The sequence below is a fragment of the Dermacentor variabilis genome, chromosome 11, assembly GCF_050947875.1.
Source record: "Dermacentor variabilis isolate Ectoservices chromosome 11, ASM5094787v1, whole genome shotgun sequence".
NCBI lineage: Eukaryota > Metazoa > Arthropoda > Arachnida > Ixodida > Ixodidae > Dermacentor > Dermacentor variabilis.
Window position 1 is genome coordinate 102,999,659 of NC_134578.1, and position 137,893 is coordinate 103,137,551.

General features: G+C 44.2%; 2 protein-coding genes and 2 long non-coding RNA genes across 8 annotated transcripts; 1 reads left to right on the top strand and 3 right to left on the bottom strand.

The window, feature by feature from the left end:
* The first annotated feature begins 41,389 nt into the window (after positions 1 to 41,389).
* On the top strand, positions 41,390 to 46,628 carry LOC142563970 (uncharacterized). Of its 3 annotated transcripts, none has more exons than XR_012824454.1 (4): positions 41,390 to 41,632; positions 41,724 to 41,845; positions 41,915 to 42,083; positions 46,485 to 46,628. It is a non-coding gene; the product is annotated as an uncharacterized LOC142563970 (long non-coding RNA). The 3 variants fall into 3 exon arrangements; XR_012824456.1 differs by lacking the exon at positions 46,485 to 46,628 and adding an exon at positions 44,903 to 44,932; XR_012824455.1 differs by lacking the exon at positions 46,485 to 46,628 and adding an exon at positions 43,995 to 44,378.
* A 370-nt stretch (positions 46,629 to 46,998) lies between these two features.
* Positions 46,999 to 51,468, bottom strand: LOC142563971 (uncharacterized). The gene is made up of 2 exons (XR_012824457.1): positions 50,900 to 51,468; positions 46,999 to 47,568 (listed from the first exon to the last, which is right to left on the bottom strand). It is a non-coding gene; the product is annotated as an uncharacterized LOC142563971 (long non-coding RNA).
* A 1,467-nt stretch (positions 51,469 to 52,935) lies between these two features.
* Positions 52,936 to 57,810, bottom strand: LOC142563402 (uncharacterized). The gene is made up of 3 exons (XM_075673955.1): positions 57,385 to 57,810; positions 54,732 to 55,801; positions 52,936 to 53,001 (listed from the first exon to the last, which is right to left on the bottom strand). The coding sequence occupies exons 1-3, from the start codon at positions 57,686 to 57,688 to the stop codon at positions 52,936 to 52,938; spliced, it is 1,440 nt and encodes a 479-aa protein (XP_075530070.1). The 5' UTR covers positions 57,689 to 57,810.
* Positions 57,811 to 65,089: 7,279 nt separating this feature from the next.
* LOC142563968 (uncharacterized) lies at positions 65,090 to 116,537 on the bottom strand. Of its 3 annotated transcripts, none has more exons than XM_075674724.1 (11): positions 116,109 to 116,537; positions 112,559 to 112,645; positions 112,334 to 112,482; positions 108,729 to 108,915; positions 105,287 to 105,358; positions 98,981 to 99,071; positions 95,445 to 95,866; positions 87,604 to 87,797; positions 81,265 to 81,424; positions 71,343 to 71,451; positions 65,090 to 65,366 (listed from the first exon to the last, which is right to left on the bottom strand). In XM_075674724.1, exons 1-11 carry the CDS (start codon positions 116,284 to 116,286, stop codon positions 65,324 to 65,326), a joined length of 1,692 nt encoding a protein of 563 aa, XP_075530839.1. In that variant the 5' UTR covers positions 116,287 to 116,537; the 3' UTR covers positions 65,090 to 65,323. The 3 variants fall into 3 exon arrangements, with proteins under 3 accessions (XP_075530839.1, XP_075530837.1, XP_075530840.1); XM_075674722.1 differs by having other exon boundaries at positions 105,281 to 105,358; XM_075674725.1 differs by lacking the exon at positions 71,343 to 71,451 and having other exon boundaries at positions 105,281 to 105,358.
* Positions 116,538 to 137,893: the final 21,356 nt, after the last annotated feature.

Consider the following 137,893-nt stretch of genomic DNA (forward strand, 5'->3'; position numbering starts at 1 on the left):
ACTGTGGTTGTCGTCTGCTCGAGTTTTAGTGGTAGCGGCAGCGCAGGGGCCGGTGTGTCGCAAGCATCCACCGTAAGGGGCGCTAGTGGCCCTACCAAGTGGAAAGGCGGAAAGGGAAAGGAAAGAGCGGGCGGTTTGTGGCTGACATTGCAGTCATCTAATTATAGGTGCAGCTGCAAAAACAAGTTTTGACTTCGTTTAATGTGTCTATGGATTAGATCTCGACGTAAATGTGCGGGATTGCCAACATTATGCTAAAAACCGTGGAATTTAGGATATTTGTTCTAATATTGCAAATTTTGCCGTTATTCGTGTGTAACAGTAGGATCGAGTTCAAGCAGTGAAAATCATGAAAAGAAAACTCGCATTACAATAAACTAAATACGGCATTGTACACCCGGTATCAGCCAGCTGCAGTGTGCTCATATGCCAGCCTGCATCTGCTTAGGGCTTTTCTTTTTTCTTCTCAGGCAGTTGTACGAGGCGGGGTTCGCATAAGATTGCGTATTATAATCGAAGCTTTTAGTACATCATTTCTATAAGGGCTTTGCCAAGACCAAACCACTTGTTCCACTTATTGAGTCAAGCGGAGGCGGACGTCTGTTAAAAGGTGGAGATATCGATGGCACATAAGCATGATGGCTCGCAACATTGTTTTTTCTGTTACCAACGAAGTGGCGGCTGCAGATTCTTGAGTTTTCGCTTATTTACCGCGGTCCTCCGTCAGGGCTACGCAACACAATTACAGAAGAACAAAATTGTCGCACTTTCTCATGCGAGCCGCTGTGTTGTGGGGAATGCAATCCGATTACCCAACAGGTTAAACGGCCCGTATCTAGCGCTCTCACCTTTCCCCTTCATACGATCGCGATGGAAATCGGTAAAACTGAACATTGTTATTCCGTCCTTCACGTTCATGGCAATTTGCAACACAACAGTAACGTCGATTGCGGCGTTTCTTCGTGGCGCGCGGAGCTATCGCGGTTGCGGTCGTCTCCGCCATCAGTCTGAAGAGTGAGCCAGCAAGCGCTTTATGGCAGTTCGGCGGCGCGTCTGACTAGCGTAGAAATTCATAGCTCTATGTCTGGGTGTTAAATGCGCAAAACACTCGCAATATGGACCAAAATCTAGTTACATCGTTGTTTCGCAGTCGCTAGCTGCATAAGCAACTTAGCAAGGGAGTCGGGCTTCGCACTACTCAATTACTGCCTCTTCGCACCGGCAGGTGGCGCTACGCGTCTTGCAAAACTCCAGAGTCTGACGTTCATAACAAACGAACTTCCAAGTGCCATCGCCCAACTTCTCTTGGAGCAGCCAATGGGATAAATGGCTAAACATGCAATAAGCGCAAGCATGGAAATACAGTAAGCCCTCATTAACTTGAACTTTGATATCTCAAAATATTGGGTAAGTTGAAATTTTCCCTTCCTTGGTGTCAACGCCACATATTTTGTATGTCATCTCATGAAATGCTATTGTGGTATACTCAAGTGAGGTATGTCAAAGTCTAAGTTAACAGGCCTTACTGTATCAACAAGAATAAACAATGCACATTCACCAAACATGAGCATTTATTTCACGCACTAAAATGATTTGGCTAATTGGATTTTTATTCCAGGATATGAACAATTACCATCAAGAAATGCTATGTATGAAAATATAATGAAATGGCTGAAACAGATTAATACTGAAAGAAGGTTATAAAATACACCCAAGCCAGGAACTAGAAGCAATGAGAACGTGAGCCTGATACAAAAAGATCAGATCTTACTGTGTGCAAAACAACACTACCACAGGTAGCAATCGCACAAATGATTATGATGATGATGATGATGTCTGGCGTTTGATGGCATAAGGGCCATCAACACTTCAACATATGGAAAAGAGCACCATGATAAATGGTAACGTTAGATGGAGTGTTGATGCCGTGGTCAATGCATTTTTCATGGCAAATGTGGCATGGCTGTAAAGGGGCATAAAAGAAAGCTGTGAAATGGCGTAAAAAATATAGCTACTAAAATAATGACACCGACTAGTTAGTGATGTGGGCTATTGCAACTGCATTTCATGAAAACAATATAATGAAACAAATTTTGCTTTCTTTCTTTTTGCAACATTGTTATATTATTTTTACTCCCCTTTTCCCAGCACAGGGTAGCCAGCCGGTCTGAGAACTGGCTAACCCCACCTGCTGCAACACCATCACCACCACTGAATGGCTAACCTCCCTGTCTTTCCGTCTATTCCTGCTTCCTTCCTTCCTAATGGGACAAAATGTAAGAGTGATGTCAGAGCTTCAAAAGAGCTCCTGCATACAAGGGCTCTTAATGACATGCTAAAATTACCTGGCCAAATTATTTTCAGAGTTTGTTTCAATTAAAAACTCTTAAGACAATTTGCATATTAAAAGACGGTTCATTGGTAAGAAAAAAGGAAGGAGGTAGGGCTATGTTTCTGCAGTATGCACAAGGGAAATACTTTTTGCTTCCTGCTTCTACTGCAGGGCATCGAATAAGAACATGGAGGACTGGGAGATTATTGTCACACTTACTACAAGTTGAAGGATCCCTCCAAGTCAAGAGGTGTGAGTGAGTACCGTAAGTGCGTCCTATTCTGGATTGGCAAACAAGTACTTACTTTTACCAAGCTGTGTTCTCAGTTATCCATCCAGCTCTTCATAGGGGTCAATTGTGTGCTTGTGGACTTGTCAAGTTCGAATTATCTAGCGAAAGCTAACTTTAGGGCTGAAATAACTGAAATTAGAGGGCATAAATGCCTGACCACTGGTCTGGACTCTCGGCAGGGATCGAATAACAAAAAAATTGGATTAACCGGAGTTGAATTAACGCAAGTCTATTGTTTTTGTGAGAAAAGTTCTCCAGAACTCGAACCTAATATTTTATTTCTGTATAGAATTACATGTAGCTTGCCTGGAGTCGGCCTCCTAGAAGAAAGGCTTATGGACTGTATTTACACGGCTTAATTACAGACATATCTAAATGCATGCAACATCGTTTGCCAACTGTCATACACTCCACTGCAGAGCTTGTAAGTGAAAACAAACTGCCTTAAGCTACTTCGTACACTGTGACAATGTCACCAATGAATTAGGAACAGCATGTCACCAGATGCACGTAAATTGTTGAGTTTGTTCAAGGAGAGAAGAGCAGTGCCATAGCACTGCATATTGTTTTAAAGGGGCAACACGATGGTGCAATTGGCCAAATAATAAATTGTTTTACATATGTTGAGACCACAAATTTGCATTCATTCTGCTAAAAGTGAGGCATGCATTATGAACCAGTGGGAACCGCTTGGCCAAATTTATATCTGCAACGTGTATTCACTTAGGAACTGGTGCCGCAACTGCAGCTGCCCTGCAGAAGTGTCATTCGGAACGGTACTCATTTTTCATTGTTCTTTCTCAATTACGAATCCTATAAGTAAAGTTGTCTACGTATTCAAGAGATGTGAATATTATAAGCTTTCATATAGTGACTTCTCAAATAGAATACGAAGGGAGAAGCAACGACTATTTGATTTCCATTCGAAATTTTAAATATTTTCACGGCACTAATAAATATCCGATATATTGTCGCATTTTCCAGGCCATACTGCTGCCCAGTGTCAGGCATGCACAGCATAATGGAATGTGCTGATTAATTGATTACACTGCCACGGTCAAGTGTAGAAAGGGTGACTGAATGAAACATCTATTTCATGCACATTCAGCCAGAGCGCAAGCGTTTGTTGGATAGGACCTAATTATGTAATTACTTTTGGTGATTGCAGCCATTGAGAACAAATTGATATTTCACAAATGCATCCGAAAAAAGGTTGCCTGGGTAAATCATAGGCAAGTTTGGGAATATAAGATCACTTGACAGATCAAGTTTGCAGCACACTACTACGTGCTATAATGGTCCACTCACAAAAGACGACGACAACATGCCCAGCACGCTGACAGTGCGAGAGTGGTGGAATCGGTGAAATTAGAGTTCTGCCTGATCGGACTGGCTCGACTAAAATATGATTTGTGGACACCACGGGCAAGCGTCTGTCAGGTTTTTCTTCACCCACAAATTGGTGACTCCGGACTTCGTGTCATCGCTCTCAGCTCTGGGTGCATCAGCCGCTTCGCTGGAATTACCACCGCAAGAAGCTTGAGCCCCGTTGTCTTTGCAATCTGCCTTCTCTTCAGTCAGCCATGGCCTCGGATTCTCCCGATCAAGTACTACTGCCAGCGCCACTAGCCTGCGGTGCCGAGGTCTCCACTCTTAAGCTCCCAGAATTCTGGTCCTCGGACTCGGAACTTTGGTTTGTTACAACCAAATCCCTGTTTCGTAGCCACCGCCTCATTTCGCAGTTGACCACGTTTGACCATGTCTTTGGAGCACTTCCACCTACTGCTGCCGTGATTGTTCGCGATGGTCTAAACTTCCTGCTTGTCCACCGCCCCTAGGACCACCTTAAAGCGACGATCATCCAGCACACCGTTGAAGCAGAGCAGCATCGATTATAGCAACTTCTTACACTGGAGGTGCTCGGTGACCGCAAACCTACCGACTTATTGCGTTGCATGCAAGCCTTGGCTGGAGACCTTGCTCCTTCAACTGACAGTGCACTTCTCCGGGAACTTTTCCTGCTGCACCTGCAACTGTAGGTGCACATGACCCTGACTGCGTCTTCATTCTCAACGTTAGAGTCTCCGACTGAATTTGCCGGCAAGATTATGTATGTATGTTTTCGCTCCGTAGCCACACTTCATCGTCCTCCTGACCCTCCAACCCATGGTGCAGCCGCTGGCGACCGCTATGCACGTGTCTTCGAAGTTAACAAGGAGCTCACACAGCAGGCAGCCCAACTGACAGATGAGGTCGTTGCCATCCGAACATGCTGGCCACAGTCTTCGTCATGACCTCGCTGCCCCAGCCCCGGTCACTCTGATTGCCATTCTCCTCCTCCCGTTACGCTTTGCTGGTCCCACAGTCGCTATGGCTCTTGCCAAGCCAGTACCGCCAGCCCTGCTCCTACATGATTAATAGTTAGGCCGAACCCTGAAAGTGACCATTGTTCCCGGCCCCAGACCAAGCCGCCTTTTCCACGACACCGACCACGTCACCAAAGTCCGCTATTTCGTCGACACTGGCGCCGAGATTTGCATCCTTCCTCTTACGTTGGCTGTGCGCCGCCATCTTCATAACTCCCCTCTTCTAACCGCAGTCAACGGATCAATCCTCCTCACCTACAGACAAATGTCTGGGACTCTTGATATATACCTTTTGCTGGATCTTTGTCATCGCAGCCGTGCGCCAGCCCATCATTGGAGCCGACTTTCTTTGGCACTACAATCTCGTCGTCGACTTGTGGCATAGGCGCATCTTGTACTCCGAGATGAGCTTAACCGTCCAAGGAGTTTCCTGTTGCGCTCCGCCGTTTTGGCTTCTCCAGGCGCACATGGCCAATTCCAACCCTTGGTTAGCCGTCCTTGCTGAGTGTCCAGACATCTTCGGACCCCCCACCTTTCAGTCTTCGGTCGCTCAAAGTATGACACATCATATCATCACGACTGGCCCACCCATGTCTCCTCGGGCTCGTCGCCTCGTGCCAGAACATGTAACTGTTGCCAAAGTTTGAATACATGCTTGACCTTAGCTTCATTCGTTCCTGCTCCAGTCTTTGGCTCTCGCCACTCCATATGGTGTCCAAGGAGACCTGTGACTGGCGTCCCTATGGCAATTGCCATGCTCTGAACAAGGCCACTGTCCCGTACAAGCGCCTTATCCCTCGCATTCTGGACTTAGGTCTGCACTGCACGGCTGCAACATGTTTAGCAAGGCCAACCTGGTGAAAGCCTACCACCAGATTTCTGTGGAACCCTCAGATGTACCCATGACCACAATTAGAACACCCTTCGGCCTGTTCGAATAGCTGTGCACGCCTTTCGGTTTTCGTGATAGGCCCAGAACTTTAATCATTTCGTTGATCAAGTATCATATGGCTTGACGTGCTGCTTTGCCTTCATGAAATGTTGCAAACATAAAGCTTTTTCCGACAAGAAAAATATCATACCTTACTGACAAGGTTATCTCGAACATAGCTAAATGCACCAAGATCTGTCATATTTTGCCATCTTCATGCATGCTTTACACTTATTTCTTGCAAATAAATCGCATTTCCACTTTCTAACACAAAAATTTTGTTTGTTATGGTTAGCATAACAGTGTTTTTGTTCAACACACTTTCAGAATACCAGCAACGACTCCGAAAGCATCACTTTATCAGTATTATAAAGATATGTTACAACGAGAAAGAATAGAATGCTGGAAAGCCTGTCAACATTTTATTGTGCCATTGTGTGTGTGTTTAGGGTGTCCTAATGTGGCATGTGTTTAGCACTCCGGCTACTTGTTCGGTCAAGTACCAGCAAACCTATATATAAGCTTCTCAATTTTCCTGTTCTAGTTCTAATATGTATGACGCGCTTACAGAACAAAATATTTTTAGTTATTTATTTAGGAATACTGTAGCCCTCACTTGAGGGCATTACAGGAGAGTAAAAAAATAAAAAAGATATATTTCAACACCGACAATACAACGTTATACATCATTGTCAAACACAAATTACAGGGAGTATGAACAAATATACAGTGTACACAGTATACACAGAATAACAGTAAGCATGATCAATTCTTAATAATCCCGTTGCCTGTAATACAATCCTAGTAGAGTATAAAATTCGTTAACATATTGTGCTGTTACAGTGCAGTCCGGAAGGCCATTCCATATATTAATACACGAAGGAAAGAACAAGTATTTAAAACCATCAAGGCGTGTTTTCTAAGGCTGTACACTAGCACTGTTTAAACGCGCACTGTGCATTAAAGGGCGGCGAATGTATGTTTCTTTGTTTATTTTTATTTGATTTCTGGTTATTTGGAAAAAGAATTTCATTTGTTGTTTTTCTTGTCGTGTTTCAGCAATTCCAAGTCACAACATTTCAACATGTGTGTTACAGAATCGGCTCTCCGATAACGCGAACAAACAAAACGCACGGCGGTTCTCTGAATTTTTTCGAGTTTATCTCGGAAGTACAGTTGGTGAGGGCTCCAAACTGGGGGTGGCGTACTCCAAAACCGGTCGAACAAATGTTTTGTACACAATGAGCTTCGAATGTGTTGGTGCATGCTGCAACTTTTTTCTCAGAAAGAACAGTTTCCTGTAAGCCCTAGAGCAGACATCCTCCACATGGAGGCGTCAGCACATATTTAGAAAGCAGTGATCTAAGCAAAGGTTGCCGCTTGTTTTTATTACGCAAAAGCACTAATTCTAATCAATGAAGGAGTATCACCCGTGCAATTCCAAACAACCACGGATACCCCTCGAACATCCTGTGGATATCTATTTCCGATATGACGAACATATCTGATAAATGTCCGCAAAGCTCCCGCAGATGTCCATCGGACGTCCATTCGACATCTAGAAATACAAATATGTACAACCATCAGACATCCAAAATGGGATCTTGTGGCTGACCTAGCTATATTGTACAGCGTGTGTGTTGTGAATGTGTGTGTGTGGGTGAGTGTTTCTACACACACCTTGAAGCAGCGACTGTGGAATGCATTCAAGCACCCAACCAATGTTATATAACAACTGGCTGGGTGCTTCAATGAATTACACTGTTGCCGCTGTGCTAAAAAAAACAAAAAATCGGCTCCGACCAGCTTTAAAGTACAATAAATCTGTGACTGCCACCTTATGTTATAAAGTCCACAAGGTACACATGAGTACTGTTTACAGCAACAAATATAGGTACATGCTGACAAAAATAAAATTTGCAGGTCAAGATATCCAGACTGAAGTAAGAACAGCACAAAGACATAAAAAAACAAGACTGAAACTCCATTCAGAATGTTAAACAGAGTCTAATAAATGTGGGAAAGACAATACAATTAAATCAGGTCTCATGTGATTATCATGGTTATTTTGCTTTTTCATACTGTCAAACCTTACGAGGATTCATTAAAGGCACATGCTATACAATAAAGAAATGAACTGACAAGCAAGAATAAACATGTGGTGGAAACCACGAAAACACAGTACAATGCGTGGAAGAAGTGCAAGCATCAAGGCTTACCTAACACAGTAATGTATGTCAGTGGGCTAGACAAGACAACAAAAAGGTGAAACAAAGAAAAACGCTGTCTTCATCCCTACTTCTTTGCAGTCCTTTGTCTCGTTTTGCAATGATTAAACAAGATGACTTAACACAGACCTAAACAACAGTGTACGCAGGATAATGCAAGATAGCATTCAAACACAATTATGTAAATGTCAGAAATAGAATGCACCTTAAAACATGTCAAAAACATTATATGTGATGTACCTGCAAACTTGTGGTGGGAAGATTGAACATAAAAAGCACTGCCATTTTACCAGTTTGAGGAATTTATGTATTGTTGGACAATTAAAATTTACTATTATGCACACAAGGAGCATTACTTTTTTCACTCAGAAGCTTAGTAAGAAAAAATAAAATGCATGACACTTGAACTTGTGAACCTTCAGAGCTTTGACTACTTGAATGATGTATCGAGACAGCCATTCATTACACATATTCATAATTAGATTCAGATATTTCCACCAGGAATGTATTCTAATAACAGAACGGCAAGTACTTACACTTGGCGACCACAGAATGGTGAATTATCTTCATCTCTTTAACGACAGATGCATTCAATTTAATGCTATAAGGATCTTCAATACGTGCTGCGCTAGCGAGTGGCTACATCATTTAGCCGCCGATCTCGAGGTCGGAGATCACGTCATGTTCTGGCTAATAAAAAATAGGAGAAAGCACTTTCTGATTCGCCCTCGTAATTACTAACATGGATGATTGTACTATTTTTCGGGATGACATTTTTTCATAAAGGCTTTACAAGAAAGAAAAGGGGCTGATGACTTTGATTAGTGATTAACGAGTTCAAATACCTTGACATCTTTATGTCACCAGTATTCCCCTGGCATCGACATATCGATCACATCAGGCGAAATGTAATACTTTTATAAGATTCAGGTGTTGGAAATACTTGAGCATGTGTGGATGGTATGAGATCAGTGGACTAAGCTGGACATAGAAAATACAGAAAAAAATTTGGCAATCCAGTTTGCTATCCACAACTACACTCCTGAATGCAGCTTATCAATGAGCAAAAGAAACTTTGAAAATGGGAAACCTTACAACACATAAAAATATAGCCTAAACTATTTTCATAATATACTTACAAATCATGAACAAAAAGAAGTTATATGTAAAACACAGCTGTTTTTGAATGTATTTCTCCCCATGAACAATGTCGGAGGAGAACAAGCTGCCCGGTGATATTGCAACTACCATGTCAAACTATGTTTTTATAACACCCTTGCAGGTAGCATTTTCTGCGTACAAGTTCCTTCAATTTTGATTTGTGAAATTTTGTTTACATCGGGCTAAGTTGTGTCTTCGATGTTTACATTGTATAATATTATGGGAAGTTTTCTGCTACACCCATTGTGTTGCTAGATTTGTACAGTTATTGTATTCCGAAAGTTATGCTCGTATGTGTGTGGATGTGTGTTTGTACATAGCCGTTTTCCACCTACCTGGATCATCGGGATGTAAGTGGTCTAATCTTCAGTGCATCGCTCTGCTGCACTGAGGTAACGGTTTGAAACTAACACTTGTGCCAACTTGGGTCACTGAGTATATGGCAAGTGTACAATCCTGCAGCTCTGCAATGAATCTCTTTCACACCGACATGGGTCACTGTAGATGTGCGACAAGCTAGATACTGCTGTTTGAAGAAACTATGTGCCAGTTGGTGTGTCCCGCCATACAGTGACGAATTGAACCGACGTCACGTAACTTGGTAGCTCGTAACTGAGCTGTGAATAACTTCGTTTGGCTTGGATCAGTGTTTGCAGGCGGAAACCTATAGGTTTGGCAACTGGGGCAACGCGACGGGAAAGACCGCTCCTATACAATGTAGAGATGCGCCACACTCGAAGCACAGCGACTTGGCTCCATCAAAATGTGTGAGCATTCTGGCATGATGGAACACTTCCTCAGATTGTTCAAAGGACTGTTGCTGCTCCGATGACCATGTCCAATAGCAATCCTTCTTCAGAAAGTCGCACAACGAAACAAGCATCATTGCCATGCTCGGAAGGAAACTACTGTGACAACTGAGCACACCAATGTAAGAACGCAGCTCGCTCATTCTTCTGACTTCATGCTTTCATCACAGCTTCCAGGCTCTTCAGTGAATGAAGTACGTCGCTGGTGATCTTGTGTCCCAGCTACGATACTTGCGACTTCATGAAGGAACACTTATCCTCCTGTATTTAGATGGCACATTCATGAAAATTCTGGAGGTGTACCTTGAAGTTCATACACCGTTGCATTTCCCTTCTGCCACCAGAAATTCATCCATATACGCTTATATACTTGTTAGACAGCCAAGCACATTTTCTCTGGTGCGCTGAAAGATAGCTGGTGCATAGAACACTCCAAAAGATAGGCGGTTGTAGCAAAACATTTTGTGGGTACCGATGGTCAATTTCTTTGACTCATCTAATGGAATCTGGTCATAGGTGGCGGGTACATCTAAGGTGCTGTAGTTGTCTCCCTTGTGCAGTACTGCAAAATATCGATGACTGGAAGTGGATACTGTTCAATGACACATGCTGCATACACCGTTAGCTTGTACTGACCACAAATCCTGACAGATCTGTCTTTCTTTAGCACTGGCACAATTGGCATAGCCAATTCCCAATTACCGATTGGAGAAAGCATGCCCGACTTTACTAGCGTTTACAGCTTTTCAGTTACCTTATCTGCCTTTGTGTACGACAGTGGTCTCGGCCTGACAAACTTCGGAACAGCTCCTCATTTGACGTACAGGTGAACGGGCGGAACCTGGAATTGGCCTAGTTCTAGCTTGAAGACATCTTTACACTCCGACAAAATTCTTTGAGTTTCTTGTCATCTTGTCTGCTCGTACTGCCCAGGATCAGGACTGCAGCACCTGGGTTGTTCAGGGCTCGAATGAGGTGACTTCGTAAACAAGGCCCTGAATGATGAATTATGGTCAAGAGGCAGTCAGTGTCTTGCACTTGCAGGAAACCGTAAACACTGGCTACCAACAATACGCAGTGGTCCCAGGTAGTGGGACAACTTCAGGTCTGTCTCTTCAGTTTGATGCCACGTTGTGTGTGGCACACATCGCAAGGAATGACTCGTAATGGCACCCCAGTGTCTATTTCTATGACTAGATCAACGCTTCCATAGACGAACTTTCGCCACACTGGATGGATGATTTTGTTAACTCAGCTGCGACGCTTGGCTTTCGGCGATTGTGAACAGTTGAGCAGAACATGAATTATTTTCGTCGGGGTTTCCAATTGAAGTGAAGGTCTTCTGTTTTTACAGCTTACCCTACGCTCTACGGATATGTGCCCCTTTTTCCCACACTCGAAGCACTTCGCATTCTTGCACTTGTTCTCAGTGGGTTTTGCTTCAGTGGCAGCGGTTGTCGCAGCGGTTGCGAGCGAGGGAGCCTTTGGCATTCCTGCTAATAAGCATCTGCTATTTCCTACAGAGATATAAGAAGGAGCGCGGATCCGGTGATACTGCGTCCTGATGTTTGCTTCTGCGCATGGCCCAGTGGACTAAGGCCTCATCGCCAACCTCTGCGCAGTGATCGAGGCACCGTCACTTCCGTCAGCGGCAGCACCGTTTACTTCTGAGCCTATATATACCCAACACGCCCAGATCATCGGCGCTAGTGGCAGCGGTTGTGAGCGTGCACGACGGAGCCTCTGGCATTCCTGCTAATAAGCATCTGCTATTTCCTGCACAGATATCACAAGGAGCGCGGGTCCGGTGACACTGCGTCCTGAAGTTTACTTCTGCGCATAGTCCAGAGGACTTTCTGCACATGGCCCAGTGGACTCAGGCCTGATCGCCAACCTCTGTGCAGTGAGTGAGACACCATCAACTTCTGAGCCTATATATACCCAACACGCCCAGATCATCAGTACTAGTGGCAGCGGTTGCGAGCCTGCACGAGGGAGCCTCTGGCAGTCTTGCTAATAAGCATTTGCTATTTCCTACACAGATATCACAAGGAGCGCGGATTCAGTGACACTGCATCCTTAAGTTTGCTTCTGCGCATGGTCCAGAGGACTTGGGCCTGATAATCGACCTGAAATTTGCTTCTGCGCATGGCCCAGTGGACTCAGGCCTGATCGCCAACCTCAGTGCAGTGAGGCACCGTCACTTCATTCACCGGCAGCACCGTCTACTTCTGAGCCTATATATACCCAACACGCCCAGATCACCGGCACTAGTGGCAGCGGTTGCGAGCGTGCACGAGGGAGCCTCTGGCATTCCTGCTAATAAGCATCTGCTATTTCCTGCACAGATATCACAAGGAGCGCGGGTCCGGTGACACTGCGTCCTGAAGTTTGCTTCTGCGCATGGTCCAGAGGACTTTCTGCACATGGCCCAGTGGACTCAGGCCTGACCGCCAACCTCTGTGCAGTGAGTGAGACACCGTCACTTCCGTCAGCTGCAGCAACGTCAACTTCTGAGCCTATATATACCCAACACGCCCAGATCATCAGTACTAGTGGCAGCGGTTGCGAGCCTGCACGAGGGAGCCTCTGGCATTCTTGCTAATAAGCATTTGCTATTTCCTACACAGATATCACAAGGAGCGCGGATTCAGTGACACTGCGTCCTTAAGTTTGCTTCTGCGCATGGTCCAGAGGACTTGGGCCTGATAATCGACCTGAAATTTGCTTCTGCGCATGGCCCAGTGGACTCGGGCCTGATCGCCAACCTCAGTGCAGTGAGGCACCGTCACTTCATTCACCGGCAGCACCGTCTACTTCTGAGCCTATATATACCCAACACGCCCAGATCACCGGCACTAGTGGCAGCGGTTGCGAGCGTGCACGAGGGAGCCTCTGGCATTCCAGCTAATAAGCATCTGCTATTTCCTACACAGGTGGGCTTTGCTTTTCATTTTTTCCTAACTCTTGCATATCGCAACCGCTGCCATTATTACAGTTTTTGTCTCGGTGCTTTGCATCTACCATGCCCTCAAACGCTGGACTCACGAAGCGTGTTGATGCGCTAGAACGTGTTCTGCAGGCTGGCTACGGGAGCCCACTGGCTACGGTGGCTCAACAAGTTCTGGCGAACGTTAAATCGAAGCTAGCCACTGAAGCAGAAACAATGGTTGGTAACTTCCAGAAAGATTTTGAGGAATTGCAGGGGAGCCTTTACTTAAATGAAACTGTTGAGGAACTGAAATCTGAGAACGAGAAACTGAAGATTACGAACTTGGCACTTACAACTAGAAATGCAGTCTTGGAACAGGAAGTAAGTAAGCTAGAGCAATACTCACGCAAAAATAATGTTGTACTAAAGGGTGTACCCTGCACTCAAGGCGAGGACTGTGTGGCGATTTGGCGATTCTTCAGGCTGTTGGAAGTAAAATTGACTGCCCGGTATCAAGGGACGACATCGAAATTGCCCATCGAGTGCCATCTGTCTCAAGCACGAAAAAGTTAATCGCAAGGTTCACCTCGAGGGCAAAGAAAGCAGAATTCATAAGCAAGGCGCGTAAGGCGCGTCTACAGACTCGTGACATAGGCTTTCATGGAACTGAGTCTAAGCCGATTTACGTAAACGACCACCTGACACAGGAAAACAAAAAATATATTTTCGAAAGCTCTGTCTCTGAAAACACAAAATCACTGGCAGTTCCTATGGACTGACGACTGCCTAATCAAGGCGAGGAAAAACACTGACAGCAGGGTTTTTCGAAACGAGGCAGATCTGACGATTTTCACTAGCCATGTGTAATAGCACTTCGCTTCTTCCAACATGGCTTACGTTCAGTCAAACGAACTGGCATTGTTGTTGTCAAATCCCAGCTGCTCAGCTATCCATTTCAATGCAAGAAGTCTGAAAAAACACTATGACGAATTTCATCTGCTGTTATCATCGATCAATATTTCCTTATCACTGGTTTGTGTAGCAGAGACACGGTTAAGCGATAGCGATAAGAATTTGTTTTCATTTCCATCATACACTCCGGAATATCGTCATCGCGTGTCATCCAGCCACGGCAGTTCCGCAGTCTTTATTTCACAATATATATAGTATAAACGCAGGCTACATTTAAATTTTAGTATGCCTAATTGCGAAGCAGTCTGGATTGAAATCAATAATTCATGTTTCAATACCGGTGAAACAAGCACTGTATTTGGCTGCATCTACCGATCACCGAGCTCTAGTATACACACGTTTTGCTGCGCTCTAGATAAAATTTTTCACACTGTTTCGAATGAAAACAAGAACATGGTTATCATGGGAGACGTAAATATTAATCTTCTGGGTGAGGACTGCGCTTACAGCAGAGAATACATTAGTCTCTGTCATGGATACGGTATCGAGTCTTTGTTACAACTACATACTACGTGCGTCTCTAACTCGAGTACTCTCATCGATCATGCACTAACAAACCTGCTTTATGCCCCAAAGGCTTTCATCGTACGAAGCAACATAACCGACCACTTTCCAATTGTGCTGTTTTCCACGTCTTAATCACGCCTTGAAAACTCTGTACACAAAACCCAGGTTTGACAAAGAACATTTCATATAGCTAGTTAACAGTATAGATTGGGCGCGCGTAACATTGTTAAATGACGCTGAAGCCTCTTATGACATATCTGATATTAATAAAGCTTGTATATCCTCAGCAACAACAATAGGTAAGTGCCGTAAACATTTTGCCTCCCCTTCAAACCCTTGGCTTACACCAGGATTGTTGAAGAGCATGCGCAAGAAAGAAAATCTGTATCGTAAATGCAAAAATAGACCATTTAACCAATCTCTTAAGCTTCGGTACAAAAAGTTTTGCACCTTACTGACATATCTACTTAAATAAGCAAAGAAAACTTACTATGAAAATGTCATAAATAAAACTGGGAACGATTCCCGGAAACAATGGCAGATACTTAATGCATTTCTGAATAAGAATCCTAAGAATAGAATAACCAAAATTCTAGAAAAAGACTGCATACTAACAAACCCTGAAGATATTGCATGCGCATTCGTATTTTTTGCTACTGTACCTGATATCTCTGGCGGTAATGACACTCGCATGTCGCGCTTGTCACAACAATCATTTTATCTCTTCCCAACTACACCCAGTGAAGTTCGCGCAGCAATTATGAATCTTAAAAATTGCAGTCCTTGTTTAGATTCCATATGCTCGTATCATATCAAAGAAATTGTTGACAGCATATGTGAAGCTTCCAGTACAGGCCCGACAGTACGTGTACTACTTTCAAAAGCACACTCTCCTGACATTGTATTATGCCTTCATCTATAGCCATATATATTACTCTATTCCATTCAATTCTCTATTCAATTAAATTCATCAATTCTATTCATCTATAGCCATTTATATTACTCTATTCCATTCAATTCACTGGTTTCCCGCTCACGTAGGATCGGTCGAGGGTGCTCCCCCGAACCTCAGTGAGTCTGCCCACGAGGCTGCGCGAGACCTCGCCGACCGCGCTTCCTATATAAGGAGCACTGACTCCCCTCCTCCCTACGGTCACAGGGACGCTCCCGCTATTCACAACGAGATTATTAAATATTTGTACATGTCCAGAAGGGTCTTTCCACCCCCTCACCCCAAGTTGAATAGGGTGCAAGCCGTTTCGCTTAGGCTTCTACAGACCAGCACATATCCGTGTCTGTCCGCTCTCCACGAGACTTACCCCGACGTGTATCGCGATGACGCCTGCCCGTCCTGCGGCCAGACCTCCACTCTACCTCACATGCTCTGGGAGTGCGGGTCGACATACCCCAAGTTCATCAAGGAGGAGTGGGACTCGCTTCTGCGTAGCTCCGCTCTAGAAAAGCAAATCCTGGCCGTCCGGCGTGCCCGCGACCGGGCCGGTGGGCTAGACCTGCCGGTCCCGACGTGGGACTAGCCGGGTGCGCGACGAGTTCGCGTCCTCGCCGGACCTACAATAAAGTTTATTCACTCACTCACTCACTCACTCACTCACTCACTCACTCACTCACTCACTCACTCACTCACTCACTCACTCACTCACTCACTCACTCACTCACTCCAGTCACGTTGTCAATTTAATCTTTAAAACTGCCGTTTTTCCGAGTGACTTGAAAAGATCAAAAATAATTCCTGTGCAAAAAATGGAGACGTCACCTTACTAGCAAACTACAGGCCCATATCCATCTTGCCATGTTTCAGTAAAGCAATAGAAAAACTAATAGCACAGCGCCTATCTAACTACTTGGACAAATTCCAACTATTAACACCAAGACAGTTTAGTTTTCGTGCTGGATATTCTACTGACCTAGCTTTAATCACCCTTACTGACAAAATCAAAGCAGAAATTGATGTGGGCGGATTCGTAGGCTCTGTATTTATCGATTGCTCGAAAGCATTCGATTCACTTAATCACAACATTCTCTTTACTAAACTCAGCGCATATGGCATAACAGGTCCATTTTTGGAGCTACTGCGAAGCTATTTACACGACAGGCAGCAACAGGTTTGCATTTCAGGAGTGCTGTCTGACACAAAAATAATTAACAGTGGCGTTCCACAGGGGTCCATACTCGGTCCCCTCTAATTTCTAATCTTCATTAATGATTTCCCAAAGTGCCTAATTTCTACAGAATGTCTTTTGTACGCGGAAGACACCACTATTTACGCCTCCCACAACGACATCTTTACGCTAACTTAGCGTTTAAATGATGAACTAAATAATGTCAGTAGTTGGCGCAAAAAAATTCAATTGTTAATTAACCCTCAGAAAACAAAGTTTATGATTTTTAGTTGACACAGTAAACCTCGACCTAACGTTCCACCACTGTACATAGCATCTCACCCAATATTACCATCTAATGAGTTCTCATATTTAGGTGTTCGATTGGATTCCTTTCTAAAGTTTAATTTGCATGTCAGCTTCATAAAAAAGAAAGCTGCCTATGGTATCGGGGTGCTTTTAAAGGCCCGACAGTACATGTACTTTCAAAAGCACACTCTCCTGACATTGTATTATGCCTTCATCTATAGCCATTTATATTACTCTATCAGTTCTTGGGGTCTTACATATCACCGTCATATAGCTCCCTTGCAGCACATCCAAAATAACGCTGTCCGTATCATCGCCTCAGCTCCTTATAACGTTCATGTTACCCCCCTCTTCACTGAGTTAAGTATTCTCACAATAAATAAAATGATCTGGTACAACCACAGCATCGTTATTTACCGCCTTCTTAAGAACCAACAATTACATTATATCATTGGCAGGAATAATCTTAATAATCCTAACACTATCAGGTTCCCTTTACAAAATAACCTTTTACTTCCAAAATCACGCAGCAACTATGGCAAACTAACAGTTGGTTTTGCTAGAGTGAAAATGTGGAATAATTTACCTGCTCACGTGAAATCCTCACCTACATTAACGTCATACGAACGTTCGCTGAGAGCTTATATTAATACCTTGTAAACTGGATCTATTCTTTGAAGTATTTTTTATGTTGCTTATTATGTATATTTTTAATGTTGTGATGTGTTGCCCTAGGTTTTATTACTTTAACACTCTAGAAATTGTGTAATCCGTTCTTTGTTTACAACCGAAACTGACGCCTTTTTATTTATATATTATTATGTAACTAAGAACAAGAGGTCCCGCTGCAGTTTCTAACTGTGGGAACTTTTTCTGTATAACTTCTACTGCATATATGTACCACTAATGAATGAGACAATAAACTTGAACTAAAAAAAAGTACCTTCTCCACTCTTTACTTTCTTGCCTATCTGTGCTTCGTGCTGGTTGCCTGTCTATCAGCTTATGCAGTTTGGTTCAGTCTTCACGTCAACAGTCTTCACGAGCATGATGGCTTTACCCACAGCTACTGCTGCCAGCACCATTCTCTCAGCTTCGTTCAACATGAAACTCCCATGAGAAACCATTGCTGTCTGCAACATATCGTTCCGGATTCCACACACAATATTGTCCCGTAGCATTAAGTCAAACATGTCCCCAAAGTTGGATTTGTCAGCTTGTTGTCGGAGCTCGACAGTAGATTGCTGGGCTTTGTCTTCATTTTGGACACGAGTAAAAAATCTGAAGCTTTCTGCAATATCACTGGGCTTGGGGTCCTAGAAGACCTCCAGAATTTCAACCGCCTCTTTGCAGGTGAACTGGTTCACTTTACAAGAACAGCATCACCCACTGAGGACTTCAGTTCACTGTGATTTGAGAGCCGAGACAAGAAGCATTCTCTTCTGTGCATTCTTGGCAATACCGTTACCTTTCAAGTAGAACTCCACGCGAATGACCTATTAAATCCACTTGTCCTTGCCGTCGTCAAATGGTGGTACCTGTTACGACTCTGCTCAAGCAGCAAAGCCCTTGCTTTTCAAAATATGGGTACATTTCTCATTGCCATTGCTACACCATGCCCGAGGGCTGGTGTAGACACAGCAAACGCAGGCTGCCAGAACAAGGACCATTTATTTTTTGACAGTTGCCTCTTAATAGCAACCCATAAATCAGACAAACAAATACAATGAAGTAAAACTCAGTGCAAGCATAAACAGGCACTATCACAGAATAGCACGAAGCTTTGCATGCGCACTGACAGCACAGTCTACATTGCACAAGTTTACTACATGCATAAGAATACACTAGTAGTAATGATGAAGGCATATCTTTGATACTAGACCCACAGCTTGTTACTTGCCTTATACAACTTCTTCAGTAGTTGCAAAGTGTTCTTGAATTACAAGTAAAATGTGCCATTTCCAAAAAGGACCTAAAAGCAGAACAAGCATTGAAAGGGTCACTTGCCCTTGTGATGGCTCAGGTGCTCAGTTAGGTTTCGTCTAAATGCAAAGGTCTTAATATATAAGTGGCACTGAAATGGCCTATCGCTTGTATGAGTGCGAAGTGATAAATAAGAGTGGGTTTATATGAGAAGCTTCGAGGGCATGAAGGGCACTGAAATGGCCTCTCGCCTGTATGAGTGCGCATATGTACTTTGAGAGTAATCTTTTGTGTAAAGCACAGAGGGCACGAAGGGCACTAAAATGGCCTCTTGCCTGTGTGAGTACGCAGGTGTGCCTTGAGAGTATTCTTTTGATAGAAGCTCTGAAGGCATGAAGGGCACTGAAATGGCCTCCCCCCACTGTGAGTGCGCAGGTGTACCTTGAGATTGGACTTTTGTGTGAAGCTCCGAAGGCACAAATGGCACTCAAACGGCCGCTCGCCTGTATGGACCATGGTGTGTGCTTTCAGTTGAGACACACTATCAGTCTTATAATCACAGAAGTTACGGTGGTGGTGGCCTCCCTGATGTGACTTGTCATTTTAATAGTTGCAGCTTGACAACTGGAAGGCCTCCATGCTGCATAAACAAATTAGAACAGGTTACCACAGTAATGCTTTTCATTTGAAAACAAAATTGTAGTTACGAAACGTCCATGAAATAACACAACATAGAGACTAATACTAACCCGCCGTGGTTGCTCAGTGGCTATGGTGTTGGGCTGCCGAGCACGCAGTCGCGGGATCGAATCCCGGCCACGGCGGCCGCATTTCGATGGGGGCGAAATGCGAAAACACCCGTGTGCTTAGACTTAGGTGCACGTTAAAGAACCCCAGGTGGTCGAAATTTCCGGAGTCCTCCACTACGGCGTGCCTCATAATCAGAAAGTGGTTTTGGCACGTTAAACCCCAAATATTATATTAAGATGATAATGTTAATGAAATCGATCTGTAATTTTTGATGTGAGATTTATTCCCCGATTTATGTAAAGGTTTTACTCTAGCAATTTTCCAGTCTTCCGGTAATGATCCTTCGTTGATTGACCTCACAAATAGAATGTACAGGTATTTTGCACACCATTCAGCATAACGCTTTAGAAAACAGTTCGGAATATCATCTGGCCCTGGAGATTCTTTAATGTCAAGCTTTAATAATAAACTTAGAATACCCTGTTCCGAAATAACAATGTCGGGAAGGGAAGGCAGTTCAGCAGAAAAGCATGGTAAACAGCCATCATCACTTGTGAATGCACTCTTAAAATGGTTATTAAAAGCAGAACACAAAGTTTTGTCATCCCGCACACTTTCACCGTTTATAAATAAGGTGTCGGAAGACGAAGAGGCCGGAGTCACAACCCTCCAGAATTTCTCGGGAGATGATCTGATAAAGTCTGGTAGTAATGTGCTGTGATAATACTCTTTATCTTTGGCAATCTTCTTGTGAAGTTTTTCGGACAAGTTATCAATATCGGCTTTCAGTTCTTCGCCGTCCTTTATTGGTGCGTTTCTTTTTTTAATCGCTTAAGTTTCCGCCTCATCTGCAACGTCTCCCGCGTAATCCATGGATTGCAGTGCTCGGACTTGTTCACTTTTTAGGAACAAAACGTTCCACACTATCAAAAATGGGGCTTCTGAAAAAAAGCCAGAGGTCGTTTACACTACAATCAAGGCCTTGAAAGTGATCATAGTTAAAAACTAGCACATCTATTATATAGTCCTGTGCTCTTGAAAAATTTGGAAAATATTTAACCGTATTGGTTCGATTGATTAAAGCACTTTTCAACGTCAGGACAACTGCTTTGTGATTAGAAATACCGGATGTTGCTGTATACGAGATGCAGTCTTTTATGGCGCCACTTACAAAAAACAAATCAAGACTGGACCTTGAATCATTTTGGATTCTTATGAAATCCTTCACAATTTGTAGCAGATCAAAGGTAAAAGCTATATCAGTCATAACACTTTCCGAACTCTGAATGAATACGAAGAAAAAGCTTTCCAACTGATATTTGGCAGGTTGAAATCTCCGGTTAGTATTAATTTATCTTCTCGCGTTACATATGAATGCATATAAGTTGACAAGCGCTCCAAGTTACCAACAGTGGAGTTAGGAGGTTTGTACAAAGCTGCAAGGATATATATAAAATGATTCACGTATAATTTACAAAATATGCTTTCTACATCCAGAACATCAGGCATTGTCTGCAGCATAATGGAAGATTTATACAGTACAGCAATACCTCCCCCTCTACTATCCCGGTCACTACGTAACCTTATAGTTCTTTGGTATGAATTCCTTGTCAAATATATAGTCGTTTAACCAAGTTTCGGTTAGTACGGCCACGTCAGGGTCTAATGAAAAAAGCATTTTCCCAAGCTGGACAGTCTTATTCACGACACTGCGGCAATTCATGTTAAGAATTGTGAAGGGCCTACTACTGATCTTGTGAATTCATTCCTTTTTAGTAAGTTTAAAGCACTTATCTTTAGCTTCGTCCCAGCCAAACATTACGCCGTCCACGCTTAACTTATCAAGCAACTTCACCTTAGCATTATTTTCTTTTTCCTGTTTCGCACTAAGCCATAATTTTTTTCTTATTTGACGCACTCTGAATGAAAAGTCTTCTGTTACGGAAAGGCTTGTTCCTTTTAACTTTGAAAAAGATCTGAGAATGGTTAGTTTCTCACAATAATCCAAGAATTTAATTATCACTGGGCGGCCTTTTCCGCTCGTTTTGCCTAGTCTGCGACACCTCTCCATGCCACTGAGTCCCAGCTTATCCTTGAAAAGATTGTTTCGCAGTATTTTTGTTAGGCTATCCGTTGTTTCATTGTCATGTTCCTGTATCCCGTAAACGATCAGGTTGTTCCGTCTACCTTTTCTAGATCACCTAACTTATTCTGTAAATATATGACACCTGTGTTTGCAAAGTAGCGACAGATGATTTTTTTAATAATTTTAATATTTGGGGTTTTACGTGCCAAAACCACTTTCTGATTATGAGGCACGCCGTAGTGGAGGACTCTGGAAATTTTGACCACCTAGGGTTCTTTAACGTGCACCTAAATATAAGCACACGGGTGTTTTCGCGTTTCGCCCCCATCGAAATGCGGCCGCCGTGGCCGGGATTCGATCCCGCGACCTCGTGCTCAGCAGCCCAACACCATAGCCACTGAGCAACCACGGCGGGTTGGCGACACATGACTTCACATTTTTAAGTTCTTGTTCTAAAGATTGCAGAACAGACAAGTCAGCCTCTAACCGCTTAGTCTTTCCTTCATATCTGTTAAATCCAATTCCATTCCATTTTGATTCGATAAAAGGCTATTCATAGAGGTTATCATGTTATTCTGCCCATCAAGTAGCTTCATCAAGAGTTCCTTCAGTCGGACCTGGGTTTTCCTCAATATTGCCACATAAGATTCAACACAAACGGAAGCATATCAGACAACAGCAGTGGGCATGGCAGCAGCATCAGGAAATGGTTGTCACTGCGATAGCACTTGGTAGGTAAGAACTAACCTGCACCGAGAAGCAGAACGAATTTTGAAGTATCGTTCCCGAAGTGCTGCTGCCAAGCCCACAGGAGGCAACTTGCAGTGCGACCAAATTAAAGGCGCTGGAAGTCCCACGTGATGAGATGTCACAGAAGAAGGCGCAAGCGCAGATGTCGGGACTAAAGGCGTGATGTTCTCGCTGATCTCGCATGAGTCACCATCCAATGATACCCCTATGACGCTGTCACGAAGATTGTGACAATGAAGTTCGTCAGTTGCGGGCACAGCACGCATGCAAGCATGATTTCCAACGTGCTGGTATTGGCTTGTCTGCAGGTGAGACACGACACTTCCTCACTTAGAAGTAATCATTTGTCAATGATTGTCGTGCTGTGCCCCCGCACTTTAGCGCTGCTTGTATGTGATTATTGGGCTGAATGTCTCAAGCTTGTCACAAGTGTCAGTGATGTCGAGTTTAATCCGGGCCCTGGTGTGACTACAGATGAAAAACTTGAACAGATTATGCAAACGTTGAAAGACCAGAGCAAGACATTAAGTGACATTAAAGGTGATCAGAGAGCAGTTCAAAAAGAAGTGAAAGGAAATGGTGCCGCCATGAAACTTATTGAAGACCGCTTAACTAAACTTGAATCTTCTTTTTCTAAACTTGATGACACAGCGGACGATATCTCGTCTGAATGAAACAGTCACAGCGCTATCTAGAAAAGTTGACGATATGGAAAATCGCCAGCGCCGCAATAACCTTATCATCTTTGGTTTGCCTGAACAAGACAATGAAACAGGCAGATTTATCGAAATTGATGCAGGACAAAATATTTTCTGTGTTTGGTACTTTTCCCCGGAGCATTGAGTGCATGCACCGTCTTGGAAAAAAGCAGTCAAAAGCACGACCAGTTATTTTCCGGCTGTATGACTTCAAGGAAAAACGAAATTATGCGCAACTGTCCCAAGTTGAAAGACATGAACGTTTCGATAAGCGATGACTTCTCAAAGAGCGTGGTGCACAGGAGAAAGTGTCTATGGGAAAGCGCTAAAAATGAGAAATCAAGTAGGAAGCGAGTGCGCCTAGTTTGTGACATGCTTTGTGTGGACGGCAAGGCGTATTACTGGGATGATGATACTTCTACACTTAGGCCCTGACGGGAGCCGCGTAATGACAAAAGTAGCAACACAGGCGGCAGAGAAAAGCCCTACGAGAGGGGAAGCAGCTCTGACAGCAGTCACGAGTGTCCCTGACAGACTAGTAGTTTTAAACGTCAATGCTCGGATGGATGGATGAAAAACTTTATTAGGGCGCGCACTAGCGCGCAGCGGGCCGCTCCTACGTCGGGACAGAGAGGCCGAGCTTCTCCGCCGCGTCGCGGGCCCGTTGGACAGCCCATAACTGTTCTTCGAGGTTGGGACTGTGTAGGACCGCATCCCAGCATGAGGAAGTATTGCTTTCATCGCCGCGTAATGCGGGACATCGCCAGAGCATGCGAGGTAAATTCGCTAAGTCATTGCATAGTGCACGTGCATTTGTTGTCTGAATTTCGGGATACATCTTGTGAAGAATTAGGGGGTTTGGGTACGCCCCCGTCTGTAGAAGCCTTAGTGTCAAAGCCTGAGGTCTATTGAGTTTGCGATGCGGTAGGGGGTAGATCCTCCGAGCCAAGTAAAAGTGCTTAGTAATTTCGGTGTACAAAGCATATGCAACAAATCTTCACTTTTGGAAGCTGTCCTCTTGGAACATGAGCTGGATATCGTAATTGTAACTGAGACCTGGTTAAATAAATTAATCGAAAGTGCTGATTTCCTTCCTCTGAACTATACGGCATGTCGCAAAGACAGAGGATCCAGAGGAGGCGGTGTTGCTATTGTTTATGGAACTTCAATGGTCTTCGTTGAAATTTCATCCCCTCCGGAACTGGAGTGCATTGTGGGTACCACAGAGATCGGTGGTCTGTATTTTGCAATTGTTGCAGTATATCGCCCCCCTGGTACCTCCGAAGAATACATGCTATTGCTGAATGATGTCTTACTTGAAAAGTTTGGCAACAGCACCTGTAAGATTATAATGGCCGGTGATTTTAATTTAACAAACATTGACTGGGTATATTATCAGGAAGGTCAAAATGATCAGGCCGTGTCTCGTGTTCTTCTGAATCTGACTTTTTCCCTTGACTTAACACAAATAGTAACTATGCCGAAACGAACCCACGAATCCGGAGAATCACTACTTGATTTGGTGTTTCTAAGCAGATCTGTCACACAATCCAAGTACTGGCGTGAAGTCTTGGAAGGGACTTATGACCACAAAATGGTGATCATGTATGTCTCTACCACATATACCCGAGCAGAAAATAATAAAACTTTGCTAGTCTCCGATTTCTCTAAAGCAGATGATGTTGCAGTATTGGACCATTTAGAGGAAGGTTATGATGATTTCAGCCATTTTATTTTGCTAAATACTACGTCAGTAAATGATGCTTGGGAGAAGTTTAAAAGTGTGGTATTGAAATCGATAGCACCATTTGTTCCCAAGCGCCCCAAGAAAGTTAACAGAAAAAAACCATGGATTACATGGAGAATACTTCATAAAAAGCGTTCCCTGAAACGAATGAGGTCTAGAAAATTCTCTACAAGAACACGTCATTGTATTCATTCCATTTCACAGGCACTTAAAATGGAAATTATTAAAGGAAAACATTGTTACATGAATAAAACACCAATTTTATTAAATCCTCTCCGGGAAAATTTTGAAGGTGCATCTGAGTGCCATAAATCAACCTCGTATAGCTCTGTCAAGTGAATTTTTCCTTGGTGTCACCGCTGGTCTGTCCGAAGCAACGTATTGTGAACGTCAAGAAGCGATTCGTCATAGTAGGGCAGCAGAGGCTGGAAGGTCACTTCCCACACTGGCAGATCGTAACAGTACGTACATGCAGCTCTTGAATGAACCTCTTTCATGACGTCCTGGGTCACTGCAGGTACACGAATGGGTAGGTACTGCTGTTTGAAGAAACACCTTGATCCCAACTTGGAGCCCTGGGTATGTACTACTAGCTCGGTACTAGTCTTGAATGAGTCTCTTTGATGCCAACTTGGTTCACTCTGTATGTGCCAGTAGGTGTGTGCCACTATACAATGATGAAACAAACCTACGGCACATAACTTGGCTTCGTATAACTTGGTTATGCCAAAACAAAATGCAAAGTCCTTCTGCTACATGTGTGAACTACGTTCGGCTTGGATCAGTGTTTGGAGACGTAACCCTATAGGTTTGTCAACGCCGGCAACACGATGGCAAAGCCCCTAAATGAAATAAAGGTAGTGCCACCTCTTCCTCCTGCACTGGCCTTCGCTCTCTCTTCTGTCGACCGTGGCTCCCCCTACACATTGCTGACCTAACAGACGCTCTCCATGCATCTCTGTCCAACGCTACGCAGCGAGACCACAAAGCACAAAGCTATATCACCATTGGGCACTCTTTGTCGGCATTGCAGATTGTTTTCAAGGTAGGGTACGCATAGTGCTGCCATCGCTGGAGTACCTTTGGTCATACTTCCTAACCGTTCCACGTAGATGAATAAGGTGCTCAAGAAAAATAACAGCTGATAATGATTAGAACGTAATAACCACACCTGTGTGCCTACTTACCGTTACCGCTTCTCAAGAAATGGCGATACACTCAAAAGGTGCCGTTAGCATACATTCAGGCCAAGCAATGACAGCGCATGAAATGTACGAATGAGTCGACAAAAAGCATATGCGTTTTAAGACTACTTGATTGAAGTCTGGCAAGAAAGTTGCATATGCAGCGGAAACATGCGGCACTTAGGAGAAGGAAAAGCTAATGTAGCCGTATACAACAAATGGCAGCATACGAGATTAGTGATGAGTGAAGAATTGCTCGCTTACCTCACAGAGCCAGGACCATTGCATTGAGTTGAAATCAAACCGCCTGATTCATTGAAGTCAGACCTTCCTCCGTGCCGTGTCTTGCTTGACAGATGGAATACAGAATAGTTGCATGCCATCCCTTTCACTTGTGCTGCACCCGAAAGCACAGCAACACGGCATTGCAAACATACAACTACGTCACAAAAGCACAATGGAGGTGCGAAATGTGGTGCCTGCATACGCCACTCGCAATGTTTGGCACCGTGAAGGATGGTGGTAATCTTCAAAGGAAGGAGCTGCTTTTGATTTCACTAGGCGCTGTACATGATGGGGTACCGCTCCCACTAGTGCATAGATGTGCTGCACTTGAGGCGCAACAACTTCGTTGCATCAAAATCGGTGGGCATTCTGACATACTGGAGGGCTTTCATATTGTTCTAAGGACTGTTGCTGCTTCGATGAGAATTGCCAACGACAATCCTTCAACAGGTCGCACAACAAAGCAAGCATCACTGCCATGCTCGGCAGGTAAACTGCTCTAATAAGACCTATGTAAGGATACAGCTTGCTCACATTCATGAACACTTATCCTCCCACATTTTGATACCACATTCATGAAAATGCTGGAGGACTCCCTTGAGATTGATCCACTGTTGAATTTTCCCTCTGAAAACCAGCAACTTATCCATACATGCCTGTGTGCCTGTTAGACCGCCAAGCATATTTTTCATGATCCGTTGAAAGATAGCTGGCGCTTACGACACTCCAAAATGTAGGCGGTTGAAGAAAAGCAACCCTTTGTGGGTACTGATGGTCTTCAACTTCTTTCACGTTTCATACAGTGGAATATGGTTATAGGTATCCTACAAATTGAAGGTGCTGTAGATGTCTCCATTGTGCACTGCTGAAAAATTATCATCTATGACTGGAAGCAGATTATGTTGTGACGCATGCTCCAGATCATCTCCAGAACAGATCCATCTTTCTACAGCGCCAGCACAATTGGCGTAACCTATCCTCAGTGAGTCACAGGAGAAAGCGCGCCCGATTTTACTAGCCTTTCAAGCTTTTCAGTCACCTTGTCTCGCATTGCACACAACAGTGGCCTCGCTTTAAAAAGCTACAGAACGGCTCCCCCTTTGATGTACAGGTGAATGGGCAGAGCCTTGAACAGGCCTAGTTCTGGCGTGATGTTGATACTGCAACATTTCTTCAAGGTCCTTGTCATATCATCTGCTGGTACTACCGAGGCTTGGGACTGTAGCACCTGGGATTGTTCAGGGCTCGAATAAGGTTGCGACCACATAAACATGGCCCTGAATGATGAATTATGGTCATGGAAGCAGTCAGTGACTTGCACTCGTAGCAAACTGTCAATGTAACCTTGCCAGCTATAGCCAGAGCTCCCAGGTAGCAGGACAACCTCAAGTCTGTCTTCTTGGTTTTAAGCCACTTTGTGCAGTATATGTTGTAGACGCTGCAGGGAATGATGCATTACAGGGTGCCAATGTCCATTACTATTAACGCCTTCACAGGACAGTCAGTGAACAGTCACCAAAGTTGCATTTGTCAGCTTGTTGTCTGAGCTCAACAATCAACTGCTGCACTGATTTGTCTTCATTTTGGACAAGAGTAAAAATCTGAAGCTTTCTCCAACCTTGCAGGGCTTGGGTTTCGAGAAACCATCCAGAATTTCAACCGTCTCGTTGATGGTGAACCGGTTCATCTTACAAGAAAAACATCACCTACTCAAGATTTCAATTCACTTTGATCCGAGGGCCAAGACAAGAAGCATTGTCTTCTGTGCATCCTTTACAATGCTGTTACCTCATCAAACAGTGGTACTTGTCATTACGATGCACAAGCAGCAAAGCCTTTGCTTTCCAATATGTGAATACATTTCTTGTTGCCATTGCTAAACCGTGCTGGCAGGCTGAGAACGAAGTATTCAAGACACAGCAGAAGTACGCTGCCAAAACAAGAATTATTTATTTTGTCGCAGGTGTCTTAATAGCCACCCATCAAGATCAGACAAACAAATACAATCAGGTAAAACTCAGTGCAAGCATAAACAAGCACTATCACTGGATAGCAGGAAGCTATGCACGCGCACTGATAGCAGTCTACTTTAGAGCAGTTTCCTATATGCATACGAATACACAAGTAGTAATGATGAAGGCATATCTTTGATACTAGACCCAAAGCTTTATATGTCTTATAGAGCTTCATTAACACTTGCACAGTTCTGACAAGTAAATATGGAGTTTACAAAAAGCTCTTAAAGCGGAATAGCATTGAAAGGGTCACTTGCAATTGCGATGGCGCAGGTGCTTATTAAGGCTGCATCTCACTGTAAACGTCTTAAGGCATAAGTGGCACTGAAATGGCCTCTCACCTGTGTGAGTGCGCAGGTGATCAGTTAAAGTGTCCTTTTGTGAGAAGCTCCGAAGGCATGAAGGGCACTGAAATGGCCTCTCGCCTGTGTGAGAGCGGAGGTGTTTAGTCAGAGTGTACTTAAGTGAGAAGCTCTGAGGGCACAAATGGCATTTAAACGGCCGCTCGCCCGTGTGAACCCTGTTGTGCACTTTCAGATTACACACTCTATCAGTCTTATAGTCACAGAAGTTACAGTGGTGGTGGCGTCCCTGATGCGACTTCTCACTTTTCATAGTTGAAGCTTGACAACTGGAAGGCCTGGATGCTGCATAAACAAATTAGAACATGTTACCATAATAATGCTTTTGATTTGATAACAAAATTCTAATTATGAAATGCAAATGAAAAAACAACATAGATACTAATACTGACAATTGCTTTTTTTCTTCATTGAAGAAATATTGATTGTAATTTCAGATTAGACCAAACAAAGCACAGCTGGTCCATTATTTTTCATTTGCTGAATATGAATTTTCCAGTGTATAAGTCACTTTTCTATAAATCGCACTCCCCCTCAAAACGGCAGTTCTCCCGAACAAAATAGTATGTAAGTCTTACCGGTGTATGAGACGCACCTGTTCAGTCAGTAAGTTACTTAAAAAGAAAAACAATACGATGACATTTCCCTTCCTGAATGCAGGTCACGCGCACACAATGATATTTTTACGTGTAGCTGGAGCCCAACACTATATACAATTTATTTACAGGGAAGGGAAGCTAACGGAAGGCCAAAATGGCGACGCTATACCAAGCGGGCCCACGTCGTCGTCTTCCTTCTCAGTGCAGCCTCACTGTGGCGGCTGTTCCGTAGCATCACCCCCGGCGGTAGAAGCACCATCCCGGTGCTTAATCTTCACATCCGCAGTGAATGGTGTCTGGTATCGCTTTAGTCTCGCCACGTGAACGATGTCACTTGCAGCCGACGATGAAGCTGACAGGTCGGCGGGGATGACTCGATATGTGAGATCGATCACTTGTCTCACCGCACGGTATGGGCCAGTGTAGCGTGACAGCAGCTTCTCTGAAAGGCCCACACGTTGAATGGGTGACCAGAGAAGCACCAGAGAACCCGGAGTAAAGTGCACGTCGCAATGGTGGCAATCATAGAGGCGTCTCTGATGCTCCTGTGAGGCCTCGAGACGGGTGCGGGCGAGCTGGTGCGCGTGGTCGGCATGTGCGATCGCGTCGCAGGCGTATTCAGTGGTTGAACGTGTGGCTGAGGGCAACAATGTGTCCAAGGGCAAGGCGGGTTCTCGGCCATATAGGAGATAGAATGGTGAATAGCCGGCGGTGTCGTGACACGATTAATTATACGCGAACGTCACACATGGTAAGTGAAGATCCCAGTCGTTGTGGTCGGTCGCAACATACTTTGAAAGCATGTCGGTGACGGTCCGGTTGAGGCACTCCGTGAGGCCGTTGGTCTGTGGGTGGTAGGACATGCTGAACTTGTTCTTCGTCGAGCAGGAGCGGAGGACGTCCTAGACGACTGCCGACAGAAAGCTGCGGCCACGGTCAGTGAGTAAATGGCGCGGAGCACGATGCACTAAAATGATGTCATAGAGCAGAAAGTCAGCAACGTCAGTAGCACAACTTGTCGGAAGGGCTCTGGTGATGGCGTACCGCGTCGCATAATCAGTAGCGGTGGCGACCCATTTATTTCCGGAGCCCGAGAGAGGAAATGGTCGAAGAAGGTCTAGACCAACACGGAAAAAGGGTTCCGGTGGGATGTCGATCGGCTGGAGACATCCAGCTTGAGGTGTGGAGGGCTTTTTCCGGCGCTGACAGGGCTCACAAGCAGCAACGTAGCGCCGCACGGAGCGGGCGAGACCCGGCCAAAAGAATCGACGGCGTACACAGTTGTATGTGCGCGAGACGCCCAAGTGTCCAGCCAAGGGAGCGTCGTGAAGTTGTTGAAGGACAGTCGAATGCAGGTGTGATGGAATTACGAGCAGAAGGTCAAGGCCATGTGGATCGAGATTGCGGTGGTATAATGTCCCCTCCTGAAGGAGAAACATCCGGAGAGAGGCGTCGCCAGGCATTGACTCCAGATGGTCGATGAAGGCTCGTAATGAAGGATCGCGGCGTTGCTCGTTGCCAATTTCAAGCAACTGGGAGACAGAGGAAACGCAAGCGATGGCGTCCGCATCAGCCGGTTCGTCAACGGGGTAGTGGGACGAACAATCGGCATCCTGGTGCAAGCATCCCGTCTTATATACCAAGGAGAAGGTATATTCTTGCAGGCGTAATGCCCAGCGAGCGAGTCGTCCCGTGAGGTCCTTGAGTGAGGATAGCCAGCAGAGTGCGCGGCGATCAGTGAAGACACAGAAGGGGCGTCCGTACAAGTAAGGACGAAACTTAGCAACAGCCCACACAAGAGCGAGGCACTCGCGCTCTGTGATTGAATAATTGCGCTCAGCGAGTGATAGAAGTCGGCTGGCATAGGCTAAAACGCGGTCATGTCCACGCTGGCGTTGTGCTAACATTGCTCCTATGCCGTGACCACTGGCATCAGTCCGAACTTCCGTTGAGGCAGACGGGTCAAAGTGGTCCAGAATTGGAGGCGTGGTAAGGAGAGTGGTGAGCTGTGAAAAAGATGCGACATGGTCAGGTCCCCAAGAAAATGGGGCGTCTTTCTTCAAGAGGTTGGTAAGGGGACGTGCGATAGTCGCAAAATCCTTCACAAAGCGTCGGAAATATGAGCACAGCCCTACGAAACTACGAACGTCCTTGGTACACTTCGGAACAGGAAAGTTCGTAACGGCACAAATTTTGTCCGGATCAGGTCGCACGCCTCTGGCATCCACGAGGTGTCCAAGGACGGTGATTTGGCGGCGAGCGAAGTGACATTTTGACGAGTTCAACTGGAGACCGCTGCAGCGAAACACGTCAAGAATCACTGAAAGACGGTCTAGATGCGTGTCAAATGTGGGCGAATAAACGATGCCGGTCATCCAGATAGCACAAACAGGTGGACCACTTGAACCCCTGAAGCAACGAGTCCATCATTCGTTCAAAGGTGGCGGGCGCATTACAGAGACTGAAAGGCATCACCTTGAACTGATAAAGGCCGTCAGGGGTAATAAATTCAGTCTTCTCTCGGTCCATGTCGTCGACGGATATGTGCCAGTAGCCGGACCGTAAATCGATAGAAGAAAAATAGGTGGCACCGTACAAGCAGTCTAGAGCGTTATCAATACGTGGCAAAGGATACACATCCTTTTTTGTGAATTTGTTCAGGTGGCGATAATCTACACAAGAACGCCACGTTCCAACTTTCTTTTTGACAAGTACGACGGGAGAAGCCCAGGGACTACAGGAAGGCTTGATAACGTCCTTTGCAAGCATCTTATTCACTTCCTGTTGGATAACAGCTCGTTCGGACACAGAAACACGATATGGACGTCAGTGAATAGGGTTCGCATCGCCAGTGTTTATTCGATGGGTCACGACGGACGTTTGACCTAAGGGTCGATTGTCAAAGTCAAAAATGTCGCGATAGCCGTCAAGAACGCGGCAAAGGGCTTCAGCTTGAACAGGTGTAAGGTCAGAGGAAACCATCTTCTCAATGTCGACGTCAGTACCGTGTGATGACGTCACGGTATGGGCCGAGCTCTGGCAATCTTCCACTGTGAATGGCTCGATCGCATCATCCTGCAAAGCGATAATTATAGCCAATGAAATCCCCTGAGCCAGAACTGGCACGGTTAGCGCGAAACTGACAAGGGGAAGGCAGGTGCGGTTGCCAGTAATTGTCAGCACAGTGTGCAGCACGGTAACACCATGTGTAAGTATAACTGCCAGAATTGGTGCGACCACGTAATTACCGTCAGGTACAGCTGGTGAGGACAACAAGTCGACGTGTGTCACAGATTGAGGAAGTAGGCGAATAAAATCCATGCAGCTCAAACGGATTGGAGGCAGGTCCACAGGGTCGGCAAGAAGAGGCAAGTCAAGGTGAAGTGAGCCGGCCGAACACTCAACGAGGGCAGAATGATTGGCAAGGAAATCCAGACCGAGAATGAGGTCATGAGGGCAATGCTCGATGACGGTGAAGAGAACGACGGTTTGTCTCTCAGTAATGGTGAGTCGGGCAGAGCACACGCCAACAATAGCGACAGTCCCTCCGTCGGCGACTTGTACAAATCGGGTCGGGGCAGGCGTCAGAACTTTCTTGAGCCGACGGCGAAGAGCAGCACTCATAATGGACACATGCGCCCCAGTGTCAATCAATGCGGACACAGCAACATTGCCGATGAGAATGTCCAAAAGATTCTTCTTCGTGGGTAAGGTGAAGCGAGAATTTCGTGCCAATGTCGTCTTTGCAGCTTCACCTCCAGAAGCTGCACTGTCTAGTTTCCCGGTCAGGGGTGCGGCGGGTAGGTCGGAGAAGGAGCACAGCGTGACGGGGGTGAACAAGATTGACGACGGGAGGGACAGGCGAGCGGGAGTAGCGGGGTCGTGTCAGAGGTGTCGCAGGGTCAGATGATGGAGCGGGCAAAGAAGGGGCGAAGGAAAAGGACGCGCTAGAGGGGCGAGGGTGGTAATCAGGAGAATAGCGCATCGGAGAAGTCCAGCGGCTGCGGCAGTGGCGAGCCACATGTCCAATGCGTCGGCAATTAAAACAGATCGGCCTGTCGTCCACTGTTCGCCATTCGGAGGGGTTGCGCTGTCCATAAGAGGAGTAAGAAGAGCGTGGTGGGGAGGTGCGGCGAGAAGGAGCTTCCGAGCGTATGGAACGAATGGATTGCAGGCCGACATTGGACAACTCTTGACAGACGATGGCCTGGATCAAGGAGATTGTCACCGGAGAATGATCAGGTGACGGGAATGAAGGGGTCGCCGGTTGTGCCGCTTCGACCTCACGACGAATGATGCGGGTCAAGTTGTCACATCGCGACGGCTGGTGGAAGAGGTCGTCACAGGATGACGTAGCAGCTATGTTGGGAAGTCGCATGATGTGCTGGGATACCTGGCGGCTTTTAACATGCTCAAGACGGCGGCACTCCTTGAAGATCGCATCGATGCTGGTGACGTTCGTAAACACCAGTAAATTGAAGGCGTCGTCAGCAATGCCTTTGAGGACATGATTAACCTTATCGTCCTCAGACATAGTCGGGTCAGCCTTGGCACAAAGGGCCAAGACGTCGAGAATGTATGACACGTAGGACTCGGTCGACGTCTGTACACGTGTGGCAAGGGCTTTCTTGGCATTGACTTGGCGACCGAACGGATTGCCAAAAAGGTCGCGGAGGTTCTTTTTGAAGAGATCCCAGCTTGGGATCTCCTCTTCGCGAGTCTGGAACCATGCAAGTGGAGCTCCGTCGAGGTAGAAAACAACGTTCGCAAGCATAATAGTCGGAGTCCACCTGTGACTGGTGCTGACACGTTCGTATAAGCGGAGCCAGTCGTCAACATCAGGACTGCTGACTCCGTTGAAAACACCAGGATCTTGAGGGGGGGAAACGGCGACGTAGGTCGGGGCTGCAGGCGGAGACGGCTGCGTAGATGAAGTGCTGCCAGCAGGAGCCGAAGTTGCACTGTCGCCGTTGCGACCGCTGCGAAGCTCCATGACGGGTACGGGGAAGGTCTACCTCCACCAAATTTATATATTTCTGCCATCATGGCCACTGTGACCTACCGTATAAAGTCCAAGGGCAATAACATCGTCCCCGTGTGCCATCTATGCTGTATGTGTGATTGAAAGTGCGACAGTGAGCCGACTTATAGACTGGGAAAATATGTTGTGTGATTGCTCAATAACCCGGTTGGCAAAAATTCATACACATTCCTGCCAAGAAAAAAAAATTTTGAATTGTAAAAACATCATAAAGTGAGAGGGCAGGGATTGTTGTATTATTGAAAGCTGCTCCTGCAGGGTTTTCAGTTTTTCTTTTAAAGAAACCCAAAGTTCAATGGCAAAACAAGCAGTCTGGTACGTGAGCACATCAGTAAGAAATATAGCTACTGGCTTCACAAATACATACACTTGAGGCGACAGTTTTATATAGGACCATACAAGAACAACAACTGCTTTTTAAATGCAGGAAGCAACACAGTATATGGTTCCTCAGGTGAGGAGAATAGCAGGATGCAGCTTTGAACTGGTACCGGTTACTTCTAGTCAAATGTGCTACATTATTACCATATTTGGTTTTTTTACGAAAGGTATTTAATCTCTCCGCTATTACTGCATAACTCTGTAAAAAATAAAATATTACTTAGAAGAGTATGCATCGTAGGTGGCGGCTGTCCACATAACTACAACAGGGTGCAGCAGTAGAATGTACAGTCCTCTGCTTGATAACTGCAACATCTAGAAAACGTGCCAGTGTTCCGCGGCCATAACTGCATACAGTGATCTAGATGTTACTACAGCAATGCTCTTGTTTCCAAGCATTATTTTTAGGCTGCATCATTGTGTCATACTTTCTTTTATTAAGCATAACAGATCTGAGCAACCTTAACACGTACGCAGATAAAAAAGAAGTGTCCAGTTAAGACAACAAATATCTAACTTTGCAAGGAGGTTGATTGTTTTACTGTGCAGGAACTCGTTTAACTCAAGACAAGTAGTCCACAAAGTAAGCACAAAAATCAGAACCTTGTAATACTTTGGTTGCTGATGAGCAGGCTATAGCCATGCACATGCATGTATGTACAAGAAATGAAACCAGACAGATTATACAACACACTGAAAATGAAAACGACAAAGCATGGAAAACCCAGTTTTACTGACTACTGTGCAAAAGCTTCTGCATCAACAAATGCAATAAAATTTGAAATTTCAAAAGACTCAAGAACAGAAAAGGTTATCTATGAAAAGAAGCAACCAGTCGCCATAAGAAATGCTTTGCTACCATAGCCCTAGCACAGTGGCCTGAATACTAAACATATTTTATTTATACCGCACTGTTTGTAGATATCTATATAAACACGTCTCATAAAACAAAGCAATAGCAAAGTAACAACAAAAGGCTGAAACTGTAGAAACAGGGGGATGATTTTTGTAAACGTACCAAAGAAGACATCCTGCAAAAAAGTCACAGTTTCGCCCGAAAGCCAAAGCATTGATTGCGATAGCAAATTAGCAGATAGCTATATGAAGTAAGGATAGTAGATTTACCGGCCAAACAAACTTCTAAACCCTCTCTTATTAAATTAACAAGCACGATGCCATGTGTACAGGGGTAAACATGACCTTCAACATCTCGCTTGATGACCGCAGAAACTTGCTGCGAAAATGCTGGAGTGAGGAATAGTGACAGCAGCAACAAGCGAATTGACCTTCATGCATATCTCGTTTCAACGTGAATGAAAGATCAAAAGCGCAGTGCATATGAAGCTACTCGAACTATGCGCACTCTGCAAACATCGCAGGCTGGCTTCGAGTCACGGCAGCCGCACGGCAACACTGCAAGCACCTACCACCGGTGTAGAGCCTCATCTCACCGCATTACATTGCATAGGACAGAAGGGAACACGCTTCCGCACCACCTTCCTCGCTCACGCATGCGAGATTGAGCTGCATTTGCTGGCTCATCCTCGCACGCTTTCAATCGCACATACAGCACAAAGTGTGCGTCAACAATTTTATCTCCCTTGGACTTTACACGAAACTCATGGCGACATTGACTGAGGTCAGCAATGCGCCTGCAGTGCCCATATAATTGCTATTGCAATAAAAGTATAAAATACAGAATAAGAATATATCTAGCAGGATCACAGACCAATTTCAGTGAATTTGTTTCTTCAAAGAGTGGTGTAATTAAGACCTACTGCCTGTATTAGGTCAACTTGCAAGTGCGATCACTCAATTTGCCTTGGAGCACAAGACACAATCAAATGCAAAAGGTGCCAAAAGATTACATCTTACAAGTGCATGAATTAAAACATCAACAAAAATTAAAAATGCACATACATTCAACAAACACTGCAACTTTTGAACTGAGGCAAATTGAGCAAACAGAATTTCTAATCAACACTAAACAGTGAATACTACTAAAGGAAATGCTTACATGCAAACAATGAAAAAGCTGAAACAGAATAATAACCAAACAAAACACCAAGGAAGAAACTAAAGGAAAAAAAATATGTGAGCGTAGCATAAAAATATCAAACCATATTGTGTAAATCAGTAACACTACTGGAGACACCAGTAACGAAGATGAAGGAAGGTTTACAATGTACAGAAACAAATAAAAAGTAACATCGCATATTATCAAGACGGTAGACGGTGGGGGCCACGACATGGCGCTCTTCATCCATCAGTGACATACACCTAGAGAGAGAAAGAGGGCGGCAAAGTGTTATCAACAATGAAGAGAAGCTTAAGCAAAGTTACCAGGCCAACAAACATTACAACACACAATGCAGTTGTGAGCTGCATTCTAATTTTGAGAGCAAGACATCATTACAACTAGTTCATGGTTTAATGGTGGTTAAATAGTTGTTTTCAGCGCTATTTATTATATAACACATAGCAAAGTAAATTTCTGTATGCAACACATGGTAACCTGTCACAGCGTTTTTCTGAAACTGGTTTGACTGTACACACTCCAAATCTAAACGCACAACCAAGCTCAATGGCAAGATGCTGTTGCAACACTGTTCATGTACATTTTCGTAACTTGAGCTGTTTAAACATCAGACAATTTGTATTGCTAAGCACAAACAATGTCAATGACGTTAACAGATGCATTCATAAATGAGGTAAACTAAAGAAAAAAATTATGCTAACCTCGCAAAGAAGCTAAGTTCAACATGTCTTCTTGCATTGCATGACCTGGCTTAGCTCAGTGGAAGCACCGCGATCAGTAAATTCTGGAGAATGAAACTAATCATCTGCCATAGTATGCTATTGTCCTGTTACCCGTCAAAAAGTACAAGGGAGGCATTGTACAGCTTAATATAGACTATGCATTCACACTTTCAAATGCATGCACACTTTTTATGTTTGCAAAGTAGAACACAGACGTAGAAATGAGATTAAAGCTCCTTAAGAAAGTAGCAATCTAATGCGTGCCCAATTTTTTGGTAAGAAAAATTGGTGCACAATGGCGCCTTGTTCTTTAAAGTGGGCTTCGCCATGCAGTTTCATACAATTATCTTTGCAGCAATACAGCCGCATTTTGTGGTAAAGCATACAAATGTTGCAAATGCAGTTTTGGTTTATTGTGTGATGGCAGCGTGCAGGCAATTTTCGGCTCAATTTTATTCACAAGAATAAAGGAAGGCAAGCATCAGAATCAGCTAATTACTGTATTAGGACATTGTGAGCTAGGCTTATTGCGTGAAAATTTTCTTCGAGAGGAAAAAAAAGTGACGCTTTCAACTAGCGATGATGCGTGTTCAAAGGAACCACTTCCTCCTAAGCTCCTTCGAGACAGACGCTGCTACTAAAGGGGTCATTATTGGGGTGTCAGTAGGGGTCAGTCTCCTGCGTGTTCACTCGTCAAGATTGAATTATTCGGCGAAAGCTAACCTTAGGATCGAAATAATGGAACTTTGGGAGCATAAAAATGCATGGGCGCTGGTGAGGACTCTCGGCAGGGATAAAAATAACAAAAAATCAGATTACCTGCAGACGAATTAAGCACGTCCATTGTGTTCGAAAAACCAATCTCAAGAAATTAAATCTAATCTTTTATTTCTAAACACAATGAAATAAAGCTTGCTTCGAGCTCGGGTAAAAAAAAAGGCTTATAGACTATTTACATGGCTCAAATACAGACATATCTAAATGCATGTAACTGTTTGCAAACTGACATACATTCCACTGCAGAGCTTGTAAATGGAAACCAACTTCTTTAAGTTATTTTGTGCACTGTGACTATGCCAGGAATGAATAATGGAATAGCATGTCACCCAATGCACATAAAATTTTCGAATTCCTTCAAGAAGACAGGAGCAATGCTATAGCACTGCATATTGTTTTAAAGGCGCAAGACCATCGTGCGATTGGGCAAATAAATTGTTTTGCCCACGTCGAGACCACAAATTCGCATACAGGCTGCCTAAAAGTGAGGCGTGCATAATAAACCAATGGGAACAAATTCGGCAGAAATTATATCTGCAACGTGCATTCAATCAGGAAGTGGTGCAGCAACTGCAGCTCCCCTACAGAAGTGTCATTAGGAACACTACTTAATTTTGTTGTTTTCTATCGATTAGGACTCCAATAAGTGATATTGTTCTCCAGATATTCAAGAGAAGTGAATATTCAAACTTTCAGTAGTGACTTCTCAAACAATACGAAAGAAAGAAAAAAGCAACTATTTGATTTGCATTAAAAATTTTGAATATTTGCATGGGAGTAATAAATATCTTTGAAGTATTCTCCCATTTTCAAGCCAAACTGCTTCCCAGTGTCAGGCATATAGAATATGAAAGAATGCGCTGATCCACTGATTACACTGCCACAGTCCAGTCTAGAAAGGGCAACCAAATGAAACATCTGATTGATGATTGATGTTTATTGGCGCAAGGGCATCTAAGACCAAAGAGCACCAGAACATGTGTTATGGTTTAGTAAAATTGTGAGTTTGGGACTATGATTTAAGATAAAGGCTGTACGGAGGCCTACCCGTAAGATATATCTTTAAATACTAGTGGATGCGTTCTAAAATAATTACTAAAATAAATATCGCACCTCACAGGACTGGAACCACCTTCCTGGAGCAGTCACGTCCACTGTTCAAAATTCCCAGTTTCATAAAGTCTTAAACACAAGTGTATTGCAATGTAACTAACCAACTATGTAATTATATTTGTTATCGGTCAATTGCTTGAATTTTTGTTGCTTCACGCAATTATCTCATCATTTTAGCTAACATTGTATTAGCAGAAGAAAAACCTGTATAGTGTCTTTTTCCGTATGTTCCACTCCCCTCTGTAATGCCTCTGGCCCCGAGGCTAATACTAATAAATAATAAATAAATAAATAAGGACTTAAATGCATTTGCTACAGGTACACATGTTAAATCATTCTGGGTTGTCTGAATCCCTTGTTGTACAATTTTTGCTTACGCAAGAAGAGCAAGAACTCAGACATACTTTTGTGCATCAGATTGTATCTTGCCTGTGGGGCACAATCTGAAGGTTAGGATGGTATGAGATGATGTCGAGAAAGTTGACTTGTGCAAGATAATTGAGCACTATTAAAATTAAAAAGTGCATCCTCTGATATGAACATCGAGGGATGGGGGGGGGGGTGTATATGGTGTGAGTAGAGTTCCCTAAAATGAGCCAATCGGTCTCGGTGAAGTCCAAATGAAACATCTATTTCATGCACATCCAGCCATTGCCCAAGTGCTGTTGGATAAGAGTTAGTATGTTTGGCGATTGCAGCCACTGGGAACAAATTGGTATTTTGGAATTGCATAACAAGAAAAGCTTATCTGGGTACATTATAGGTGAGTTTGTGTATATCAAATCACCTGATAGATCCAGCTATTTCTTAGCCAGGTTGTTCACTATAATGGGTTTTGGCTGTACATTAAAAAAAAATTGGCTAAGGTTCAGCTCTTGTAAACGTAGTCATCACCAGCAAAACATCTGTTTGGCTTGGTTTTGCAAGACTATGCGCATAGTGTTTTAGTAAAGTTGGGCCGCAGTATTTCACACACGTTACACACATTGCGGAACAGGTTTTCCGTTAAGTCACGGCGAAACCTGGCAATCGCAGTAAACTTCCTGGGTGCCGTTGCTTATATTGACAGCTTCGTCTCCTCATTATTGTTCTCATTAGTGTTGCTGAACTACGGCAGCAATTATAGTACCTTTTATCTTGGCACGCTTACAGGCTTGGCCAGGTTCTCAATAACAAGCTACTCAGGCTTCCTTTCGCACCACAGTTTCAGCAGGCAACTTGGCATTTGCTTGGGATTTCGCAGCATGCCGTCTAGCTATCTCTACTGGATCACTGGATTCAGCCTTTCCCTTGAACTGAAGCGCAGACACAGACAGCCCAGCCGGCGTGCCATCCATGGCGAGATTGAGCGACCAAGCGCCAGCGAAGCAGCTGTTAAAGGAGCATTTACACTACGACCTAACTGGCGCGTGGGCCAGCGTCGCTCGATGCCGGGTGCTTCAAAGCGCACTGGCTCCAACAGTGCATCGAACCAACAGTCGAACTATAGCTGTTGATGCTCTTGCCAACGTGACATAACATGTGCGCGTGCTCACAGTGCGCCGGACTATATTAGCACTTTGACCTTCTCCTACTGCGCTTGCAGCAGCTAGGCTCCGTGCGAGCGCAGTTGCGACACCTCTCCGCAGCGGATCAAGTAGCGTTTCAAAGTCAGTGCGACACGACAAATGACCTTGAAAGACATGGCTTAGTGGAGCTCTTGCTCTAAAATTGCAAAGCGAGTTGAGGTGGTCTGCAGCATTCATGCATACAGCCATTACTGCAAAGTGTAATGTTTCCACTAATGTTTTGATGACACACTTAATATATTCCAGATAAAAGTATGCTTGTATATGCACTGCAACAAGGCAATCTACATTACTGCCAGTTGCTTAGCATATTTATTTTTTTATATCACAAGCTTGACCAAAAGTGCCTGCATCCATTGTTGGCACATGTTCTATGAGAAGCGTCTCCCCGCAGGCTGGCTGTACCCGGTTTGGAGGCAAACCGGATGTGACGTAAGCCAGTGGCGTACTCCCTGCCCCCAGATAGGTACTTGTACGCCTAGGGAAGGACGCTGCTAGGTGCTGCTGCTAAATCCCTGTGGTGTGTGCCGGCCACATGCGGCCACTGCCGGCTCACGTAGGTTCGTTCGCGTGGTCTTGTTACGCCTCGCTGGATCGTGTTCAGTCATGCCGTCCTTGCGCGGCGTCATTGTCGGTGAGTCAGGTTAAATTCTTAAATAGGTCGCGCCTGTGCCTAATTGAGTCTATGAAAGCCTGCACATTCAGTTTTGTGGGCTACAATGCAGTGCGGCTGGCGTGAGCTGTCTCCACGATGCGCTTCGAGCGTGTCGATTTCGCCGTTCTTTATGTTGGCGGAAACGACCTTGAAAGCAACATGGATCCACAAGAAATATGCGACAACATCAAGGTAAGTCTACTGAAATCACAAAATTTGAAACAATAAGCGCTAATAGTTGTGTTGTCTTTTAAATTTTAGGCCTTGATTGTTCAACGAGACGGCCCCCGTCGGGCTGGTTTTCAAGGTGTTCCCTCGCTGCGTAGAACATGCTGATGCGGAACAGAAAATGCAAAATCGTCGCTTGCTCAACCGCAAATTGACGGCTACGCTGAAGCGCATGCCGTGTCTGCGGAATTTGAACCCCGAGGTATGGACCCCCTTTTTCCAGCGGCATGCGGTTACATACCGTCAGGAACACCCTTGGCTTATTTCTGACTCGGTAAAAAATGTTTCACTTTTTCTCGCTGCTCGCTGCGGAAGAAATGCGGACCGTATGTCGTAGTTGTGTCTCCATTACAGGGTGGCATTACTGCGGTGAACAAAGCAAGTGTTGCCGTACATACTGTGCGCATTTCACCCTTTGTTGGGCGGTCGGAAAATATTGGTCCCACTTTTCAGGGCAACTTCGCTACTCTGTAGCGGTGAAGTGTAATCTCTACCATTGAACATTCCTGTGTAGATATGGTTCTGAATCACGTTAAGCACATTTTTTCGTCCATTTCTTTGTCAAACAACGCGATAGAGCGATTGCGCAGATTGTTTACTTCCCGTTCTACAATGTTTATTTTATTCTATCGCCTTCCTTCAAACCCCCACAGTGGCAAATGGACTCTTTATCGAAATTCCGTGTTTTCATATAAGCTGAATTTTGGTGCGGTTAAGTGTCTAAATTTCTCATGCCCACAGCTACCAAAACAGGTGATCAAATTATTAGCATCGCGAACAAATCGCATTCCTACATATGCGAGCTGCTACATACGAGCCCTCAAGAATTTTCAAGAAGCATCTTTTTTTCTAAGAACCCTTGTGATATCGGAAAGCCCTGATTGAGGATTCTCATACAAAGCATGCTCAGTAAGTATAATGAAAACGTGCACAAACAATGTATACTGTACTGGGTACTCTGGCTGCTTCTAATCACATTACAGGTGACCACGAGTAGGTAGAAACGGGCCGTGAGGCTGTATAGTGGGATGTAATATTCCCACTTTTCGCTATTACAGAATCGTAGTCAGCTTTGAGATTTTACGTTATGTGAAAAATACTTCATAAAAAAAAAAAAGCACTTGTAATGTCTCGGACACAAAGCGGCCTGTTCTCTGCTTGCGTCTATGAAAGGGTTAAGATGCACACACTATTCAAAGGTCGCATTAAGGAAGAAATGAGCGGCACCGTACTGCCTTCATTTCTTCAAACCCTTCAACAAAGCTTGAACAAGAAATGCATGCGAGGGCGTCACTACAGACAGCTGCGGCAACACTGACGCATGCGCGAGAATATAAAATGAGGTGCAGCTGTGCGGTGCACGCTGCCGTGAAGTTCGAATTAGTTTCCCCCTTGCAAAACTACCGGAAAGGATATATTGCATCCATCGGTGTTAATATATTTTCTTGTTTTCAGCCAACATACACATCCCCGTTAAATCAAATAGATCACTGTAGATGGTGGCCACAAGCATATTACAAGAACTGTGAATTGGAAGCTGTTAGCTGCCTGTGGCACAAAGTCATGCAAGGGTACATGTAGTCTTTGTGTGCACATTGACTTCATGTTTTACTTATTTGACTGGCTCCTATTGCACTCTGGCTGAATAGCAATAACACACAGGCCACTTTACGTTCGAACTACTTGAAAGTCTGCGAAAGCTGAAGGTACATTCATAAAAGTTCATAAGTTCATGGCATTAGTGAAAAAAAATCTAAACCTTTTCTGGTACAGATGTGCGTTGTCAGAAGTGGCTCAATGCATTGCAGTGATTGAACAGGCACATATTGGCTGTACCACTTGGATTTCAGCCTGCATGCGTTGGCTGGACAAAAAATTCTACCATATTTTACCCCCAAACTTTTGCTCACGAGTGGAAAGCGCTGTTTCTGTTGTAAATAGATGTGACATGCACACAAGGTATGTGCATGCTAAGTGTCTTGGTAAAGAAAAGTAAAGGTATGCTGCATGAACAGAAGGTGCTGCAGCCACATAACCTGACCTTTGATCTTCATTATGCTCGCAGATTGAAGGGATGGAACTAAGTGCGTGTCTTTTAAATGCTTGATTTCAGCCAGTTAAATTTGCCAACACGGGGATTCAAACCACTGGTGTCCATCTGCTGTTGGGCTGAACTCTCAATTTAGTGAGAATACTAACCACTGCGTTCATTGGTGCTGACAGATATCAAGTCAGTTGTAGCTTGGCATTACTGTATTACGTCACCAAAATGCTAGAGAACCACTTGAGATCCTTCGATGTCAGCATCCTCATAATCAGTGGGCACCCCATAAGAAAAATAGGTCAATTTTGGATGGTATCCTTGCAAGTGTGAGAAGGCTAGGCCACAGAAACTCGCGTTTCTGATTTGTGCACTATTCAGCCACGTTAAAATGTGGGGAGCCTAGACATCTAAAAGACGAGGAGCAAGCAAATTGAATGCAGCTACCAAGCAAAAAATGTGGAAGCATAAGCTGTTGATTTTTTTACTCTAAAGGCATGTTCACACTGAAGATGGAGCGGCTAAACCGGGCAAAGCTCTTGGCCAGGCGGATAAAAGCAGGCGTTAAACGAGGCGGCAAGCCCGATCGCTCGCGGACCACTTTTTTTCCCCACCCGCCAGAGCTGTCCGCTTTGCCGCAGCCAATCAGAACACCAGACGACGGTGGCGTGATGACGACGGTGGCGTGTGCGCGATAAGGATGGACGACCGGTGCCACGAGACGGCGACAAGTGCGCCACAAAAACGTTTGATGCTCCGCCTCGGCGGTGCGGGCAGCCAGGCAAGCCGTCCAGTATACAGGGTGTTTCAGCTAATTTGTGCTGAGGCTTTAAAAGAGAAAGACTGAAAGAAACTAGGCCTGCAGTACTCAAATGCAATCAATTCAGTAAACTACCCTTTTGAGCAACTTTAATACTTACAGCTCATTCAGAAACATCTGCTTTATTTTATGAAGATAGCTGCTGTGGTTATTTTTTCAGGACAAAAGAAAGTGCACAAGATCGAAAAAAGTACCGTGCAACTATGCACTTTTGAGCAGTGACGAACAAATGAACAATGCGGCATGCAGACAGGATGTAAAAAGTATGCAGATCCGACACACTGAAAATTATGTAAGCAGCTTTCTTTGCTGCTTCTGTTCATTGATGGCATTTGGCAGTGATATGTTGTGTTACCTTGCATGCACCACTTGTGTTTGTAGTACAGAGCTCAAAGGCAGACGTGCACTCCGATGCTCAAGGTGGTGTTGTGCACCATCCATATCCTGTGAGAGTAGTGGCACTGTCATTCCCTCGCATGGCGCATCGCATAGCGGGTGACGTAGAGAAATCCGTTTATTGAATCCTTAGGAGAAATAGTTGCTGCCACGTCCTGTGCCCGACAGAGCAGCGCCTGCTGGCCACCCAGGCTTCTGTCATGCAGCATGGCCTCCCAGTGTTGCAGTGTAGGGACATTGAAGTTTTGATGCTGGACCACCACTTGCATACTGTCGTTTTGACGCCGTGGTGCTGTATTGCAGCTTTGCATCTGCACATCCTGTGTCAATTGCTGGCATGGACACACTTGCCGTGTTTATTTTTTCAGAAATAGCATAAACATGCCACACCACACCTTGAACTATCACTATAATATTTTTAGTTTGCCACCACAACTGTCACCATGTCTAGTTGTAGTGTTTTTCTTTTAAAGAGACTCTATACGAAGGATGCTTTCTGATGGCATCTTTACCTTCTCGTATGATCATTCAGCGAGCACAAAGTGCTGCAGCTTCTGCAATGCTTTTGCCTATTCCTTCCAGGCACACTACTCTCAATGTAGCATTAGCGCTGAAATAGAATACCGCCCGTTGCTCAAAGCAGCTTCAATATAGATTCCAATCGGAAGAATAGGCAGACTTGTAGCAGTATATGACTTTCTATAGCCATAAAAGGCAAGCTAGCATAGTGGGGCATCTCAATGCTTGTAAGCATTCAACTGCATGTATCTCCAAATAACTAAGCTCAAGCAGACACTGTCAAAATTCGTGCTTGTCACGGTGAGTTGGTGCGGGAACTTGAAGGTGTCGCTTTTCCTTCATTTTTGTGTCTCTCATGTTTTTGCTAAGGCTCTTGCCACAGCAAAGTTGCACTTGTGGTATTTTAGAAGGGTAATTTACTAATCACCTAGGCGATGTCATTTCCTTCATTTGGTTGCACTTTGTGCATCAGTGCAATAAATAGGTCAAACGGCTTAATACGAAATGTTGCCAGGCCATTTTGGCACAACACTTGTGGATAGCATTTTGGTGTGGCTTGGACGAGACTGAAAGAGAGAAATTGACACATACAAGCACAAAGGCCAGGCACTGTTCCCTTGTGGCCTGCACAACCACTAGAATAGCAGCTAGTCTTATCAATTCATACTGAGTATCACAAAGTGTAACGTTGCAAGAACTGTAGCTTGGTTGATGAGACAAGGCACTTACAGCTGTAGCTGAAACGTGTGATCAACATGTACAAGGTTACAATACTCTACACCCTTTTTGTATTTAAGTTTTAAACTTTGCCCACAATCTGATTACAGCTTTCCAGAGTTCCTTGTAAAATCCTCCCATGCACCTACCATGTGGCGTGCAAGATGGCAGCAGCAGCTGTGGGAACAGTTGAAGAGGCGAAGAAAGGTCCACTTTATAATAGGTTGTATGTAAATAAAACTGATTGAACTCAACCGATTCGGCTTCCACTTTTGTCAAGACAATTGTCAGCAAAGCAATGGAGCAATTTCAATGGGCGATACTAATAAATAGTGCATAGAAATTCTTGGAAGCCCCGTCAGCTTTCTTGCCGTTAACAGGCTGTGTTGGTGAGGTGGTTTAGGCAGGGAATGCCAATTCATGAGGGATGGTCATGGCCACCATGTTCAATGTATGTGCAGCATTAATCAGTTCTCTAGACTGAGTGCACTAATGTCATGGCAGGCCAGCACTTTGTCACATGATACATTTTCGAACCTCGCATGCTTTCTTTGGGGCTGAGAAAATTAATGAAGCATGAAACTAAAATCGGCATGTTGCAGTTTTCAATTAACCATCACTGCATTTGTCCATTCTTGAAACAAATTTTATTGTACCAAATGCATACAGAATGAATTTGTGGAATATCCAAAGTACATTTTGCTTGTTTTGGTCAAGCAGCTGGCAGAACAAAACCACAAAGTTCCAAAGCAGAAAGGTAACACTTCTTTTGAAGCACACAATTGGTGAAACAGTGTTGCTAACACACGAGTGCAAAACTTGCCGCCGATAAAAAAAAGAAGGGAGCTGCTACACACCACTTGGTTCCTTGACCATTCATTTTTTTCTTTTGTGGCTGATTTTTAAAAATCCTTGCTACAGCAAATGCAAGGACATCAGAAAATCAACGCACAACAGATATTGGTGCTATGGTGTTAAGTAATGAAGATATAATTTTGCATGCACATTATTTAGTCTGAAATAGAGGGATACAGCACAAACATTACTCTTCAATCCCAATAAAAAATATGGAACTCGTGGGCTACACGAGGGCTACGGATAAATCTTGAGGGCCTCGGCTTCTGTAATGTGCAGCTATACTTAAGTACACAAGCATTTTTGGATTCTGCCTCTACCTGGGTGCAGCTTTGTGACCTGGAATGAAAAGCCACAGCCATCGAGCTGCTGCAGTGGCGATATCACAGTAAAAGGTAATAGCGAAAAATTAAAACAATAATATGGCCATGCAACTTGCACATCAGATAGGTCACCTGAAGCTTCTATTTCCAATTTTTCTGGTGTTGCATAGAAGGACAAAAATTTCGAAAAGTGATAGTGTACGATTTTCATACATTAACAATTATGCATATCTAGTTTTTTTTTTTTTTGCAGATATTTAGCAAAAAGTTTGAGCACGGAGAGCCCGGCGTTTTTGCAAAGGAGTTTCTAGGTGAGTTGGACACACTTTGCTGCTAATGCGAGTTTCAGAAAATTAATTTTGAAAAATTCACACTTTTTTATTAGTAACTTGGCGGCAGCCTTCTAAATGGCATATTTGGAGGCAGTCGCATGTGAACGCACACCCTTTCTTTTTCTAAATCTCGAAAATTGCACTTATTCTGAAATATTGATTATCGCACTCAATTGAGTACAATCAAAACTTGGTGCATCCTTCTCCACATCAGGCGGCAGTGCCCTGTCAAGAAGTGTGGGACAAAGCTTAAATGATAGCCTGACATGGCACACTGATGCACATGCTTGCCAGGCAAAGTGTGTCGTATCAGCAGCTACAATGACTGGCCAAGATGTTTCCATCTGATGAGATAGCGGGACCTTCTTTTCTGCGCTCCCAGCACACTCGGTTCCAATATTGCCTCGATTTACCAGTGAAATTTAATGATGAATATCTTGAATTAGGTGCAACTTTCAAGATTTGTAAGAAATGAGAGTGCATTAAAATGTGACTGCCTCCAAATTTGTGGAGTTCCAAAATAGAGGAATTCCTCTGCAAGAATGCCACATTTGCCGCACTCATAACTTTAAAACAAGAAAATCTATATGGTAATAAAAGACACCCTGTACGTATACAGTGTGCATTGGAGCATTTCATGCAACCAATATTCAAGCACCTTCTGTCTACAAAGAATTCATAAAGCAAATTTATGCATTAAGACTGGAATCAGTTACGAGCACTGGAAATGCAAACACTGTTACGAACCCTGGTCACATGCCAGGCATTGTGTTGCTGCTCTCTGCTTAGGGCCTATGAATAAAAACCACCTTCAACATCGTACAGTAAGCTACCAATTGCTGTGTGTAGGAAGACTTACAGTTCTTCAAATGCAATTATGACCTAGACATTCTAAAGCTTTTCTAATAGTGTACTTTTAGTGAACAAGTACCCCAAACTTGAACAACTCTGAAGCTATAATGCCATTATTATCTGAAAGATGCACTACACATTTTTTTAATGCAGTAAGGAAACATTCATAATCGACAATGCCACCATAGACATGAGTGTCATATAATATTGCACTGCGTGCAGCAAGGATAGCACAATCTCGCACAAAAGATTAGTCTCTCCCACAGCCTTTGAGGCCCCCTTTATTATGTCTCGCTTATGATGCCGTGACATGGTACGAAACCATGATGACATAACTTATGATCATGAGTTACTCTTGAATGAAAGCTTGTGCACACATGCATATTCCTGCATTGTAATTCTGGAGTGCACTTACAGTAAGGTCACTGTGAAAAGAAGAAAAGGCCAACAGCAAGAACCAGGCAGCGCAGTGCTATTTGCACCTTCTCGGCTGTTGTTGGTTTAAGTCACCTTCACAGCAGCAGAGTCATGTTATGCGGCGAAGCATATTTAGCATCATGCAGTGAAGCATATCTGAAGTTAAAGGGGACACTGTCACGGGGCCCCTGCTGGTGCTTATGGTTACCCGACACTATCAGCTTAAGTACTCGTACTGTGACCTCATGCATTCATGCATTTGGACAACACCAATCGCCATGTGAAAACCTCTGTTCACTGCTAATCTCGCTAAGAGCCTAAATTGTTTTCAAACTACAAATTTCACCAAGTGGCAAACTTGGCAATGCTTCTGGAACCTCATTCTCAAGTACTTTAATACTACCAGGATGCTTCAATGTCAAACTGGATTGAAAACCTGGGATGAGATTGCGCAAGCTTCTAGCTTTCTGACTGTTTGCTTCACCTTCTACATCAGTGAGTAGGCAGTGTTCAATAGGTGCTCCCGCTTCACCAAGCAGACGAGCGCTGACGAAAGCACGGTGAAGGCGAATAATGAGAGCGCAAGCAAACATTCAGAATGCAAGATCTCGCCCTTGGATTTAGAGAAAGGAAGGATAATTTCAACACCAAAGAACCCAAGTATGCGTTCAACAACAAAAGCTTCTGAACGGGCCACTTCCACATCAGCACTGCGGAAAGACTGATGAGCTTATCACCCAGCAGAAATTTTCACTGCCACAATCGCAGGTTCAAAGATATTTGCATGATGACATTTTGGGCCAAAAAGAAGATCCGTTTGAGTGATGGTGTAAGCGTGGTGCCCACTGTTGGCTCAGCTTGTGAAGAGCGACCTGCTGATACCAGACACTCTAAGCAGCTCTTTTCGATGTCTGAATCGATGGTGACATGCACTAGGTGTCACTGCTCTTTGAACATGTTGAGCTGTTGTCCTTGCAATTAAATTCTTAAGAATTGAGAAAAGGCCGATTCAACACAAAGCAACGATCTGACACCCTTGCCAACAAACCTGTTGCACTGGCATTAAGTTTCAGATGTTTGCGGCCACACATAGGTAAACCAATGGGCAAGGTTCTGACTGGTGTTGTAGTGAGTACTGCTCCAGGAGGGCACATGTAACCGGCAAACAGAGGCCTCAGGAGAGCATTAGAATATAATCAAGGAGGCGGCAGGGTACCCAAGGGGCAGCGGGGGGATCAAAACTGGAAGCAGGGCGGTCCTAAACTGGAAGCAGGTTATGTTGCTCCAACTCACGGACCACCCTGACTCTAGCCTTGTCCGCGAAAGCGGACAGCTGATCTTAAAATGCGTCAGAAAATTCGGAAAGTACGACTTACACACAGCCTACAGACATCATAGATATACTACTAGCACGTGCAGGCCTCGGCGAGCCCCAACCCATGGACCAGTCCGCGTTCTAGCTCTGGTGTCCCCGTTACCGGTTTGGTGTCCTGGAGACGCCGCCAATAATATGAAATAGTGACACGTTGTTAATAGTAAAAAAACACGATTTAAGCCGCTAACGCTATGTTCAGCACTGCCGCGCCCAACAACTTCTACAACGCCTGTGAGAACTTCACCAAGCAATGGTTGTTCTTGGCAATACTAAGAACTTGTGAATTTTGTGTACCGCTCATGCTTAACTTTGTAGTGCACTGTGGCTTAGTGAAGCACTACGATTGCGTGTAGCATACGTACACATCTTACCTGATAGACGGTGAACAGGGTCTTGTACAAATATCCGCTGAAGAAGAAAAGACTACACCTTCACATGTGTTAAAACACATGCCAAACTTGAAAAAACAGACGTACAATGAACCTCCACACGTTAAAATAGCAAAAGCATCACTTACAAGGCGAAAACTATTGAAAACTTTGCAAACGCCATAGAGTTTCCTACAAAACTCTATGGCAAACGCCATGGCAAGCGCAAATCCGCCATTGCTGCTGATATTGATGTTGATCAGGCTGTCCCCTTGCGATCGAGTCGGCAAGCGCGTGGAAGCGCGTTTCCTTATTCTATGGAAGCGCAATTGGCGCAATGTAGCCAAAATAAATAAAGAAAACTGCATCAACTCCAAATACACACACGCAAAAGAAAATCGTCGGGATTCTCTATAACGACGTTTCCAACCCCTTGACCGATATTTCATACAGCTCGTTGCATTAATTAAAATACCTGCAGTGCATTGTTTTCATAACGCGCTAAAAAAATTCTGCGCTTAAGCTTACCCGCACAAACACGCGGCGCAAATTCGTAGAACGCCACCAGTGCAGCCCCCCACCCCCCAAGAAAATATATGACTAGTCAATAATAATAGCATACAATTATAACGTGAGCGTTGGCGCAATCAATGGAGAATTCAATTTTATTTGTTATATAAAATCAAATGCAATGTAGTAAACAATGGATAGAATTAAGCATATAGCTTCCTGGAGTCTAAAAAAAATCTGCCTTGAAACTTGACGTAGTGACGTGGCAAATTGTGAATATATGATTGAAAATAATTGCTATAGTGTGTTCGTGTATGAGTAAGCTTCTCAAAAGGAGTTTCAAGTGTTTCCATGGTATGGTAAGCTTATATCTTGATTCCTCAAGTTTTTTTTATTCATATAGGTCAATTATGTTTAAAAAGCAAATTGGAAATCCCAATGGTTTTGCTTTTACCGGGGGAACACAGAGTTGAGCCACTGTTTTGAAACAAACTTTTATTTAAAGTAGTTACAAGTAACACCGACACCCTCGCTCATGACAAAACAACTTTCACTCACTGTGTCCAGACACTTGGTTCAAGTTGCATGTAATGCTTCATCTCCAAGCTTTGCGTGGTTTCTTAAAGGCATTGTGAAATCTACACGGTGTTTTTATTTTACACCTCCTCATCTCATAGCACAAGATCTGAAATGCGTGAACAAGAAGAATCAGGCCAGCACATATTCACAGAAATGAACTCTTCACAGTGCAGTTGACAAGTGCAAAAATTACAGCAGAAACTGCCAGTCACATGATATGAGCAAAACATAACTGTTCTTTTTGCGGGAAAGCCTCAGTCCCATGCCGACATTAACCCATATGGTGGTCATCACTGGCAATGTTTGAAAGATTTTCATAAAATAGAGACTGAATGTCTGGAGTATTTATCATACGGGAAGTAGAAACTCGCACGTCTTCTAAACAGCCCTTTGCAGTGCTATATGTATGCTGGCTATTGATAGTAATAAATAGTATGACTGTTACAACTGTTAAACAAGACAAAAGCTCACAGGAATATGAAGGCTTGAAGTGATAAACAGTGTTTGGAGGGAGAATGTAGCTGGAGTGAACCTTTTGACAAAGATTTGTCTTCGTCAGTGCCGCAATTAAGTTCGGCACAGCAATCTTTATGCACACTTAGCTCACTTTCCCACACCCTCAATGTAGGATGAAGAGGAGAATAAGATAGTGCGTAGAATGAAGTTGAAGTGTAGAAAAGAAATGGGGAGACAGTGAAAGAGAAGGTAGGAGCACTGTTGTAGATTATTCTTCCAAGGTTACTCTTCCAAAAGAAAAAAAGAAAAATATTAAATGTGTAAGGAAGCATTGCCAATTGTTATTATGCCTACTCAAGTAAGAGATGCACCATAAGGGATGCAATATAAAACTGATCTGATATGTAGGGTGGCCTAAAGCTTTCTGCATAGTCTTTACAATCATTATGACACTGTCTGCTGCAGCTAAATATGCAGAAGATTTAGTTGAGTGCTCATGACCAGAGCAACTTATCCAGACTGCACACAATACCATTGCATATGCCCTCTATTTTGGTAATCTGAAAAATAAAAGTTTATTCAAATGGGCAATAAGAACATCACATGGAACACAAAATCTAGATCGAATTATGAGGCATGCCACAGTGCGGGACTCAGTATTATTTTTGACCACCTTGGGTTTTGTGATGTGCACTTAAATTCAACTACACAATTTTTTTTTTCATTTCACCACCACTGAAATGCAGCCACCTTTGCTGGGATTGAACCCGCAAGCTCGAGCTCAGCAGTGCAACATCATAACTACTGCGCTACTGAGTGTTTACACAAATTTATAAGTAGCAAAACACATGGGAGGCTTTTGCACACTGAAGCACTACACACCATCCAATGCACTTCCTTACATCTATGTACAGACATACTTACCAGCGGTTCATATGACAAGCATGGAGGCATGCTCTAACACACTACCATCCAACAGCTGCCACATACCAGAGATGACCACTGGGTTTGTACCTATTTTCACAGAACACTTACCAGCAGCTCATACAACAAGCATGGTGGCATCTCTCGTGCTCTAACACACATACCATCCAGCTGTGACATATGGCTGCACACCACAGACAAAAACAGACGGGCTAATCATCAGAGACCACATGTCATGATTTGTTAACATGCGAGCCCTCAACCTGCTTCAATAAGGCATGACAGCACAGCACTACTGCACCACTTCTCTCTTCCTAACTGCACTGGAGGCTTGTTACCAGTAATCGTGCCCTGCTGATGTGGTTATCTCTTCAGTTTCTATGTTGCTGTCCCTAAGCTGTTATTTAAGGACTTCCTTTTGAGCTTCAGTGGGCCTTCAAAGGCTAGATGATGGCTGCCACAATCTAGGGTTTTTTGTAGAGTGAAATCTTAACAGGTGCACAACTTTTTTGTTGGCTGGTTCATTTGAATGGTCTGGAATCTTTCTTTTTGGGTCACTTTCACTTTCAACAAGCATGAAAACTGGCTCAAACAAATTGTTTGCCTTCTCAGCCACATCCTCAGAGACTTCACCATCTGATATTGCCTGTCTGACTGAGTCCATTTTTGCTCTTAAGAGTGCTGAGCTTGACACTGCTTTGGCTGCTTCCAGCTTTGTTATACTCTGTACAATGTGCAATGCCCGACTTGCCTCGCATGCTTCTTCGGGTGAGCTCTCATGGGCCTTGTTGCTGCTAGTTGGATTAGCGATGACCACACAGTGAATGTGCTTGCACACTGTAAAGTGTATAAGATGGTCATAGCAAGTGCACATATAAGTATGCACACACACTGCGCATTCCTTGCACCTCAAAGGACAGCAAGCACCATCTCCCACTTTTGACACTTTATATGAGAGCCCTTTAATAGACTGAGATGGCACAGTCCATATGCCATCTTCATTTAATTTGGCACAAGCTGCCATTTCACTGCCAGACCTGTGGTTTTTCTGAATTCTGCTCAGCTTCTTACCCTTTGCCCCTTTCATCATCTGGATAGCCCTTTTCATTAAAAAATGATTTGTCAAGTCCATGAGGGCAGAAATTAGTTTGTCACCATGCTTATTCTGTTTTCTCTCCAGCATAGTATGCTTTAACGTCCTGTGCTTGCTCTCAAGGTGCATGTTAGTGTTGACAGCTGCTCTAGTCCTAAAGCAATAGGCCCACTCTTGCGGCCTAACTGCATAGTGGTCATTGAAGTACTTCAGGAAGTCCCTCAGTTTTTCTTCCTCACTAGAAAGGAATTGCTTAAAATAATCTTCAAATGCCTTTTCGACGAGGAACTCTAAGAGTAGCCACACACTATGGTAAACATGTGGCCTTAGCTGTTTCTCTACACACTCGAGTATCTTCTTACGGCAATTGTTATCCACATGCCAGGCACAGAGAAGTTTCTGTTGTGCAGCACCCATGACCATGGACCATGCTTTGTAGAATTGCGACGCATCATCAGATATCAATGTCTTAGCAGCTACTTTTTTGGCCATGGCCGACTCCAGATATTGGAAGAATGCTGTCAAAGTTTGCTCGTTCATCCGGTTGCAGATGAAATAAGCTATAGCTACACCTGATCCTACTTTATCTAGCACCAGAAGAGTGGTCAGCTCAAGCTCGTACTCTGTAGTTCCATGTGTGGAGTCAAGACATACAGTACCTGCAGGGCCCAATTTTTCTAGTAGCTCCTTCTGAGGCTCTGTCATCAGAACAAGAGCAAAGTCTGCTGAAGGAAATGTACCACTTGGGTCGACTGCACCTTGTGCCTTGTACAGGCGGACAAGTGTTTCACCTTTTTCTTTCATCACAAGCACCCACGTGTCTACACTGATAGCGTCATTAGTGTGACAATGTTCAGGAGCAGCTATGTTAAACTGCTGTTTGATGTTATGCAGGGTTGAGCACTCTGCCAAGTGCACTGGCCTCAGCTTGGATACCACAGATGTTCTTACTCGCTTTAGAATGGTTTTCATAGGCACACCCCTTTCTAGGTTCTCTGCTACGCTGGCCTTTTCCTTGTCACTCATTCTCAAGTGCTGAATTTCTGGCTTGTGACCGTAATGGTTTCTTTGATACCTGACTTTTATGGTGGTGCCTTCAGGTGTTGGACTCTGAGTGTTGTCCATTGTGACGGTAATAAATGAAAGACATATCTTACCAGACCTACAGCTTCCCTGACTTTTCTCCCGACGGTCACTATGACCTTCCTTTTTCCTTGCCTCGCCTGATCTATTACAGTAATAGTGGATCCTTGTTTCTCCACTGGCCAGCTTTTTGGGGTCCCTGGGCAAAATGATACAGCAGTTTTGGCTACCCTCTTTTTCTGCTTTCCATTCATGAAATTCTGTAATAAAAGCACAAAATAGCATTAGATAGTGACAAGTACTATTGGGAGAGAGATGCAAACAAAAATAATCACTCTGAAGGCTTTAGACACGGGCTAATGTAGCATTTATTTTACTCCCTCACCTTCAACTCGACTGTGTCATGAGGTCACCCTTGATATTGCTCAAATTTATGTTAAAATTGAATTTCAAATGCAATGCGCCATAACTTGAAAAAATTTATCATATTAGTTTTGTTTTAATAAGAAACAAATATGAAACTTAAGCATGATCTATGCTCACTCCTTCCTCAATATTGAATCAGACTGTACATTCATAGCAATGCTGTTACGATAAGACAAAGACGAACTGAGAGCATGTGGTGCAAGCTACGCCCCAGAACAGTGGCCATCCCTTCTCTCAGTTTCTTTTTGAAAAGCTCCTTCTTTTCAAGAAGAGCTTGATTTTTTACTGTACATAGGGGCGTGGCGAGGGAGTGTCCCATCGTCACGCGGTTATGATCTGGCTTGGGCATGCGCCTGGTTCGGAGAGGCAGCATTATGTGCGATTTCAATAAACCAGTTGCTAGTCTGCATTCGTCCTGTCTTCTTGTACGTTGGTGTCTTTTCCCAAGTGCAGTTTACGTTCACAAAAAGATGTCTTACCAAGTAGCCTCCTAACACACTCTTCTTAAAGAAAAAAGAATTGCGCGTGCGTCAAATTTCGCTCTACTTTATGAAATCTACAACCAGAGTCCTTCTCAATTGAAGGACTGTGGTACTACTAAAGAATTTTCCCAAAGTACGCCGGGAGACCAAGCCGCTGACAGCCGCAATTGCAAGTGTGGTCCTGGACCTACGTCGGCCTGCATTCGGACCTATTGCGGCCTGCACTGAGGCGAAGACTACACCACGCACGCAAGTAGCGCAGAGCAACGTCAGAACGCAGAGCAAATTCCTCCTCTCGTTTAAGTAAAAAAAAAAGGGGGGGGAGGGGGTTGCGCGAGCGTCACATTTCGCTCTATTCTATGAAATGTACTGCTAAAGAGCTTGCCCACAATACGCTGGGAAACCATCCCGGCGACATCCGCAAATTCATGTATGGTCCCGGTTCTGCGTCTCTGCCGCATTGCAACGTGCACTGAGGCGAAGACTAGGCCACGCACGCATGTGGCACAGAGCAACGTCAGAACGCAGAACAGCTTACTCCTGTCGCTTAAAAAAAATAAGAAGATGTACAAACGTCAAATTTCAATCCAGTTGCCGTGCAGGATAGCAGACAATGCCAAACGTATGTCATGTAGCGCATCGCTGGGAGCGCGCACACATGACTATACTATAGATGGATAAACAAACAAATTATATTTAACGAGGACACAAACTTCAAAATACCCCAAGGAAATAAATTAGGCACCTGCGCAAAAGCTGATCTTCGCGAAACAGATGGAGAAAGAGAAAACAAAGGCCCGCAATGCATAAACAACTGCCTTTTTGGAAGCACACTGCGCAACAAGAAATTAAAAAAAAGTCCAAGATATAATATTGCGTTTAAACGTCATTTGCTCACGATGACTGAGAATAAATTTAATAAAACTGTTCCTCACCCTTATTGTTCCGGAACACCAGGTGCACGTCAGCCTCGAAGTTGTGCGCAGCGATCTGGTGCACCGAGTACTTCTCCATTGTAGGCAGGGAAGTGCCGCATACGTCGCATTTCATCAATTTCTTGACATCCACGGCCATTTTGTGAACGTTCCTGATGTGTTGCAGCATGTTCTTCCTCTGTATGAATAGTTTGCTGCAAAATTCGCAGCGACGATCGTCATCGCCGATGGCAGCTCGATCACAAACGCGCGCCATTCCGAAGCGGAGTAGGCGGCGTTTGGAAGCACGTGGTTTCTGTGTCATTGCACGCACTACAGCAATACAGAGAAGAAACCTCCCCAATCACGTGACACACTAGGTATTCAGTGGCCCCATAGGGACAGTTGGAAACCAACTTAGGGAACCAACATCCGGGAACGCAGGGTCACGTGGATGAGTGAGTGAGTGAAGAAACTTTTATTGTAGGTCCGGCGAGGACGCGAACTCGTCGCGCACCCGGCTAGTCCCACGTCGGGACCGGCAGGTCTAGCCCACCGGCCCGGTCGCGGGGACGCCGGACAGCCAGGATTTGCTTTTCTAGAGCGGGGCTAAGCAGAAGCGAGTCCCACTCCTCCTTGATGAACTTGGGGTATGTCGACCCACACTCCCACAGCATGTGCGCTAGAGTGGAGGTCTGCCCGCAGGAGGGGCAGGCGTCGTCGCGATACACGTCCGGGTACCGGCGTAAGCCTCGTGGAGAACGGACGGACACGGATACGTACTGGTCTGCAGAAGCCTAAGCGAAAACGGCTTGCGCCCTATTCAACTTGGGGTGAGGGGGTGGAAAGACCCTTCTAGACATGTAGAAGAATTTAATAATCTCGTTGTGAGTAGCGAGAGCGTCCCTGTGGCCGTAGGGAGGAGGGGAGTCGGTGCTTCTTGCAGAGGAAGCGCGGTCGGTGAGGTCACGCGCAGCCTCGTGAGCAGACTCATTGAGGTTCGGGGGAGCACCCTCGACCGACCCTACGTGAGCTGGAAACCAGTGGATTGAATGATGCGTGAGAGCATCTCGACTCGAGCTGCTAAGGAGACGAGCAGCTTGCTTGGCGATGCAACCCTTCTGAAAAGCCCTAACTGCCGTTTTGGAATCGCTATATATCTCGGACCCACGACCGCCTAGCAGGGCGAGGGCGATGGCGGCTTGCTCGGCGACACCGGGGTCTGAAGTGCGAATGGAGGCGCAGTTGGAAATCTTGCCGCTGGAGTCGACCACAACGATGGCGAAGGTCTTCCCATCGTTGTACTCCGCGGCGTCGACGAAGCTTGCTCTAATGTCTCGTTGCTTGATCTGTTTGAGGATGGCTGCTGCTCTGGCCTTGCGTCTGCCCTCGTTATGGACGGGATGGACGTTTCGGGGCACAGGGGCCACTTCGAACTTGTCTCGAATGCACCTGGGGATCGGGGTACTGACCATCGGGAATCCCGCAGGTTGGTAACCCAGCTCTTCGAGGATGTGTTTACCTGCCGCTGTGGTGCTCAGGCGAGTGAGTTGCGCGCGTTCTTGGGCTTCGGCAATCTCCTCGGCAGTGTTATGCACCCCCAGCTTAAGGAGATCCTCGGTATGGGTCCTGATGGGTAGCCCGAGAGCCCTCTTGACCACTTTGCGGATGAGAGCATTGAGCTTGTCGCGCTCCGCTCTGAGCCAGTTATGCATAGAAATTGTGTACGTAAAGTGACATAGTATGAAGGCATTGATAAGCCTGAGATTGCTTTCCTTCATTCCACGGTGCCGGTTTGCTATTCTGCGAACGAGGCGGAAAGCGTTGTCCGTCTTTGCGATGATCTTGCGGAGAGCCGTTCCGTTCCCGCCGTTGAATTCGACAAACATGCCCAGGACCCGAATAACGTCGACCCTGGGTATCACCCCCCCGTCACAAGTGCGAAGACTGATGCTGCTTTCAGAGACTGGCTTCCAACCTTTGGGTCTGCCTCCCTTCTCTTTTCTGTAAAGCAGAAGCTCCGACTTGGCGGGGGAGCATCGAAGTCCGGTGGGGCGGAGATACTCCTCGATCACGTCGATCGCTTCCTGCATGGATTCTTCGACTCTGCCCTCGCAGCCGCTAGAGCACCATAAGGTGATGTCGTCGGCGTATGTGGTGTGCTTGACGCCCTCTACGCGTGCCAACCTCTCGGAAAGACCAATCATACAGATGTTGAACAGGGTGGGTGTGATGACGGCGCCCTGAGGAGTGCTCCGCCCTCCGAGGGACACATCGTTGGAGCGGAAGTCCCCAATGCGAAGCTTGGCTTTCCTGTCCGTTAGGAAAGAGCTGACGTAGCTATGGAATCTGGAGCCGAGACCCAGGTCTGAAATGGTCTTTACGATGAAGCTGTGGAGCACGTTGTCGAAAGCTTTCTCGAGGTCCAGACCGAGCAAAGCCTTGACGTCTCTGGAACGGCCATCCACAATCGGATGCTTTATTAGCCTCATTGCATCCTGCGTCGAGAGTCCGGCGTGGAAGCCGATCATGTTGTACCTGTAAACCTCGTTGTCTTCGAGGTACCCGTTGACCCTGTTGAGGACGACACGCTCCATGACCTTGCCGACGCAGGAGGTTAGAGAAATCGGCCTGAGGTTCTCGATGTTCGGGGCCTTGCCGGGCTTGGGAATGAGCACAGTGCAGGCCATCTTCCATTCTGCAGGAACAACGCCGCTATTCCAGGACTCGTTGATTTTGTCGGTCAAGAAGACGATCGACGTGTCCTCGAGGTTTCTCAACATTCTGTTGGTGACTCCGTCTGGACTCGGCGCAGACTTGCGGTTGAGCGTGAAGATGGCCTGTCTGACCTCGGCAACGGAGAAGCCTTCGTCGAGCTCGGGGCGTGGAGGGCCTCGGTAGTCTGGGAGTTGGGTTACTGGATCTCCGTCGCGACGGACGGGCAAGTACTTCTGTACCAGTTTTGCGACGAGCTCATCGACCGTGTGAGACCTGGTGGCCTCGTGAAGGGCCCGGGCCAACGTATGCCTCTGATTTGACTTTGAACCGCTTTCGTCGAGAAGGTGCTTCAGCATACCCCAGGATTTGCCGTTGCGCATCTGTCCGTCGATGGATTCGCAGAGCTCGTCCCACTGCTGCTGGCATAGCACCTTGCAGTGGTCATCGATGACCTTGTTGAGCTCCGAGATCTTTTTTCGGAGTCTGCGATTGAGCCTTTGACCCTTCCATCGGCGGAGCAGGGCGTTCTTGGCCTCGATCAGGTGGGCAAGTCTGCTGTCCATCCGCTCGACGTCGAGATCCGTTTCCACTTTCTTGGTAGCCGCGGAAGCGTCGTTCCGGACGCTTTCGCACCATTCTTCGAGGGTGGCGGGTGCCCTGGCTCTGCTGGGTTCTTCGCGAATCTTGTGAAAGCGGTCCCAATCGATGAACGTGAATTCCTTGATGCTACTCCGAGACACCTTGAAGTTGGTCTCGAGAATGTAGTGGTCGCTGCCGAACTCCATGGCGGTGTTCTCCCAGCCCACGTCCTCAACGTTCCTGACGAACGCGAGGTCGGGTGTCGAGTCTCGAGTGACGGAGTTGCCGATGCGAGTAGGAAAATTCTTGTCAATGACCAGAGTGAGGTCCATCTCGTTGGCGTCTTGCCACAGGTTGCGCCCCTTGGTAGTGTCGTAGACGTAACCCCAGATGCCGTACGGTGCGTTGAAGTCACCGACGATGACCAAGGGTCGAGGGCCGGCCAAGTCGGTCGCTTTCTTGAGGATGGTCTTGAACTGCTGGCGCGAGTCCCTGGGGTTGCTGTAGATATTGAGGACGAACACGCTGTTTCTGCGCTGATTCTGGTGTGGTACGTCGAGCAGGATCTCAACCATGACATATTCAATTCTACCACACCCCAGCTTGAGGTCGTGGGTGAGATGAGTCAGCCTTTTATCAATCAAGGTGCAAATCCCTCGCCCCCCGAGCAGGCCCGACACGGCCCTGTAGCCCTGGAGCGAGGCGGCGGAGACTAATGTTTCCTGGAGAGCAATGACTTGAGGTTTGACAGCGAAGGACCTGAAGAACTGCTGCAGAGGGGCTTTTTTGTTACAATACCCCCTGCAGTTCCATTGCAAATGCGAAAACTCTCTTTGGACATATCCATTATGGCGGACCGGATGGACTACCACCTAACGGGGCAGTCAGGGCTGTGCAAAGACTGGGACCTCCTGGCGCCGCCCTGGTTGGATATTGAAGTCTAGCTTCCTTTAGTATGGCGGGAACGGTCAGCGGTTGTACGACGGAGGCGGGTGTAGCCAATCGCGCCTCAATGGCGTCTATGCGATCAGCGAGAGCTCCGAGGCCCCTGTTGGGGTCTGCCTTCTATTGTTCACCGGCCTCAGCTGGCCTGCGGGGAGACGCATGTGTCGAGAATAGCACCCCATCTGTTCTTGCTTTTCTTCACTTGGTCATGCATTGTAGATGAGTAAAAATGTAATATGCGTGAATGGAAACATTTTATAAAGATTTTACTTTGAGAACGCGTTATTTGCGTAGCCATATCCACGTTTTAGACGAAGCCTCTTACAACACCAGCCAACGCGAGCCTCGCAGACACATATACCGTCATTCCCATGACGGCACGGTGCCCCCTTAAGAAACTCCCATAGAAGGTGGTGCCAGATTACCCTGTAGGTGTTATAGTGAGAAACTCTATGGCGGCACCCATCGAAGCGACGGCTCTAACCTAGCACCAAACTGGGTTCGATTCGCGGTAACGCGTGAAGTTCGCAAGCTAGGAGAAGTGACTGCGGTTATCGCTTTCTCTCAAATAGCGTGTGTTATGAAGATTGACTCATTAGACGCCGCTGATTTTGAATTCGATTGTGGATTTTATGGCTCGTAGGCCTAACACGGCTAAGCTTGGCTGGTGAAGGCTATTAAGTTGGTTTGCTCAAAACTAAGCGCAACTAATTGTTTGCTGCTTACCGAATAAACTCTAAATTGTAATTAAACGCGAATACACGAAGGTCAAAATTATTATTCCTTTCATAAAATGGTATATTTTATTCAATTATTTCTAATAGCTTTTCTTTGATGCCGTAGTGGCGGTCAGTGCGAGACGCTATCCGCAAACGTAAAACCCTATTTTAAAGCTCTTCACTCCTACATGCCCCAACGCTAACACCCGCAAAGTTCATCAGGGCCCCAAACTATTGGGGCCCCTATTCTAAAACTCTCTACTGCCAGCGGATAAACCAGAGGAAATGCGCATCGTCGACAAAAAAAAAAAGAAGCAAGGAGAAAAAAAAAAGTACAGGCGGGACCCATGACTTATGTCTCACGTGATCCTCGAGGTCTAGCATGGGAGAACGCAGGGAAGGAATTTCGCTTGCAAAGGCTTGACGGGGCAAGTGGAGCGGAGTCTCGCTATGCAGTGGAGCCCGCCTGCTGGAGTTATGGGTTTGCGGCACTGGAATATTTCTATCTCGGCTATTAATGAGCCGATTTGAAATTTTTTATGCGGCAGAACGCTTCCTAGATGACACGTAACAACTTCCAGCATGAAACCAAAATTTGCTATGGGGCCTGGCGAGGGGCCCTTTAACACAGCAGCACGATGCGGTACCTATTCAACCACTGACTATCCATTTACCCTGGTAGATGGGGAAACGGATATGCACCCACACAAATGTGCGCGCGCACATGCACACACACATGCATACAATGCCGCAGCATTGTTTGTGTACGTGTGCCATGTTAAGCTTGGCTGTGCGTTTAGATTTGAGGCAGAGATGTGCACCAATGCAGGCTAGAACCCAGTTCCAGAAAAACACTAACAGGTGCAATGTTAGCGTGCAAATGCAGCACACACAAATATTACTTTGTGTTATACATTATATAAAGTATATAGTATACAGTATATGCATTACCCCGAGCTCGCTCCCCTCCCCCGTTCCTTTGCTCATGGAGCGAGGCAACACTTGTGTGTGAAGCCGCCATCTTTCTTACCCTCGCAGAATTTCACTCGCCCCTAAAGCGCCAGATGCGCAGGGTGTGATAGAATTTTATTGCACTGGGACTTTATACAGAACATGATGCAGTTTCACTTCGGCGGTCGCTCGTCATGGCGCGCACGATTTGGGAGGTGCGTTTTGTAATTCAATCATTTGACCATCTGCATCCACGGAAGCTTAAATTTACTGTCTCGGCATTCCTTTGCTGCGGAAGCGAAATTTCGTTATACTGGAATTGCTTACAAACATACTTTGTTATACAGACGTTCTAATTACACAATATTCAATGGACAAGAGGTTCTGAAGGTGAATGAAGTTAAAAGAAGTTAAATACTTTGTTATATCAAGAATTTCGTTATATTGAAGTATGTTATATCGAGGTTTAACTGTACCCTCACCTATTTCTGAATAAATAGACTACATGCTCCACACATCCTTTGGCGTTGTGCCCATCTCACTATGTTACATGGATATCACTTCTTGCGTAATTAACTCTTGCACTCAATACTATGGTAGTGCAAGTTAACAATTACTCTTATATGACGTAGTAGTTCTGCGGAAACCCGCAGGACTAATTAGTCTTATATTATCTCCACTTTCTTCAGCCGTCACTTTTGCAACAACTTCTGGTACACCAAGCCCTAGTACGCCTACAAACAATGTACTCCATGTATGGTTTACTGATTCTGTACAAGTTAACACTTTTGCAAAATGGTTGATAACCAGGGTATGATGATATAGTTCTGCATTTTTGCCGTCTGCTTTTTCTTCTACATTTCATTTACATTTTCCTTTAGAAATTGGCCTCATGTCAGAGCTGGCCTGGAGCTAAGTGTTCATCTTAACACAGCTGTTCTCTACCATCAAAGAAAGACAGAAGGAAGTGAAAATGGCAATTTTGAAAGCAGTTGCTTAGGTGTTGGTCACCAGACAAGAGCTGCAACATGACCTGGAGGTGGCACTGTCATACCCAGTGTTGTTTAGCTGTTGCTTAGTGGCAACTTCTCCGGAGCACATGGTTGCTTCTTGAACCATTTGACTGCACTCTATGAATAGAACTGCAAGTGGCAGACAGAAAACAAATTCGCAAATCTGCTTACTTTGGGACTATATGCAATAGCTCCATCTGCTCATGACAGTCTATTTCTAACGGAATCGCCTCTGAAGTGAAGTGATGACGAATAGGCAGTCATCTAGCTTGCTTCAGGTTATCAAGCTTTACTATATCTGCTGCAGTCTCGCATTTTGCCTGTCTCTTGAAGTTATCTGTGCCAGCAGTGACCTTGGTTTTATCTCTTCCTTGCTTTTTTCTTTTCTTTCAAATACTCTAAATGTGTCCTGACTACCTTGATTGCACTGATCAGTTAATGCTCCGATCAGCTCTGCACCCCATCATTAGTGGAAAGTGAATGTTCCTTATTGTTCTCCTGCTGAATATTTTGACATTGCATTGCAGTGTGCCAAGTCTGGATATTTTCTGCAGTCTGCTTGATATGGTGGTGGTGCCATCTGGTGTGGCAAAAAATGATACTGATTTCTGTGAATGAACAAAGTTTGCAGAGCATGATTATGTAGAAAAAAAAAGGTTATTGTAATGACTGGCAGAGCACGGTGGGCATTGTTTCGTGTGACCGAAGCTCCGAGCTCTGCAGGAACAGAGAAATGAAGGATTGTGCCGTGAGTGCCCAGAAGCGGCAGCATTTCATATTCAATAACACCACTCGTAAAAGGCGCAATCTTTATTTGAATACAATTTGCGAGAGTGTCTCCTTCATACCTAACACACTCCACATTTTTTTTCTAGAGGCATCGTGGGGCTCTTATGAAACGAAATGCATGAAAATGCATGGACGAATTTGCCTCAATAAAAAATTGTGTGAAAGTGTGCTGTCAAAACTCTGAGCTAGCACAGCCATAACTTTGAGAGCAGATGATAAAAAAAATTGAGTTGCTACTCTGAATGCTTAGTCACAGGAGCTTGAGTCATTGGGATCTTCGCCAAGTTTCCTGGAAGTTAAGAAAAAAAGATTGATTACAAAGTTTTCTAGCACAGTTGAGAACAAATTATTACTTAAAAATTCTCTTATTTTCCATCAAATTCACAAGCTACATAGAAAAATAAAAAGCTAGCAATAAAGGTACACTGCAACACTTGACAAGGAAATATTTGTGATCTGCAGACCATGCTGCCGTGAACAAGTGAGCCAAATGATATTCCGCTGCATGCAGGAGGGAGCACCCATCATCTTGCGTAGACGATTGGTCACTTGCTCCTGTGGCTTTCAAGGCTTTGTCTATTCTTTCTCCTCTACGATGTCGTAGAGCTGCGTGACAGCCCACAGGTGCCAGTCATAGAGCAATTTGTTCATGTCAGTGTGTTATTCCCAAGCGCAAGCATGCACACTTTTTTTATCGACCTTGAAGTTTGCTGACATTGAAATGAGTGCTTTTGGAGTGTTTTGCTACATCAAGGACGATGGAAAATTTTTATTACCTAGATCTCCCACCTTGTAATTTCCACAATCCTTATCAGAAAAATTAACTGATTACTTTAACCATAGTTTAATCGCGCTTACTAAGAGCACATAAAAGACCAACTACACAGGCCTATGCTCCATACATACCCAGGCCTATGAACCAGGGACATGACGTAATGTGAGCCAGCCTTTGCAACCCAACACTCCATGAAACCACCCCCTTAACCTTTTTACTCTTTTGCAAGCCTCTAAAGGTCAACCAGACATGTGAGCCTGCGCTCAGTGTACTTGACCCAGTGCGCTTGATTCCCAGCAGATTTACATCAATGTACACCTTGTTCATCTTGCCATCTTGGTGGGTGCCTTGCCAAACACTCTGTGTGCATTTTCTCCCAATATGCTTGTGCCACTTCAGTAGTTTGTTGCAACATATTGCAGTCATTGATTGCAATGGGGTCAGCTGCCAGTCATTTGGCAGAACATTGTAAAAAACGTGGTTGTGAGAGATATCTTGAAGACTGCGTGTTTTTGGAATGCTACAAAGAGCAACGTGCCCATTAGACTTAATGAAGCTTTTCACATATACCAACATGGCAGTTCTTGTCTTCACGTGACTTCTATATCTGTACATTGTAGTGAAATATGCTACTCATCGAATGTGTGATAGCATGTTGACAAAACTGTGGCAATTGATGAATTGATGTTCTTATGATCTCTGCACAGATTCTCTTCTATAGCAATGCAGTTGATATGCAATTAACACTGGTTGCTGGTCAGTGTTGTCTTCACTGTGTCCCGTCATTTGTGCTGTTCGATTCCCATCTCAACATAAACATTCGTCATCCACATCACTAGATGCGTGTGTGGCAACCGCACATTGCAGTCGTGCATGTTGTTTTTCCAGAACAGCGTGCTGTCAGTGTGGAGTTGGAAGACACTATTATTTTCACTCATACCTCAAGGGTCCCAGAGGGACATATTTACATGAGGGGTGGGCAATGAACATTGCAGTTCTCATTTAAAATGTTAAATTGGGTATGATCTGTTAACATGGCAATGTGTGTGGGAAGGTAGTCCCAGCCCTCTACCATATGTAGAAAAAGAACCACTGGAAGGTCTTTGTACGGTTTCATTTGCAACATACAGAATTTGATTGGAAATGGAGTCTAGTCTGATGAATACATATCTCCTGATGACAAGGAATAGAAAAATTCATGATAAAGACACAGACGTGCAATTTTACAATGGCAGGCAATAGGATGAACGTCAAGTTGAGATTTTATTGCAGATAAACTAATGTTGTTAGAGTAATTAAAGTTAATGAATATGAAAGCATGGTTGTGACCGGATTCAAGCATATTTGTAAGGTTAGTTTGATGATTCATAAAAGTGGCATTAGCAAAGTCAAGTTTAGGTCTAACAAGTGTTTTACAAGCGATTAGTTTTGTGGTGGTGGTTGCCAATGCTAGGTTACGATGAAGGTAACGCAGGACTCAATTAGCAGAATTAGTAATGTTGACAACATGTTGCGACCATGTTATATCACAGGAAAACCTTGTTACAATGAAGTTGAAGGGGAAGCCAGAATCACTTTGCTATATTCATTGCTTCGTTATATCCATTACTGTATGTACTGCAATATGAACCTCAATGAGGATATTGAGGGGAATTTTACTTAGTTACATATATTATTTCATTATAGCAAGGTTTGGCTGTACCAACATATTTAATGGTGTTAGTCGTGGTTAAAAGAACTTTATGGGAGTGTGTAAGTGGAGGCTGTGTAACAATGATGCCAGTGAAAAGACATTACGAAGGTCTTGTTAATATTGATGGACATTAACTAGTTGCTGCAGCAGTCCTGTATTTTAAAATCATTCTTCAAGTGGGAAAGACTGAGACGGTTGAACCACGGGCTGCGTAGAACAAAGCCGTTGGCAAAAAGTCTTATGTTAGAATTGATATTGAGCGGCAGGTCATTAATATGAATTGAAAAGAGGAGGAGGGCCTAGTGCAGTACATTGGGAAAAGCCAGGGGCTACACAAGAGACAGGAGACCTATAAGAATTAGCAACAAAAACCTGCTGGCCATCAGCTAAAGAGTTGAAAGTCTAGTTGAACACAGGCAGGTCTAAGACATGATAGCTTGAGCAATAAGTGACGGTGAGGAACATTATCAAGTGTCTTTTCAAAATCAAGAAACGAGTGAATTTCATGAAGTAAAATAGCAGGCCATGCTTACTTGGGTGACAAAAGTTGTTAGAAGACAGAATGCATTACTTCAGAATGTGCAATACTCTCCATTATTTTGCAGCGCACATTGCACTCTAAAAACTGTTGCACCCTGTATATTTGCCGCACAACAATAATCGTCATCTGTCTTGCCTGCAAATTTCTTTTCTTTAACGCGGGGAGCCCAGTACTTTCCAGTAACAAATGTCATGCACGTTATCAGCATGACATAGAATCCCGACAGGAAAATAACGAGCGCAGCGTTTTCAAGAAAGGAAATGCAGGCAAGACAGATGACGATTATTGTTGTGTGGCAAATATACACTCCAAAGGGTGTAAACTTTTCTTAGAGTGTGGTGGTGGATATGGGGGTGACAATTAACTGGTGATGTCCAGTTACCTTTCTTAAATACAAGAATGACCTTCCCAATTGGCCAGTCAACGGGAACTGAACCTCTATTGAGTGACAAAATGAAACTAGTTATATTTTAGTGTTTTTCAGTACTTTAGCATTTATACTGTCAATTACAGCTGATAACAATTTCTTTAGGTTATCAATGGCATTAGCAATACTAATCGGGCAAAAGATAATACAGCACGCGAGGGAATGCACACAGGATGGCAAAAAAAGAAAGGTTCTGAGTAGATTTGTGGGTGAAGACAGAGCATAACATAGTATCTGATATTTAGGTAGGGCAAAACTTAGTATTACATAAGGAAATTATGCTTGTGTCCTCAGGTTTAATGGTTTTCTAAAACCATTTGGGATTCCTGTAGCATAGATGATAGAGTGTTATAGTAAATGTTATTTTTGGCTTGCATAATTAATGCGATGTACTCGTTTACGGCAGAGTAGTATTTAGTGCATGTGAAGTTGTATTTAAGATGTTTCGTAGAAATTAATAAAGTCGAACCCACTTATAACGATACCAATTTTAACAACATATTGTTTATAAAAATTAGAACCTGCTGCACTGTCAACTTTTGTAGGTTTTCGATGGTGAAATAACCCACTTACTAAAATGCCCCCATGCCAGATTATCGGTAATAACATTGAAGTCTGCTGGGTGTCCTTGCCAAAAGGGGATGAAATTGAAGATCCGTGGAAAAAGAAAAAAAAATGAAAAAGAGAAATTCAATCTGCTGCACGATCACCCACAGCCCCGACGGCAGCCGCGCACCTCTCCCGTTGCCCTTCCACCCCTCCGAACAGGAATGGACTGCGCCACTGCGCTGCGCTGCTCCTAGATTGCTCACTGGCCCCTCACTCTGCACAGTTCTGCCAATAGAATAAGTTACTTGTGCTTGTCTTTGTTGGTTGTGTTGAAGTCGATCCTGGCCATGTGGTTTCTCATCCTCGTTTGACTCATCGCCGAAACAGAAGATGGCTGATGCACGACGTTGGTGGTGAAAAGAAAGTGCGCCGCTATAGACTTGGAAACGAAGTGCTTCCGACCGATGAGGCAATTTTCGCAAACTAATTTGCATCAGATGGCGACACTGGTAGCGAAGATGCCATAGGTCAGGCTGCCTCAAAATTGTCCTCGCTGGAGGCCTTGCACAAGATTCAGTCCCTCTGGGGCTCTGTTTTTGCAAGCGACCTTCCGCCGAACTATGTGGAGCACCAGGATGCCTTGGATAAGGATGAAAGCTAACTTCGTGTAAAGCGAGCAAGGTTGGTGGACATCGGGTTTTCTAGTGCAAGCTCCTGAGAAGTACGTGGCAAGATGCTTGCGGCAATCTCACCCCAGCATTTCTTCTACATTTCTCAAGCTGACAGGCTGCTGCGTAAACCTTCTTGCATATTTTAGAAGGCCCCTTTTGGTGCCACAAAAGCCATGCCCTGGTGAAGCTCACATGTCGCTTGCCGCCTGTGATCCCTCTCTGCACTCGTTACAGCAGTGACATTCTTGAACGCTGACCCCCATGGCTTGTTAAAAGCGCTCGGAGTGTGCAGGAAACAGAGTTAAACAGTTAAACAAGTGAGCACAATCAGCAGCCAGATGGAGGGAGATGGTGGGGAGCAGCACTGGCATCCCCACCCTTATAGTTTTCTCACAACAACTCGGACAACCCCCTGTATATTAGAATGAATCTGTATACGGCTGCGATCTTGGGACTCCTTCACGTCTGTCGACAGAAAACTATCATCATCAATGGCTTATACCCCCATAATCAAGCAAAAAATGGAAAGGCTCATAGCCCCGTAAAGTAGAGGCTACAAGCACTCAGCAATGTAACAGTGGTTACATTCTGTGCAATCACGCATACAACATACAGAACAGCACGTCAAAAATTGTCAACACCAATGGCTCAAAGCCCACTAAGCAAACAAAAAATGCAGTGGCTCATACCCTTGTAAGGCAGAGGCTTCAAACACTCAGCAAAGTGCAGTTAACAGTGCATACATTCTTTTGAATCATGCATACAACATACAGAGCAAGCTCCAAAACAAGCATCCGAACCACATAATCGATAAGGTGCTCGTGATAGCATTGCGAAGCATGTAGCACTCCCCGCATATAGTTCCCTGTAAAGATTACTGCTGCGCAAGCTGGTGCGGTGATGCCAGCTTGCGGCATGGGGCATGACGTCCCTAGCCTTTCGTGTATAAAATTACCAGCCCAGCAACTGCCTTCAATGTTGTTGCAGCACTGCTATGGACGGTGGTGCACTGTCAAAGTTATGATTACTCCTGTTCATACCATTATGCTAAAAGAGCACCACTACCATTACTCTAAAGCCATAAAACATTGCCTACCACCCTAAGAAGTTGTAGCGGTGGTTTTCGACAGCTTCGTTGGTCATTCACTTTTGCAGGGCCAGGACGGCGAGTTTTTTCTCTTTGTTTTTTTTTCATGCAGCCCGGTTATAATAATTATCAGGTATAACAATGCAATTTTCGTGGCACATGAATATTGTTATAAGTGGGTTTGACTGTAGTTTTTGCTTATTAATTAGGCGTTTTCAGTTAGCATTAAACCACAGGGACTATGCTTGCTCATTAACAGTATAATAACTGGAATAAATATTGCTGTGAGTCGTTGCATTTCATTTTTAAAGAGCATCCGCTTTGTCTCGATGGAGCGCGAGTGTGAAGATGAAGAAAAATTTCCGTAAGAACAGTTATTTCTACTGTCATAGGAACCGACATGAACATGCGTTGGGCCAACTTATTCTTGGCTTCGCTTTCATCATGTGATGCTACTTACTATTTTTCTTTCCATTCCCTTCTCAAAAACTAAGCGACATTGATAACATGCATAAGAATTACTTTTTAGCAGTCATCATCCTCGCGGTACAGTTCTTGAGCCAGGATCCCGCCGCATCCCGAATGGCATAGGATGTTGCATTGTCATATGCACAGTTGCTCCTAATGGCCTCTGAAACATTGGATCGCCTACTGAGTCTTGCATGTTGGAGCATCAAGAATTATTAAGCATTGCATGCACTGAGGGGATGGGGAGCTTACACGAATTCTTCAAAAGGGGCATTTTAACATTATACAACATTCCAGAATCTGACACAGCTAACAAAACCAAAGTGACAAGCAACAAATTATGTCATCAGTACTATACATGTTTTAGCTGAATGAACGTGATTCACATGTACGCAATGGCTACAGTGCCACAATGTTATGAATACTATAGAAGACAGAAGCAATACTTCAGTGATCCTCATATTTGCTGAAAAATGAACCACCACAGAGCAATCACTAATAAGGTGTAGATATAACACAAAAAGATTGAACGGATCTAAATTTTTCAGAAACGGGTGCAGCACTGTGAATGTGAACGTTTTCAGGAACACATATAATATCAAACAGTGAACAAAGAGATCTGTTTTGCAAATAGGTTCTGTGAGTTAAATTGCTCAAAATGTTGGTGCCGTGTATGGCATATTGCCATATTGCCACGTTTAGTTATTTATCTTTCCCGATGACCACCTTTGACAGGCTAACAAATGTTACAAGTTATCACTCAGTGCCAGATGCACCTTTCTATATTTGAAATTTCCCAAATGTTATCGCAGGTTCTATCTGTTGCCTATGTTGTTGCCTAGCCTTATGTAATCAGAGTCTCTACGCGACGCAAATGGTGGCGTACATTCTGGAACTTACATGAGAACCAGCGATTACACTGAAAGGTTCATTGAACCATGTATAAATTGCCGATGCTTGTGATCCTCCGAGCAGGCTCAATGACTGCTGATTTTGCTCTCATCATGATTAAGTGTTACTTGTTTTGCTGGGTGCAAGCTCGCCCAATAAAGTTAAATTCGTGACTCACTGTTTTGACATTGGCCTTTCTTCACCGCCGCTGCAACATGACAATATTCTCTTACGAGAATGCACATATTTTCACTACAGGCTGACGTTATGGTTTCCTTGTAGTTGTTCTTGGGATACGCAAGTTATGTACACGGTGGGAGGGCTGTGCAGGGTGAATGAAGCATGACGGCAATGCACGTTCCAAGAGACTTGCCCAAGTCTAGCGGTCTGGCACAACGCAGCTGCAACATTCCGAGCACATTAGCCCATAGGACCCAAAGGCAATATGTCACATCTTTTTGTCCACTACCGTATAACCTCTTAGGTCCTTTGGTACCCATTTGGATGCTTTCCCTTTCATACTTTTCAAAGTTAATTTTGAAGCAACTATTTAATACTTTATCCCGAATATAAAGTCAGATCCATCGTAAACTGCACGGAAGTAGTTTGAACTGAATTAAATTCTGGGGTTTTACATGCCATGATTTACATGCCAGGATTTGATTATGAGGCGGGGCGTAGTGGGGGACTCTGGATCCATCTTGAACACCGCGGGTTGTTTAACGTGTGCCCAATGCATGCGACATGGATGTTTTTGCATTTTGCCGCCGTCAAAATGTGGCTGCTGCAGCCGGAATTCGATCCCGCGACCTCCTACTTAGCAGCGGAACACCGCAGCTGCTAAGCCACCGTGCGGGTATGGAAGTAGGTTAAGCACGACATTGCCATCAGCTTTCGCAAGAATCGACACTGCTTTGACCTAGACTGTCGCATTGTTTCAGAAGAGAAAAGCACCAGTGAAGTATGAAGTTCAACATCTGTAATTTATTGTAGACTGCCCTAAACAGTACTACATATATGCTTCAGACACCTTCTTGGATGCAAGAACATTGCTAAATGGTCCCAGACAATTCTAACGCGGAAAAAAATTAAATGGAAGTAGTATGTGGAACAAGGATATTTTCTAGCACTTATTCATAAAAATGAGACTATGGACATACCCGCAGTGTGTTTGGATTAGTGCAGGTTGACATGAAAATCTGGGGTGCAGAATCAAAATGCCAACCTAAATATGGTGTTACACCTTCACATGTGCTCACGCCAACAAAAATGATTTTCTACAACAAGGAACATGAGAAGATGGTCACTTTTGCCACTTCCACGGTTTTTAAGTGAGTTAACCGAGATTTTGACATTGGTAGCAAGGTGTAGATTGCACATGTGGGATACAGCTCGGTTCTAATAGCCTCCCGAGCCCCTTTAGAGGAAGAGTGTTGACAAAAGATTAAGCAAAATTTGAGACCAAATGCGTGCCTGCCCCTTTCAGAATATGTCACCAAGATGAAACTGTTCACAAACGGGGACAGCCCGGGCCTGCAACCTTTACAGTCCAATGGCAACAGCAGCCTGAGAAATGTGAGTTTATTCTCGGACACAAGCCTACACAACAAACCACACCTCCTGGCTACACTATTTCACCAGCAGTGAGTCAGCCAGATGCCTCGCGTAAAATAAAAGAAAGAAAACAGCCCCTTCCCTAAACCTGCCCTGACCTCTACAGACGCATGCCAATACTAGTAGCTCGCACATCAAAAAGGGTGAAACTGCACAAGGGAATTTTTGCACTCCTCTGAAGTCCTAGTGGTCTGATTTGACTGTCCAAATCCCAAGTCGAAAATTTACCCAGGACATTTGAAACTCATCACTATATACCTGATCCTTTTCAATCATTTCACTATATGAGACCTCAGTATTGCTGTGCTCTTTGCTATAACTGCTGCATGTGCCTGTTTGCTGTGGCAGCTCAACTATGCTGGCTCAGCTCTGTGCAACGGCTCTGCACCTCCTGATACTGACCGCACCGCCGAGTGTTGCCACTACTGACATGCAACAAAACTTTGTAGACCTCTCGGATGCAGTTTCGCTGTATAAGAGCACTTCCTATGTATGTTTCGACTATTACTTTATGAGAAGTCGTCATAGTGGTGCATGATGTGGGTGCATTGTTTTAGGAGTAAAACCCAAAAATGCCAGGTTTTTTCACCCCGAACAAAGCCTATGGAAATTAGTATAAACTTGGTTCCTCCTCGATTTCTGTCTGAAGACTGCCTTTCTTGAAATAATATGAATGCAGGTGTTAAAGAAATAACGAATGCTGCCCAGCTTTTGTGAGAAAGTGGTTAGGTTACATCATGATATAATACATAAATATGGTACACGCCTCATTTCTTACCTTAGCACTCAATAAAACGCTTGAATGTTTGTCCCCTCTGCTTTTTTTTCCCGCATTACCCAATTATACCAATGGGATTTTCTTAGCCCTTGAGTATTGTTGTAAGTAGGATAGATTGTAAATGGCGGTAATGTGCTAAGGAGCGAATAAACGCAGCGCTGATGTTGCTCAACAGTGCGAACAGTAGCAGTGACATTGAGAAAATGTTTGTCCAACTACATTACGTCCATTGAATGATATAATGTCGTCAATTTTGTTGCAAGAGCATATGTTGAGAACCAGTAATATAGGACGACAAAAGGCAAGGACTGAAAGCCCAGCAGGTCTAGGATGGACACAGAAATGCTCCTAATGCACATGACAAACGTATGCCAAAAAGCGCTTGCAAGATAAGGAAAAGCATCACACCTCCTGCGAAGCATGCTCAAGTGGACTACTTCTTGTACTTTATTTTCCTTTGTTAAAGAAATGGTCAGAACAAAGCAAAGGGATTGCCCAAACTGTATTCAGTGTTTTCTGTTTTGGTTAATGTGGTTTCTTGTAAATGTACTAATAATGCCCGACAATGAGGACTTCTAGAGTTGAGCTCATCACTGATTTGCAAGCAGCTCTATTTGCCATTACACATTCTTGTGAGTGGTTTCACTTGTTTAAATAGAAGGTTTGTGTCCAAAGGGGACAACTGCTTGTGTTTGACAGTTTGTAAAAGTTACAGGAAAATTCTGAGCATTGGGCTGCCAGGAAACAACCCCCCCGCCTTGATTTCTACCCGACCTTTTTTTTTTTGCCTCGCCTCCTCCTTGCCCCTTGCGTGTTCCTCCGCAGCAACCAGTTTTGCCCCCGTTTTTCTGCACGACGATTGGTCTCCCTGCCGTTGCCCTTGGAAACGCGCGGATCTTGAGTTTTGCTTGTGTTTTTCTTTTTCGTTCGCACCATTTTCCTCCTGACCACGGCTGGCTTGGCGTTTTAGCTCGACGTAGCGAACGTTGTACCCTGCGTTTCCTGCTCTATGCACTAGCGTTGTGCCTAGCTGTTGCACATATAACTGCAGCAAGAAGCCTGAAGATGGTTATGCCGTTTTTATGATACCACAAGGAAAGCATGACGGCTTGCGCAGGACGCAGTGGCTGCATGACATTGGCCGAAATAACTTTGTTCCGTGAAAGAACAGCATTGTTTGCGAGCTGAGGCGTCTTTCTTATAGCTCGTAGCAAAGCATCTCGTAATGCTGATTTTTTTTTTTTCATTCCGGCCTGCTCACCAGCGTTTTTGTTGCGGTTGTCCTTAGTATGCTTAATATTCGCATGTCGCTAACTGTTGTTACTCAGTCATAAGTGAAGCATTATATAGGTTCTGCTTCGCGGCCTAAAAAAATTAGTGGCAAGTATACCCGTGGTATTGCAGGGGATGAGCGTTAGCTAGTCAACATTGAGTTTTTCTTTAAGTTTTATGGCGAAAGCCTTTAGATCTTTATGTTTCAAGGTCGCATTGTAAACTGGAAGTATCACGTGACCCAAGGATGCCAGAGGTGACCCAAAGCATGTCCACCCCTGTATAAGAGAATGATTACCCAAGTTAATTAATGAATTATTAGTGATTAACATAAGGTGGATTAGGGAGGATTAAGGTTGATTAGAGTGTATGACAAAGGATTAAGATGCATGAATAAAGATTAAGGTAGGTGGTGGAGGATTAAGGCAGATTAAGGTGGATTAAGAGGAAGGGTTGATGAAAGGTTATTAAGACTGATTAGGGTGCATGAACAAGGATTAGGGAGGATTAAGGTGGATAAAGGAAGATTCAGGTCGAATAAGATGAATTAGGGTTGATAAAGGAGGATTAAGACCGATTAGGATGGGTTAGGGTAGATTAGGTTTGATAGAGGTGGATTAGGGTGTACTAAGGTAGATTAGGACTATTAAGCAGGGTTAAGTTGGATTAAGGTGCATGAATAAGGATTAAGGTGGATAAAGGCGGATTACAATAGATTAGGGTTGATAAAGGAGGATTGAGACCGTATAGGGTAGGCTAAGGTGCATTAGGGGCGATGTAGGTTTATTAGGTTTTATTAAGGTGGATTGGGAGTATTAAGGTGGATGAAGGACCATTAAGGTGGATTAGGGTGGACTAAGTGAATTAGGGTTCATTGAGTATTAAGACCGATTAGTCTACCATAATCCTCCTAATGCACATTAATCCACCGAATCCACATTCATTGACCTTAATCCTCCTTCATTCACTTTAATCCACCATAATCCACGAAAGTCCTCCTTAATGCACCCTATTCCACCTTCATCGACCTTAATCTACTCTAACCCCCTTTAGTGCACTTTAATCCTTCTTAATCAACCGTAATGCTCCCTCATTCACTTTAATCCACCCTAATCCACTATAATCGTCCTTATTTCACTTTAATCCACCCGAATCCACATTCATCTACCTTAGTCCACCCAAATCCTCCTTAATCCACCCTAATGCTCCTTCATTCCTTTTAATTTGCCCTAGCCTACCATAATCCTCCTTAATCCTTCTTTATCCACCCTTATCCTTCTTCATGCACTTAAATCCACCCTAATCCACTATAATTGTCCTTAATGCACCTCAACGCACCTTCATCCACTCTAATCCATTCATCGGCCCTAATCCAACCTAGTCCTCCTTTATGCACCTTAATTCACCTTCATTTACCCTAATGCACCTTTATCGACTTTAATCCACCTTAATACACCCGAATTCATCTTAATCCAATCACTAATCAATCATTACTTTGCTAATCATTAATCATCTCATTACGAGGCTGCACATGCTTTGGTTCGCTTTCCGCCTTCCTTCGGTCACGTGATATTTTCTGTAGCTCACAACAGAACCTTGAAACAGGGGTCTAAGGCTTTCGCTTAATAAGCCACACACAAAGGGATGTGTCGCAAGCAATACTAGATCAGACGCACGAAGTAAAGCATCTGATCATGTGGCAGAAAAATTGTCTGGAGTACAGAACTCGCCTCAAAGCTCCCTTTACATCGGTATACCCCGTTCATATGGCTTTAAGAAAAACCAACCTCCTCACAAATGTTGCCACCAGCATTATCAATGCTGTTATTAGCATTTCTCAAAATTTTCAACCCCAATGGGGCGTGCAACTGGCCCAAAATAGCACGCCTCTATAGAATCCTGCGGCCCGTCCGTAGGAGCCCAGGAGGAAAAGCGTGCCGTGCGCAGCCGGCGGGTGAGGAGAATCGAGGAGGAAAGTGCCGTGAGGAGGAGTGTCGCTACTTTCAAATTATCAAGGGGCTTTAGGTGCACTCCCACAGCTTGCCATGCAAGGAGTGCGCTGTGTGGCAAAAGGAGGGGTCAGTGAATGCCTCAGTGTTGGCCAGCGTCCCATGCCATAGAGTAATGCAAAGCCAGATTGCACTTGTTGACTAAATTTGCAGAAGTAACAAGGATCAAAGGAATAATCTTTTACAGTAATTGCTTACTTGCTCACCTTGCCAAAAGAACTGAAATACTTGCACAATTTAAAATGAAATGATACATTGGAAAGAAATGCATGTATTTCCATTTCATTATCCGATAATCAAGGCTAAGCATTCACATTCAATTTGTATTAAAGAAACTTAGCAGGTACCCATACGTATGCTTTCAATGCAATATAATAACAAAGAAACTCTTAAAGGTATACTATAGAGCAACACGCAGTCAGCTTGAAACTGGTAAATTATTTTAAAAATTTATTGCCCCTAATTTTCTACCCCCCCCCCCCTAAAAAAAGAAAAAAAGAGAGGAAGGAGTTCTAGAAGAGTAAAAAGGGCTTAAGCCTCTCTGAAAGTTTAGTGCCAAAGTCTTAGCACCTGCTTGTCACTGAAGCCGCAAATTTCAATGCATATTCTCTTACCTAAGGAATCTTGGCATTGAAGAAGTCTGAAAAATGGTAGTTCAAGTCTTTGATTTCTTTAGAATGCAGTTTTTTTTCACCAATGAATGTGTAACTATATCTAAGTTAATGCTGTTTAAATCTAAGGTTCCAGGATACGCTGGTACGGGAATTTGAGAACAGTGTCGCCAACTGTCTTGTTTTTTGTTCTCGTCTTTTATGGTTTATGAAGCCTCCTTTCCGGGTAAAAGGTGTCTTTTTTTACTGGTATTACAGAAGAAAATTTACTAATACATACCTTAACACGGTAGACTTCTGCTAATTCGACTCTAGTTAATGCTGGCCGTATTTCTATGGGCCCAAGTTTTTGTTACTTCTATCCTAAGATTAGCCTTTGCCGGATAATTTGAACTTGACCAGTCAGTATGCACGTGCCTGACCCAGGTGGTGACCCCAATACCTTTAGTGGCACCGGCTGTCTCGGCAGAGCTTAAGGAACAGTGAATGTGTTGAACACACGTGAACTTCACGTCAAAAACACTCATTTTCGGCCTGCCCTCGAATTTAAGCAATAACCGTAACTCACAATGTCTGATTATGGTACTTATCCGATTCTAACACGTGCCTCTTTTTTTCTCTTTCAAGAAAACTGAGCCTAAAATTGCCTGCACAGTGCAGTCGGACACAATACCAAAACAGCCTTCACGACGTTTGTATGCTTTGCCGCAATACACTCCTTTGTAGCGGCAAAGCTGACTCTAAGTAACTGATGTTGTGCAACACATATTAGTATTAGACCCTTGCCTAGTTTTGCTAAAAAGTCAGATGCGCATTAGATTTATACTTTGTTTAGGAGCTGCAATTTCATGCCTACGTTATTGTTGTACATTGGGCACATGTTTGATTTGGAGGTGTGATAGAATCGGGGAAATACTGCCAAATAAATCAGCGGTGTGTTTTGGAGTTTTTTTCCTGCATCTTGTTTAATTTGACCCGCCGAATAATTCGCTCAATTTCCTTGCTGCCGTCAGGATTTAGCAAATGGAAGTTGACTGTATTCCTCATTAGTGTCTTCTGAACATCACAGGTGCCAACTTTTCATTTAAACACTGGTGTCATGCAGGTCGTGCTGGACTGTTCGAACAGCTAGCATCACTGTCACTCACCCCATGTAATATATAAGGTGTAATATAAGTCCCAATATGCATGACTTACAGTGTGTTGTTCGATAATTTGGACTCCACCTGCGCATTTGTAGGCTGATTGGGCCACTTTGACGAGTAGAAAGAGCAGTGTTTTTGTTTTGATACGTTGCTAGTGGCACCTCAAAACTGAAAGTATTGAAGGATGCTACTACTATGGATGGCTATGGCTTAGTTGATCTAGTATTGGCGGCGAGGACTTACGGAGTCACCATCTATGGGAAGCGCCTCGCTGGCGTAGTATGAGGGATCACGCGGCGCGCTCCTCATAGGTTTTGCTGTCAGCGCTCACAGAAAACACCACGCGCGAGCTCTCCCGGACATTTCTGTAAGTACTTTCGAAATGAGAGAACTCCACTGAACTTGCCAGTATCTATAGCATCGACAAGTTCGTCGACCAAACCGTCATCACATCAGTCGGGTAGCGGACTCGGGCGAGCGTCTCAGTGCGTGTTTTCAGAACATCGCAGACTGGGCGCCGTAGCAGAAATATTCCTTGTGTCTGTGCTTGCTGCATACCCGAGTTGTAGCCGATGACTGTTGGCCGGTTTTATGTTTCGCGAGCCAAGCTTCACGCAGCTTGACCTCTGGCTACGTGTGAATAAGGCTGACACTGGGCTCCGTTGCGTACGTCCGGCACTGCGGCACTGAGCAGTAGCCTACCATGCTGCGCGCCACTACCTATTGTAGTGCTTTCAAGTGTTGTAAAGGAGACACTCGAAGCGGAAAAATCTCGCCACTAAATGAGGACCACAGCATACAAGGGAATTTAAACTTTTGTTTTCAGCTCGCAGCCGACGCGTCCGCTATGTCCCCGTGATCCCTAATAGCACGTCAAGCCGACGGTGGCGCCAGCTTTTCCAGTGGTGGAGCTCGAGACCAATAGTGATGAACTGCACCCAGACTATGAGACAAGCCGCTAAGTTATCAAGGATGCTTTTGCATATTTGTCATGCATGTTCCGCACATCCAGTATTTGCATCCAGTTAAGTTGCAACACAGTTGCGGGTGATTTTGTTGCACGGTGTTGGAAATCCTTGTCGCTCAGAAATACTAAGTGGCTCATGATGGCGCCAACACTACCCTCGATGTCGGTGCCCACGTGGCCTGTGATGAAGCGAGCAAAGTGTCAGATATTCATTCGGCCAACAGCATATTGTAGTCAACCTCTATTTAGTTACATGGGCACACATTGACCATGCTCTATTTGTAGTGACAGCATGAAAATGACCGAAATACAGACTGACCATTTGACTCCTTCAGCTGCTGTGTACGCAACTGTGGTACACAACATTTTACATGTCCCGTATCCACCCCCTTTTTCTTTCATGCCATGTTTGTTTCTTGCATTCCTCACTTACGACAGAATGAACAGGTTGCAAGCAAGCATACGTGCATGCAGCAATGTACTGAAAAGCTTGGCTTGTCATCTGTGGAATAAAGACACTTCTGATGAATCCATTTCTTTGCACTCGCAATAATTCACACTTTTAAGTGGTCCCTGATATATCTGAAATATTGGTTGGCGACTGTAGCGAGGTGCTACTGAACATGAAAACTTGAGAAATGTAGCGTAGCTGTTTCTTCAAAATGACTGCTGCATGGATATAAACTTACGTTCAATGACGCTGTAAATAACCATATCTTTCAATCTTCTCTTCTTGCGTTGCCCAAGCATGCTGAACTGCTGCCCCACGGCGTCACTGAACAGGAAGCGAAGGACACTGGCTACGAACGCCCGTAAATTGGAGCCTCCAACAAGTGAAAGTCGGTGTGTCTGAAAAAAAAAAAAAGATACACGACAAAGAGCAAAGGAAAACATATTAGCAGAGCAAACCTGAAAGCACTGTTTGATGCACAACCCTAATGATTCATGAAGGATAATTCACTAGGCACATTTAGAAACATCACCGTCATGATTCCTATTTTATGTCCACTGCCCAGGGCAACGGCTTTTCCCAGCAATCTTTACTTCACCTTGTTTTGTTTTATCCGACTTTAGTTACCCAGCTGACTGTATTCCATGCCTGCGAATTCCATGCCTAATCACTTGCCACCTTCTAGTAAGATTGTCTTCCCTTGGCACCTATTCTATTACTCTGATGGACCACCAGTTATTTGCCACATCTATCACATGACCTGCCCAACTCTGCTCCTTCCTCTTAACCTTATCTAGAACACCACTGAATCACTTTTTCTCTTTAATCCATATCATATTATGCAGCTGAATCTAGTTAATAATGAAGTCGCACTCGACACCTAAAAATAGCTTCACATATTCAATATAAGTAAGCATTCCATAAGTAAGCATTCGTTACGCTCAAAGATTGAGAAGAAAGTTTGTAGATTTGCTTTGTTATATTCGAGCTTGTTACACAATAGAGGTCCAGTATAGAGTCTTTAGCAACCCTTGAATTTCATTGATATATATTGTCCAAGGTTTGGCCCCATGAGTTAGTATTAGTAAGATAGAGCAATTATGCACTTTTTTTTTTTTTGCTGACAGAAAACAGTAATGTGCATTCAAGGCTTGAGTGTGCTTGCAGAATGCACTTGCACCCATTTTTATCTTTCTGCAAATTTCGCTCCCATGACTAGGGTGCATTGTGACTACTTGGCCAAGATAAATACATTCTTTCGCAGCTTTTACACTAAGACTGTGAGAGTCATGTCAAGCATAGGGACACATATTTAGTTGAACCTCCTTGGTATGAATTTATATAGCACTACAAAGAATAGACCTTTTTGAAAAGTGGTGTGCGCCACCAAGTAGCTGCAGCGATGCATTTTGGGAATCATGAGGGACAGTGCTTCGTCATCTACTTCTCACATGGTCCAGCACATAGGTGCAGTAGCAAGACCAGCTTTTCACTTACTGTCATAATCGATCGTCCAGTAGTGACAGGATATGTGGTGACACATGCATTAAGGGCTCATATGCATGCTTTTGGAATATGGAGAAAGTTTTATTGTCATAGTCTTTTCTTTCTCTTGCATGGCTTCTGCAATAAAAAGTTGCACCATGGTGCAGCCACCAGCTTGTAGCTGCATGCAAACAAATTGCACCTCTCTGCACCATCTCACTGTGGTATGCATACTTCCCCTACAAGTATGAGTTTTCTGTTTGAATGCTGCGGTATAGAAAACTTCTGATGGTGCATCAGCACTGCATCAGGCCTGGCACGGGCTGAGAAGCAGTAGAAAAACAATTTCGCCAGAACTCATCTCACAATGACTATCGATGGCAATCCAGTTAGCATTTGAAGAGTGTAGTGACCCACCATATTTCTGAGTATTTACCATCTGTAGTGGTCATTCACTGAAGTAATGAAAATTGTAAAAGGACAGCATGACGATGACAGCATAACAAAAACGGTCCGACAACAAATGTGTGATGACGATGGCACAATGAGACACAGATTTCGATATTAGAATGACGACGATAGAATGACTGTGATGGTACAGTCGGCTCTCCTTACAATGGACCCTGATAGTCCGACAAAAAACGTCAGTTTTATCCAAACTCCATCCATAATATCCAAAACGCCTCACTTTGGAAACTTTGGTCGCAATGTCTAACAACATTATTGCAAAGAGCGAGTGACAAACCTCCAAAAAAAAGTTCGTCACAGTTTTGCCCGAAAGGCGAAGCATCGATTGCGATAGCAAATTAGTAGACAGCTACGCGAAGTAATTTTATCTCGCTCAATGACCGCAGAAAGTAGCTGTCAGAATGTTGGAGTAGAAGCGCGGTAACAGCAGCAAGTGAATTGACTTTCACGCTGTCTCTCGCATCAGTGCGAACTAAACATCAAAAGAACAGCGCATACGAAGCTACCGACACTAAGTGCACGTTGTCCACATCGCAGATCGCTTGGGCTACTGAGTATGTGGCAATGTGTTCATACATCCCACTCTTTAATGAACCTCTATTACGCCGACATGGGTCACTGTAGATGCAGGACTGGTTATGCGCCACTCAGTTCATGCTGGTCTTCAATGAACCTCTTTGATGCCAACTTTGGTCAGTGCGTACGTGCCAGTGAGTGTGTGCCACTCCTTATTGAACATATTTGATGCCAACTTGTGTAATTAGGTATGCGCCACTTGGAACGTGTCGCTCTGAAATGATAAAAAGGTTTCTTAAGTTTTCTTTAATGCTGAGTCAATGTAATGTACTCCAATGTAATGGACTCCATGTTGCAAGGGCTCCTCAATACATTAGCAAGCTGTGCCACGAATGTGCTGGGTATGTGCTGCTCTTCGATTAACCTCGCGCCAGCTTCAGCCACTGAGTATATGCCACTGTGTGTGTGTGGCAAGTAAGGGAACAATTCTCAGCATTCACAGGCATCGGTGTGCCATGCCTCTCGTCTTGGAGGCCACACGATGACTTCTCGACAGTGCCACTAGATGGTGCACTGTGTCCATAAAGAAGCACGAGAGAGGAGCCTGGTTGCCACGTGATGCGTTTCTCAGTGTTCGCATGTGCTGGCGCGACATGCATTTCGGAGGTCAAGTGCAGGCTTTGTGACGGCGGTGTCTCATGGCACCGAATGTTTCTAGGGAAGTGTGAAAGCGGTCTCCCACCGCTGTACAGACCTCATACACAACTTGCTTCGATGGCGACAATATATTCTGTCGCTATACTGATTCAATGCCAACCCATTACTGTAGATGGCCATTGTGAAATGGGTTCCACCACTTTTATTTTGCATTCCAATAGCTGAAAGCCCTATGGCTTGAAAGAAAAAATTTCCATCCACCTGACCGTAGAATGAAGCTACGAAGGAGATCATTCCATGAACTTTCCTCCTTCTTGCGGGCTTCCTAGAACTGATATGCCATATTCAGTGTCCCTGTTCTTCGCATTGTCAAGTAATCTGCCCTTGCTCTATGATCTACTGGTATCCTGATTAGCTCAGATGGTAGATGTACTGCCCCAGAACAACACTGCATGGTCCTGGGTTTGATCCCAGAATGAGGACAAATCTTTCAACATTGAAGCTTTCTTTCTAAGAAACCCATTTGGGTTTCCTTCGTAGCTTCATGGGACCCTGAAATGATTTTGACGATGTTGTACAAACGTACTGAGTCATTAGAGTAGGTCCTTCTGATCATTAATTGACGCATCTAAGTGCTCCACATAAAGCGTGTAATTTATTATAAGGTTTCAAAAATGTACATCGCTGCTGATCCCAGTGCACTGCTCGGCGGAATTTTCAGCCACCCCTACCCACATGATGTAAATCACCCAATTGACGTCAGTAGGGCAAGCTATCCGATTGGCTGCCCACGGCAAGTCACCAATAATTCTTCCAGATTTATAGTCAACAAGTGATGATCCTAATAGTTCTAATGTTAGTTAATTTGTTTCTATAAAAATAAAGTAACAGAAAGAAAGCGCAGAAGAACGAGTTCTCACTAGTCACTACAATTAGGCACTTCCGGCACACAGAAAGCGTCGTCTGCTTGTGTTACAATGTGCTCCATTTTGACGAGAGCTCTGCGGTCAGAGTTGGTCTCAGTATTTTCGCGAGCACTATGATTCGACTTTGTTGCATTGTGGACTGCAAGCATAGCGACTAGAAATATGTCAAGCTGCGGCATTGTGTCCCTCTGAAAGGCAGCAGACGAGGGGACTGGCTGCAGCGCATCGGACTGCCGCTATTCAATCGGCTCCAGGATTTTGCTCGTTTACGGCCGTCACTTCACACAGGAAGATTACTAACGCAATAGTGTTTTGCGAGTCCGGTATTAGGGTGGAAAACAAACGCAAGGGAACAGGGCCAGCCGTTTGACCGTGTCGTTCACGGGATGAGCAGAAGCGCAAACGTGAATGGTCTGCACGGTGCAGCCACCAGGTGGCACAGAGCTCAACCACATACAGTAGCAGTAGCGAAATGTATTCTTCTTTGCTGCTGGTATAAATGTTTCACAGGAGTGTAATCGTTTACACATTGTTTTTGTAAATTTTTAAGATGTTTTACACTTTGTTAGAGCAATATTAGCTCTTTGTTTGGTTGGTTAAGCTCTGCGCCAGCAGGTGGCTGGACCCTGAAGACTGATCAGGCAGCTCACGTATGTCTACGTTAAAGTTCCTTCATCAGCTTCAGTTTATGCCTCCACCATTCTGTCGAAATGCCCAGCTCGCCTGTGGTTACTGGAATGCCAGACACGTTCGGTGCTGTGACAGAATGTTCGTAACGCACGCTGCTTCGATAGCTCTCGCTTGGGGTTGACTGCCAAGCAGCTGGCAGAGTGTTTGGAGAGGCTTCGCATGCTCGTTCCTAGTGAACCGGAAGTCGATGACACGACATGCCACCATGACGCGGAGCCAGTGAAGGCAGAGCTCAGCCCCGATCACTCAGCGAACGAGTTGAGGAGAAAATGCATCACTATGGAGGAGGGTAACTTGTAATCGTCCATAGCTCTCCTAATATTAGTTTCACACAAATTGTGTGCAAATGATAAACTTTAGCTGTACTTTACGCACCTACAAAATTTGCCCGAACCGTTTCAGGAGCTATTTTATGCTATATTTGGGTGGATGACAATTTTCCCTTTCATGAACCTCCCTCCACCTAATGGGCTTCTGCAGAATGGTTTGTTATGCCTTGAGACTTGTGTATATGCACAGAAATGAGCACACACTTCCTCTATCAATGACTTCGTTCTAACAAGCAAAGGGTAGTGCTCCCCTACACACTTCTCAAGCTGGACAACTGTCCACTCTCTGATCTCAAGATTCGTGAACATTGGCTTTGACTGAAATTAGCGCTAGCGGCTTCAAGGGTACTGCTGTTCTCTTATACACGGGATGATGTGGAGAGACTGAAGGTGTTACTGTATTACTTCAAAGAGAACAGATTGTGCACCAGACTATGGCTACGTGATACTGTGCACTGTATGTCATAAGAAGCCAACAAACAGTGTCACCAAGGACACCATAGGGGAAAAAACTTGTGTTTTTGTCGCAGGTGGGGAACAATCCCACAACCTTCGCATTTCGCGTGCGATGCTCTACCAATTGAGCTACCGCGGCACTGTTTCCCTGTCCACTTTCTTGGGTATTTATGTTCCTTTTTGTAGAACCCTGGGAGTTTTAGCCAGTGCCACCACTCACAAAACTTGACGGCGGATGCAGAACATATTTTCTGCCGTAGGCGCCACGAGAACGTAATCTTTTTGGGTGAAGGCAACCGGTCAATGAACCCGCACATGCTACCTGAAGGCATCAATGTTGCCGGATTCGAGACCCTCGTTATTGTCAGTGTTTGTTGGCTTCTTATGGTATGACTAATAAAATCGGGCCCCTCGGTTAACCCCCTTTCTTCTCGTTTTGTGCATTGTATGATAACATAGGCCTCTGTGTCACAAAACTATCACTGTATGGCTGTGTGACACTTTGACAGAGAATGTGTGACAGTGCTCGAACATAGTGTTAGCCAGTTCCGTGCAAGTACTCCTTTTTTCTCTCCCATTTTTAGTACCCTTTCCCAAAACAGGATAGCAAACTAGAGGGGCCTTGTGATCACATTGCAGCATACCTTTAAAGATGGTACACTACAAAGGTTTAACAGAGGAGGTATAGGCTCTCGATATACTGAAATGGCTTTTTTTCTCTTGCTGGTAGAACTGCCATTTAATGTCTGGCGTCACTGCAGATGACACACAAGGACTTCAAAATTATTCTGAACAAAAAGGGCAGGCTCTCTATATAAACCCACTTAAAAACAAAATAGGCTTCGAAATGCAAAGTACGGGCATGAATAAGGGAGTGGTTTAGCCAAAGTAGTCATATATACGTGTCTTCTTTATGTACGGCATCCTGTATGCTAAATGCTGGAGGCCTAGTTGGAACAAGCACGCAATGTCCCAAGTCCGGCTGTTAAAGAGGATCACAGTGCAGACTTGCTTGCTCACCATTGAGAATAATATGAAGCATGTACTTACAAGGCAAGCCCGAAAGGCTGGATCTGTTGCCAACTTTAATTCCAAGGCATCCAGGCTGTCTATGTCAGCTACAGGCAGCTTCATTTTGCCAAGTTCCATATTCTCGTTTTGGTTGGTTACACCAAGGGCTGCCAGGATTTGTTCATTTTGCTGTTTGATCGTCTTGAGCTCTCTCAATATGATACTCGCTATATCTGTAAAGAATGTACCGAACACACTTAAAACAGATGACACACGCTGCCTTATAAATTCATCATGTGCGGGTCAAGGGCTAACAGATGTAGAACAAAGCTTGTCCTAGAACCCATACTAGTGGTAAAAGGCCATCCATTAGTACTACGCTATGAATGACGCTCCAGTGTGTGTCTTCAACAGTTACAGATGGCGCCACCATTTCCTTGCTGAAAGAAAGCTTTTAGTATGGCATTGCTACTGATGATGCACAGGTCATTATCATCATCAGCAGCAGACAATTTTTATGTTCACTGCAGCACCAAGGCATTTCCCAGCGATCTCCAATTACCCTTGTCTTGTGCTAGCCGATTCCATCCGATGCCTACAAATTTACTAGATTTTTCGCATTGTCTAAGATTTTGTTTGTCATTGATTACACTTCCCTTCTCTTGGTAATCATTCTCTATAGCTCTAGCAGACCACTGGTTATCTGCCCGACACGTTACATGACCTGCCCAGCTCCATCTCTGCCTCTTAATGTCAACTAGAATATATTTGCTCTAATCCACATCACTGTCTTCTTGCCTCTTAACATTACGCCTAGCATTTCTCGTTCCATTGCTTGTTGTAGTCTAACTTCTTCTCAGGATTCTTTGGTAGCCTTCAAGTTTCCACAAGAACTGGTAGAATGGAATCATTGTACACTTTTCTTTTCAAAGATAGTGGTAAGCTGCCAGTCATGATTTGGTAATGCCTGCTGTATGCATTCCAACTCGTGACCAGAGTCCTTTGTGAGTAATTGACCTAGATAAATATAATTTTGCACAGATACTACACACTGATTGCAAATCATGAAAGACAATGAGTCTGCCTGAGCAACACCTACTTTGTCTTCAATTCATAATTGGGTTGGAGTGCATATGGCCGACACTTCCAGATCCTGACTGGAAGCTGACCACTAGCATTGAAAAGAAAGGTTTACAATCAGTGCATTCTACCAGTGCTAACATATGGGGCAGAAACTAGGAGGTTGACGAAGAAGCTCAAGAAAAAGTTGAGAACTGTGCAAAGAGCGATCGAACGAGGAATGTTGGGCGTAACATTATGAGACGGGAAGAGAGCAGTCTTGATCAGAAAGCAAACGAGGATAGCTGATATTCTAATTGACATCAAGAGGAAAAAATGGAGCTGGGCAGACCATGTAATGCGTAGGTTAGATAACCGGTGGACCATTCCAGTTACAGAACGGATGCCAAGAAAAGGGAAGCACAGTCGGGAATGGCAGAAAAATACGTAGGGTGATGGAATTAGGAAACTCACAGGCACTAGTTGGAATTGATTGGTGCTGGACAGGGGTAATTGGAGATCACAGGGAGAGGCCTTCATCCTACAGTGGACATAAAACAGGCTGATGATGATGAAGAATATACATGCAAGTTCTTGGCACAGCCATGTCTCAATTACCTGTGCCAACATAGCCCTGGAAACCCCAGAGAGCACAGCTGTGACTACATTTGGGCATCTGCCGAAGTTCTCCGTATGCCATGTTGATGACTGTTTTGGTGTGGTGCTCCACCGTGACGCGTTGCCTTTCATCGATAGCCTAAACTCCATTCAACCAAGCATTCAGTTTATGTTGGAGGAGGAGGAGGGCAATGGTTGTACTGCATTCCTGGACATTGCTTGTGGAGTACACACCTGCCAGCTTTGGAACGTCTGAGTACTGGAAGCGTATGCACACAGGCAGATACCTCAGCTTCGACTCGCAACAACCCATGGGCCACAAGCACACCGTGGTGGCGCTCTTATTTAACCGAGCATTTCGACTGTGCCCAGGGAAAAATTATCAGAAAAAAGAAAATTGCAGAGGATAAGGAAGGATCTCGCAGGCAGCGGTTACACCTGTCAACTTCTGGGGAAATAAGTATGCCAGTTAGCCCTCACATAGGGAGACAAAGCCCTGGAAAAATAAAAAGAAAAGCATGTGCCCATTCCATACGCACCTGGAACAAGCAAAATGCTGGAAAGAATATTTAAAGATCATATTGTTCAAATTGCACATGTGCCTTCAAGTAAATTGAGGGGCAGTCTTGTTTGCACAGAATATGATTTGGAACGGACACATTTTTCGGGAGTTGTTTATGAGATAGAGTGCAGAGACTGTAAGGCATCATAAATCGGTGAATTGGGAAATTTTACGCTGCGTCTCAGACAACGCACTGGCTGAACATGTTGCTGACACAGGCTGCACTATAGACTGGGAACCAGCACAAATCATTGCCACCGAAAAATCTAGAATCTAGATTGCCTTTTACTAGAATCCGTCTACGTACCATTTACTGATCATACACTAAACTGGACACGTGGCAATTTGTCAGAAGAAACATGCAAATTCTTGTCACTACTTAAAGGACGGCATTCTGTAGTTTCACTCCATTGTGTACGAGACCCACATGGGTCTAGAAACATCAACTTCTTAAAATGTTTCTTTTCTGCTTTTAGCAAGTGTTCATTTTTTCTGATAAGGAGAAAAAAATTTCTGTCGCCGGAACGTTCTCTAAAAACTATCGGCAAGTTCTATCAGCACTAAGTTAAAAATAATTTACGTATGAGCTGATTGTGCTACAAATTATGAATTAAATTTTTTTTCTTGTTTTATCATGCAGCTTTGGTATGGTTACCGTTGCACCACTGGTTCATAATGTGAAACAAGTAAAACTCTCAATGGCTTTTGAAAACTGCCAAGTGGCAGAAACACAACTCCTTTGACTTTAACATAATTTGGTAATTTCAAAGGCCTTCGACTCAAGGGCCTTTGAAATGTGCCCATTTGGCTCAGGTATAAGGTCCTCAATAATTTGATGCAGATCATTCCTGGTGTTGCTAAACAGGACAATGCCATCTGCAAACTAAAGGTTGCAGAGATATTTGCCGTTGATCCTAACTCCTAATCCTTCCCACCCTAACAGCTTGAATACTCCCGAGCATGTAGTGAATAGTGTTGGAGAGGTTGTCTCTATCCTTGACCCCTTTCTTGATAGGTATTTTTTTACTTTTTTTGTGGAGAATTAAGGTAGCTCTGGAGACTTTGTAAATGTCTGCTATGATATTCACCTATGCTCTGTGTACTCCTTGATAATGCAATGCCTCAATGACGGCTGGTACCTTTACTGAATCAAATGCCTTTTCATATTCCATGAAAGCCAGATAGAGAGGTTGTTTGTACTCGGTAGAATTCTCAATTACCCGACTGATGACATGGTGGGAGCCGTCGCATGCAAACACTGTAGCATTAAGCAAAATACACACCTTGAAATTCTACCTGTGTGCCGAGATATTGGCACGAGTAAGCTAACGGTTTGGCTGAAGATGACATTTATAGATGCCTTCTTTATTTATGCAGCATCCTGAATATTGTGTGCTGCCCGGAAGAGAAGCTGGCATAAGCCTGTGAAGTGCAGACCCTGCTGGCAGTAACGCACCCCGAGTGTCACAATATTCCACCTCCGAGCCCTGCGTACTGGCTAACCAGCCTACATTACTGTTAAAAGAAACAGTCGAGGCATGACTGTTCATAAATGAGCTTTATCAACAGACTACCTAAATAGGTTGTACCTTTGGGCAAGTTGGTAACACATAAATAGCAAAAGTTTCAGTGTAGAACAAGGACAGTTGGGGACAAAGTCGAGAAGGCACGCAGGCACTTATACCATTTCACTGTTTATGAAAAGATTATTTGGACTAATTTTTTGCTGGGGTTTGACAGCTCAAACCAACAGGTGCGCAATGAGAGATGATGTAGAGGAGGGCTCCTGGTAGGTTTTGAACACCTGGCATTCTTGAACACCTACCGAGGGAATGGCACGCAAGCACATTCGCACACAAGCACATTTACACCCAAGCCCAGTTGAAACACAAGTTGCTCAAGGATGGGAATTGAACTCACGACGTCATACTCAGCAACAAAGTGCCAGAGCCATGGAGGAACCTCGATGTGTACGCTGCTTTCACATGCCTCATGACAAAACGTCCATCATGCATCCTAATCCTATGTAGTACTACAGTAGCTCCCGGCTTCTGCAGCCTGCAGAAGCCTACAGAATAACCAATAAATGAACACCTTTCTCTGATGTTGCAAGACCTGTGCCCGTTGATGTATTCATTAAATATGTATTAACACTATACTTCTCCTTTGCAGTTAGATTTAGTGATACATTTAACACCTTTTCATCCATGTCTTTTGTGAAGTATTCTGAAACATTTTGGCCTCGAGACAGTTCGATCAGATTTAAATATAGTGCCACAGAACCCTTGACGTATGGTCCTACATTCCCCTCCCCCTAGCCTACTCATGCACCAACCACTCAATGAATGCGGACACTGATTCAACCGAATGGTCACAAATCATATAATTACATCTTATACTGAAAAAAGAACAAAAGCTGTGCACATCTCAGTGCAACTGCGTTCCTATAATTAAACACAGAATTTATGTGCAGCTCACGGCCACTAAGGGTCTATCTCAATTATACTTGTTAGCAGAACTGAAAAACAATTCATCAAAGTTGCACTTGGCACTTCAACAGGTTCATTAGGTCGACAGCTTTTCTAAATCGACGCTTCCATCCTCCATGATTTACTTGTTCAAGTGATTTTAGAAGCTCCAGCAACATCCCTTTCTTCAACCAGCGTGTTGTGAACAAAATGGCTTCAAGTAAGAACAACTTCAGCTCACAAACCTCAAGTAATTCTGAGTGCATGTATGCGCTGTGTGTACATGCCAAGATAGTGCATCAAGAGCAACTGCACTGGTAAAAATTGTGATATTTGAAAAGTGTTGCATACATCTTCAAACACTTCTGATTGGACCTGTGCTGCAAGTTTGAATAATATGTGTGAAGTAAGATGAGCTAGGTGTTAGATGGCTGGGTGTTTGCTCACAGCGTGAGTACATCGCCACATAGTGGGTTCCTTTCCTTCATCGTTTTTAACAATGTTTTACATCAGGCATATTTGTCAAATGGCTTCACAGGTGCTTCCCAAGTATGCCAGCTACAAAATAGTAGCCGTTTTCATATGTGATGTTGCTGTGGAGAGTTCTCACATGTGAACATGTCCCTTTGTGAACTTGACAAAGCTCGCTGAAGAACTGAAAATTTCCAATCTGTTCAGCATAATCTGCAAGCTTGTCATGATCCTGAACGTGTATGAAATGTGATGAAACTAAATTTTCAATATACAGAATTAGCTGCCTGAACGGTTTTATTCTTTTAAGCTAATTTTGGGTATCGGTCGTCGCATATCTTTTGCTCCCGATTGTCCATGCGTGTTATACTTGGCTGCGGACAAGAAAGGCTTACAGTAAGATGAAGACAATATGACCAAGAGTGGTCGAAGAAGAGATGTCACAGACTGGAGCCAATGACCTGATGAAGAGAAGTCTGCATGTCGAAATGTTTGCTACAGATTGAAAGATCCTTTGTTTGAACACTATTGCTTCCTATATATAGTGCTGGAAGTTATAGATGGATAAAAGATAAAATGAACATTAATGCTAGAGTAAATCCATTACAAGACAGCTGCTATACCCTGTTGGAAGTTTGTTCATCTGGCAAAAATTTCATCGTCACCCAGTCTGGAGTGCAGTTCCTACGCCTTTCATTGGCTGAGCCCAGAGCGCAAGGTCACGGGTTCGAATCTGGACCATGGCTTCTGCATTTTGATGAAAGTAAAGTGCAAACACACTCGTGCATTCAGACGCAGCTGCTCACGAAAGAAACCCAGTCAGTCACTCAATCAACAAGCCAACTATATCAGTAAAATTTCAAGCTTTACAGAAGACAACTGCAGCTGAGGGAACACATACAAAGTTTTGAAAGCTGTGCAGCTCATCAGAGAAATTGTCCTTAAACTTGACTTTGACCCTTATTTAAGCCACATGAAATGACGCAAATTCTACCAAATTGCCCAGAACGTTCTCAGACCTCTGGTGCACAGGCAGCCATGTTTAAATAGCCCCTTTACAGGCCCCATTGCAAATTTGGGTTACACACTGCAAGCTGTAAAACGCCATCAAGAAATGTTTTACCACAAGAATTTTTCAACTTGGTTTGTTATTGAGGAGATCAAAGATAGTAAGTGTCCTGTTAACCCGCTGCCAGGAGGCGGGCGTCATTGCCAACGGAGACACTCTCTCTGCTAGTGTCCCCAAGCAATGTTTCTTCCCTGCCTCCTCCCATACCCCGAAGCCGAGGAATGTACCGCTGTGTCAAGCCCTACCTCCTTTCTTGCAGAGTTGCACCTTCCGCATTGGATGATTAATCTAATGAGTGACGAAACAAGCACTAGGAAGAGCCATTTGTGCATGTGACCATACGACCCTCTGGTTGGGAGTGGGCTTCCTCGAGAGGGGAGGAGCGTGGTATTCGTTTTGAAATTTCAAGTGTTTTCTGGGTGACACGCAATTCCGTAATACTTTGTAGACACAATCGACAGTGCATCATGCGTATGCTATGCTTGTTTGTTAAATAAAGCCAAACTTGGTAGAGGCCTTCTAATGCACTGCATTCAAGCCACCCATAATAAAGAGAAAAACTATGCACACAATGCCACGAACACTGACAAGCACCACCAGCTAGCGTTGAAAACTACAAATATAAGCAAGCTGACGGATATACTACTCATCATCAGTTCACACTGCAAAGTGTTTTCTCATGACTTGTCATCGACTAATCAGCAGCAATTTTTGTGATGACTGTACTCTTCAGCGGTAAAGAAAGGGTCAAAAGAGACCTTGTACACGCTGCGAGGAGTGCAACCTTTTAAGTGTCACACTATAGTACAATGAGCAAAACGTGAACAAGGTGAATGCAGGAGCCAACGTTTCGACAAGTGGACTTGTCTTCTTCAAGGCGACGTATGCTTGCGTCGCCTTGAAGTTACGTTGCCTTGAAGAAAGCAAGGCGACATAAGCACGAAGAAAGCATATGTCGCCTTGAAGAAGACAAGTCCACTTGTCGAAACGTTGGCTCCTGCATTCACCTTGTTCACGTTTTGCTCATCGTCTTGAATTTCTATCTCCCGCATTCCCCGTCTTTACACTATAGTACAGTAGTACAAGCCTGGCCGTCAATGTACACACCTGGCTGAGCCCAAGATAATTTGTGAACCTCAGACATCTATACACTGGTTGCGATAATCTACTCGGAAGTTGATTGAAGCAAGATTTTATAGGGTTTTTTTTTTAACAAATGGCATGACAAAACTTATCGAGTGTTTGTGCTGCTTGAGTCTCTAATTTTCCAACATAGCAATTAAGTCAGTGCAAAGAGCCTGCGTGCTTTTTAAACGATGCAGAAATTTGAGAACTCCTAATGGACTCTGATTTAGAAGACTTCAAGGATGATTACAAGGTTTTAAGGGACAAATGATAATGATGAAGAGGCTGTTTCCTGAGGAACGTTAATAAGCCTATTTAAAATTGTTACATACGTCTTAGTTTCAGCATGAATTTTCAGATGCAGAAACTGTGCAAGATGCTTAGCAACGTATCACCAATAACATTGCATTTGAAATTATAGCATGCTAATGTGTTACTTAGACAGAAATTGAATTTGTGGCACCTAGAAAAAACACATGGCACCCAAAGGGGTAAAAAAACTGCAAACCTTGTTCTTCAAGACTGGAACTATTCGCTGTTTCATCTGCTTCCTCAAGCTCCACACTTTCCACAGCCTCAAAGTGCCATATTGATTTTCGAGAACACCTGTCAACATTCTCTTCCAACCTTGGACTAGTGTCCTTGCTCAAGGTGGTGCTGGTGTCGGCAACACTTTCTGGCGATCGGACACTTTCACTCTCACTGCACGCAACAATCCTCGACTTGCAGACGTTCAAAAGGGATGGGCTGCGACAGCTCTGTGAATCCTCTTCGCGGGCATTTCCCGCAGTGTGGCTTCCTTCGACCACTGTGTCCGTTTGTTGGCTGCACCTGTCGTAGCCTGCCAGGCGGTGAAGCCTAACTGTGGGTTGGATATTCAAGGCTTTGTTCCTTGGGGTAGACGTGACACCGTGGGCAGCTTTCCCCGAGCTTCAAATTGGAATAATAGAAACAGTGACATGTAGTATCGAGTCACGCAAATGTACTGCAAAAGAATAGAGCATCAGTATGCAGTGGAACCTTGATTATACGTCCCCTGCATGGTCATGCGACGACCTTTAGAATTCTAACGAAGAATTGGTTTGGCCTTGGCAAAGCCCTTATAGAAATTATGTACTAAAAGCTTCGATTATAGTACACAATTTTATGCCAACCCCGCCTCGTACAACTGTCTGAGAAGAAAAAAAAAAAGGCCTAAGCAGATGCAGGCTGGCAAATGAGCACACTGCAGCTGGCTGATAATGGATGTGCAATGCCGTATTTAGTTTGGTGTAATGCCAGTTTTTTTCATGATTTTCGTTGTTTGAACTTGACCCGTGTTACGCACAAATAACGTCAAAATTCACAATTTTAGAACAAATATCTTAAATTCCACGGTTTTTAGCATAATGTTGGCAATCCCGCACATTTATGTCTTGATCTAATCCATAGACACTTTTAACGAAGTCGAAACTTGTTTTTGCAGCTGCTCCTATAATTAGATGACTGCAATGTCAGCCACAAACCGCCTGCCCTTCCCTTTCCCTTTCCGCCTTCCCAATTGGTAGGGCCGCTAGCGCCCCCTACGGTGGATGCCTGCCACACACCAGCCCCTGCGCTGCTGCTACCACTAAAATTCGAGCAGACGACGACCGCACTTTGTGGTCTATGCATAAGTACACATAATTCATGCTACTCCTCGTTCACTCAGTTCACCGCCGTACATTTTACTCAGTAATGTGCAACTGCAGCATGCTGCAATGCTCATACAGTCGGAGCAAAACAGACCCGGGCGTGTTCTTGCACGAGATACCTTCCCACAGCAGTTTGCGTGACAAGTGACTAAGGCAAATTTGAGTAAGGAGTAAGTGCTACCAAGTTAACCTGTAGTCCTCTGCAGTGTGCACTCAGCACTTCCGCACTGTAGACTTTAGGAAAGACTATCAGAGAGGCAGCTGGAGCCAGTTAATGTGCCCAGTGTTTCGACAGTTTTCGATCAACTCGGGCCTCACTAGACTGCGGCCTCTTATGTCGGCCATGAGCACAGAAGCTACCAATCTGGCCAACCTAAATGCGAGCGATTAAGCTGTTTGCGAAACTTCACTAAATGAGGAGCCAGCAAGCAATCTGGGAGCAGCGTAGTTGGCATGGTCCAGTTAGCGGCATAGAGCTATGGGCACAGCCCATTTGTGTTTGGAGGGGCAAAAGGGCGACGGGAGAGAGGTGTGCGCAGAAGGCTGTAAAATGAGCGCACGGCGGCTTGCAGGGCCATCGTTCAGAGGCTCGAATTTCTCGTTATTTTTTTTTTTTTTTGAAGGATTTTGCATTTCAATACCTTTCGCACGGACACCCAGCAACCAGATTTCATCATTATAACCGATAACACAGCATTTAGGCATTGCAGTAAGTGGGTTATTTCACCATGGAAAACATACAAAAGTTGACGGTGCAGCAGCTTCTCATTGTTATAACCAATATAATGTTAATACTGGTATCGTTATAAGTGGGTTAGACTGCATGTTAAAGATAATTTGTACATTATGTTTCATACACATCATTACAGTCACAAGCAGCACTCTGAAAGGACATATCTTCCTGGTTTTCGTCTTTAGTTCTATCTCTCTTGAAAGGATATGCTACCCATTAGAACAGTAGCATCATACTTGTGTATCTGGGCAACATTGTACAAAACTATTTAACCAAGGCTTTCCTTGCTTGATGCATATATTTATGCAGTATGCTTTCATTGCTCCTGCACAACCTGAAAGGCATGCGGGCGTTACTGACTGCATCATTTCTCTCACATTTCACATCAAAACTTCAGCAAGCTCTTTGTTGTTGTTGTTTGTTCATTGCCAAGGCCATCCAGGTCCATGTCTGAGGGTGGCTTTGCCTATAAACAGTGGGGTATTTGTACGGTGCATTGAGAGGTGTATTGGTTATTTTTAGAACTGACAGTTCAAGGAAACTTGATCAGTTAAACATCACTGTATGTACCATGAAATTCAAATTCTGACGCACTGTAGCTTGTCTCGTCATGCTCTATCTCATTCTCTCGCTTATGCAATGTATGTAGACCACTTCCTGTAGACAGAACTGTCTATGACATCCCACACTGAGTGCTTGCTTACACAAAGTCCACGCTCTGTACATACTGTATGTATTAATGCAGTGAGGTAATGTTACTCCTGGAGCATGCACGACCAGGATGCCAAGTGTGGTATATCCGCAAACGGCTGTGTGTAATTGAACTATTGGACTGACCACTAGTGTCCATGGTACCGCTTCCATGGAATGCCTTGATCTTCTTTTGCAGCAGCAACAAAATTTCGTTACATTGAAATTATAGACAAATACACTGCATTACAATGCAGTTAAAAATAGACGCCGTTCTATGCACATGAAGTTATGAATGGTGATCCTTTACACTTTGGATTTCATCACGTTGAAGATCATTATATGTATTAAGGTTTAATTATATTTGCTCCGGAAGAGTGTTACTCATTTTTCAACGAAGCCCTCAAACACTAATTCACAAATTATATGTAGTTTCTCTGTGTACGTTACAGTATATACACTGTTTGAGTACACTGTCTTGATTGTGCCAAATGTTTGGTAGCTTTTGTTGCGATCAAGCAGCATTTTAGTTGCTGCAGGTCATATCGTAGGCAGCAATAAGTGGTACTGGAGATGTGTATTTATAGATTTGGCATTTTGCATTTTGTGGGCAAATAAGATGATCTCACATTTGAAAGTTTTTTTGCAGGGAAGTTCTGGTGCCCGCAAGCACAAACCTACTCATCATTGCTCGCTTTATGCCCCAGGTTTTGTACACAATTTTAGCTTACGTCTGATAGACACCACACTTTTGCACATCGCTACAAATGAACATACCGGTGAAATGCCAAATGCACCTGTACACCCCATGTCGTTGCCTAAAAATCAGGCATACCAATACCACGTGTTGGTTTTGTTAAGATGTTGACAACTTGCAATGGTGGCACTCAAGTGAGCCTTTGAAATTGGCTACAGAGCACACTTACTATACTGTAACAAGACAGATACCTCGACTGCTTATGTGGCAAGTCTTTCAACCTGTGCTCTTCACCTCTGCCACCTGATAAGGCCATCCTGGGGTACTTGCTATGGCTCACACCTGCAAAAACAGGATGATGAGAAATAATGATGAGAAATCAGCAGCAGTAACTCTGCTGCTACCAAGTGGAGAGAAGCTATAGAAACTCTAAGATATTTCAGGAATTTTCGTACCTTCAGTGCAATTTGCACTGCAGTACCAATCACTACAACATTTACGAAAGAAATTGTTAGCATGCACACTATAAAAACAAAACATTATGCCGTCTTTTCTCGTGCTGTTGGCATGGATAAAGAACTTGCAAGTGTTAGCCATGAGGTGATGACATGACGAAAACCTTGCAAAATTTGATGAGCATTCGATAAGCATCTGCCATGCACACACCGCAAGCGTAACCAATGACATTAGAGTATGACACGCAAATTTCACACCTGCTGCTGCAGTTGTTTGTGGATGGTTAATGAGACTCTCAGGTGCTTGCTTAACGAGTTTTTCATACACCTCCCATCGCCATGTATCGCGGCCATTCTGTAGCTCTGTGTCTTACATATTGTAGGTGCCTATTTTTGTTCGTGATGCTTGCTCTTCTTGGCATAGCAAAGGCAGAGCTCATTGGAGAGGCTAAGGGAGGCCGTACAAGATCTTTCAAACTTTTCATCACACCAGTATTACTATAAAAATAACATGTACAATGCTCAGTGGTTGAAATGTGACACACGAACTGCATGTCTGCTGGCAGTTTTTTTTGCGCCACAGGTGAGTGCTAGGCGATCGCTGAGGAGCTGAATGCAGTCGCAATGCATCGCGATGGTTCTTGCTTTAGTGTGGCACAAACATCCATCAGGTCGGCGTCCACTGGCGGCACAAAAAGTGCCGGCAGACACACGCTCCGAATATTGGTGTTTCAATTGCTAAGCACTGTACTATTAACAAGCCAACAACAGTAAAATGCATTTGACGGCTAAGTTACAGTGTTTGCCAGCAAGCATTCCTTGTCAAGGGCATTTGTGCTCACAAAACCACATCACGTCTACTCTGTATAGTTTTTCAATGTAGCAAAGACTGAAGGGCAACTTGGTACGGCTATGCTCTCTTTAATGCCAAATGATTCAACATGTCGCGAGGGGCGACATTACACATTCACTTCATGCGTCATTGCTGGGACACCTGGCTTTTGTTCAAGGGCCACCGTGTGTGGAAGCCCTGAGTACCTGCTCCCTTCAATTTATTTCACTACAACCAGCAGCTGCCAGACAGAGTCCGGTCTTGAACGTCTCAGTGCCTGTCAAGCTTTTTGTAAAGCGATACAGGAAGCCTCACGATTATGAAAAGATTGAAGCTTCAAATGTTTTCATAACCGGGGCACATACCCCTGTCTGGCTGTAACCTAATGGTTGGTATAAATGCTGCAAAGCTCATGCAGCCTGCTCACAGAGGGATGCCTAAACATACTGATGACAAAACAAATGATCGTTCAGGTGCAACAAAAGTGCTGGCGTGCATGCTTTTCCGAAACCTAAACACTTCATTTGGAAAGTTTGGATGCGCTTTGTAGACAATCACAAGTAAGAAGACGGCACAGGTACAACACTTACTTGTGATTGTCGACAAAGCGCATCCAAACTTTCCAAATACAATGAACCAACCTGATAAGCACTTCAGTTTCACTACACAGCATTCACACTGTCACGTGCAAAATTTTAAATTGTGGTGTTCAATGTCCCAAAACTGCACAGCGCGGGCATGGTGAAGCAATCCATAGTGGAGGGCTCCAGCCTAACTCTGGTCACTCACAAATGAGAATTGAACCCGTGAACTTGTGATTAGCAGCACAACGACACAGCAATTGTGCCAGGTTTACAGGTTTTCTATCAAAGCTTTATGAGCGGTCATGTTCTACCCATGATTCTGCAAGGAGCTGAAATTGCAGAATGAAGCAAGACACCTCAGTGCTTTGAAAAGACTTTCCATGCATGTTTGTGGAAATTGCAGCCAACGCCATGATAATGGCAGCCATGGCAATTGCAGCAGTAGCAATGTGTAAATTGAGCATATGAGCCAGTATCAGCTCGAAGACTATTCAACTTCCTCTTCAACCACAGTGAAAGGGCACCATACCTGCCCATGCACTGAAAGAAAAAAAAAAGTGGGCCACATTAATTCTGCACAAGCTACCTGTAGTGTGCCGAGAAAAATGGGCAGCGTCAAATGAAAAAAATCCTGGTAGCCTGACGCACAAGGAAGCACGCGCACAGGTGAGTGTGCAGATCACATAAAGGGGGCAATTACGATGAAACAGTGTAAACCAAACCGTGGATCATGACGTGATCTAAAACCTGCACAGGGAGAGTAATCTTTTGCTTAGATACATTGATGCAGTGCTTAAAATTGTATTTTGTGTTCTTTTGCTAAATTTTCTTTGCACCATATAGTAGTTTCTTTCTTATTTTTCAGTTAGCACATGTTGTAAAGTGGTGCTGCCTTCGGGGAGACGAAAGGAATGGTGCATCTGTGGGTCCTCAAGTGTAGCAGCCTCTTGACATGGTGACACACAACGGTGCAAGGAGCATTGTGGGAGTGCTGTGAATGTCACTGTCGTGTTCAGGATGTCGAAAACACTTTGCGCTGTTAAGGGGCACCGGCATTAATTAAAATTTAATTCTGCAGTTTTATGTGCCAAATCCACAGTATGACAGCGAGGCATGCCATAGTGGGAGACTCTGGATTAATTTTGACCACGTGGGATTCTTTAATGTGCACCCAATGCATGGTACACAAGTGTTTTCGCGTTTTGCCCCCATCAAAATGTGGCCGCCGTTGCTGGGATTCGATCCCACACACTCTGGCTTAGTTAGCAGCGCAATGCCAAAGCCCCGACGCCACCACGGCAGGTCGTGGTGACATTGTCACAACACCAGTATAGGCATTCGTTACCAGAATGCACCTACTAGACCGTCACACAAAAGGCTTGGATTTCAGCAGCAGCGATAACAGAAAGATAAATGGTATACAGATTTCACTTGTGGGAAACATGTGAGATCACAGGTTACCGAGAAAAATAAATAGTACTCATTAATGCAACAGATTACGTGTTGAGGATGGCACTTAGGGTCATAAATTTAGTGCTTGACACAAAGTATCCATCCCTACAAGAACCTTGTGCACTTCCAAATTCCCCCTTTACTGGCATGGCATTGCCACTATGTCTCCAGTACTCTCTGCTGCAGCTGTATGTGCACTGTCAAGAGACTACACTGACACTGAAAGACTGTTTGAAAAATTTCTACTTCCTTTCAAAGAAACCACTGGGGCTTTACATTGCGCTACAAAACATGAGATCCTAGAAAAAACGCCAGACAGTCTCTGTAAAGGGCCCCTCACCAGGTATGGCCATTTTGAGCTGAGAAGCGCAGAGCATACAATGTGTGCTAACGACCATGTTTGCAAAGAATTACATCGCTATGCACCATGGAAATACCTGATATTTCAATCCGAACACTGTTTTCCCTTTCCCTTGCAGCGAACGAACTCCAAGCTGGACGGTGACGTAGTCGTGTCTCTGCGCCTACGTAATCGTGTCCGCAGTGTGACATCGCTCGTGGTGACACATGACTTCGAGAATCATTCAAGGCAACATGTGTTATTTGCGTGATCTGGTCCTTGAATTGACGAACTGAAGTTTAGAGAAATAATAAAACACACATATATTGGAGAACGCAGGGAAGGAATTTCGCTTGCGGAGGCTAGACGGGTAAATAGAGAGAGTACTTCGCTATGCAGTGGAGCTCGCCTTCTGAAATCATGCGTTCGCGGCACTGAAATATTTCTATGTCGGCTATTAATGAGCCGATTTAAAGATTTTTTTTCGGCAGAACACTTCCTAGAGGACACGTAACAACTTCCAGTGTATAACCAAAATTTGCTATGGGGCCTGGTGAGGGGCCCTTTAGAGACACCTTGCGCCTAGCGAGGTCTCCTGCTCTGGTTGCGACCTTGTTTCCACATGCTGACTTCTTTTTTTCATTCTTTCCCTACTTTTTTTGTTTTCAACTTTTGTGTTTTTTCAGGTTGCAGCTCGCAAGTATGAATGTTGCACACGGCAAACATAACAGGAAAGCACAGCAACAAATGGCAAGAAGAAAACAGTCAACCCCAAAGCTTTGTGGACCACGGGATCTGAGAAAATGTTGAGTTTCTAAGCAGTTTGCGACTGTAGCCAATAAAACAGTACAACAGTATATTGTTTGCATTTACTAATTCGAATACTACTAGACTTTCTGCGCAGTCTGCAGAAATATACAGTTTTTCCTTGGTTGTCTGTAAACTTTACAATTGACTGCCCATGACTGACGTTGTTGCATGGTGATATGGTATTAGGATGGAAGACAAAGTGTGCAACACGGGTGAGGAAACATCGAAATGGGATAGACACGCACCAGCTGCGAGAACTGCTCGTGCACTACAGATGCATACACTACAGCATGACTCGACTGCACTGACTTGTACTCACTCCAATCATTTCACACGTGTAACAGAAAGAGTTAGTGAGTGATGAAGAATGTCAGTAGACGTGAGTGCAGCATGAACGGGAGTGAGTGCCAGCTAATGCGAGTATGGACGAAAGTCACTGGGTGCACGTTTGAGTGCGTGTAAGCACGAACCTGAGTGACTGCCTGTGGGGGTGAAGGGACGCGAGTATGTATGAGAGGTAATGCCAGCAGTACGACTATGAATGAATGCGAGTGATGGTGAGTGCGACTTGGTGAGAGCCGGAATGTGAGCAGGTACCAACGAGCATGAGTGAGCACATAGCCTGCATAATTATTGGTGAGTGAGAGCGAGTGGGTATCCGCTTACTCTGCTGACCTATGGCGCAACGTGTCTTGTGCTGCCATAATACAGCTGCACAGCATGCACATAAATCACGGTTATAACAGACAAATCCCCACACAGGTCACAATGTAAAAGCCTATAATTTTTAAAGCGGGGATTTTCTTGCGTCTTCCTTCGAGTTTCCGACTGCTGCTGCTGCTGCTGCTGTCTGGCACATCGCGTTGGGGAGGTGGGTCAGAGTATGTGTATAGGTGACAGGAACAAGTCAGAGAGGAAAGGTGATGCAAGAAACTCGTTTGGACCCCACAGCGTCGAATGTGCACAATGCCCTCTGGAGCTCCCTGAGTGTCGCCACATTAGCCTCTTGACAGCTGTAACTATATGTAACCCCTTCTCAAAAGCATTGCACAAATTTCAGTGCTTCCCTTTATGCTAACGTACGAGTACAGAGGGCATGTAGATAGAATAATAGAGAGGAGGGGGGAGAAGAAGCAGTTTTCATACAAGGGGGGGAATGTGACGTGAGAAGGCACGGAAGCCTTACTACTATACAAGAGCAATTGCAGGGAAACTGGGCAAGCTGAAGTTCAAGGTACGGAACAGTACGTTCCTGCTATTTATGAAAAATAAACATTCAAATATGTCAACCGAACAAATTATGAAGGGCGTGCAGAAGCAGAGCCGCATGAATTAAAGTGCACCGCAGGGTCCAGGCGATACTACGGAAGCAGTCAACCATCAAATCAACACTTCTGTGCCCGCCGCAGTAGCTTTGCGGCTATGGCATTGCTAGAGGTCACGGATTGGGTCCCGACTGCGGTAGCCGCATTTCGACAGGGGCGAATAGAAAACTCATGTGCACTTAGATTTTGGAACACGTTAAAGAACACCATTGTGTCAAAATTAATCCAGAATCCGCCACTACAGCGTGCCTTATAACATGATTGTTGTTTTGCCACGTAAAGCCCCAATTCAAGTTTAGTACTTCTGCTATGATGCGATGCCCCATGTGACGCAATCACAATCCTCAACCCTCTCAGAGGTTATGAAATATGGCACACAACAACGCCTCAAGCAAACACCTCTCCCTGTGTGTTCTGTGTACTACGCAGACAAACAGCAATGGTGCACGGAAGGTAACATTTAATATCAACTCGCTACTCTCATGCTAGACTAAACATTGAAGGCAGTAAGCTTTCACCGTCAACATCACTGCTACTTATCATTATAAAGCAACCAGCACAGAAAGCTTTGCTTACATCGATTCCCACAGTGCATGGGATCTGCATAATTCTTTTTCCACTCCCCAACTCCCACTGGCACATTGCTAGGCAAAAGAAAAGTTATAGAAAAGAATAACCAAATTTATAATAAACAAGCAATGGCATTTTTCTTTCATTTCAGAGCTATAATAGAAGTGTATAAAGAGTCAGTACCGTCACCTTTGTCAGTGGATGCTTCAACCTTGTCTGCATCCTGCTCAGCCAACCAGGTGCGTGCCTTGTCATATGAAGCTGCACAATTGTTCAGGAAAACCAGTGGATACCACCAAACACATAGGTTCCCCCAAACAGCAAATGTGATGTGTTGAGGTGCATGTCTGAAGTAGGCACACTGACAATTTGCCCACGTTATCAACCTTCTTCACATGCACTAGTGCGACAACATGAATCATTATCCTCATCAGCCTATGCATTTTTGTTCACTGCTGGATTATGAAGGCCTCTCCCAGTAAACTCAAATCACTCTTGTCCTACATCAGATGAATCCATTGTAGGCCTATAAATTTCTTTACTTACTGGCTCTACCTAACCCTCTTGCAGTCTTGACGGCAGCTCCCTTGCTCTTACATTCATTGCATTGAGAAATGACCGTCTAAACGTCTAAACGTCTAAAATGAACTCATGGATGAAAAGGAATGCAGCAGTTAGGGGGCACAAGATTAACTTTGAACTCCTGGGGTTGCTTTTCTGTTGTGCACCTAAACCTAAATAAAAGAAATACTGGGCAAGAACTTAGCATTGTTAACTCTCTAAGTATGTGACAGCATGCTTAGGTTGTGACATCTTGGCAGCCGCACCAATGTGCCTAACAAGCTACCTTGCACACTCTCATTTGTCAAAGTGGCGTTTATATACTTTGTACTTCTCACCAACTTGCGAGTTCATGCACACCGTGATGTGCTTGTGTATGCTCAACACAGCTAGACTTTTCTGTTAGATACGCAATCAAAACGGGGAAAGTCTGCCTTTCCCTGTTTTACATACCCGCATACATTTTGTTCTTTTTCTTGTTTCTACATTGTTCCATTGTATTTTCATAATGTTCCACCCCCTGAGCAATGTACGGGTAGGGGGGCCTTTGTCAGGTAGTTGCACCTGCCTTTAGCCCCTACATCCCAGACAATGTATTGTCTAAATAAAGCATTCATTCATTTATTCATGATGCTATGAAGAAATACGTGACCGATGGTGGGATCGAATTTGTCTTCCATCACAGCAGCCCAATGCTCTGTTAGCCCACGATCGCACGCATACTGCTCTCATGCCAAAGTTGCTCTTTAACATGTCCGGCGCGTGCCTCACCTGCTAGGTTCTCACATTATTCCCTCGTGATAGCTAGCACTTTGAGACACTGCATTAGACTGCAATGCCTTGAGATTCGGCCCATATTTTTTAGTCAAAGGAATCTGATCCCTCCAAAATGGATGCAGTCCACCTATAGTGCTATTAGAAGAGTTTTCGCATTCTACTCCCATCGAAATACGGCTGCAGTGGCCGGGAATTGAACCCTCAACCTTGCGCTCAGCAGCATCACCAAAGCCACCGAAATACCTTGTAGGGGCCTCATCATTTGCTGCACCGTCATTAGCTTTTTGAGTTTTATTGTTATTTGTAGGCTTTTGGTCCCACAGATTAATACAGGCACAATGCAATGACTATATATTTTAACAGTAGGCTGCCCTTTACGGCTAGGCAATGCATGTTCAACCCAGCTTTAGCTCCATCATTAAAAACGATGATGGCAGCTCTCTGAGCCACACATGCGCCATGTTAGTGATGACTGTCTAGCTTTGTCAGCCTAGAAGGGACACCAAAGGCAGACCTAATCTAAAGTAATACTACAGTGACAAACTACCGCTCCAAAATGACACTTCTGCAAAGAATGCAACCTTAATATGTGAAGGAATGATGTTCATGTGGGATGGGAAAGGCACTGGCTCTTTAAAAATAAGCTACCAGCTACCATGATCAAATGATTAGCAGTGGTGAAACAAGGAATGCCTCAGGGAATAGAGCCAACATTTCGACAACGAGACCTGTCTTCGTTAGGATGAAGACAAGCCTTCTAACTGAAATATTGGCACTGGCGTGTGACACATATGCCTTGTCTGACCTCTGCTGACTACATGAAATCTCCATCATCCCATGAACCTGTCTTGTTCAGATCGTTTGATGTAACATATTTCATTTACAATTGGTAAACCATATTCCATATATGACTGGCAAACTGTTCTCAACTAAGTGATACAAAATAAAATAATGTCCATCACAGCTTAACCCTTTAAGGATGGTGAATTTTTTTTTAAAAGACCACAGCACCTTGCAATAAAGATGTTTTCTTTTTTCCTTTTGCAAACAATTCTTTTTTATCATATAAAGCAAGAGCAAGTGATAATTTTTTTGGCAGAAAGGCAAATTTTACAAGATAAAAAGTGTTGTAGACTGAAACATACGAGGGCTTCGCTGCAGACAGACAGGTTTCAATGCAAGTTGTGGCTTTTCTCGTTTACATGTTTCAACACAATGCACTGTATCGCAAGATCATTCTAATTTGAAGTAGCTAAGCTCTCCAAATCATCCGGCTTTGGTTTTTTTCCAACACGACTCTAAGAATTTACTCGTCACTTAGAAGATGCCATTTTAAAATGCATGGCTGCAACACAACAGCTAAACAAACCAGGTCAATGTTCACAACTTCGCCCTTAAGCAGCTTCCTTGCACCATCTGGTTTTGTTTACAACAAGCACAGAGCGACAAACGAGGTCAAATCATCTTGAGGGTTGGAGGAAAAATACAACAGCATCAGACGAGTGCGGTTCGTCTGTCATTTTTGCATGTACATGCTTGACACATTCACGTCGTCCTCCATATAGAAATGTTTAACAAGACAAGTTAAATGCAGTGTGCCAAATACTCTTGGCTTTTTCTGGAAATACACTCGACATGGCCACGTTGACACACAACATTGTTGGCACTATTTGCAGGAATGGGGTGCCCTCTGTGTGAAGCCCTCCGCCTGAAAACAGGAGGCAGTGCTAAGCAGAGCATGAGCTCTGAAACTGCTGGTGAAGAATGGGCTTCTCATGTAAAGGACAGCATGCATTGGACGCAATTTGGGTTGCAGAAGAACTTGGCAACCTCTTCAGCTGCCATTTTCTCTGCAACAAAGTCGGCTCCAGTGTCATGAAACAAACATTAAGAGGTTTTAAAAGGGTGGTAATTTAGCAATCCAATTTGATTCTCTGTTTGCCCTTTAGTGTATCTTTAGACTGACCTTGTGGATTAACACATATCTGCTCCTCTGTGTTCATCTTAAAGGTTTTCCAGTGTTTTCATAATTATGCTTAAACTGTACGATCCTTTTACCACTTCAAAAAAAGAAAAATTGCATAATCTGAAGTTACTGGTATAAGCAGCATCAATAAAATTACTACTTTTGACAAGTACTGCAGACTTCAGGCTGCAATGCAATGTGGTAAGAGTGAGGTCAACACAGCCAGCATACTTATCTAATAGGAAATGAATCCAAATATGGTATTGTGTAACAGCAAAGTCCCCCCCCCCCCACACACACTGCAATCACCACACCAAACATACGTACACTCAATTCTAAGGATGTGGATGTTGCGGCGCATAAAAGACGAATCTGGGGCCTCGGCATGTTCAGCAGCCTCAGCAATGTCTTGAGGCGCCAGTAGGTGTGGCCACAAGCACTTGCTTCCATCTATCCAGTCCACTGGGACCACAGCAACTGATTTGTCCTTTAAGAAGCGCACTGCTGCAAACATCTACAAACATTGGAAGATAACACGCAGTTTGTAGAACTTTCTGTGGAACAAATTCGAGGATGTTCACAGACTTCGAAATTGATTACAAGCTACGTTCAAGGGCTACAGACACTGCCTTCAACAATGAGTAAGCTATTTTTTATCATAAACAAGAGCAGCGCAATAAAAAACTTTTGTGAAAGAACCAGCCATGACAAAGTTGGTAAACGAATTGGATTGGCTACTAAGAGTTAAAGAAAACTTAACTTTTAAAAAGGTATCTCATAACAATTTTTGAAAATGTTCTAGAAGGCCCATGATTATATTTATTATAACATTGCACAGTCAGAGCAGGGCTATATGCACTTTAAAAGCTGGATAACAAACAATAAAACTTGGTGCTGGGCTAGTTGGTGATGCATTCTTTAAAAGTGATGGCAGCGCGAAAAGGGATGCACTAGGAAATGCTAGCATTCCCTCTTCATCGTGTCACCCTTTCTACGCTACTATCAGTTTTAAAGAATGGATATCTAACTTATATCTAACTTAAAATGACCTCAGGACAGGTTCTTCATGAGTAGACATTCACTAGACATGCTTAGATTCTTCAGCTGATGCTCCTAAATAATAAACTGAGGGTAAGGCGGCAGTAGAATGTGCCATAAACTAGCATGCTTGTCTAAATATAACTGTGCGGACACTTATCACAATATTATTTGGTAATTACAACACAACACCGATTGCTAACAAAACAAAAAAAGTGTGGCATCTGGTACGTATAAATGGCTGCCTAAATCCAGTGTGACCTCATGTCGTACTGGATTTTTATACAAGACAACAAAGCACTGTAGTTATGGCTGCTGTAGCACGACCTAATAATACATGACGTTGCAGTATTTTGAATGGCATAGACTGCTGCATTTTTTATGCCAGAATCGTAAGATAGCACATGTTTAGCAGCTCAATATCTTGCTTCTGTAGACAAACGACAGTAGCAAACTACATAATATCGTCGCTCAATGTTGTTTTTTTCATACTGTCAGGCTCTGTGCACATCTAAAAGAGAAATGCTCTCACGTTCTGGGCATGCCATTTGAAAACACGGTGCTACCATATTCCAAAGTTCTTGAAATGCCTGATCAAAGAAAGTGTTGCAATGTAACTGTCACCTACAGAGCCAGTGAAGAAGCTGATGCCTGCATGTAGCAACATGTGGAGCAATATTAAGAACACGCTAGTGCGCTCAGCCTGAGTGGCTGCGGTTACATGTCTTTCTCGAGAGCCATCAGTACCATGGCTAGGTGGCTTAACTAAACCGTGGCCGCGGCAGCTGCCCCTTCATGCAGCTTCCCACAGCTGTGGTAGCAAATTTATTCAGTGTGTGCGCAGTATTCCCAGATGATGTGGCTGACTATCTTCCACATGTGGTCACTGATAGCTGAATCTTGCAGCATTGGCATGAGTCCTCACCGATATATCATCTCAATATACCATTTCCCCCCACTTAGCTCACTATGTATAGCTGTGAATGAACTCTTAGGTAAAGATAGCAGTGGGTGCAGATTATCTGAGAAGATGAAATACAGCTGACAATGATAAACACAGCATCTGTCACAGCAAATTCCCACTGAAACCCAGAAATAAAAATAACCTTAATAGAATCAGTACATTGCTGCGAGATGGTGTAGGAAGATGCTAGTTTCTGTAAGACTGTAACTATAGTTGCCAACAACTTTCTATAGCAATGGAGGGAAAGCTACAGGGGTGTAGCTTCTGCCCCTGTGTTATCATGCCAAGTAGTGAGGCAGAGTTTGACAGCATTATGCTGTCAGGTAGCTTGGAACAGATAGTGAATCGGAGTAACTTGCACAAGTGATGATTTTGCATATGCCCAATTGTGGCAGAGAAAAAAAGATAAGTGAAATTTAATACTGAGTGGTGTATTGGGTACATGAGGTAGTTAAGGACATAATTACAACTTCACGAATAATTTACAATACTTTAAACAAAAAAATCCATTAAAAATTTAAGATGTAAAAATTTTCACACTATTTTACCTCTATTTTCTAAGAATGTAGTATAAACCCTTTTGAGGCTCAATTGTTGACAGAATTCTGTTTCGTTAACAGCTGTATGTTCGGATCAGGTAGTATGTGTTGATGTTGGGTACTGCTTCTATAGTAGAAGCCTTTAGAGAGTTTTAGAACCCCGTGGGTGTTTTTTACTTTCCCTCTTAGTGACGCCTTACATACGTATTGACGTAAAAGGTTTATATTCAGAATAAGGATGCCACATTGAGGGTGACGTGGCCAGAGACATTCACGGCCACCCACTCTTGGTTGGCATAGGCCATGTGGGAGCAAGCATATCAATTACTTAGGAGTAGCACCTGGTGACATCAGGCACAGAAGTCTTGGCTGTTGGCCCTGCCACATTAGGCTGCTCTGCAATTACTTGATTTGGCTTTTCATGGTTCCCACTCATCATGGCCTCCACTTGCTGAAGAAACAGCCGCCTGAATGGCATCTGACCACTGGCAGCACTTAATTTCTCCCCTATTTCTCTTAGTCTTAGGTGATAATTGGCTGTAAACTGTTTCACCCCAAAATGAAAGGACTTGGAAGCATCCACGAAGGTGGCAATCTCAAAGTTGCTGTGGTCAGCGTGAAAGGCAACTAGGACAGCATACGGATTCATCTCCTGTGTCCAGCTGGAAGCTCATACCCCGTATTTAGATGTGCTAGATTGGTGACAGAGGGGTTGTGGAAGACAAAGTCAAGCGTCTAGGCAGATAAAATGAGAATGTCAGTATCTGTGGCGATCCAAAGCTGTTCGCTCAAATACCTCATGCACCCGGTATTTTGTCTCATTTCACGGTTGTAAATAGGATGTTTATGTTTTTTCTGCCCCAGCTTAAACTATATATAGCGTGAGTGAGAATGTGGGACATTTTCCAGGAACTCTCTTTCTTGTGCACACTTAGCTTCCATAGCTTTCCCTTTGTTACCACAGAAAGTTGTCCGCCAGTGTACTCGCAGACAAGAGCTATAACCTGCAACTTGCACAGTGCTCAGTGAATGAAATTTGATACTCATAACGTGTTGCTGCCGTCACCTTTACCAGCACTGGTGGAGGCTGGAGATGACAAGCTGTTGCATTTTTGTACTATCACATGGAAGTGAGAGCCTTTGTGATACGTCATGACTATGTTCAGCCCCTCAGCGATCACAAAGCACTCATCGGTGGTGCAAAGAGAGGGCCAGCTGACATGTGGTTTGAGTAGCGTGCTTCAATCGCTGCGCACCGTACATGCAATAAAGAGAACAGGAAACATGCCGAAGTTTTGTGACAAGTAAAATTTAGAAATATGCAAGCCTGCAGCAAGTGAGAAAAAAATTGGGTGCAGCTATTTCAAGGTGAACTCCATTGGGCAGCTTACGGGCTGAGCACGTCTCTTCGAGGCCACCACCTGGCCTAGCTGTGGTTGCAGGATTTCTTTGGACACCATTCCTGGCTCTGTTTTAACGTTCTCAGCTTCCACCGCTGGTGCATCACCTGACACAGGCTGTTCCAGGAGACTCTCTACCCCTGAAATTTTTCATACAGCTAGGTAAGGCTCTGAGATGCGTACTGAGATGGGTGATGGTGATCTACAACTGCTTACCATCGATTGAAAATGGGAGAGACGACAGTGTTTGAGCAGCTTCCAAACTCATGCGAGCAGGCTCCGCCTGACTACAGTCCATGCCATCTGGGTCAATCAGAACGAGATTCAAGTTTATTAGTTTCATAACAGAAAACAATATGCAAATGTATATACGAAAGGAGGTCCAAGGGTACACAGATGTAGGGGGTTTCCTGTATCAAGCCTAACTGAGACAGCCAAAAAACAAAAGTGCCCCGAATTCTATGAACCATCTACAAAACAAGGTGGTCAATTCACTTTATATCTACAAAATCCAAGAGGAAGGCAACAGGAATACATGCTCAAGAGGAAATGACTGCAACATAGGCCTAAAACTCGCCTGCCAAGACAGTTTCATGACAGCATCCTTTTACGGCACTCAGTTGCAGAGGTGCCAACTTGACAGTTCTCCCACTAAATTCGACACCCTCCCCCTCCTTTTTTTTTTTGCAGGCTTTAATGAGGATGTTCTTTTGTGGGCAGTGGGTGTCTTGGTTCTTTGCAGGCCATATTAGTTTCTCTTTTGGTGGTAAGGCAATTCTTTATACTTACTGATACTTCATATGTTGCAAAGATGCTGTTTCACTCATGCCCTCTTTAAAGTAATTGTCAATGTAGCCATTAAATGATACTTGATTCGCCACATTGCTTCCTCTATATGTTGACACATTACAAGAAGAAGTGCGCCAGCTATTCCTGCAGTTCATAGCGTTTAGGTCAGGAGCACTTGCCCTTGCTGCTATTTTCAATGGCACACCCTAAGCAATTCATCATAACGTCAGCATAAATGTGACAGTGACACAGAGAAGAGAAACATATAGGACAAGTGCTTGACCTGTGTGTTTCTCCTCTCTGTTTTGCCATCCCAGTTTGCACTGACATTAAAATAAAGGTCAACCAATTCGCCCACTTTTACACTATACCTCAAGCAAGTTTCAAATGGAAGATTAAAGTGAAATACATACATAATTCAGAACAAGAATGACTGCAACAACACACTGGAAACTGGTTCCTGGAAGCTCCAAGTGAACTGAGATGAGTCAAGTCATGCATTGTCAAGCAGAACATTTTGAAGAGCAAGGGATAACACGATTCCACGGCTTGTAGTGAGATGAAAAAGTATGCATACTAACATTATTATTTTGTAAGATTATTCCTGCACAGTCACCATGTTACATGGTAAAGTCACACACATGAGAATATACATACAGCATATTTACACTTAAATAAACACTGGCTAGATTAAGGAGGACAGCTTGCATTAGGCTCAGGTACAGTACTTCGTCGTTTTGATGCTATAGAACATCCTTATTGTCGACTACGCCATGAAATATTCCTAGCCATATTGCCATGTCTATTGCTTATTGTTTTCTGATGAGGAGACAGCTAGCTTCTGAGCATCACTTCTTGAGTTGCATGCCATACACGTGCAATATCACGGCTTGAGTGCAGATTTCTTTTTTATATTAATATTCCAGGAGCCGCAAACTGTGCGCTTTAGCGGCTTTCACAGACTCAACATGCGTGTCCTAAAATTTTCTGTTGGCACTGAAGTTTATTTGAACAGCCTTAGACCCATATTCACAAGCTGCTAAACAAGCTAGTTAGCAACTTGCCATAATGATAAGGATGCGAAATGTGCTCCTAACAGTTGACAGGGGCTTCTATACAAATAAAGCAGCAGTGCAAATGCCCACATTGATAAAATGTATCATTCCTGTGTTCATCATGTATGTAAAAGCCAGAGCCAAGTTTTATGTGAATGTGGAATAGGTATAGTTTTTCAAACTCCTACATCGTACAGTCATTTGCTCTGTCCACATAGGGTACCTTAGGTGCAATAAAGTGCTCCTAAACGCACCTCAATCTGCTAAATTGTTCCATCTTGTTAAACAGCACAAAACGAGACAAACGACGGCAAGAAAGAGTGGTACCCACATCCTACTGTGTGGTAGCATCCTAATGCTAATGAGAGTGGTACCCATACCTTACTGCTAAAATGTTGACAGCTAGGCTTGACCGTAGTAGAATGTGTCTGCCTACAAGTAACCACAAACAACAAGTCTTTGCTAAGGCTATTTCAGTGGGTCCTGAAATGGTTCTGAGAGACTTCAAAACTGTGTGCTTGTGTCGTCAAAGGTAGGTTATAAATGGCAATGGGAGCCAAACTTCATAGCTGTATGATCTAGCTTTGTTTTTACTGATAGGCTAGTATGCTATGCAAGATAGTCATCACAGTAGCTCACAATGCATATTGTAAGCTTGCATCATAAAAATATTAGCAGGCAGACTAATACAGGTACATACAAGGCATCCTACTTAAGGCTGAACATTTTATGCCAAAACGGTATCTCCCTTACATGTCTGAGGACTGCTTACTAGCAGACATCCCGGTCAATCAAATTTGTGATAAATATCTGAACAGTGCCCACAAATGGCAGTTCAGTGTTTAGACAGGTGTAAAAGCATCATAAACCCACATGAACCTTTTCAGCACATAAATGTGTATATTATGTGGGAATAAGCTCATGACTGGAGCATAGTTGTTTGTCACAATTAGGCACAAATGATTAGTTCCTGCAATCTACTGATGTCGCAAGGACAACTATAGCAGCAAGGAGCTGCAATTCAATAGGTTAAAGAAGTGGCAGAGTTATGTAGGTAATACATTCAGTCACAGTAATACTTTCAATGACATAATTAAATCACATTCATTGTTCGGTGTCCAAAGCATATTTTGCTATTATTTAAATATGCCAAGTACGGGGGAAAGACAAATGTGCCCCCAAAATATTTATTTTATATATAATAGTTGAGATATTATGTGATATAAGCTTACTTTACTGCTGTGAAGCAGCTGTGCAGACGTGTATGAAGATTAAGCTAAATTCTACACTATACTGAATGCACTTGTGGAAATGTGCTTTTTTATTTCATATACCTAGATGCCCAAAATAAAATCTTTGTTGAGGTTCTTTTAGACATATAAAATACATTTGCTGGAGTTACTTTTCAATGCCTGGTGAAGTGAACTGAATCTCTTATGACTCTTAAAAACTCCAGCGGATATACAAAAGAGGTGCACAGATGTTGGACTGCTAAGACATTGATTACCGTACGTTTGAAATGCTGCCCTTTGCGCAAATAGCGTATCTAAGAAATTGCGCAACTGTGGAAGAATAGCATGCATAAAAAAAGGTATTGTGAATTATGTGAAAGTGGGCACACATGGCATGAAAGAAAAAACTTTGTTCGTTAATTGCACACAGATTCCATATTCAAGCAAGAACTATATACCTCTTTTCTGCCGTAAATTATGAGCCAGTTTAGCTTACATATTTGAGTAATGCAATTTATAATTAGTTACCAGCCGTTCCTTCAAAAGTTGAGTTGTCTATAAGCTATGCACACGCTGTAATGGTTCGATCTATCCAGTGCCTAGCTTAGCGCCTGCACATATAGTAAGTATTAACCAATTAGAACGTTGAACAGCTCTTGGAATGAACAGGTTATATAAAGGGCAACTCACCAATACGACTGTGAGAGACTGGCGGGTGGCTGCAGTAGCAGCACCAACCGCACTGGAGCGTCGCATTCTGCGAAGTGCACACCTCGGAGGACTGCGAGCGCGCGTAGCCGTCGCACTCGCAGTTACTGACGGAACATGGTCCCCGTGCCACGCCACGGAAGTCGAAGTTTGTGAACATTGCTCAGGCGAGCGCGAACCAAATCGTCACTGCGCGCGGCTCAGAACTATAGATCTGATGCACGAAAGTCTATCTGAGCGTAAACCACACGCGAAACCACAGTCGAGCTTCACGCGCTAAGTGTCCGAAGATCGTCCACTCGAGGCAGCTTTACACCGCTGCTGCACAACTTTTGGAAGACAAAGCTATGCGCGACTTACAAGACGTCCTCACGACGTAGCTATACATGCGCGGGATCGAACGACCATGTGTCTTTCGCCAGTGTTGCCAACTTATATGCTACGCCTGCCCACATTTCACACACATGAAAAAAAAAAAAACGGCGCAGCAACAATAATCACTCGTTTGCTGTGCACGCTATTATATCCTCGGATATACCCCCACGAAACACAATAATGATGCAGAGCCCGAAAGTGATTGTTGTGAAAACGCAGCATTGGGAGAACAGTCGTCTAGAAGTCATCTTAGCTTAGGCACTATTTAGACGTCGCGCTTCAGTTTCAATCGTTTTAATACATCCTGCGGATGACTTGGTTTGTCATCTTTCCTTTACTAAAGCTCCCGTTTACTTGAGTCTTGCACTCCGTGTTCAGTTGAAGACCACGTGTGTTCTTGCCGTTATGTAATTTCTGCCGTTTGGGCAGAGGGTCGACAGCAGGCGTACGCGTTTTGGGAAATATTGTTCGAGCAGAGGCTGAAAGTACGCGGCCTCCCGATTACTTTGCTCTGCATCGTGTGCAACGTTTCTATATGTAATAAACATTACTTCACTTTTGCACACACGCCGTTTAAGCAAGCGCGCAAATATCGGGTAACACTCATTGTACGTGCAGAAGTACGACATTGCAGTATCAACTTTTCACTGATTTTGCGTTAATGAACGCACAGATGCAAAACACAACAAAAAATTCTGGCAAATTTCAGATCATCATAAATAATTTACCATAACAGCACTTTACGAACCAGTTTCGGTTTCATTTCCCAATAGTTGCATCTCTCCTGACGTCATGACGCATGACTGGTCACGTGAGAGCAGGAAACTCCGACATTCGTTCCGGCTGGTCGGCCCAGTGTCCCTGTATATGCTCCCGCAGAGAGCATGGTTGCGCATACGTTCGCCGTTATGTTCTAGTACTGCAGTGAAGCCACTCCTCGCGCGCGCAGGAGGCAAATGCCGCGCGGTGTTCCATTTGTTTTATTTTTTCCTATGCTGGGCGCTACCTGCATACGGCAGTTGTTCGCAAGCTGAGAAAAATTATAATTTTTAATGCAGGCTACGCTCGAACTATTGGTGTAGCCGGAAAGGGGTAGCCGGAAAGTGGCAGGGTTCCAACCCCCCCGAAATTTTTAGTTTGTATGTACACATATACATGTACACATGTGTAGGGAGGTAGGACTCCCCTCCCCGAAATAAAATATTGACGACGCCTATGGTTCGAGCAGCTCAAAAGTTCGCGTGCAAATGCGCGGTACCTTGAAACAAAAAGCGCTGCAATGTTTTTCCTCATGCATATGAAGTTTTCTCGCCGACTCCGGAAGGCAAGAAACGTTTTAAAGGGTGTTTAGAGAAAACTTCACACGCGTAAGGTGAACCATTATGTCAGCGCATTTTGGCTACCGAAACCAGCCGATTAGTGACTGTTGCAAAGAGAATTATCGTACTGCAGTTATATATGTCAGTGACCGCGTTAACAGAGCGTCATTTATCACTAACTGTCATCCACAGCAGCTGCACGTTTTCGATATATGCGGTGTAGACACGTAGATCTAAGCGCATTTAAAATGTTCACCTGCGGACATTTTGTGCAAAGCTTATTTTTGCGATTCATGTATACATACCGCAGACTTACCAGCCGCTTCGTGGCAGAAAATCTGCAAGTGAAAAAAGATTCAAGACGGACGAGCTTCTAGATCAAATTTATTTCGTACAAAGGTATGGAAGACCAATGGTTGCTGCAGGACAAGAATGCTGGTTCTTGGAGCCATGCATGGGGATGAGGCAGATTTCAAAGCAACTGGAAAAGCAACAAGCTATTAAGAGTAACGACAGGCTATTTTTATTGCACTAGCTGATATCAAAATGGCAAAGTTGCACAGTATAATGATTCACACATAAAAGTTCTGCATAAAAGCAGTTTCACTGATAAGTAAACACAACCACAGAAACATGTGCAATATTCAACAGCTGTGCTTTGTCTGATACCTAGTAGCTGGAAGCCGGCAAGTCTTCTAAATATAGAACGAACGCAGTAGTGCAGATGACCAACTATCTGTATATCTATACACTACCGTCCATCTCAACGCGAGGCTGCAGGACACTATATAAGGTCAATTTGCTATAATATACAGGCCGAATTTTACATTTCTCATTTCGACTACGGTCGATCGAACAAGCAACTTATGGGCGGTAAATGCTGAAGCTATCACACCTGTCTCAAGCGCGAGCGCTCCAGGTTTTCGCTTACCACAATATGATGAACACTAGCACATCAATGGAAAATCAGGGAGGGCTGCCGCGTGTGGCCCGCTCTTGGAACACGCGGCAGCCCTCTCCGAAGCGCTACTTTCTGCAGTTAACGGAAGGCAGCGACACAAGTTTATGTTTGTGCCATCGCGGCAGCAGCTCGCATCAACATAAGCGCAGGCAAATTTGCAATGTTTTCTAAAATCCAGGCAATTACCTGTGCCAAGTTTTATTCGAAACGATGTCGACGCCAAAATGCAATCGTCCTGCAAAATTTGAGCAAGAAGAGTGCAGCGGTGCGCGCAAGACTTTTTTTCGAACACGCGTCGCAGCGAAATATTCGGACACTCAGTGGCCATACGCCGTCGCCGGCGGGTGTCAGTGCTTCCGCACGTTACCGCGTAAAAAGCTTTCCCACCTTCCGTGCGGTTCGTGCAGTCTGGTACGCTGCACCGCGTCATACTGGAATACAAGTGTCAATATGATGTGTTTCGTATCACTTTCGAATGCCGTACCTGACACCTGGAACGCATGCTCGACGGTCCGCTGAGGCACTGGCGGAAACGACAAGTCAGCGTCACACCCGTAAAGTTGGCTGCTTTTTGTGACCAACTGTTTCAACCTCCAGGGTCATTTCTATAAAAATAAAAAAAGAACATTATCTTGGCGTACACTTGAAATGCGTCGTACGTTCCGACGCCTTCCTTTCGTCAGTCACACTCCACTAGGTGATAGCGGCATTACTGCAAAAATAATTAAAACCGTCTACTACACCGACTACACGCACATCAGGTTAAGAGAATCAAGCAAGAGAAGTAGGAATTTCCTCCACGCTGGTTGACTTATAAATCCAGTTTTCCCACAGTGTCTGTTAGCGGAACAAACTGCCGAACACGGTTGTTACCGCAGCTGGTGATATGCCTTGCCTGCTGCGCTGATTAAGCAGTGTACAGTACATCCCAGATTATCGTGCCAACAACTATTCCTGACATGCAGCTCTGTTGCATCGAAGTGAAACACGGCGATTTTGTCGACGAGTAGATCACAGTTGAGTTTATGCATCTGCGCGCTGCGCCGCTTAATTGTATGGCTTGCGAGTGCGTACGACACGTTATTTAAATTAAATGAGATCATCTGACTTGTAGCTGTACTTGTGCTCTCCTCATGTGTGTGCGTGCACGTGTGTATGTGTTTCTCTTAATCTACTTCTTTGCATATGACGTACTGATTTATACATATTTGTAAAGAACGTATCCCTCTGTGACAATGCCCTGAGAGGCGAATTGAGACTCATAAATCAATAAACCAAATGGCACACACGTAAGCGCCTATGTGTGTTTAGTAACCCCTCGTCCACTAGGGTTACTGAACACACAAAAATATCTCAAACTAGACTAGCATAGATTAAGGTAGAGCGCGTCATCTCTGAGCGGAAATAATCTGAGACAAAGATTAGCATCCAAAAAAGCGAAGAAAAATAAACAAACACCATTTGAAGACAGTGCAATTTTAAATTGCAACCTCCCGTGAAACAAGGATCACGTGCCATATCGCAATTCACGCTTCTTCAGCAGCCTCTTATCTGGCAGGTAGTGCCGCTTTGCTCTGTTATCTCCCATGGAATATACTATACTTTTTTCTGTTGTGAGCTTTTCCCTATAAACTTGTGCGCACGTAAACCTATAGCATTTACTCGTGAAGGCCCCCACGTTTTTAGCTCGCCATTTTTTCTGCCCGCGGGCCTCATCGGGCAGTAGTGGAAATTAATTTCAAGTGCATACGTCTTGCAAACTCATATGCAAATTCGTATTGCAATATGAGCCGCGAAATAATTAAGAAGTTAATTTGTGAATTTCTTGTTTCTCCTGGCAGTAATTTGAGCCTCTTTTATTGATCCAGCTCAAGGAGAAGAATAGTGCTATCTGCATGCCATATAGGCGATTTTGAAGAATTCCGCAAAACTTGGAAATGATCACCCCGCATATATTTTTCGGCTGATCGGCAGCGCAGCCAAGCGCCGCGATTCCCGCGGAAGGTTGTCAGCCCAGTCCGCCCAGCTCGTGCGCGCGATCTCTCGCCCGATTGCCGGTGTACTGTCTACTGGCACAGTCATCCTAATGGCGAACTTGCCGGAAGAGCTCGCCGACCAGCGCACCCGCCGGCTAGGACTAACCGGCGCCGTTTTGCTGGAGTCGGCGACTAAGTTGCGGTTTGGTGCAGAGTCATGGCGCGGGATGTGGTTACACGGTTATGATAATGTCATTGTCAACAGAACATCTACAGTTGCATCCAGTAGCGGCTTGCGGAGATGAACCAGCGCGTCATTATGCGCGTGACGCTTAATTATATACAGCGACTTGTTCCTTCCAAGTTTTCTCACTCCAAAGGGTGCGTGCGGGCCTTATACGAGTAAATAGGGTAAACCGGTGTGACTTAATGTGTGGCAACATCATGAATAGTCCCTATATCTGCATCGGAACCTAAATTGGTTCACAGAAAGAGATTATGTGCCAACTTTTTTAGAGTATACGCTAGGACATGACATTTTCTATGTTTTTGAGAGCACGGCGCACGTTTTACCATAGAGCACCAAAAAATAAAAGAAATTGATAGGTGAATCACGTGCATGCACGTACGGCCCATTTAGTTAGTGATGAGCTAGTTACAATGCATAACGAAATCAACTACGCTAGAGCTCACATTAAATATTGATCTTCGTTGTTATAAAATTTGTTATTATTCTAGTCGCGTGTTAGGCAACGTTTTGTTTATTTCGGCCCACCTAAAGACGAAGATATCGCACGAAGGATTCTTTTGTATGCGATTCTAGCACCCAAAAAGACGAGCATGTTTATATATAATTACAAGTATTTATTTCCATATCTGCCACGTAAACCTATTTCTTAATTAACAGGAACATTATATACTTCACCCTAATTTACTTTTCTGTTTAGGTTTTTATCTCTTCCCTTCCCTTTAACGTTTACCGCAGGTTTCTTGGCCAATCCCCCGTAGGGGGCAAGCAAGCAAGGCAAGCCATGCTAAGCAAGCAAACCAGCAAAGCAAAGCAAGCAAAACTTAATGAAATGCGTAGATTGACACCAACTTATGTGCATCGAATTAAGTAAAATTAACGTGACGATTAATAAGTAGGATTTTGTGTCATTAATTCCCTAAATCATTATCAACATTTATTGAACAATATTTGCTGCAGATTATTCATGCCTGAAAAGGGTCGTGAAAATGTTGGTATAGTTAAGAGTCTGAAAAATGTTTCTACAAAAACCTTATACATACCTTGCTGCCCATGGACAGTTAAATTTGTCGTTATGATAGTCTGTACACCTACACTTTCAAAATGCAGGTTGCTGTGCTTCAGGCTATGTCAAGATGAAGATACAGTTAGCCACCCTAATACAGTCACTGAATATGCATTCGGCAACTTTCATATGGGTGGTATGCCGTGGTTGCAGTCCACCTCAGCAACGAAGATTAGTTACAGCAGACAATTCTGAAAAATTGCCCGTGATGTATAGTCTGAGGTTTTATAGGGAAGGAGGACTCTTTCATGGTCAACGCAAGATGGACACCTTGTGTATATGTTTGTGGGGCTCCTAATTATGTTATTCAGAGGCTTATTCTTGCCGAGTGCTTGTATTGGTATTGTATTAAGAACACCGGCTGCTGCGTCCTTTTGACCAGGGCACATTCTATTATATTTATGTTGCCCTGTAGCATTGATTGTCCTGAAGACCACAAAACAATGAAAACTAGGCACAGGCGTAAACTACGTATAACATGTGCCAACATTGGATGCAGACAGTTTTGGTCAAGTTTGTGATATAAGAAAATAAGTACACTAAGGAACTGGCAGTAATGTAGATTGCTTTGTTCCAGTGCGTAAAGAAGCATACTTTTATCTGGAAAATATGAAGTGTGTCATAAAAACATTAGTGGAAACATTACACTTTGCAGTAGTGGCTGTATGCACGAATGCTGCACACCACCTCAACTCGCTTTGCAATTTTAGAGCAAGAGCTCCACTACGTCATGTCTTTCAAGGTCATTTGTTGTGTCGCATTGACTTTGAGGCGGTACGTGATCCGCTGCGGAGAGGTGTCGCAACTGCGCTCGCACTGAGCCTAGTCGCTGCGAGCGTAGTTGCGACACCTCTCCGCAGCGGATCACGTAGCGTTTCACGCCGCTGCGAGCGTAGTACGAGAAGGTTAAAGTGCTAACATAGTCAGATGTACCGTGAGCATGCGGACATGTTATGTCACGTTGGCAAGAACATCAGCATCTATAATTCGACCCTTCGACTGGTGGTTCAAAGCACTGTCACAGCCAACGCACTTTGAAGCACACGGCATCCAGCGACGCTCGCCTGCGCGCCAATTACGTCAGACTGTAAATGCTGCTTTAACAGGTGCTTCGCTGGCGCTTGATTGCTCAGTTTCACCATGGATGGCACGTCGACTGGGCTGTCTGTGCCTGCGCTTCAGTTCAAGGGAAAGGCTGAATCTAGTGATCCAGTAGAGATAGCTTAGATGGCATGCTGCGAAATCCCAAGCAAATGCTAAGTTGCCTGCTGAAACTGTGATGCATAAGGAAGCTTGAGTAGCTTGTTATTGAGAACCTGGCCAAGCCTGTAAGCGTGCCAAGATAAAAGGTACTATAATTGCTGCCGTAGTTCAGCAACACAAAGAACAATAATGAGGAGACGAAGCCGTTAATATAAGCAACGGCACCCAGGAAGCTTGGCTGCGATTGCCAGGTTTCGCCGTGACTTTACAGACAACCTGTTCTGCAATATGTGTAACGTGTGTAAAGACTGTGGCCCAACTTTACTAAAGCATTATGTGCATAGACTTGCAAAACCAAGCCAAACAGACATTTTGCTGTTGATGACTATGTTTACAATAGCTAAGACTTAGCCAGTTTTTTTTAATGTACAGCCAAAACCCATTATAATGAACAACCTTGTGGGCTAAGAAATAGCTTGATTTATCAGGTGATCTGATATACACAAACTCACCTATAATGTACCCAGATAAGCTTTTTTTTGTTATTCAATTCTAAAATACCGACGATTTGTTCTTAATGGCTGCAGTCGTCAAACATACTTAAACTCTTATCCACCAAAAACTTGGGCTATGGCTGGATGTGCATAGAATAGATGTTTCATTTGGTCGCCCTTTCTAGACTGGACTGTGTCAGTGTAATCAATGGATCAGCGCATTCTTTTATACTCTATATGCCTGACACTGGGAAGCAGTTTGGTTTGAAAATAGGAGAATACTTCAAAGATATTTATTTCTCCCATGCAAATATTCAAAATTTTTAATGCAAATCAAATAGTTGTTGCTTTTTTCTTTCTTTCGCATTGTTTGAGAAGTCACTATCTGAAAGTTTGAATATTCACTTCTCTTGAATATCTGGAAAACATCACTTATTGGAGTCTTAATCGATAGAAAACAACGAAATTGAGTAGTGTTCCTAATGACACTTCTGTAGGGGAGCTGCAGTTGCTGCACCAGTTCCTGAGTGAATGCATGTTTCAGATATAATTTCTGCCGAATTGTTCCCAGTGGTTCATTATACACGCCTCACTTTTAGGCAGCCTGTATGCAAATTTGTGGTCTCGACGTAAGCAAAACAATTGATTATTCGGCCAATCGCACAATGGTCTTGCCCCTTTAAAAGAATATGCAGTTAACAATAAACAATTGCTCTTGTCTTATTGAAGGAATTCAACATTCTATGTGGATTGGTTAACATGCTGTTCCGTTATTCATCTCTGACATAGTCACAGTGCACAAAATAACTTAGAGCAGTTGGTTTCCATTTAAAAGCTCTGTAGTGGAATGTATGTCAGTTTGCAAACAATGTTGCATGCATTTAGATATGTCTGTAGTTGAGCCATGTAAGTAGTCTATAAGCTTTTCTTTTAACCCGAGCTCGAAGCAAGCTATATTTCATTGTTTACAAATAACATATTAGATTTAATTTCTTGAGATTGGTTTCTCGAACACAATGGACGTGCTTAATTCGTCTCCAGTTAAATTGATCTTTTGTTATCTTTATCCCTGCCCAGAGTCCTCACCAGCGCCCATGCATTTCTATGCTCCCAAAGTTCTATTATTTCGATCCTAAGGTTAGCTTTCGCCGGATAATTCAAACTTGAGTGAACAGGCAGGCAACTGACCCCTACTGAGGCCCCAATAATGACCCCTTTAGTAGCAGCGTCTGTCTTGAAGGAGCTTAGGAGGAAGTGGTTCCTTTGAACGCACGTCATCGCTAGTCGAAAGCGTCACTTCTTTTTTTCTCTCCAGGAAAATTTTCAAGCAATAAGCCTAGCTCACAGTGTCCTAATACAGTAATTAGCTGATTCTGATGCGTGCCTTCATTTATTCTTGTGAATAAAATTGAGCCGAAAATTGCCTGCACGCTGCAATCGCACAATAAACCAAAACTGCATTTGCAACATTTGTATGTTTTACCACAAAACGCGGCCATATTGCTGCGAAGATAACTGTACGAAACTGCACGGTGAAGCCCACTTTAAAAACCCGGGCGCCATTGTGCACCAATTTTTCTTACCAAAAAATTGGGTACACATTAGATTTCTACTTTCTTAAGGAGCTTTAACCCTCTGTTGCATGGAGTCCCATATTTGGCACATACTGGTGGCCTTTTTTTTTTGGTGTGTGTGAGATGCCCACTTGAGAATGTGATACCGTCACAGTAATTCTCACAGTTATGCGCACCTATTATGGGCAAGTGCTGCCTTCTCTTGAGCGGTATGCAAAACAGGTTAAGTTGATTTTGGGAAGCGACGTGAAACTCGGACAGGGCAAACACGAGAAATTGTTTTTTTTTCTCTCAAAATTTCCACCGTAGAAACAAAAATTATTTTGGCATATTTTGTGGTCTCGCCAATTCAAGCCAGGTATTAGCTTTCTCAATTTCGTTTGCAACTACAGCAGAGAAACCGAAATCGGTGTGTGCCATATTTGGCGCAGTATGAACTTGAAAGACAAAAGATGGTGACGTGCTGCCATCTGTTCAATAGCCCGAAGCCGCAGGTCACTCTATCACAAGATGGAATTTTCTCGATTGGTACGGTGAGGGTGAATCGTCTACCAAACTGTCGCCTGAAAAGCGAAAAGGAACTGAAATGTAAAGGACGTGGTGCTTCAGAGGAACTCGCAAGCGCGATAGATGGCGTGGAGTTATCGCGTGTGCGGGGATACGATAACCGCGCCGTGACATTTCTGTCGAGCTTTGTTGGGAGAGATCCAGTTCAAAAGACTAAGCGCTAGTTTAGCTCCGCCAAGGAGTTTCGCGAAATTGATTGCCCCAGCGTTGCAAAGGTCCACAACAGGCACATGGGTGGGGTTGACCTGCTGAACTCGCTGCTTGGACTTTACCGCATATATATCAGGTCAAAGAAATGGCACTATCAGCATGGCTATTGTACAGTATGGTGCAGGAGCAGCTTGGGCAGAAACAAGTACTACCACTGGCTCAATTCAAAGCAGAAATTGCAGAATGCCTTACCTCGCATAACAAGTGCCTGCCCAACAAGCGACCAGGAAGGCCTTCTAGTCAAGATATCGAATTCCAGGTTCAAGACAAAAAAACACAGGGACCAGCAGCCGCAATGCCACCCAAAGTTACGTCCGATCTGACCAAGTCGGCCACTGGCCAGAATTTGATGAGAATAAACAAAGATGTAAGCGGCCATCTTGCACAAACAAGTTGTCGGTAAGATAGAAGTGCAACATTCATCTGTGCGTGAACGCAGCAAATAACTTTCATTTCATTCCACACATCGAGCTAAGAAGACCACCATGTGTGAAGCTTTGTTTTCTGCCCACGGCAGCAAGACTGCTCGGCCATCTTCATGGTGTGCCATATTTGGCACAAAGCTGTATCTTTATTAATACAGCTGTTATAACTCTAAAACATTTTGTATATGTGTTTGTTCATTCAGTCAATAATATAAGCTGAAAAAAATAATTTTTAAAATGACATTTCTCATAATTTATGCAATAGAAGGTTAATGTCATTTCTACGTCCGTGTTCTACTTTGCAAACATAGAAAGTGTGCATGCATTTGATTCGGGGCCATGTTAAAATTGGGCAACTACTGCCAAATGAATTGGCAGTATGTCATTATCTTTTTGCACCTAGCGTTTCTTTGTTGTAATTGGTTGTTCATAGCCTGGAATACAAATTCATTTAGCTAAACCTGTTTTAGTGCACTAAATAAATAATCGTGTTTGGTGAATGTGCATTGTTTATTCTTGTTCATACAGTAAAACCCTGTTAACTCCAAGATTCGAGATACCTCTCCAAAGTATTACACAAAAGGATCTCTCGAGAAGAACTGAAAAATATGTAGGGTTGAACCAAGCCGGAGAAAATTTTCAGCTTAACCAATATTTTCAGGTATCAGCATTCGAGTTAATGATGGCTTACTATATTTCCATGCTTGGACTTATAGCATGTAACCAACTTATTCAGTTTCGTATGCTGTTTATGTCCTGTTGACTGCTCCAAGAGAATTTGAGCGATTGCACTTGGAAGTTTGCTTGTGATTGCCATTGAATGCACTTGGTATGACAAATATTCATCAGCAATTTAAGTTTCTAGACAGCTGTTAATATGCATCGGCTTACTCCATCTCTACATTAGTACAACTACAATACTGACAGTTCTGCTGGCACTGGTGCTTCATTTTTTTCTAGTAAATTTCCTTGAAGTGCCTGAAAGATTCTTCGTTTTTTAATAATAAAAGTAATTAGATAGAATTCATGCACAGCAGAGAACCTTTTTTTTAATATGATAATAGTTTCTCAATGTTTTATCTAATTATTTCTGTGTGCTCCCTGGAATAGTAGTAATTGAGCACAAGCAGTATTTCTTATGTAGATGCATTTTTACGACGGTACAATACTGTCAGCACTGCAGGCAGATATATATTGCATACTGTTCATTTCGCAACGCACAGAACAGGGATCACTTACACTGGGTAATAGAATATAGACTGAACAGATCTATGTAGATTCGTAAATATTCTAGTATTTTCTTCTCACAGGTTCCTGTCTGTACCGGTTAATAAAAGGAGAAACAATCACATATCGTTAACATTTTATTACCTGGTGCACTGATGCCATACTGTTGAAGTTTGCACTGGCACTCGTCATCTTCTGGCGAATAAAGACTTCAGAGACAACCATAAACACTTCATTAAAGAGCTTCTATTGCAGCCTGCAAGTCCACATTAATTCTTACCTTGCTGCTAGGCAGCCAATAAAAGGGACACACGAATAAGGATTTGCCATTTTGAACACGAATCTCAACCTGTACAGCTTCGCAGGACCTTACATCAACTTGAACGTTATTTTTGTGTACTCCCATGAATGGAAAAGTGTGCAAGGCTCTGGCTTAAAATGGAGCCTAGGAGAGACTTATTAAATAGTATACATACAGTTTACTAAAGAATATTTGAAACCAGCCAAAAAAGATCCGTTTCTTCTAGGTGTATCATTTAAGTAAAAAATTTAATCATAAGTGTAGTTATCAAGAGCATTGATAATTGATAGCCTTAAATAATACAATAATTGCAATACACGTACATCCTCTGAATTATTGTGCATGTGCACACAAGATTTGGCATCGGTTGGGCCACGCTAACTACAAACATTTTTTTGCACAAGTACTAGTAAAAACAATGTAAGATTGAAAAGAAAGACGAAAATGAAGTGGAAAGTTCATAAACTTCGTATTACTGTTGCATATTATCCACTGCGTGAAATTTGCCAAGAACGCAGAACAGTCTTTTGCAATTTAACATTTTCCTGCTGTGTCGGTGGTGTCATGATAACCCTTGTGAGCTTTGCTCTCCAGCTGGGCTTTCTTTGCTCTACTTTGGTGAAAGCATTTAGCGATATAATGCATTCCACCAAATTATTTGGTCCTTCTCTTGTCTCTTTGGTTTCCCAGAGCTAACAGTTGCCGAGTTGGCATGGTTACGAACTCCTGTAGAACCTTGTCAAAACTTATGTTGTACAACCGTATGGCTTTAGAAGTGACTGTCTCCACAGCATGAAGGCAATTGCTGGTGGTTGAAATTCTTAGCCGTGTTTTGGAGTTTGTGCAGTATACAGCGAAGCACCACATTCTTGCTCATCATCCTCTCATATGTAAGAAGCACAGCCTTTGCCTAAGCACTAGTGAAAAGTGAAGAATCCGCTGGTGCCGACTCAGCCAGTGCCAGTGCTCGTTTGTTGTTGCACCAGGAAAGCTTGTGATGTCGCTAGTTATATCTGTGGTTGTTGCGAACCTCATCTGTAGGGCATGAATGGAAATATGAAACTCCTACAATACAACGAAAAATAGGCATGGGCATAAACTACATAAAATATGTGCAAAAATGGCCTCCTTGCAATGTTGGAAGAAGCTTGAGATATAAGAAAATAAATATGTTAAGCAAGTGGCAGTAATGTGAATTACTTTGTTGCAATCTGTTTACAAGCATACCTTTATCTGGAAAATATCAACTATGCCATGGAAACATTACCGGAAACACTACACTTGGCAGTAGTGGCAGTATGCACGAACGGTACACACCATCTTATCTCACTTTGCGATTTTTAAACTATACAGTCAGATGCAATTATAGCAAATAACCTTGAGGGCTAAAAATAGCTTGTGAGTGAAGAAAAACCAGACAGATGCTGATGCCTGGTGTCCATGAATTCTATTTTAGTTGAACTCGCTCAATCAAGCGGAAGCCTCAATCTGCAGATTCCACTGCTCGCGCACCGTCAGCATGCTAGGCACGTCGTCGTCTTTTGTGACTGGACCATTGTGGCAGGTAGCAGAGCACTACAGGGCCTACCTTCTAGTAAGGAAGCCGTAAGCTTGGACGAAAGGCGAAGCGTAGATGGCGGTGGTGCGAAATGCACGTGGAAAGTAGGACTCGGCCGATTGGGAGAAAGTGTGACAGCAGAAGTGGCTAAAGCATCAGACTCCAAGTAGGCAGGCTTCAGACGATCGACGGAGACCGCATTTTCCAGGCCGTTGATGAGCGAAAGGAAGTATTTAGTTGCACGCTTGGGTACTTAAAACGGACCATCACACGGAGGTCGTAAGGGAGGATGCTGTGCAACGTGGCGCACAAAGATGTGCGTGCAGTTCTCAAGGCCAGTGTTGACGTATACACGTCAGGAATAACATAATCTGGGGGGGGGGAGGAAAGTATGCATAGCACTGCCACGGCCGCTCGATGCACAGCAAGGCGCGTCTCGGCCGAGTTTACAGTTGCGACCGCTTTTCTTGGTGAGGGCGCCACCGGTCGGGGATGCTTTCGCGACTTCGCGCCGGGGCTAAGCGGGCGTTGGTTCTCGCGTCAGAACGTGTTTGTCTCGTGCTCTACGCACTAATCTCGTGCTTTTTCGCGTGCGTGTGTGTGAGCAAGTTGGTTCGCGTCAGAACGTGTTTGCCTCGTGCGATATGCATTAATCTCGTGCTTTATCGCGTGCGTGTGTGAGCAAGTCGGTTCTCGTCGGAACGTGTTTGCCTCGTGCGGTGTGCATTAATCTTGTGCTTTTTCGCGTGCGTGTGTGTGAGCAAGTTTGCCAGTGCTTGCTGTGCTTTGTTAAGGCTTTTCGGTGTGTGTGTGTGCCGTAGCCAGCCTCGTTCATGTGGCGCGATGACGCGCAGCTGGTGTGTGCCACTCTGCGACACAAATGCCAAAAAGGACCCGACTGTGAAATATCACGAGTTCCCATACGACTTGGAGCGTCGAGAAGCGTGGCTAGAAATATCTCTCGCCAAGGAGTGTCGGGAAAAGGAAGCAAGTGGGAACTGAGCGATAGATCTCTGGTATGTTCCCTGCACTTTACACAAAGTGACTATAAAACGAACACGGAACTTAGGCTCCTGCTTCCGAATGCGGTACCGACCGTGTTTTGCAAATATCCGCAGTACCTGCAAAAAGAGAATGTGCAGCCCAAAAAATGCCATCGAGGAAACTTTACTGATCACACAGTAGTTGAGGCAAGCGATAATTGCGGAAGCTCAGGAGAAAGCCCCAACATCGAAAGTGCCTTGCAGTTTCTCAGCGACGAGGTGGAAGCTCTAGTTCCACAGACTGCCTTAGAATCATGCTCTGAATGTAGTTTTTCTGTTGAACAGGCCTGCAAAACTACATTAGCTATTGTGGACGTCCTAGAACAGTCAAAGCAAGCAATCAAAAGTTAAAAAAAAAAGTTGCCCGTCAAGGAGAAGAGTTGAAAAATTGCAGTCCGAAAATGACGAAATGAAAAACCGCCTCTTAGTTTATGAAAACAAGAACGAAATTCAGTCCTTTGTTCAGGTATTACAAAGAGCGTAAAAAGGAGACAAAGCTGCTGTTTTTGTCAGCAACCAAGTGGCCACTTCAGGGGAAAAAAACCTGCCTACAATGAAAAAATACTGCGGGAATGTGTTTTATGGAAAGCATGCTCAAAAAAAGGGCATGAGCATGATCGAAGCAGAGGCCTTTTGAACCTTCGTTAAAAAGGACGCACTCCTTAGATAACCTCTAGCATCACTCAATATGCTTTGTTTTCATGAGAAACAATCTACTGATGATTATTTGTAATGATAAGCGTTTTATTTCATCTAAGTTAGTTAGAGTTACTTGGGAAACTCGTACAAGTTCTCCCTATGTAAAGTTTTCACTTCGCGTACGTGTTCACGAGAAGTGAATAAAAGTACTGATAGATTGCTTCAAGCAGAACTTCTCGATGGAAGTGCACCAACCGGTCGTGCATCGTACGGACAACGGTCACGGATAGCGTTCGGGCGTATTCTAGAACAGATTTCCACCCCTGTGACAATCTGTTGGCGTTTGTGGCGTAATCAGCACTTCCCTCGACGACTTAAAAGATTTTGTTTGCAATTTCCAAATATAAAACGCATTATTTACGCCTTGACTGGAGTGGAGATCGCGCGTGCCAACGCAGCTGTGAAGGCGCTCTCTATCAGCAGCCATCCCCGAGCGGTGGCGCCGCAGCGGGCGCACGGAGAACTAGGCCCGAGACGCCGTTCAGGCGCGACGCAGCGGGCCGCACCTTGTGCTTTTGGATCTAGCAGCCGTGGCACTGCGTAGACGGTAGGCATAGTCGGAAACGTCAGCAGGTGCGGGGGGCAAGTCGCCGAAGAATTCGCCAAAGACTCGTAGAGTTGTACCAAACATAAGCGCGGCTGCGTTGGTGGAAGAACCATTGCGAAGAGCAGTGCAAATGCCAAACATAACGAAAGGAAGGTACTCGATCCATGATAAAGGAGAAGCCATAAGTGAACCCTTCAGCTGGCGGTGAAAACGTTCAATGATCACATTGTATATCGGGTACTCAGTGGTTGTCTTGATGTGATTGACGCCGAGGAGACGAGATAGATTGGCAAACAATGTTGAGTAAAATTGATGACCACGGTCACTCGCAGTGATGGAAGCGACACAGCAGCGGCTAATCCAGAGTGTAATGAGTGCTCGAGCTATCGACTCTGCCGTTATGTCCAGGAGGGGCATCACTTCAGGCCATCTGGTGAATCTGTCAATGCAGGTTAACAGGTAGCAATGGTTCCCACAGGGAGGAAGGGGGCCAACAATATCGACGTGCAGATGGCTGAAGCGGGTGTCCGGGGGCGTGAGTGTGCCCAGAGGAGTCGCAGTGTGGCGATGCACTTTGTACCGTTGGCAGCTCAGGCACACGCAAGACCAGCCACAAACGTCTACGTTGACACTGAGCAACACATAACGAGAAGTGACAAGTCAATGAGTTGGGCGAAGGCCATGATGAGCCAAAGAATGGACGAGATCAAAGATGGCCCGGTGGTATGGGCGAAGCACCTAATGACAAAGACGTCCGGTCCACGTATCACAAACAAGGAGCATGTCGCAGTGACGACGCAGATATCTCATGTAAAGCAGCTGGAGCTCGGTGTCGACACTCTGGGCGTTAGCCATGGCCTAGAAGTCGTTTACTGATCGGCTGTGGTCTGTTGCATGGAGGGCAACGCGACACAGAAACTGTGTCGACAACGGCGTTGGATTTTCCGCTGACATGATGAATATTGCTGGTGAATTCAGAAATGTAGGAGAGCTTTCCGTTATTGCGGGGAGCATAGTAGGTGCTACTGGAAGCTAGGGTGGAAGTCAGTGGTTTATTTATGGTCGGTAAGGTCATGCAAGGAGCGTCCCTCAGGAATATGTCAAGAATGCTTCACAGCCAAATAGATGGCGTGCAACTGTCTGGCAAATGTGCTGTAGCGGCGCTCACAGGGTGCAAGCTTTTTGGAAAAGAAGGTGATGGGCTGCCAAGTACTAGCAACAAACTGCTGCAAGACTGCATTGACAGCACTGCCTGATGGGTCAACCATGAAAAATGTTGCGGCGTCGCATTTTGGGGTGGACGAGGAGAGTCGTACCGACAATGGCTTCTTTCATGCCTCTGAACGTGTATTCCGCAGTGTCGTTCCAGGGAGTATTCGGTGTTTTGAGGCCATAGAGAAAGTCTTGTAGAGGCTGCAGTGTATTGGCACAGAGGAATGAAGCTGCGGTAATAGTTCGAGAGGCCAAGGAATTCGCACAGTTGCCTGGTGGTGGGTGGTTGAGGAAACTCGTGGGTGGATGTGATGCGGGTCAGTAGTAGTGGACAAATGCTATGTGCGTTGATGTGATGGCTGAAGAAATCCAACTTGTAATGGTGACCTCGGTCTTTGGACCGTTAACTACAAGGCCAAACTTGCTGAGCCTTGCGAGCCATTGACGCAGATGGAGCTTATGAACTTCGGCAGGGGTGCTGTAGACGAGGATGTCGTGAAGATAAGCAAAGCAGCACGTAAAGCCACGTGATGCTTGGTAAACGAAATGCTGAAACGTCTGGGCCACGTTACGAAGACCGAAAGGCATCCAAAGATATTCGAACAGGCTGAAGGGTGTTCTAATTGAGGTCTTGTGAATATCTGAGGGTTCCGTATAATTCATCTGGTATGCTCTCATCAGGTTGACCTTGCTAAAAATGGTGCAACCATGCAGTGCCAACATAAAGCCCTGAGTGTCAGGTATACATGGTACTGGTCCGGGACAGTGGCCTTGTTGAGAGCACGGTAATTTCCACAGGGGCGCCAGCCGCCAGGGGCGTAGCCAGGGGGGGGGGGGCTTATGGGGCTTCAGACCCCCCCCCCCCCAAATTTTTTCATGCTGTCCATGCACCGCCGACCAGAGCAAACCACGGCGCCGGAAATCATTCTGGATTTTGTCTAGAATGTCTTTTTCACGCTCGAAAAGCCATCTCACCGCAAAAATTGCGAACTCGTGCTGGATTTCGCGGCAACGCCCATGCACCGGGAGTCACATAACGCAAGCAGCCCCATCCGAGCACAAAGTTTCAAGTATGTTTTGATGGCGAACGGGCTCGCCGGGGAATCTCGCGGAGGCCGCGGAATCTACACTCTATCATGGAATTTACGGAGCACGTGGATGTCAATTCCGAAACCTGCCCCCCCCCCCATTATGGGTATAAAGTTATCATAAACTTTTGATGTGGAAGGTGCGTTGACATTTCCAAACGTGTGCTTTAGATTTTCAATTGCGGAACTTTGTAAGTTTAATGTTCCCATAAATATATGACGCCAAAGGTTCATAACTTTTCCAAAGTCGTCGGGCCATACAACGAGACAAGCCAAATCAACACACTATCAGACAAGTTGACAAAGCCCGCAGCCAGGCCCGATGAGACGAAGCGCTGTGGTGGTTTATTCGTGCCGTCATGTCACATAAAAAAAATATTAACATTTTTTTCCACCTGCGCCAAAGCATCCAGTGAAGGCACTAAAGCCAGTCAAGTTAACTACGTTCTTATTCATTTTTTTCTACTTTGACTTTTAATCGCGAGGACACATTGAGCCTCTTCAATTTTTTTGTTCTCGCTCCCCTACCCGCGGGCTGCCATAGCCAGAGCGCATGCGTTTTTCTCGTGTTGCGCCGACCACCGCGCGGCGCACTTCGGAGCGCGTTCGGTTTTCTTTGGCCGAGTGCATTTTCGCCTGGCAGAGTTTTGGACGCTTTATCGCCAGCAGACGAGAAAAAGAAACAATGGTCGCTCGCCGCCACTCCGTGCTCGCCGCCATCACTGTGGGGACTCGATGGATTGCACCGCGTTCGCTTGAGCCCAACCTCTCCAGAAAGTCTTATCTCGCCGGTGTAGGATACCGAGCAGTATGCGTATGGTTCTCGGTGGACCAAACGTCTCACGATTTCTTCGATATTCCTTCGGTAGCCAAATTAGGTGCCCAAAGTAGGAATTCGATTGTGGAGATATTTTCCTTTGCGTTTTTGCATTTCGCTGCCCCCGCCCCACAAAAGGAAAAAAAAAGACATTGTTGTGGCACAGCGAATTGTTGCATGGTGAAAGTTCGATTTCGTTGCTTCTTTTGCGGAAAGTAATGGGCCATGGGACGCTTCAGCTGCCGGATACTCTTATTATATTGTTGCGATAGCAATTATATGGACACTCTAGGCGCATTCCTGCCCTTGCCGTCGCCCTCATGTTCCGCATAAAGTCCAAGGGCGATAACATCATAACCGCACACCGCATGCTGTATGTGCGAGTGAAAGCGTAGGGAGGGGGATGGAGGGCTGGAATAGGTGAGACGACGATAGTGGCTCAGTCTTGTGTGCGCAAGGGAGAAAAGTGAGGAGCAAGCGCGCCGCTTTCCGTCGCGCGCGATACATCGGGGGGAGTGGGTGGAACGGGGGAGGGATCTAGGATTCTGTGAATCTGTGATCGCGCAACATGTTTAGTTGCCTTGTTTGACCCATTATATACTGTGACTTTTTCTTAGATACATAGATTTATTGAAGACTTATACGTACGTTTAGATATCTTGTTGCGAGGTTTTGTGCATACGTGCAGTGAACTTTGTTTCCAGCGGCACTTTTTTGCCCTTTATCAAGCTGTGTCTTGGCATTTGTATATTCCATTGTATCTTCGCGTTGTGATGGGAGTCGAACCATCATGCCACTACTGCGAGCCTGAAACACGACGGCAAAGCTTACAATGGAAATATTCGAATTCACCACCCCCAAAGGAAACAAAGGCCGTCATTTCCGCCGGAAAGATGTTGACTTTTATTTTTCGATTGTCAGGGGTCATTACTGATAAAATTTGCTAAATCTTGAGAGACTACCAATTGTTTTCGATATTGTGAAACGCCAGATCGGCTGCGTGTTGCAATCAAGAACAAACTACGTGATAAATTGACGAATTGGGTCATCTTGTTCCAAGACAATGCCCGTCCACACGTCGCTGATGTGGTTAACACAAAACTGACAAAGTTCAAGCGGGAAACACTGCAACATCCGCCATACAGCTCAGACCTGTCACCTTGCGGCTTCCACATTTTGGGGCAACCAAGAAAACAGCTCAAGGGAACCAGATTCATCTCGGACGATGACGTGAAAGTCAGTTGCAGACGCTTTGGAGCAACAACCCAAGGAGCTTTATGAGACGGGAATTACGCGACTCGTTAGTCAATGGGACAAATGTATAAATGCTCATGGAGGCTACTTTTCAATAAAGTGCGCCGTTTGTCATATATTCGCGTTGGCTCACTTTTCTTTGACTGGCCCTGGTATATTCTGCAGAACTCCTGCTTTTTATATGTGCTCTCTGTTGCGACTATAATTTCGGTGCAATTACTCACGATACATAACCGGTGACAGCTGCTCCTGCGTAATACATTGGAACAAATGACAGCGTCATTGAGATTTTTCACTGGCCGTTGCATATGTACTAGAATGTAAATAAGGATCTTGAATGACAAAGTTTCAATAACATATTTGTCCTCAACTTGTTCGTTTCATGGCCTTTACATTTTTCATAGCAGCGGCATGCACTGCTTTGCTGGTTTCGAACTGATGTAGTTCTAAAGTTCGTGTGATATTTTCTTTACTTACTAAATAGACAAAAACATGGAAGCATTGACATCAGTTATGTTGGGCACAATTTTTGGCACATACGAGTATAATATTCTATGAAAAAAATACATATTTTGCTTGTATTGACAGTGCGTAGCGTTCAAGAATTCGTTTGCAGCATCTTTGGTAATGACAATACAGTTGTTCTTCATGTATTTGATCCCTAGGCAAATTGTTTAAGAGGAAGCTTTAGCTTGGGCCCAACTCCGACGCGGCCTATTGAGATACACGTAAAACGCAGAACCGCTTTTCTGAGATAACTCTTGAATCGCTTTTAATGAAATTTGTTGCATTTGAGAGAGTAAGTTAAATTCTAGTGTCTGTTGGGAGCGGAATTCCGATTTAGGGCGCTAACATTGTTTAAAATATTTTGAAAAATTCGAAACTCCGAAAAAAGTAGAAGCACGAAGTTTACAAATAATAGCTCTTCATCAAGAACAGATATCGGGGTTCTGTAAACGGCATCCATTACACCATTCAAAGCGGACAAATTCGATATGTCTATTTGAATTTGTTATGTTATGTACAAGGGTTCTGCAAAAGCCTTATTTCCATAATATTTAATTTTTTGAGACTCATGTGTCACATCAATTTTGTCCGCTGTAGATGTACTATTATGTGCAATTAACAGAATTGTGATATCAATTTTCATTGCTGATTTACAGAGTTGTAAACTTCATTGTTTCATTTTCTGAAAATTTTCTATGTTTGCCACTTTTTAATAAAATATTGACGACCTAAATCGAAAATTCCAAACAAACAATCACTAGAATTTAAGTTTTTCTTTTAAATGCAACAAACTTCATCAAATTTGGTGAAGTGGTTGTCGAGAAAAACTCATTTTCCTTCTACATGTATTCATATAGGAACATCCGACCTAATGCTTTGGCCGAGCTGCATTGTGAGCCCCCCCCCCCGCTAACGAAATTTCTGGCTACGCCACTGCCAGTCGCAGGTATCCTTGGCCACCATATGAGTGGCGAGGCCCAAGGTCTGGAGGAAGGACGAATGAAGCCAAGGTCAAGCATGTGTTCAAACTCCTCTTTGCATTTTTAAAGCCTTATAATAAATTACACGCTTTACGCGGAGCACTTAGATGCGTCAAT

What these genes read in the sequence shown, in the direction of transcription:
- LOC142563402 (XM_075673955.1), bottom strand. Translation starts at nt 57,688, where the DNA reads ATGACACAGAAACCACGTGCTTCCAAACGCCGCCTACTCCGCTTCGGA. An exon ending in GGTGTTCCGGAACAATAAGG is followed by an intron (nt 55,802 to 57,384) that starts GTGAGGAACAGT and finishes CTTTTATTACAG; the next exon opens with AATTTCATGAATGGAAAGCA. An exon ending in TAGAGTTCCTCGTCGAAAAG is followed by an intron (nt 53,002 to 54,731) that starts GCATTTGAAGAT and finishes TTTATTTTTCAG; the next exon opens with ATTACCAAAATAGAGGGCAT.
- LOC142563968 (XM_075674722.1), bottom strand. Translation starts at nt 116,286, where the DNA reads ATGTTCACAAACTTCGACTTCCGTGGCGTGGCACGGGGACCATGTTCC. An exon ending in CCACATCCTTAGAATTGAGT is followed by an intron (nt 105,359 to 108,728) that starts GTACGTATGTTT and finishes ACAATTGTGCAG; the next exon opens with CTTCATATGACAAGGCACGC. An exon ending in TTCCAGTCTTGAAGAACAAG is followed by an intron (nt 87,798 to 95,444) that starts GTTTGCAGTTTT and finishes CATTCTTTACAG; the next exon opens with ATATAGCGAGTATCATATTG.